General features: G+C 42.0%; 1 protein-coding gene and 1 long non-coding RNA gene across 2 annotated transcripts; both read left to right on the forward strand.

Annotated features, from left to right (window-relative positions):
* Positions 1-2,229: 2,229 nt before the first annotated feature.
* On the forward strand, positions 2,230-63,531 carry LOC307145828 (B-cadherin-like; the record flags this gene model as incomplete). The annotated part of the gene is made up of 13 exons (XM_079849422.1): positions 2,230-3,199; positions 3,559-3,623; positions 13,362-13,451; positions 13,939-14,049; positions 14,335-14,490; positions 14,599-14,743; positions 54,701-54,894; positions 55,034-55,165; positions 55,287-55,469; positions 55,748-56,067; positions 61,814-61,956; positions 62,721-62,945; positions 63,188-63,531. 13 exons carry the CDS (start codon positions 2,230-2,232, stop codon positions 63,529-63,531), a joined length of 3,078 nt encoding a protein of 1,025 aa, XP_079705548.1.
* A 7,296-nt stretch (positions 63,532-70,827) lies between these two features.
* On the forward strand, positions 70,828-71,180 carry LOC307145425. The gene is made up of 3 exons (XR_013818956.1): positions 70,828-70,899; positions 70,984-71,016; positions 71,110-71,180. It is a non-coding gene; the product is annotated as an uncharacterized lncRNA (long non-coding RNA).
* The last annotated feature ends 72,999 nt before the right edge of the window (positions 71,181-144,179 follow it).

Here is a 144,179-nt window from a genome sequence, read left to right on the forward strand (position 1 = left end):
CTCTGCACTGTGTGTGTGTTCGCCGGCGCGACACACACTGACTAAAAGAGCTCGCGTCTTTTTAAAGATGCCTTCCTGCGGCTCGTGCAGAGCCACACTCAGCGACGGGGACCGCCACGTGATTTGCGTTTCCTGCCTGGGTGAAGAACACGCAGCTCTCGCGCTCGCTGACGGCGGCTGCCCTCACTGCGAGCTGTTGCCCATAGCGACTCTGAGGACTCGCTTGGCATTTTTCAATGAGACTGCGCCCACACCTGCTGTAGTGCCGCGCCGTAAAAAGCGCCGTGCTCAACGAATACCGGAACCTTCTCCCAGCCGCCAAAGCTCGCCGGTGAGCCCGCCTGCTTCACCGGCTTCATCAGTTTCGCTTCCTGACGGACAACGGCCGCGGTCTGCCGCCGCTTCTGTCGACGACGCGGATGAGATTGACGCGATGCTGCGAGAAGGGGATTCCTGCTCTCTCCTGGCATCAGGCAGTGAAGGCTGGGCGAGCTCTGAGGATCTCGCGCCCCCTGCCCGTGCTTCGACGGGAAAGAGAGCGAGCATTGAGGCGGAGCTCATACGCGTACTCACTCAGGCCACGGCGAGCCTCCGCCTCGATTGGGTTACGCCTGAGCAGCCCGCTCACAACCGGCTGGACGGCTACTTCTTGCCCGGGGAGCGCACTTCGCCTGCATCCAAGCCAGCGCCTTTTCTTCCTGAGCTTCACGAAGAAGTCGCTAAGTCTTGGAGCTCCCCTTTTTCGGCCAGGACACGATCTTCTGTTTCTCTGGCGATCTCCGCTGTCGACGACGCCAAGAACAGAGGATACCACTCCCTGCCGCCGGTCGAAGAGGCTATTGTAGCGCACTTATGCCCGCCCTCCGCTGGAACCTCGGTCAAAGACTTCACCGACAGGTTCGCTGGGGTACACAAAGCGACTCAGGCCATGAAGCACTTCCTCCCGAAGCGCTCCAGCTCTGCAGCAGGCCGTGCGAAACCGTCTGCTCAGAGCTCACAGCCTAAGCCTCCGCCCACCGCCTCCTGTTCACAACGCCGCCAGACCCAGAGCTCGAGACCGTGCTCTCGCTCTTCCGGCCGCCGCCCCGTCCCGCGTGGCCCGCGGCCAAAGATTGCATTGAAGCCAGAGGCCCCGAAGTCGTCCTAGCACGCCTAGGAAAGCGACGGTGTCCAAGTCCCGCTGCGGCCGGACTTCCACCAAAGCTTGCCGCTAGTCCAGTTCCAAGAAATGTGACTGGTCCAGCGTATTTAGCAGCCAACAAGCCGGTTCCATTGCCCGCTTGCCTGCACACAAAAGCCGTTTTTATGGCTACCCAGATAAATCCCTTTGAGTGTATTTTCTGGTGTCCCGGCCACGGCCGATGGTGTTTCATGTGTAGAAAAATTGCCCACTACTCAGTGCCCATTCCTACACACAAGCACAGCCCCTCACACAGGGCTCGCGCACATAAAATCGACTCAGATCGATTGCGCATTAAACGTAGCAAACGTGCCCACGACCCAGTGCCCACAAACGCTACTTCCTACATGTCTCACGGTTTCTGTAAAAACGAAACCAGTATGCAGGCGCTCTGCTCAGGTGAGCAAAGCTATAAAGGTGGTAAATGTGCCCGCTACCCTGCGCCCACATCCACACTCAGACATGACAGTTCCAATGGAACTCGCCCAGCCCTCCCCCTCTCGGTTAACCACCACAGAGGAGTCGAGCGCGGGCATTCTGCCCGCTGTTATCAGCGGGCCCCGTGCCTCAGATGTCATGAGCGCGACGCTTATGTCACAGCTCACCGAAGCCACTGTATCGCGAGCCGATCAGAGCGCGCTTCGCACCCAGCCCCTAGCTACCCGTGCAGACGCGTGGGCGAAGCTTCCCGGGGTTTTCGAAATGGGTGCTAAACATCATAAAAGAAGGCTATTCGCTACAGTTTCGCCGACGCCCTCGCCGCCACACGGCGCGCGTCGAGACCACGGTAGAATCGAAAGTAGCACATCTACTTCGAGCCGAAATTCTGAAACTACTGAGCAAAGGGGCTATAGAACCCTTATCTCAAGCTCAAAGCGAAGGGGGGCTTTACAGCAGATACTTCAATAGATCTAAAGGACGCGTATTTTCAAATACAGATAGCGTCACGTCACAGGCGATTTTTGAGATTCGCCTTCGAGGGCCAGGCATATCAGTACACAGTCCTGCCTTTCGGCTTGTCCCTGGCACCCCGTACATTTACAAAGTGCATGGACGCAACGCTCGTACCCCTCAGACTCCGGGGCATACGAGTGCTGAACTATTTGGACGACTGGCTGATTCTAGCCCAATCTCACTCAGAGATCGTGGAGCACAGAACCATTTTACTCAATCACCTCGAGAATCTCAGTCTCACAGTAAACTGGGAAAAGAGTTCGCTATTCCCCAGACAGATTATATATTTTCTGGGAATAGAACTGAACTCGCTGTTAATGACAGCACACCTGTCATCTCAGCGCACTGGACATTCAGCGCGCAGTCGGCTCCTTTCGCTGCGGCGCTGTAGTCCCTCTCAAGAAATTTCAAAGGATGCTAGGTCTGATGGCCTCAGCATCATCAGTTCTCCAGTTGGGCCTGCTGTGCATGCGCCCACTGCAGTTCTGGCTCAGAGAGAGAGTGCCTCACAGAGCGTGGGCCTCCGGTCGGCTTCGCCTCAAGGTCAATCAAGCGTGCATTGCAGCTTTGAACCCTTGGGGGGCAAAAGACTGGTACCATTCAGGTGTAAGCCTGGGGACTTCCTCGAGACTGATGGTGGTGTCCACGGACGCATCCGCCTCAGGATGGGGAGCGCTGCTCGAGGGCAGATCGCTCTTTGGCCAATGGTCAAAACGGGAGAAGCTCCTTCATATAAATTGCCTCGAGATGTTAGCAGTGAGCAAAGCACTCACGCGCTTTCGTCCCCTGATAAAGGGGTACCACGTCCTAGTACGTTCAGACAACGTGTCGGTGGTATCCTACATAAATTGCCAGGGTGGCCTCAGGTCCCTGACCCTGTACAGGCTAACCAGACGCCTCCTGATATGGGCTCGCAGCAACCTGCTCTCGCTGAAAGCAGCGCACGTGCCAGAGCTCCTGAATATAGGACCAGACAGACTGTCCAGGAACCACGTTCCGACAGGAGAATGGTCTTTGCACCCACAGACATTACAGCTGCTGTGGAAGAAATTCGGCAGAGCGGAAGTAGACCTGTTCGCGTCTGAGGAAAACGCTCACTGTCCAGAATTTTTCTCGAAAAGCAAGGACGCGCTGACCCACATGTGGCCTCGCCGCCCTCTCTACGCTTTTCCCCCTGTCTCCCTCCTGACCCAGGTGGTAGAACGGATCAGGGAAGAAGGATGTTCAGTGCTGCTTGTAGCGCCACTCTGGACGAGCCAACCTTGGTTCCCAGTTGTGATGCAGTTAGCAAGCACCGCCCAGTGGCCAGTGCCTCTGAGGAAGGATCTCCTTTCTCAAGCCAACGGCTCGATCTGGCATCCTCACCCAGAGCTGTGGTCCCTTCACGTGTGGACCATCAATGGGTACCCGCTGACCTCCCACAGGGAATGTTAAACACGATCACGCAGGCCAGAGCTCCGTCTACACGACGTCTCTACGCCTCCAAATGGTCGGTGTTTTCTGGCTGGTGCACAGCTCGTGGCGTGTCACCCCTGAATTGCGGAGTGACGGAGGTTCTCTCCTTCCTACAGGAGCTGCTGGATAAGGGCAGGTCCCCTTCCACGCTCAAAGTCTATGTGGCGGCCATAGCAGTGTTCTCTACGACAACGCTGGGCCAGTCTATAGGAAGGAACGATTTAGTCATTCGCTTCCTTAGAGGAGCTAAGAGACTGAATCCTCCCAGACCTCCCAGAGTCCCTATATGGGACCTTTCTACGGTACTGGAAGCCATGAAAGGTCATCCTTTTGAGCCCTTGCAGAAGATTGATCTTAAACACCTGTCGTTCAAGACGGCGTTTCTTCTGGCTCTCGTTTCAGTGAAGCGCATAGGGGACTTACACGCGCTTTCAGTGAGCGCGACGTGCATGGAATTTGGGCCTAATGACTCTAGGGTTATACTCAAACCTAAGCACGGTTATGTTCCTAAATCCCTCAATACACCGTTTAGGGCACAGGTCATTTCCCTGTCTGCCCTACCGGTCACTGAAGGAAATGAGGACGAAAGCTTCCTCTGCCCAGTCAGGGCATTAAGAGCTTATGTGTCTCGCTCGTCTGCCTTCAGACAGTCGGAGCAGCTCTTTGTTTCATTCAGCGGGCGTTCTAAGGGACTAGCCGCTTCGAAACAGAGCCTATCCAGATGGATAGTGGACGCAATAGCGCTAGATTACACAACCAAGGGCATGCAATGCCCATTGGGTGTCAGGGCGCACTCCACGAGAAGCATGGCTTCATCGTGGGCCTGGTCAAGTGGGATTGCCTTGCAAGATATTTGTATGGCGGCAGGCTGGGCCTCTCCGTCTACATTTATAAGGTTTTACAACCTAGAGGTTCCCGCACTACAAGCCAGGCTACTGTCGGTCTAGTACGGCCAAATCTCTTAAACTGACACTGTCAGTCTTGAGTTATACGGCTATTGTGAATAGCAGTGCTGCTCTAAGCTGCCATATACGGAAGATAGTGGCTAAACCCCTCTTCTTCCAGGATTCCCTGTGAGTCCCCTAGGTGATTGTGCACTTTATGAACTCCGGGCTGTCGCCCTTTGAGTCTATGGTGTCAGATCCCAGCACACACGGCGTTTTACATTAGGTTCCCTTAGCGTATTCTACGCAGTACGAGAGTATCTCTCGTAAGAGAACGTACTCGGTTACTAACGTAACCTCGGTTCTCTCTAGAGAGAGGAACGAGTACTGTGTATCCTGCCGTGCATGCACGCGCTCTGGTTGCTTCACTGTGAAAAATCAGAGATATGAGCCCCCGAGCGATATTTATAGACCTAAGCCACGCCCGTTTCGGCGGGACGTGACGCAGAGGGCGCAAAGCGCCCTCATCTGGTATGACGTCACTCTAGGTCTCGCTCGATAGGCTCAAGCAGTTGCCAGCAGACCAGCCAATAGGCGCGCGAGCTGTCTCGCCTATGCCTGTATGCTGCAGCAACGCGTTTTACATTAATACAAAATTAAAGGATAATTTTTTGGCTTCAGTATTCTCGTGGAAAAGGATTTTCCCCTAGCGTATTCTACGCCGTACTCGTTCCTCTCTCTAGAGAGAACCGAGGTTACGTTAGTAACCGAGTACGTTACCAAATTATGATAAAATGAATTTTACTGCAATTATAATTGTTTAAAGTAGAAATGGCATGATCCTAAGACTGCCATAAAACATGCAAATCGAACTCCTAAGTGAGACAAAGAAAATTTCTCCCGTCTGGAATTTCGCGTTCCAATTGGCCCAAGCGCCAGGGAGGAGTGAAATTTATGTACCCTAGAAAAGCGGTTACACTCCGCGTTCCGGTCAGTTCTGTTCTGTATTTCTTTCGTCTTGTTTGTTCCTGCTTTTTCGTTATTTTTCTTTCTCGTACGAGTCTCTTTATTTTGTTTTACTTAAACTTTGTTTTGTTTTAGTCGTAACTCCGACTTCTTGTTTTAATAGTCTAGTGTTCATTCACTTACATCTCAAAGTGAAACGAACTTAAATCAAGTCTTAGCAGCTCACACGTGAACCGTTTTGAAACTCCCGCTCCGACGCACACTCAGGAAGAACCAAAGAACGTTTCAAACGGACACGCAGGCATCGGCTACTCGCCGTCCACCTCCAACCACAAGGTTTTCAATGCAAGTATTTTTGATCTCTTACCAAGATTTAAATGCGTATTACATTTCCCTGTTTAAGGTGATTTTGATACTTTGCTGGTTCTCAAAGGCACATTGTGATTTGTTTACTATTCTGTAATCTGTGTTTTTCCTTTCTGTTTATTTTACTTTCATTTTGCTGTCCCGTATATATTCTTTGTTAGATGTAGTTGTAACATTACTTTCATAATCGCATTTTATTAAAACTATTATACTCTTGATCGTCTCTGTCTGCTGCTCACAGAACAAAGCCTCTTAAAGAAAATAGTTAATCATAGTTAAAATAGTTTATCAGTTAATTTTGATAAAGCATTAATTGTTGGAGACTTTAATATCCACATAGATAATTCAAATGATGCGCTAGGGGCTGCGTTTACAGATTTATTAAACTCCTTTGGGGTCAAGCAAAATGTTACCGGACCAACTCATCGTTTTAATCATACACTCGATTTAATTATATCACATGGAACCGATCCAACCGATATAGATATCATTCCACAAAGTGACGATGTCACTGATCATTACATGGTAACTTGCATATTACGTACCCCTGTAATATATCATGCTGCGCCGCGTTATCGATTAGGTAGAACAATCCTTCCATCCACCATAGATCATTTTTCAAATAGCTTATCTGATCTGTCTCAGCTGCTGCCTGAACCCAAACAAACAGATGAACTTGAGAAATTAACTAGTATTATGAGCACCATTCTCTCTGGAAAATTGGATATTGTTGCACCCATTAGACTAAAAAAAGTCAGAGAGAAAAGTAAAGCACCATGGTACAACAATACTACGCATGTTCTAAAGAGAGAAACCCGTAATTTAGAGCGTAAATGGAAAAAAACTAACTTAGAGGTCTTTAGAATCGCGTAGAAAGACAGTATGTCACGTTATAAAAAGGCCCTAAAAGAGGCCAGAGCTGAGCATCTCCGCAAACTAATAGAAAACAACCATAACAATCCTAGGTTCTTATTTAACACCGTGGCTAGACTAACAAATAAACAGATGTCTCCTGAACAAAATATTCCGTTAGAGTTTAGTAGTAATGATTTCATGAAGTTCTTCACTGAGAAAATAGAAAACATCAGAACCACAATTGTAAACGTTCAATCCTCAATCACGTCTTATAACTCAGCCTCAACTATCACCCCGCAAGAACAATTACAGTGCTTTACAACTATAGAACAAAAAGAGTTAAATAAACTTATCACTTCATCTAAAACAACAACATGTTTACTAGATCCTATACCAACTAAACTATTGAAAGAAGTGTTACCTGTAGTGGAAGAGCCTCTCCTCAATATTATTAACTCGTCTTTATCATTAGGTTATGTTCCAAGAACATTTAAACTGGCAGTTATAAAACCTCTCATTAAGAAACCACAATTAGATCCACATAATCTAGCAAATTATAGACCCATTTCAAATCTACCTTTTATGTCTAAAATACTAGAAAAAGTTGTGTCCGCTCAACTGGGCTCCTTCTTGCAAGAAAATGACACCTATGAAAAGTTTCAGTCTGGGTTCAGGCCGCATCATAGCACTGAAACTGCGCTCGTTAAAATCACAAATGATTTACTTTTAGCTTCTGACCAAGGCTGTATCTCAATACTAGTTTTACTTGATCTTAGTGCTGCATTCGATACTATAGATCATACAATACTCTTAGATCGACTACAAAATTATACTGGTGTTCAAGGACAAGCATTAAGCTGGTTTAGATCGTATTTATCTGACCGCTACCATTTTGTTTATTTAAATGGAGAAAAATCGATCATAACTCCAGTAAACTATGGAGTGCCACAGGGATCTGTGTTAGGCCCTCTATTATTCTCAATATATATGCTGCCACTTGGAAATATTATAAGGAAACATGGAATTAGTTTCCATTGTTATGCTGATGACACTCAAATCTATATTTCATCACGGCCAGATGAAAACGCTAAATTATCCAAATTGACAGAGTGTGTTAAAGATATAAAAGATTGGATGACGCGCAATTTTCTCTTATTAAATCCAGATAAGACAGAGGTAATACTTATCGGTTCAAAAAACCACCCACAAAACCTCTCACAATACAACTTTAACATAGTAGGATGTCCTGTTACTTTTTCCTCTACAGTAAAAGACCTGGGTGTTATACTTGACTGCAACCTGTCTTTTGAAAATCATATTTCATATGTTACAAAAACAGCCTTTTTCCACCTTAGAAACATTGCTAAGCTACGTAATATGCTATCAGTTTCTGACGCAGAAAAGTTAGTTCATGCATTCATGACCTCGAGACTAGATTACTGTAATGCTTTATTAGCTGGTTGTCCTGCGTCCTCAATAAACAAGCTACAGTTAGTCCAAAATGCTGCCGCTAGAGTTCTAACTAGATCAAGAAAATATGATCATATAACACCGATTTTATCATCACTACATTGGTTACCTATAAAGTCCCGTATTAATTACAAGGTATTGCTACTGACTTAAAGCCCTAAACGGCTTAGCTCCAGTCTATTTAACCGATCTTCTATCGCCCTATAATCCATCGCGCTCTTTAAGGTCACTAAATTCGAGGCTTTTGGTCATACCTAGGATATCCAGATCCACCAAAGGAGGGAGAGCATTTTCACATTTAGCTCCAAAACTCTGGAATAGTCTTCCGGATACTGTTCGTTGCTCAGACTCGCTCTCCCAGTTTAAAACTAGATTAAAGACGCATCTCTTCAGCCAGGCATTCATATAATACTTTTAATCTTACAGTTAAATCCGGTCTCTAGTTCATAAACGCCAGAGGAGAACTGGCCCCCGACTGAGCCCGGGTTCTCCCAAGGTTTTTTTTTTCTCCATTAGGTCACCTGATGGAGTTTTTCGGTTCCTTGCCACTGTTGCCTTTGGCTTGCTCAGTTGGGGATATTTGGATATTTAATTTAACTAATCAATCAACGATACTATTGATCAGCATTACCAAACATGGACGTTCCATTAGAAACAAACATTGATGTATTGTTTTATTACTGTGAAGCTGCTTTGATACAACCTATGTTGTGAAAAGCGCTATATAAATAAACTTGACTTGACTTAAATGTGTTCGACCTTATAGCTACAAGCTCGATAAATTCGTGAGTGACCTACCAGTTAATAATCTCGTAAACAAGACAATTATTCTCTGTGGCCAAGGGAATATATTTTCTTGAGAATTTATAAGAATATCTCTCATTGAGAGTTGATAATAACATCGCATGATTCGTCTGGCGGACAGACTGATTATCTGATACAATTTGATTTGGTAGGCATTCACAAGATTTGATATAGCCCCTCTGTGCATTTATAATTAATTGTAATTCGTTGTGATTGATTGTTTATATACAGAGATCCAACTATATGGGCTGTGTATTACCTTTTGGGTAATTTTAAATTGTATAAGTGATAGCCAGTATGATTAGTTATTGATTTATTAATAATTCATAAATGAAAATGAGTAAATCAATAACTGTACATTCCCCTCATTTGAGCTGGTGTTCTTACGATAGATAGATAGATAGATAGATAGATAGATAGATAGATAGAAAAAGAATGAAAGAAAGAAAAAAGCTAGATAGATAGATAGATAGATAGATAGATATAAATTCTAGATAGATAGATAGATAGAAATAAATTCAAGATAGATAGATAGATAGATAGATAGATAGATCTGGGCAACTCATGCGCTCTGAAAGCGCTTTTTTTTTGCCGGCTGGCTTGACCGTGTATTTTCAAACCGCGGCTTGCTTGACCGCAGTTCCCAACCCGGTGTGTGCTTCCACCATCCTCCGCTCCATCATCCACGACCTCCTCAACCATCTAAACAGAAAAGACTGTCAGTATCTCCGTTCGTCGCCCATATGGAAAAGGTTTGCTAAAAACACCTGTGATTCTTATGTTCCAACAGAATATTGTAAGGGACATATATGCTGCAAAAACCCACATATATAAATTGCATAATATGAATGTATTTTTAATCATATTATGTCATATATGTCCTACATAACTAAAGCCATATAGATTTTCATGATGTAAAAACAGAGAAAAATAATGCTAATTTAAAGCAACACCAAGTAACTTTTGCTCTCGGGGTCCCCCTACAGTTGGGAAACAGTATTGTCTTCTACTACTGTTGTAAAATCTGTCATGGTTACACCAGGGGATACACATGCATTTGTTGACAAGCTGATACCCCGAACTCTGCAGGAGTTCTCATGTCTTGGGCAGACTGCCTGCGTTGCGTGTGAAATGTCTTCATCCCAGGTACAGTGGCATATATTTCAGCATGTCATATGAATCACCAAATTTCTCTCTCATTTTGTTCATCATAACCACTTAAAACTGTCAAAAAGTCAGAAATTTGGTGATCACTGACCATTGTTTAGGTACATTAAACCGTTAAGCTTTTTACTACAATAGCCTCAATGAGGCAGAAACACTTAATGTCAGATAACGTCCATAGTAATTTGACTTTTGGTTCGATTTTTTTTACCGTTTTCAGTGGTTATGAGGAGCAATATGAGAGAGAAATTTGGTGATCATTGTTTAGGTACATTAAACCACGTAAAGCTTTTTCACATTAGGACTTATATATAAAGCCCATGAGAACCGTGTGGAGTCAACCCACAACCGCTCCGCTGCCTTGTTGAAAATATGAAGCAGAAACGCTTAATGTCAGATAACGTCCATAATAATTTGACTTTTGGTTCGATTTTTTGACCGTTTTCAGTGGTTATGAGGAGCAATATGAGAGAGAAATTTGGTAATCATTGTTTAGGTACATTAAACCACGTCATGTCATATTGTTAACATGGTACTTATGAAGCAGAATAGTGGGTCATATGTCTAATGCTTTTTGAAAACTTACGGCTTTCTTCTTCATAAAACGAGTCGGACGTATGCCGTAAAGCTGTTGAATTTTGTAGTTCTTTTTGTGCTCAGGTTACTACCCGAACCCCGAAGTTCCGTAGTGCCAGTAAAAGCGATACAGACCCCGTCAGGCTATGGCAGACGTGTCATTCAAGTCGATGTACCATCAGGGTACTGGAAACATATTATGAAGGTTGAAAAACTACATGGTGTTGCTTTAATATGAATGTCCAGCATGGACTTGTAAAACACATTGCAGTTTACCAATCAGTATAAGGCTGTCCTTCACTCATGCTTGTTCTTATCTTGTCCTAAGTCAAGCCCTATGCCTGTAGTCAATCATGGTTATATACTGTATAATCAGCCTTAGATGAAACACAACATTTAAACTACACACACAAGCACACATTTTAATTACAAAATTATTTATTAGAGTGTATTCTACAAGATACAGTTGCATATTATTTCACATATCAATAGTTTTCATTTTAAATCCTGCATCACCAATTTCATTTTCATTTGTGACAATTTCTCTAAACTTTATCACTGTACTACTATATATGGTATACAACAGTTCTATTCTTAACCTACAAACATAAAACTTTCCTAAATGTCGAAGTGATTCTTATGCTTATCACTCTAAAAAATAATTCAGTGGCTTAGTAAATATCACAGTAATAATTAACTTTATTAACTTAAAAAAAATCTCTGAATATCATTTACTTGATAGTTTGAGTTGAACATACCGAAATAATTGACTAAAACTCCAACAATTAATTTTGTCTGAAATTTAGTTATATTTAAGTTTGAAGTTTTTCACTAAAATAATTTAGTATTTGACTAACCAATTATTTATTTAAAATACACTTAGCTAATATATTTGTGAAATTTCCATCACAATATTTGAGAATGGATAATTAAAGGGATACTCCACTTTAAAATGAAATATAGCCTACTCACCCTCATTTTGTTACAAACCTGTATGAATTCCTTTCTTCTGCTGAACAGAAAGGAAGATATTTAGAAGAATGTACTGATATTCTTCTAAATATTACAATATTACAAATATTAATAAATATTTGTTTTTAAATGTTTCCCCCCAATTTCTACTCAATTGTATTTGTTAATGTACCAAATGCAGTTACTCAGATCTATTTAATTAGTTTTACTTACATTTACTCAGTTAATACAGTGTATGTAATTGATTTCACTGCTTAAAAATGTAATCAGTATTCTAAGTGTAAAAATGTTTCACCAAATAAATTGAGTAAATCATATTAAAAGTTTTTAGAGTGCATCACCACCAGAGTTTATGTCACATATACAAAAATATATTCCAGCCAATTTTCAACATTTTAATCACTGTTCTAGAAACATATTTGACTCAACTTTGTTAATTTGCAGTAATATGTTATGATTTGTTCACAAACAACAGGCCCAGACAGTTCACAATTAATGTAAATACACGGTCTTACAATGTCATTGCTTTTCAACTGCTCTGTCAAATCCTGTAGGAAAATGAACAGTCCTCATAAAGGTCAGTGATATTCTGATATCCTCGAACCGGCTTCTGCACTGTACAATTTAAAAATTTGCCAACTGCATATAAGTGAATCAGATGTTGGTCATCAAAACATGAAATCTGTATGAAAAACATAAACAAATGACACAAAACGTGTATAAATTCTATTATGACTTTAATTTGACTATATTCAATATAAGAACTTTAAATGATTTATATATGAATATCAGTTATTTTCTACTAATACCATACACATTTGCATACTTTTGTCATGTTAAACTCATATAAGACTTTTTACAGTATTCATATATAACGCAAAAATCCCCTACAAGTTGTATGTGTGCTATTTATGAAAGTGGCCATAATCTGAATTTGTATAGGACATGTATTGGCCTTACATGAAACGCAGGTAATTCTGGCCGATTTAAGTAAGGAAGATATATGGTTGCTGTATATGAAGCATGCAGGTTTTTTTCATATGGGTCATTACTCATAGACATTAACCTTTAAAGGTTCCCTCTACTGCTATATTTGCATCAATAAACCTGTTTCTCACCTCTACCATTATTGTTTGGAGTCTCTGTTCCGTGACAGATGTGTATTTTTTCTTCCGCATGTCAAGTGCAGGGGCTCCGTATTGGATAATCAGTAAGACAAAAATATTTTTATTTTTATTTGGTCGAATCGAACTTTCAATAAAATTATACATGAAATTTGAACAATACCTGTTCTTGTCTTAGGACAAGTTCGTCAAAGTTGTCCTAAGACAAGAACAGGTATTGTTCAAACTTCATGTATAACTTTAATGAAAGGTTTTGATCCACTTCAGATGTTGACTACTCTATGAAGTACAAAGCATTTGCTGAATGTTTTAAACATATTTTATTTCAGCTATAGTGGCCAAAGCAGTATTTCTCATTTTGGTTTATTTAGTTAAAGTAGCCTACAAAAATAACTAAATAAACTAAAACTCAATAAAACTATAGACATATAAAACACACACACAAATAATTCAAATTATGAACTAAAACTATAATAGTATATCATTGATAGTAAAATGGCACTGAGCCAGTCCCTGCCCTCCCTGATTTGAATATCCCCTCCCCTCTCCCATCAGTTATATGTGCAGCGGTGAACACTATTGCTCTGTGAGAAAGAAGGAAACTCAGACTCATTCACACTGGATTGCTTGATGATCTGCTTCAACATGAAGACCCTTCCTGTCAGTTTGCTCCTAGTGCTGGTGAGTTCAAGGTCTGTGTGATGTGTTACAGATATAGCCATGTGTTTATGTTGCAGGAACTAAGTCTAGCACACTGTATAAAGTCAAGTGAAATCCAGGTTTATACAATGAGCTGAATAATGTTTGATTTCTATTGAATGATTAGCTGATGTGATTATTTGCCGTGTGTCTTATAGTAAAAACTGTAGGTAGAGCAGGTTTATTTAATTAGTCATGTTGACTTGGACACATGTTACCACTATTGTGTGGATGAAAGTGTCTTTCAGTATGTCTTTGAGATCATGACACATGAAGCATGAGCATGCACTTCAAGAATGGTCCGTGTACTTTTGCGTCCGCATTCCTTTTTCCTTTTTTAACTCGTAAATTGAAAAAACGAAAAACATGCTTTCTTCTTTATTGAGACGTTATGGCCGGAATTCGTGAGTGACATAACCTTTATAACAACTTTGATAACATTATTGATGACGACTTCTTTTTAACTCAGTTTACCTGGACCGTGTGTACGTGGGCTGACAGGGGAAAGCGCGCATGGATCATGGAATCTTTCACTATTGAGGAAGAAAACCCTGGACCATTTCCATATATCCTAGGCCAGGTGAGCGGAGTTAGAAACAGTTACCTGTTTTGTCGTTCAATTCCATTTCATTTTATAGGGTTTTTCACATTACATATTACGGTGACGCATTGCTGCCACATACATATTATTTTTTCCACTCAATTATGTCGTAATAACGAGATCTTATGTCGTTTTAACAACATCTTTTATGTCTTTTATCTTCTAATATGTATGTGGCCGCAATGCGTCACCGTAACATGTGTACAAATACTGGATTAGCATGATTATGTGAACACTTAAGTGTGCATGTTGTTTGTGTTTCAGATTGAACTTGAAAGCTCTAATTTAGTCAAATACCATCTAAAAGGTCAGGGTGTGGATTTAGAGCCAACGGGTATTCTCAGTATTGATAAAGAAGGTTATGTTTTAGTATATGGAAAGGTGGACTTTGAAAATAAACAAGGAATTAAAGTTCTCAGAGTAAGTACTCCCTAATAAACAAATCACTCATTGCATAATAGCATTGAAATTCATGTAAATACAATTCAAAAAGGCTTGTACATTGACATGCGCTGGACTCAATTTCAGTTGACATTTGAAGCAAAAGACAAATCAACCAATGAAGTGGAGACAAGGCTTGGGGTTAAAATCCAAATATTGGACATAAATGATCACGCTCCAAAATTTCAGCAGTCGGTCTATGAAGTGACTGTGGATGAGTCACACTCTCAAGGTAACCCAGTTTAGTTTGCACTTCATTAATTTATTTATGAAATTGTAAAATTAAATGATTAGTTCACCCACAACAAGGCATTTGACATTTTTGTAAGACCACATATTTTCTCATAACACAAAAGCAAACATTTATACATTATTAAAATTGTTACACACGACCAGAGGTGGGTAGCCTAACGAAGTAGCCTACATTTACTTCGTTACATTTACTTGAGTATTTTTTTGGTAAAATTGTACTTTTAAGAGTAGATTTAAATGTGGGTACTTTTACTTTAACTCGAGTAGGGCTACATTTCTAATGAAAAAAAAAAACCCTGTAGTTTTACTTTCTTACGTCGGGCGACGTTCCTCTCGTTACTTTATTTTATTAATTATGTTGTTAACAGTGTTGGGGAAGTTACTTTTAAAAAGTAGTGTTTGCTCGTTACTTTTTAAAAAAAGTAATCCGTTACTTTAGTTAGTTACCCCGTTTGGAAAGTAACTTTTTACGTTACTCGTTACTTTTACGTTACTTTTATGTTGCTTGACTTTGGGCAGAACCCAATATCTGTTCCTAAATATGTAGACATAAAGTTATACAATGGAGGACATAACAGGTAATTATTTTGTGCTCTTTATTATAAAAAATAGTACCAATTTCGAAAGAAAAAAAGTCCTTCTCATTGGCGCTGCTGTGTGCGGCAACTTTTATTCTCAGCCGGCTCTGCATCATGGGGTAGAGTGCGACACTCCGCGATGAGCAGCTCGCCCGCGTCACTTCTCTCCGCTCCGCTCCCCCTATCCACCGAACTTTAAATTTCGGCAACAGCCAATAAAGCGCTCCTGCTCTCTACACCGGTGCGAATCGCGTCTTGATAGCATAGGACAAAATGATTTAGAAGACATAAGCTTAGTTTTCAGACATACGACTCACTCTATCAAGGGAGTAGGAGAAAAAAAAGAGATTTCGAGAGAAAAAAAATATATTTTGTTTAAAAGTACACATATTCAAGCTTTCTATATATTTCTCAGGTCTGTGAGACAAGTATAGCTTATCTGAGTTTCGGTTCATTTACAGTATGGAGACGAGCTCAGTTCACGCGCTGGTGCCGTCATGATTATTTTGCATGCTATATTTACTTATTTATTAAATTCAGGCAATTAATTGGTTGGTAAAACATTGATTAAAATTAAGATAAAATTAATACAAAACGAAATTCGTTTTAAAGAAAGTCTTTCTACAAAAACAAACTTAATAAAGTGGTCTAAATCATGTCTGCCCACTCCATTTATCTCCCGATATATTGCACAAAATTATGATCTTACTCATGCTTTTCACTTTTCATATAATCAACATAGATTAAATTATTTATTTATTTATTTTATTTAATCATAAATATGAAACATTGATTAAAATTAAGATACAATTAATACAAAACGAAATTCACTTTAAATACAGGTTTTCTACAAAAACAAACTTAATAAAGTGGTCAAAATCATGTCTCCACACAAAATTTGTATTTTATTTAAAGGGGGGGTACAATGGTGTTTCATGTATTCAGAGTTGTTTACAGTGTTAAAGAGATAGATTCTCATGCTAAACATGGGCAAAGTTTTAAAAAAATATTTTGGACGAATGACGGAGAATTTCTATGCTGAAAATCTTACTTCCGGGTTGGTACAAGTTTCGGCTGTTTTTTTTTAGATCGTGGATCTAATGACGTAGATCAGAGTGCAACTCCTTATATGAGCATTTCTCTCGGAAAAGCTCGCCCGCGAGCACGTCGACCAGAGGAGAGCGAGACCGCGCACATCAACAGGAAATCATCGGCGCCAGCGCTGCATAGGATTTGTTCAAGAATGTCTCCAAAAAAGTGTGTATTTGGATGTGAGGGAAAGCTTACCGTGTTCAGTTTTCCAAAGAACCCAGTGTTACAGGAACAGTGGATGCAGTTTGTTTTTCCGGGGCAGCAATGGAGTGTAGGAAGTGCGGTTGTGTGTTCTGGTCATTTCAGTGACGAATGTTTTATTAACAAGGCCCAGGTCGACGCTGGATTTGCAAATCGTTTGCTATTAAAACGTGGAGTGGTCCCAGTGATAAAAGACCCCATTCATGTAAGTACAACTGGATCAGATTTCTGTCTTTTGCTGGAAATCAAGAACTACCGCTTGACTCTATAGCTCCGCCTCCAGGACCTCGGCTTTTTCCGGAGAGAATCGGAAAGCTGTATTTTTCTTTTCTAAATATAATAAAACTAAACACTTTTTTGAGATATTAAGGATGCACTACTACTCTATAGGTACTCAAGATTAACATGAGATTAGGTGAAACTGTGCATGTTATGTACCCTTTAATTTAAACATAAATATGAAACTAATTTGTTTTCTTCAGTTCTCAACAGTTCTCTTCTCTCAGGCGCGCAGCTGAGGCAGTGTCGCTGTCAAATATATCCATGGGAAAAGTAACGTTGCGCCGAATTGAAAAAGGAACTACGTTTCGTTACCAAATTTTTAGTAGTAAAGCGTTACACTACTTTTTACCCGAAAAAGTAGTTACGTTACTGTAACGCGTTACTTTGTTGTTAAATAACACAACACTGGTTGTTAAATGCGTAGTTTATACATTATGCGCTGTATCTTTTTTATGGGCTTGAGCGATTCTCAATTCACAAATTAATCACTCTTTTGATTCGATTCTGTTCAAAGACTTCATCAAGTTACCTGAAGTAACATCAGGGGCCTGTTTCAGAAAGGAGGTTAAGTGAAAACTCTGAGTATGTTAACCCTGAAATGAGGGAAACTCTGGGTTTTCTGTTTCAGAATGGGAGGTATGTTAAACCTGAGAAAGCAGAGTAAGTCAAGCCCGTTTCTGAAAGAGAGGTAACTTATACTCAGAGTCAGTTACCATGGTAACTTACTCTGTGAACCTAACCTGGTCGGGAGCAGGTTTTCTTCGGTAAACCCAGAGTTTCTATCGGTCTCCTCCCCTTTTTTAAAGAGGAAGTGGTGTTTAAACACCTCATTCATTCTTTCAGTACATTTTTATTAATCAAATTAATCTTTTATTAATAAATAAAATATTGCTGATTTTACTGCAGTTTTTTTTCTATTTTTTTTAATAAGATGAAGTCTGTATATCTCCTTAACTGGCAACTGAAAATACAGTAGTAGATTAGAGTTACATAATGTAGTTCTAAACAAATTCTACAGAATTAAACTGTGGCATTTACTGGAAATCATTGAACTAAACAAATTCTACAGAATTAAACTGTGGCATTTACTGGAAATCATTGAACTGTGTTAATCTGTGCACCAGAAGTTGATGGACCCTCCTCCTGCTGTTCTTCGACACTGTGGGGCCGCGGGAAGAGATAAGAATACCCGTTTATACTTAGATTTAAACTTTGATTCTATAGGCTACTCCACATAAAAATGTGAAATAATCAGAATGTGTAGACTGTTTGATGTGTAGACACATAATATTAACATTACAGTAAACAGTAACAGTAAATGGAAATATCAAAAATAGCCTATATAAAAAATAACACATATGTAAACATCTTACATTTTATGAAGGCCCTTGGATCTTCGGGAGTGACTGGCTCTGAAGTCCCTCCAGAAATTCCCTCAGCCAAAAATGCTGCTACACTGCTAGACACTGGATGCTTTAATTATTTAATATGTCAAATGTTTGTAAAGTCAGGTAGCCTTCACCCATGATATGCTCAAGCCTTACTTGATTGAATTATGTTACTATATTTAATTTTCAGCTGCTGACATGTTCTTTTAATGCCTGCAGGATTGTCCCTACATGAAAATTAAAATTAGGTTGAATAACATACTGTTCTTCCAGTTTCACCTCTGATATTATAACAATTGGGTAAGTTACTTGTATTACTAACTACAAATGACATCTTCAACAGTGTAATTAGATTAATGAAATAATGACTATCTTTAGAAAGCATTGGTCTACTTATTACTAAATCCCATATCAACCTCAACCACTTGAACAATACAAGGAGGGACAAGAAACTGCACTTTTAATGCTTTCAAATAAACAATATACAATTGCATGAATTATTCTTGAATTGACCAAAGTGTGTAGAGGAAGAAGGTTACATTAAAAATATACCTTTTAAAAATGTATGTTAAATATACAGAATTGTTCTAGTCTAATGCAATTACATCAGATTTTACTTTAAATTACAGAAGAATTAAGAGTAATCCGTTTAATTAAATTAATGTTCTAAAATACTGTAAAATTACAGTAATAGTGTTCGTACTGGTAAGAAATATGAAGACCTCTTTTTGTCTGGCGCTGTTGCCATGGTGACTCACGCGCTTAACTCAGAGTAGGTCAACTCAAAGTTGATTGAACTAACTAATTTCAGCTGATCTGTAACCGAAAACTCAGAGTTTCCCATCTCAGGGTAAGTCAACTCAGAGTTCAAGTTTTAACTCAGAGTTGGTTGAACCTCCTTTCTGAAACAGGCCCCAGGTAACTTGATGTGCAGGTGGCAGCACGCCTGTTTGTCGCTCTGAGAGATTGTTTGAGTATGTGAGTTTATAGACATTGGCATCATTTTTATGAATTAAACACTCAATTTTATTTCATACTGAACCCCTGTGATGATGATTCTGGGGTTTATTTGGATTGATTAACTGATCAAGTTTTTGGATGCTTTTCGGCTACCGGCTACAGGCACGATCAGCTCAACGCAAGCGTGCAGTGCTTTAAATGAACATTGTTATGTAGCCATAACTGTGTGCATACCGGGATTTATTTTTCTACTCACTCTATCTGCGTTGTGTGATCCTTTTCCTGGATTGGCGCAGAGCAAAACAACTTCGATGTAAACTTCATATCGGTGGAGGAATGGAAATCTGACTCCAGACGTGGTCTTTGTGGGTCCAGGGATAGTGCCATCTGGGAATAAGCATTGTTGTTTCACCTTCTCTGGTTGGATGCAACTTTGAAACGCATTGTTTATCCGTGGAAATTATTATATTCAGCTTCACGTCCTGCATCACGGCATTGCGTCACGGGAGGACGCTGCGGAGGGGCGGAGCTGGTGGTGGAGTCACTCTACTCGAAAAAGAGGATCTTGAGTTTTTAATGGATTTTGATTAAAATCCTTGAATTAAAATGGATTTAAAGCTGCGGATGTTTCTTGCTGCGCTGTATTTGATAGTGCTGTGTGCCTCCTCGTTGCCATGGAAATGCGTTGCTCTCATTTCCAGATTGTTTATTCCGGGGGAGGAGCGAAACAAGCCATCAGGCTGCGGTCATTCAACCATAGATATCATATAAAGGCTAGATGGCTCGTCCGCGCTGCTGGCCAATGGAGCTCGACATCCGCACACGGCGGCCATCTTACGACAGGGTGCTCGCTCACTCATAACATGGTGCATGTACTTTTAAATAACCATAACTTGCTCAATTTTCTACCGATTTTCAAACGGTTTGGTTTGTTATAAACGTCAGAGATGTAGCTATTATACTGCATACATATGAATAATTATGTTCAAAATGTTTAAGCATTCAGAATTATAGCCACGTTAATAACGTTTGTAAGAAACCAAACCGTTTGTAAATCCGTCCAGATTTCAGCGAGATAAGAAGATTTGTGTGCGTGCTGCTCACTCACCTTAATTCACAGAGCCCTGTCCTAAGATGGCCGCCGGTGATGCCGGAAGTGACTCCGCCTTGAGCCATCTAGCCTTTATATGATATCTATGCATTCAACCCAGATATATACACTAGAATCTAGTCTAGGGCTGCGTCCGAAATCGAATACTTCCCTACTATATAGTATGCGAAAAACAGTACGCGAGCAGAGTAGTATGTCCGAAATCATAGAATTCGAAAAACAGTAGGCGAGAAGTACCCGGATGACCTACTACAACCGGCGAGATTCTGAAGTGCGCATACGATGGACACTTTACTATCCCATGATGCCACGGGAGAGGAGTTGTCGTCGTTATATTTGAAAATGGCGGAAAACGGAGACGCGGCTGTTTTCAAGTGTAAGTACTTTACAACACACTTTTTGTTTATTTGTGGTTAAATTGTATTCGTTTAACATCATACAAGTAAACGATTGACTTGTTAAAAGTTTAAATAATGTAAATCGAGGGTACAATTTTGTGAATTGGCTGCAAAATGACAATTTTATCATTATTATTATTGCCGAACAGAACGAGCTAATGCCTGTCAGTTAACACTGTTTTATTTAAACAACGACGTTGTTTCTCAGTTAAATGAGAGGGTTACAAAACTTTTATTTTTTAATTTTACAACGATTTTATTTCTTCTTTACCAGTGTTGATATGTAATATGTGTTGGCTACAAAGCAAGCTACTGTTATCAAGTGTAACTTACCTCAACTTGTCCAACATTAATATTAATTTAATAATATAGATTGACCATGGTTCATCACTAATGTTAAATTCTGTGTTGATTTTGCAGGGGCTGATGACCACACCTGTGTTCTTCTTATAGAGTGGAGAGTGGCTAATGAAAGGGAGGAAAGAAAGAGCGAGGAGAGAGAGAGGAAAGATTCCTTCAGCTTTTAGAAATTGCTAAAAAAAAATTATAATAAAGAAAACAAATGTTACACACTCTCTTTCCATTTATTTTGTTGATTAGATGTCGCCTTGGGGTTCTACATGCGTCAAAACCGCCGCCATCTTGGAACAGGGGTCTTGACATAGGAAGTAGCTAGGTAACGCTGCTATCTCCGCCTGTACTTCGAGTTCATGGATGATACCGGACTTTTGTGCTGCATATGGATGTTCACACGAACAAAATCTAAACCAGACAGCATGGGATTACATTGACTCTGTGGATGGTAGTAGTCAAGTTGTTTTTTTTATAAGTTAAGTGTACATTTCTCTGCTTGGAGGAAGAAAATGAACTGTGATTCTCGCACAGAAAATGAACTGTGAATGTGCTGTACTCTTTAGATATTATTTCAAATAACCTGTTTAAAATGTACAATATGCAGGAGTTGATCCTCAATACCCACTTTTGGCTGTGTTGTGCTGTTGTTCCTAACTTTAGATTTTTTACCGATTGCAGGCCTGATAGCGCTCCGGCGCCACGCCGGATTTCCGGCGTACAGACGTGTATGCGAAAAAAAAAAAAAAAAAAAAATCAGTTTAGCGTTCGCGTGATCTGACAATTATCCCAAGATCTGAGAGGCGCTTTCACTATAGGGGAGAATGGGGTAATGTGAGACATCGGGTAATGTGAGACACCCCCTATATCTAGGCAACGGAACACAATTGTGGTCATATGACCATTATGTTTTCAAGCCCCTTCCATTTCACCTTGGCCATGAAGGAGAGGACCTCATGGTGCTGTAGTAAGCATGTTTTTTTTCACAAAAATATTTTTTTTGCATGTAAAAGTAAATTTTCTTGCTGTCAACTTAATCAACTGTTGTGCCAAAGCAAATTGACTCAGGTAGAAAAACTTATATCATACATGTTGATGAACTACCAACATATAAAACCATGTGATGATGCTAGCTGAAGATAAGCCTGAATTGCTAAGAGAGATCGTTTTTTTCTAAAATGTGGCGGTGGGGTAAAGTGAGACAAATGCTGTGGGGTAAAGTGAGACATGAGGCACAAGTTAAGTTTAGTCTTAAACATATTTTAATGTAATATTACATGACATATGTTTTATTTTTAATGTCATAAACATAGTAGAAAAGCCATCATGCCAAGGCAATACACCAGAGAAAACCTGATGGCCCGAAGGAGAGGGTGCGCTCCTCTGGGCCCCAGGCAACCCGGAGGCGCCTGTTTTCCATTACCTAGTCCGATAAGAGTGTCGTCTCCCTCCTCTACAACACCCCGAGCGTCCATGTTTGGACCGTCGTTGCTCCAGCAGGAGCTCCAGCAGGTGTACGGATCTGACTTTGACCGGAGATGACCCACCCTCCCTGGGGTCGGCCCGGGAGGTCTGCGAGCATGGAGCTCTTCTTCAAATACAAGATATTTTTGGACATTTTTACAAGGAGGAATATCCTCCAGTGTGTCTTTCACCCCTAGCTCACCCAGGATGGTGCACGTTCACCGGTGTGCACGCCCTGGCACCGAGGAACTGGGTGTCCAAACCAGACCCTATTTACTGGAAGTCTCGCCCGCACAAAGTGCACTTTCTCTGGGCTGGGTCAGGCTGTTTCCCCAACCAGTCTGACCACCACGGTTCTCTGGTCCATGTTCCTTGTCCAAGCAGAGCATTGTCCCTCCAAGACCCAAAGGTCCGTTTTAGGACTGACTTTGCTCCAGACGGAGCTCCAGCGGTGGCGGACAAATCCGAATCTGGCTCAGGACGGGCCACCCTCCTTCGGCTGACCAGGGGAGGTCTGACTGCATTGAGTTTTCCAAATGTATCACAGTAATTTGGACATAGTTCTTTTTTTTTTAGGAGGAATTTCCTCCAGTGTGCCATTCACCCTTAGCACGCCAAGGGCGTTGCACCTTCACTTGGATGCGCACCGGTGGGTCATCAAAAAATGTGCTTAATTGACCAATCTCTATGATTCTGTTACTAGTCCAACATTAGTTCTGGAATGTGTGGTTGTCAAGCTAGCTGTCAAGATTCTTACTGTTACAACATGTGTTGTTATGGAAGTTTCAGAGTGGAAAAAGTAAGTGGATCAGTTTACCCCCAGCTGGTTCACTTTACCCCCTTGATTTCTCTGGTCTGTCTCAGTTTACCTCTAAGCTGGGGTAAAGTAAGACACAAGACCACTTTTTTAAAAACAATCATATTTTCACTGCCCTTCGTCCTGAATACATTCTAATAATTTCCATTGCTAGGAAACATCCTGAATTAATGGGAAATGTGTAAATTTGACTGATATATCATTTTAGCTCGCTTAGAGGGGAACGAATGTAAAAAATGTCTCACTTTACCCCACTCTCCCCTACTGTCTATGAACCACACCAGTAAGCCTACTTCAGCCAATCGGTAATAGGGTAGGGGCTGGTCTTGGGTTTGGGCCAATCAGATTGATACAGCAGTCACTCCACGTGCGAATTTGTTTGTTTTTCCCATACACTACGATTGTGTTTCCCTCACTGGCAGCGCGAAACGTAGCCAAAGTCATGGAGTGTAACTTTATGAAGCCAGGGGAAGACACCAAACTTGTCGATAAAGGCATAAAGAATAAATGGTCTTGGATAGAGGTGGTGGGTTGAGACGAAGTTTCTGCACTTTGTGCGCAAGGAAAATATTATATGAAACTAGCGGGAAAAAAGTGCTGCCACGGCGCGAGTTAGACCCTAGTCATCAGGTCATCAAGCAGCTGTAGCTCGCCTCGTGGCCTGATTTGAGGTCGCTCGCCAACAGTCACATATCGCGTCTTTTGCGCGCTCAAGTTCATTCAAATGTAGGCGCGCAGTAAGCGCACTCATAATTGAAGCGACGCGCTCGTTTTTTTCCAGGCGTTTTTCGGTGGTGGAAATCCATTAGCCACTAAAACGTTTTTGTCATTGTGGAGAGCGCAGTGCATGGTTGCATAACAGGGGAAAATCGGACCTAATTTTACTATTAATAATAAAAGATAAGCTAAAGTGCATTGTAAATGTCAGTAGGCCTAATTTATCTTTTTTTTTTGACTAAATAAAATGATAAAAATCATTTAAAGTCTGAAATATGTGAGGTTTATCTTTTTATAAACTTTTTTGTCAAAACTTTATTTGAACTTGTACATGTTAGTATATAACATGTTGCAAGACACTTTTAAAATCTGGCTATTATTAATGGTAGGCTATTATTTTAATGTTTATGTAAACAAAAAATGCATATTGATGCTTATTTTATTTGTTATTTGCTGGTTTTCGACATAAAACTTGGTGAATTGTGTAGTATTAGTACTTTTTGAACAGGATTCTGTGATAACCGTGATAATTTTTGTCACTATAATCATGAAAAAAAAATGTTCATGCCATTTCATCTCTAGTTATGATCAACTAAAATCAACTAATTATGTGTTTTTTACAGTATAAAATGCAATGTACAATTTTCTATAAAAAAAAAAATATATCTGATTCTGTTCTATTCTCTGACACGCGTTGTTGGGTGTGGAAGGTTACTAATGTGATTCCTTTATCTGTAAATTAAATTAATGCTTTTTCAATTACTGAATTCATTGAAATAAAATGAATTCTTTGATTTGAATATTTTTTAACAATACGTCGTGTAGGTCTTAAATTTCAATCTTTATGGTCTTAAAATGTCTTTAAAAGGTCTTAAAATTGACTTACTGAAACCTGCTACTGTAATATAGGCTTGTATTGGGTTTGTTCATCTCATGTCTGAATGAATGATGTCCATTTATATCCACAAAAGTCACCAGAATCTATCATTTAAGGGACTATTTATCAAAATGTTCTCCAAGGGGAGCACACCCCTGGATCCTGCTTGACAATTATGTTGATCAGGGCATATATCTTGGCTTAGGGGGCCGCTTATCTCCCAGGGAAAAAAGTTCAGGCTCAGGATTTTTTTCTACTGTACTCAAACCTTTTAATGGAAAAAAACAGTGTGACGCTTGTAACCTGTAAGTACAGTCCTAATATATGCTTGTCCTCTCCCTGTCAATCTTCAAACAGTACATCCATGATTATTATACATAGAATTCCACAAATCTTATGTACTGTAGGCCTATGTGTGAGTTTTGCACACGGAAGGGCTTGTTTCTTCCTTACAAACTGGGGATGGAGATGTGTAAGGACACTGGAATTTGTGAAAATGTCACCTGTTTAAAGCCTTTCTTTAAAGTGAATTTCGTTTTGTATAAATTGTATCTTAATTTTAATCAATTTTATTCATAAACAAATTGCCTGTTAATATAGGCCTAATCATGGAGGCGTCCGCGCGGTCACTTGCATTGCACGTTAACTGGAGCACATCTCATCCTAACTTAACGAAACTCAGTGTATGCCTCTCACAGACATGAGAAATACATCAAATACACAAAGCTTGAATATAGTGCAGGGCCATATGTAGCAAAATAAAGTGTTTGGAACATTTCATATAGATTTTTGCAAATTATTTTTTTTGACTTCTTCAGACCCTATAGTTTGCAAAACTACCTGTTTCCGATTTTTTCCCGGGCTGCACAGGCCCAAAATCCAAGATGGCGGATATATCACCAAAAATTGCATTTCAAATGGATATATGTTAGGTATATCATTATATACATACATTTTCTAATTAACTGATTGACTTGGGTAATAAATATGACCATGGGTAACATGAATTATCATGATTATCAACCAATGATGGGTGTAACCACCATTATGCTATTTATTGGCATACCCGGAAAAACGCATTGACTAATTAAAAGTTTCCTTCATATAACCTAATAATCATTTTAATTAAAATAATGTTCTGCGCTCACCACAATAATTCTGTTAACAATCAGATGACATGGAAAATTATTGGGGAGAATGGATTACATGAAGCCAATGGGAAAGATGGGAAAGATATCCAGCCTTTGTTACTAGGAAACGATAAACAGAATGAAACTTTTGAGCTTTTGCAGGAAGAGGGAAATTATTTTTCCAGCCTGGGCAACTGGTGTTTTTTTACATGCTAGGACCCCACTGAATACAAAACAACCTGTTTCCAATTTTTTTCTTCATTTTTAGTGCCAAAATTCAAGATGGTGTCATGATTCTGCCTTCATGTCCTAGATTTCTCTTGTCTTGAGGCAGGATCATGACAGACCCATGTTTTGTGTGTAAGCACATGGCCGTTTGTTTGGGCTGTGTGCTTGCGTTGTCTTGTCACCTTACCCCGCCCCCTTGTTATCTCATCTTGTAATTATTAGATCGTTGCTTTCACCTGTGTTCCTGATTAGTTTGATCCCTATTTAATCCCCTTGTGTTTGCTGTCCTGTGTCGGTACATTGTCTATCCTTGTCTGATACCCTCCGTGAGTTACCTGAAGAAAGTCTTGTCAGAAGTATTTGATCCTGTCTTTATTGTCTAAGTTTATCGTCTGAGTGTTAGTCTAGTGTTTTCTGTCTTAATAGTTCATCCTGTCTTGTTTTACCCCCTCGTGGGTTTTGTTTTCTGTTTTCTGTTTTTGTGTATAAATAAACCTTGAGTGTCTGCACCTCGTCTGCTTTTGGGTTCTACCTCCACATCCCATGACAGAATGTACCGACCAGCATCGAACCCAGCAGACAGAAGGTCCTCGCCCGTTGAGTCCCAAGCGGAACTTTTAAAGGAGTGGTGGCACAAGACGTGTTCAGATGTCAGGATCGGTAAGCTGCCGATTCCGCCTCAGGGAGAGAGGTCCATAAGACCGTACGCTCGGGTCGCTCATGAGAAGCGACTCTTCCTCCCTGACACCCTTCTCAACTGCTACTTCATAGCGGGTCTCAACACTCCTCCGCCTCTTACTGAACGAGAGCAGTTGGTAGACCGGCCGTTTACTGACTTGGTGGACTGTTTATCTCGAAGGGAGATGCGGTGCTCCATCTTGTCTACACCTGCCTTGCTACCTGTAGTCCCGGAGGGTCGTGTCCTGGCCGTTGTTGCCCTTGGTGATCCGGCTGGTTCCACTTCTCCTGAGGCCCCTTCTGCTCCCATTGTTCTCCATGGTAAACGAGGGAGACGAGTTTCCTGGGATTCCCCGTCTGAGTCTTCCTCGACCGAGTCAGCGCTGCCCGAGAACGCCATCCCTGCTCCTGTTACGGTTCCAGCTGAACATCTCCAACTGGTCGCTAGTCCAGCTACAGATTCGGCTTCGCGTTCAAGGAGAAAGAAGAGGAGAAAGGGAGCCTCTCGCTCTTCATCTCTAGCTGTCCCAGGCGCTGTTCCAGAGCCCGCTACTGCAAGCGCTGTTCCAGAGCCCGCTACTGCAAGCGCTGTTCCAGAGCCCGCTACTGCAAGCGCTGTCCCAGGCGCTGTTCCAGAGCCCGCTACTGCAAGCGCTGTTCCAGAGCCCGCTACTGCAAGCGCTGTCCCAAGCGCTGTTCCAGAGCCCGCTACTGCAAGCGCTGTTCCAGAGCCCGCCACTGCAAGCGCTGTTCTTCAGCCCACTGCCGTGAGTGCTGAGGAGAAAGCTGCGGCCGATTCAGCTGCTGAAGCAGTTCTTCAAGCCGTTTCAGCCCATCAAGACTTACCTGTTGTTGTCGCGGCAAAGACCTTATCTAACTATCTGTCATGTCTTGTCAAGATCCTTGATGTCCCTGTCAGTCCTGTCAAGTCCTCTAGTCCTGAATCCACAGCTGCAAGAGATACGGTTCCTGAGTCAGCTGCAGCCAGTGTTGATCTGAAGCCAGCCACTCAGTGCGCTGTTCCTAATCCAGCCACAGAGCGCGCAGTTGCTAAGCCGGCTACCGAGAGCGTCATCCCAGAGTCAGCTACAGTAAGCGCTGTCCCAGAGGCCGCTGCAGCAGTGAATGCTGTCCCAGAGCCCGCTGCAGCAGTGAATGCTGTCCCAGAGCCCGCTGCAGCAGTGAATGCTGTCCCAGAGCCCGCTGCAGCAGTGAACGCTGTCCCAGAGCCCGCTGCAGCAGTGAACGCTGTCCCAGAGCCCGCTGCAGCAGTGAACGCTGTCCCAGAGCCCGCTGCAGCAGTAAGCGCTGTTCCAGAGCCCGCAACTTCCAGTCCTGTCCCAGCTAATGTGTCCAGTCCTGTCCCAGCTAATGTGTCCAGTCCTGTCCCAGCTGACTGGAGGATGTCTGTGTCCAGCCCTGTCCCAGCAGTTGTGTACAGCCCTGTCCCTAATATTGTGTCCAGCCCTGTCCCAACTTCAGTCTACATCTTTCTCCACTCCCTTACCACCTGCCTCACCCATTATCTTCGCTCCGCTGCCGGCTGTAGCTGTTCCCTCTGTCACCACTTCACCCCGGACTGTTTCCCCCAAGACTGTTCCTCGTGTGTCCCCATCCAAGTCTGCCTGGACCCCTCGCCCTCAGCCATCATCCTGTCCACCCAAGACCACAGTCCCACCTATTCACCCTGGACTGCCCCCCATGAACTTTGTTGTACCCCCTCCCCCCCTCCCGTGTTTATTGTTTTTGTTGTTTCATCCTAACCCTGTTGTCGTGTTTTCTTGTCTGCCTTTGTTAGTTTTTGTCATGTATTGTTGGTTTGTGTCCATGTCTCAGTCGGTCTTGTCCCGTGTTTCATGTTCCCTCTAGGGAGCGTCTGGAAGCCGCTCTTTGGGGGGAGGGTTCTGTCATGATTCTGCCTTCATGTCCTAGATTTCTCTTGTCTTGAGGCAGGATCATGACAGACCCATGTTTTGTGTGTAAGCACATGGCCGTTTGTTTGGGCTGTGTGCTTGCGTTGTCTTGTCACCTTACCCCGCCCCCTTGTTATCTCATCTTGTAATTATTAGATCGTTGCTTTCACCTGTGTTCCTGATTAGTTTATCCCTATTTAATCCCCTTGTGTTTGCTGTCCTGTGTCGGTACATTGTCTATCCTTGTCTGATACCCTCCGTGAGTTACCTGAAGAAAGTCTTGTCTTGTTAGAAGTATTTGATCCTGTCTTTATTGTCTAAGTTTATCGTCTGAGTGTTAGTCTAGTGTTTTCTGTCTTAATAGTTCATCCTGTCTTGTTTTACCCCCTCGTGGGTTTTGTTTTCTGTTTTTGTGTATAAATAAACCTTGAGTGTCTGCACCTCGTCTGCTTTTGGGTTCTACCTCCACATCCCATGACAGATGGCAGACAATATGCAGAAAAATCACAGAAAATATATAATCTTTTCACTTCTATAAAGGCTTTAAAATTGTAAACATTTTGATGAATGTATTCCTAATTAGGCAGACAAGTGAGACAGACTATTTTCCAAATATTTATTGGATCATTTGCCAAAAAATTGGGAAAAAAAAGAAATTGGGGAAAAAAAAAAAAACTTGGAAAAAAAAAAAAAATAATTGCATTTTGTTTCATTATTGAAGAGTTCAACAAAACAGTCAGCCATTGTCACTCAAGTATTTATCCTCATCACTCTCACTGTCACTGTCTGACTTTTCAATATTGGTGCATGTCTCCTCAGAGCCCTCACACCTGCAAAGTTGCGTGCATGGTAAGTTGTTGCTCTTGCAAGAACACCTTCTACTGCATTGGCTGGCAAGACAAGAGCACTTCACAAGCTCCACAACAGCCTCTGGTGCTGGTGGAAGTTTTGACAGGACAGGAGCCCATTGCCCATCATTAATTTGCCTCCATCCCAGTGCGTCAAGAATCTTTGGAGCAGGCACTGCATCTTGTGCCCAAACATTTGCTTGCCAGTGTGCTCTCAGAATGTGCTCTGTAACTGCTCCTGAAGTGGGACATAGTTTTCCCACTCCCTGGTTGGGTTTTAGAGTTTTAAACATGTTCCACCGAAGGGCTTTAGCTGTTTCATAACCAGGTTTGAAGAGCTGACACATGAATTTCTCACATCCAGCTAACACGTCTGGAGATGGATGAGGACCTACACCAAGCTTACAAAGTGCATTAATGACATCATCGCCTGTCTCCATGAATGACTTGAAACAAGAAACCTTTCCTTTCCCACGGATATGGCCTGTGGTATCGCAACCTGTGAGTGCATGGAACCCTGGTAATGCTACTGCGTACATGATCAGTAGAGTGTCCGCCTCTTCTTGTGAGCTCCTCATGCTCACCATGTTAACTTTTGAGGCCATAACACCTTTGTGTGTGTGAACTGTAATTGACAGTTTACATAGTTCAACAGCTTTATGAGCAAGGTAGAGAACGAGGTTGGCTTTTTTCTGCCATGCTTTTTTCTGCATGAGGAGCTCACAAGAAGAGGCGGACACTCTACTGATCATGTATGCAGTAGCAGTAAGTCATTTTGGCAAAACCCCACATATCTACACATGTGACACAGATGTCTTGGTGCTTGCCCTACGCAGGGTACCAGACCTCATCAAAGACAGTCTCATTATCATGGGCACTGGAGATCGTCTACGAAAGATACAACTCCAACCTATTTACATGGCTCTTGGCCCAGAGCGTGCAGCAGCATTACCAGGGTTCCATGCACTCACAGGTTGCGATACCACAGGCCATATCCGTGGGAAAGGAAAGGTTTCTTGTTTCAAGTCATTCATGGAGACAGATGATGATGTCATTAATGCACTTTGTAGGCTTGGTGTAGGTCCTCATCCATCTCCAGACGTGTTAGCTGGATGTGAGAAATTCATGTGTCAGCTCTTCAAACCTGGTTATGAAACAGCTTGTGAAGTGCTCTTGTCTTGCCAGTCAATGCAGTAGAAGTTGTTCTTGCTAGAGCAACAACTTACCATGCACGCAACTTTGCAGGTGTGAGGGCTCTGAGGTATGGCAAGCCGTTTTAACTTTTATTCATTTCAAGGATATGAATCCTTGATATCCAGGGCTGGACTGGTAATCTGGCATACCGGGCAAATGCCCGGTGGGCCGACGTGCTTTTTGGGCCGATACATCTCATACTTTTTCTTTTTTTTTTACAGCCCATAAAACTCGTACATCGGCGGCCCATTCATTTTGTTTTGTTTAATTGACGGCGCTGGGTTAGTGCCGGTGTAATGCATTGGTCGAAAAAAAGTAATCGTTAGTTTTTTTTCCCACTGACAGATCGGCCCATGAAACGCGTACATCAGCGGCCCATTGGTTGTTCCCTTTCGAAAGGGAACTCTACACTACGTCAGAATGACGCAATGGGGAACGCCTCAGGCGTGACAGGTGTCTGAAATCAATATCAAATCACGGCAATCACATTGACCGGCGACAGCCCGTGAATCATTAACGTGAATGATTAACATGCGACCTGCAAGTATAAAAGGGCGCCTTGCAAACATGACAAACATCTTTTCGTCTTCAGGGACTGTTTTGTCTGGTCTTAATGTCAAGCATTAACGGCAATTAGAAAATGAAGCGCACACTTAAGGCAAGTCCTAAGGTAAAGAATTTCATTATATGTGTTGACCCGTGCCCAAGGTTTTTGTTGCCGGGTGACACACATGAAATGTGCATTTTCTGTCTGAGTGAAGAGCACGCACGGGACGCTCTCGAGGGAGCGTCCTGTGCAAATAAAAAAAAATAAAAAAACCCTCTCAGATGCGTCATCGACTGACGAGAGCGTGTTGCAGGTGGATGACGGAGACGTTTCTCCTACTGGTACTGCAGCGAGTGCTCTTCAGGACGGGCAAGAAATGGCTGATGAGGATGAATTAGATCCAGAGCCTCGTCAGCCATCCTGCCCCGTGTATGCTGAGCTGGTGGTTGATATGGGGCGCGCCGCCGACAAACTTCAGTTGCCATGGCGGCGCGCTCAGGGAGAGATTGCTCGCGGCAGGCTTGACGATCGATTTCTCCCTGAACATATGCCACCAGCTCAGGTGAGCCTTCCTTTCCTTCCTGATCTCCATACTGAGATCGAGAGGGCTTGGAAGAACCCATACTCTGCTCGTATTCACTGACATCAGCGGGGTGATTTCGCTGATGTTGAGTGGATCGGGAAGCATGGGTATGTGTCGATACCGCCGATTGACGAGACGTTCACAAAATATCTCGTGTCTGGGCGGGTGTCGACACTTAAAGCTCCAACCCTGCCATCCAAACCGCTTAAAGTATCAGTTCGTTTGAATGGCAGAGCATACACGGCAGCAGGTCAGGCCGGCGCTGCTCCCCATACCATGGCGGTGCTGCAAGCTTACCAGGCTGACCTGCTGTGGGATCTCGACCAGGGGGCGGGGCTGTCCCCTGAGGCGGTTGCTGAGCTGCGTCGAACCACAGTTTTGTCTCTCCAGGCCTGCTGCCGCGATCGGCCGATCGATGGCAGTGATGGTGGCCACGGAGAGGCATCTGTGACTTAACATGGCTGATATCGGGGAGAAAGAGAAATCCTTTTCTCCTCAATTCACCAGTTTCGCCTTCTAAACTTTTTGGCACCTCCGTGGATGCGGTGGTTGGGAAGTTTAGAGAGGCGAAGGCACACTCAGCTGCTTTTGAAACATGTATACCGCTGAGATCCGGGTCCAAGCCCAGGCAGACGGGAGGCCCTGGTCCCTCTCGGTCCGAGGACCGTAGACAGGACCAGAGGTCCAGTGTCGCCTCTCGTGCGCCCCCTCCATGGAGGAGTAGGACACAGAGAAGGCGAGCCTCCCGCAAGAAGAGGGATCTAAGGGAGGTCATCCAGCGCAAGCGCACACAGCGTGAGTAAGGGTTGATCTCCCTGGAGGGCCTTTTTCTACCAGCCCTCTCTCTCTTCCTGACTCCCCAGGCGTTCTTGCTACATCAGGCCTGGGGCTGGGCCCATGATAGAACTATGTTCTGTTGGCCCGCCTTGGCTTGATTAGTGTGAGCGCCTCTTTTAGGCATGTAAAAGTGGTGGACCCCAGGTTTTTGTGAATCTCTGGTGGAGTCTTCACTCCGCATGCCGCAGGTGAGCTGATTGGTCTTTTAAGAATATCTGTGTGTACAAATAACACTGACATTTATTTCTCTACAGACCTCGTTCCCTGTATAGACCTAGGGAGTCGTACTGGCAAGGAGGAATAAGGTAAAGTAAGTTTTGGACTTCAGGGCCCTGAAGCCTCCCCTCAGTTGGTGGCTGGAACGAATTAGGGAGAAGCTCAAAGAAGATTTGGCTTCCGTGCTGAGTGTGTGATGGCCTTCCGGTCATAACATTTTTTATGCGTGGTGGGCCGCCGCTCATTTCTGTTTAGCCTCAGGGCTATTAGCCACCCAGGGGTAGAGTAGTTGGTCTTCCTAAAAAAAAAAAAAAAAGCTTTTTTGTTTTAGGTTTAGACTGACGCTGGCGCTTCAGATAGATCTTATGTCTTACCTATCGGTTTGTGACATTGATATCCTGAGTACTTTGCTCCCCTGAGCTCTGTAAGGTGTCAGTAGGTTGAGTGTTTCACAGCCTCTCAATCAAGTTGGCTTTGGCTCCTCTGAGCCCTCAGGTAGATCTATGCTTATGGGTCGGCCCTAACCCGGGCCGCCTCTGTAGCTGGTCTAGGCTATGTTTGGGATGTTGGAGGCGTTCTGCTAAGTATAGCTGCCGCATTCATTATGTGTTAGGCTTCCTCCCCTAGATTTCAGCCTCCTCCCTTAAATGGGAGTTGTTGGCCAAGGCCCGCCCCTTTCACTGCATTCAGGGGTGGTAGAGTAATGCAGGGTGGTAGTTGAGGTATGATCCTTCAGGCGGGTCAGGCTGTCTTTCGCTCTGCGATGTGATAGTTTGCCAGACCCTGCCGAACAGAGCTACTTGTTTTTAGGCCTCTAGAGCTGGCTCCACTCAGCCCGTTGAGCTGAACCGCTCGAACGATGGGTGAAAGTTGGTTGGCTTGCAAGCAAGCTCCGCTCCCCCAGGCTGGGCACAGGACAAATCCCTGTCACCCTTTGGAGCCACTTGCAGGCCCGCTCCCTGTCTAACATTTCAGGGGCATATGGTGTTACTCCCCCGCTAACACAGGGTAGTTTTGAGTAATCCATTCTCAGCTCTGTATTATCTACCTCACACCATGATGGCTCCGGTTGAGCAGGGAGTTCTAACTACATTTCATTCCAGTTTTTGAACTCGGCTCCCTTGAAGCCAGAGCATTGCCATGAGCTGACGCCCATGCATATAGTAGGTAGGCCCTTAATGGGGCCTCCACTAGGCAGAGTGGCGTATGTTGTACTCCCCTGCTATAAGGGTATTGCTTTTTGCTGAGTACACTGCCTTTGGCAATGTGATTAGGTACCAGGATGCTGTAAGCGCTGTAGTAACAGTTTTCTGCCATGAAGGCTGCACGGTTAGGTAGTAGGCCCCAGCAGGCCTCTTTGACCGGGTAGCCCCCAAATAGGGCTCCTAGGCCAGCTCACCTTCGGTGGTTGGCCCTGGTAGTTCGGGCAGAAGGCTCACTGCCGAGTAATAGGCCTTAACAGGCCTCCTCGGAGGTGGGTCCCTATATTGTGGAACATACACTAGGACAAAACTATAGGAAAAGTTTTTAATAGTATGGTTCCAGCAGTGTTCATTAAAGTAGCAGAAAGACTCGCTATCAGCTAGTAGGCTCGACCGGGCCTCCCTGTTAGGCGAGTCCCCAGCAGCAGTCACATCCAGCTGATTAGACTGTTTCAGGAAGTAGGCCTCTTCAGGCCTCCCTGAAGATGGGCTCCCACATTTTTGTGGGGGTCAGGTAGTAGGCTTTACTAGGCCTCCCTGAGGGCTAAATCCCTCATACTGTGGTACTAAGTGGCCCTGAGGTTGAACTATCAGTTAGTAGGCCTCATAAGGCCTCCCTGAAGGCAAAGCCCCATAGACAGTCAACTGGACTGCCAGTCTGGCCCAATGTCAGCTGTGGTTTTCAGGTAGTAGGCCTCTCCAGGCCTCCCTGAAAGTAAGCTCCTTCATGTCATGGTTCTCTGGTAGTAGGCCTCACCAGGCCTCCCTGGAGTTGAGTTCCAACATACTTTGAGTTTCCACTTAATGTGGTTTTTCTGGTAATGGGTAGTAGGCCTCTCTAGGCCTCTCTGTAAGCGAACTCCCATGTACTGTGGTAGGCTTCACTAGGCCTCCCTTAAGTTGAGCTCCCACGTTTTGTGGTTGTCATGTAGCAGGCCTCTCCAGGCCTCTCTGTAAGTGAACTCCCATGCACTGTGGTTATCAGGTAGTAGGCCTCACTAGGCCTCCCTGAAGTTGAGCCCCTGCATACTGTGGTTGTCATGTAGTAGGCCTCTCCAGGCCTCTCTGTAAGTGAACTCCCATGCGCTGTGGTTATCAGGTAGTAGGCCTCACTAGGCCTCCCTGAAGTTGAGCTCCCACATACTGTGGTTATCATGTAGTAGGCCTCTCCAGGCCTCCTTGGAAGGTTAGCTCCCACTTACTGTGTGTTTCCACTTAGCATGGTGTTTCAGGTAGTAGGCCTCTCCAGGCCTTTCTGAAAGTGAGCTCCCACGTTTTGTGGTTATCAGATAGTAGGCTTCACCAGGCCTCTCTGAAGGTGAGCTCCCACATACTGTGGTTGTCAGGTAGTAGGCCTCTCCAGGCCTCTCTGAAAGTGAGCTCCCACGTTTTGTGGTTATCAGATAGTAGGCTTCACCAGGCCTCTCTGAAGGTGAGCTCCCACATACTGTGGTTGTCAGGTAGTAGGCCTCTCCAGGTCTCCCTGAGTAGTTTCACTGTGGTGCTGGGTTTTGTAAGCTAGTGGCCGCTTACTTTCAGTTTAGCAGACCTTATCAGGCAGCTACCGAAGGTGAGCTTGCGCCCTGGCTCGACTCAAGTTTGTATTCTCTGCTACGGGTTCCCTCCTGGAACCTCTTTATCCTGCTACAGCCTGGTTGCCTACCAGGTAGATCTAATGCTCCCCTCACTGAGGGTCAGTATGAGTATGTGGTCTCCTGAGTCTGATCAGTCGGTCGTAGGCCTCTCATGAGGCCTCCCAGTTAGATCAGTCCTTAGGCCCTCACAGGCCTCCTTAGTGTTTTGAAACACAAACACTGGGTTGATCCGTGGATCGAGTAGAGAAACTCCCCTCGCTGGCAAGGGTTGTAAAGCACTATGCTGAGTCATACTCTCCAGGATATCCCGTCTCTGAGATCCGGTCCGAGTGGTTCACTGCCTGCTTCGCAGTCCCTCGGGTTGGATGCCTTCCTAAAGGCAAGTGTCCAGAGGCTCTGTCTTCGGACAGACAGGAAGTGGCCAGACTGTAGTGTCTTATATGGTGACACCAGGTCAGGCCTGCCAGGTGGCATTTCAGGTGGCACGTTCCCCTGAATAGTGACTGGCTGGGGTTCCCTCAGGTTCCCTAGCCACATTCCCTAGAAGGGACCCCTTCTAAGAAGTTGAAGTTGTGGTCCTAGGCCCTTGAGCAGGCCCAGGTAGACCTTTCACTAAACTATGTTTATGGAGGTTTTCTGTGGTATCATATAGCTTGGGCTATGACCGTAGGGAGTGCTGTCACTGACAGCCCAGTGTGACCTGGGGGTGAGTGGTTCTAGCGTTCATTTGAATTGCCGGTTCTGACAGTTGTCACTGCCATTGGGCATGCACTCCCCTTAGCATGGTGGCGTTGGTATATCGTTCCCCATTGCGTCATTCTGACGTAGTGTAGAGTTCCCTTTCGAAAGGGAACGTCTCAGGTTACGACTGTAACCTATGTTCCCTGAGAACAGGGAACGAGACACTACGTCTTCCTGCCATGCCTCGGGGCCTGCCTGCAACAGTCCCTTCAGACGATAGGATGTTTGTCATGTTTGCAAGGCGCCCTTTTATACTTGCAGGTCGCATGTTAATCATTCACGTTAATGATTCACGGGCTGTCGCCGGTCAATGTGATTGCCGTGATTTGATATTGATTTCAGACACCTGTCACGCCTGAGGCGTTCCCCATTGCGTCATTCTGACGTAGTGTCTCGTTCCCTGTTCTCAGGGAACATAGGTTACAGTCGTAACCTGAGACGTTTTCTTGATTGATTTCTTGACACTGGGCTGGCCCAATCACATCTTTAACCTGTTAACCGTTGCCAGTGCGCCCGCGCACTGAAGCGTTTTTTATTTATTTAATTCAAAGTTACTATCAGATTTAATGTTATACCTTGACAAACTATACATAATTAAAAAGATATAATACTCAAGTTTCAGTATTTGACCACTATTGTATTCTGAGAAACTCATAGTGACAGTTATGTCTTAATTTGTGTCAGGAGTTATGAAATGAAAAAATGAGTCGATACCTTTAATATGAATTATGCGCGTCAGCCGCTTTCATTCATAAAAAACTCCGTGCTGTCGTCATGACAGCGATACACAAAACAAGTCCTTCAGGGCTTTAGCTCAAAAATGTGCAGATTTGGAGAAATATTGATAGATTCTCATAGATTTACATCATATTTCTATAGACAGGAATAATATTTATTGAATTTATACCCAAATGCGTCGATGTAATCTTTATGAGCGTTTGGTACTCTGATACTGTGTTTTCAATTCATACCACTAGCCTGAGGGCGCTATATGCACAATAATAGTCCATATATAGAACATAAAGAAGAGCCATGATCATGTGACATTCCAGGACGTCACTGATACACACAAAGCTAACAAGAGATCGCGCTGTTCATGCAGATACAGACGTTTTGAAGACAATAAACATGTTTGCAATGATATTTGAGTTACCTGTGTTTTTCAAGCCATGCCAGGTATTTTCATAATAATAGATTATATTTATAATGTAATGCTAATCTATATAGACTATCATTGTGCAGAACACCATACAATAGTATATTTTCTGTCTGATTTTTTTATCTGAAGCCAAATTAGATCACATAAGATTATTTAAAACACTCGTCTTGCATTATAAAATAAGTTTGGAGCACAAACATGGTTTTAATCTCATAAATTGTCGTGTATTGATGGTGTGCTAGGCTAACATGCTAGCTAGCCCTAGGTGCACCTGCCACGTCTAGCAGTTATACTTTTATGATTTTTTGAATGCTTACTGAATTGTTTCTTTATTCAAGAAATGCATTTGATACAGTTTAAAATGTTAGGTGAACTTTGAGAAAAGAAATTAAGGACTGAAACCCTATGAATAGCCTGTGAATAGCCAGTCGTTAGTAACTATAATGCAGACAAAAGAAATGCATATTTAGAGCCATAACCAGGCTGGAGAGGTGTGAATGTGTGCAGGGGGAGACTGAGACTGAATGGGGCTCGTTTGCACCACAAAACAATAGAGACAATATACTGGATAGATGGTTAGAAGATGGCAATAAACATCAGTAGCATGTTAGCGTCAAATCAAAATAAAGTCACATGACATGGTCTTGTAAAACATTTAACAGAGTTTTGGACTTATTATCTTCAGATTTTAAACATAAAATGTTTAGACATGTGGCTTTAGCTGTAGTGCATTTCTAGATTGCTCCAGTGCCAACTTCAATTTTATTTTCATGAGGATGTTTCATAAAAAATAATTTATAATAACTTTACAAAACTTTGAAGCTATTTATAACAATTTTTGTCATTACGACAATAATTAATTCTACATTTACAATAAACTGCCAGGTGTCAGCTTTCAAATGAGATCATACTTGTGCTTTTAGTACAAAGGGTTCATGAACTGCATCTGTTTCAGTTTGGGTATGTCATTTCTGGGGATTTTTCAAAAGTGGGGTTGCAGCTTAACAGGTTAAACACCTCCCCCTTTGGGCTTTGAGTGAGCGTGCAGTGTCAAGTGTGTATCTGTCAAAATAGTCTGAGAGATGGAGAAGAAACGCAAGGAATGTACAGAGAAATAGCGTGAAAAATAGATACAGGCCCTTCAAGCAGACGCTGTAAAATGTGTCAAAATAACAGATATGTTTTCTGCAGCAGCAGGACCTTCATCAGCTCCAGTGGCTGATGAGGAGGATCAGGAGAGAGATGAGAAAGTGTAGAGTCCGCGGTAAGCAGAACTACTTTCAAAACACTTTGGCTATGAGTGTAGGAACCCATTACCCAGTTATGCATTATTTCCACATCTGCATTGGTGACGATTACAGAAATTTACTAGAACTTTAATGAGACGTGTTTTTATCCATGTTTTCCGCCAAAATAAAAGCTTGATGCAGTTTCTGTCAAAATAAAAGATCATGTGCTTATCTCTTTCAAGTTTAGAAATTAGTACAAAACTAATTATGAAAGTTTTCTTTATTTTTCAGTGCATTTGTTTTGCAATATATGGCTATTAGGCTACTGTCATGAGATTAAAATTATAACTATTATTATGTAGTAGTGTAATATAGACAGACACTGTTACTAAAAGAGGTTTGATTTTTTCTTTGTTTAATTTGCACACTTAATATGGGTTGGAGCTTTTAATTTTGAACTCTCAAACTGCACCAGATTAATGAATTTAACATTAAAATGCACAAAATTTTCTTAGGGGGGGCATGCCCCCGAACCCCCCTAGAGGGACAGAGGTCCACCCACCACAGTTTTACCAAGATCCTGTGGGAAACACTGGTATTGCTATGCCAATGCAGCTTATAGCTTGTTTTTTGGATGCATCACTGTGGTGTATAGTTCAATTGTATTAATAAATTACAATTTTGTACTTATTTCATCTGTTAACTCGTTCCTACTCACTCATTACATGGCATTAGTGGTTTTAATTAATAGGAGTTGAACAAAAACATATTCAAGGGCGTGCAAAGATGGGTGGTGTTTATGGTCATATGTAGTGGGCCAGTCTGGGCCAAAATGCCAGGGCCGATTTTCTGTCCCAGTCCAGCCCTGTTGAAATCAACAATTCAATTTTCACTAGTTAAAATGATAATTCTTGATATCAGGAATAATGTTAGTAACAATGGCAATTTTTGATATCAGGAATTACATTTCAACTAGTAAAAATGTTCATTCTTCATATCAACAATTGAATTTTAACAAGTAAAAACTATAATTCTTGATATTAACAATTGAATTTCAACTAGTAAAAACTATAATTCTTGATATTAAAAATGTATATCCTGGGAATGGCAATAGGCAAGCCATTTTGGCTTTTAATCATTCACAGGATATGAATTCTTGATATCAACAACTACATTTTCACTAGTTAAAATGATAGTTATTGATATCAGGAATTAGATTTCTACTAGTAACAATGGCTATTTTTGATATCAGGAATTACATTTCCACTAGTAACAATGCTAATTCTTGATAACAGCATTTACATTTTCACTAGTTAAAATGATAGTTATTGATATATTAAATCATATAAAATGATAGTTATTGATATATATTAATGTTAAAAGAGCGACAAAACTATTACAGATATCAAAAATTGATTTCTTACTAGTTAAAATTCTGAATATACATATCAGCTTTGTATTTCTTACTAGTAGAAATATAATTTTTGATATCATTAATTACATTGTTACTAGTAAAAATGCAAATTCCTGATATCAAGAATTACATGGTTACTAGTAAAAATGTCTATTCTTGATATCAACAATTAAATTGCTACTAGTAAAATTTTTAATTTTTGATATCTGAAAATGTATTTCTGATATCAATATAATTTCAGATATCTAAAATGTCTTTCTTACTAGTAACAATCACATTCATGATATCAGAAATGAACATTGTCACTAGTGAAAATGGAATTCTTGATATCAAAAATGAACATTGTTACTAGCAATTCAAATGTTGATATCATGAATAGACATTTCAACTAGTGACAACTGAATTCTTGATATCAAAAGTAAAGGTTTTTACTAGTAAGAATTGTATTTCTGATATGTGAAACTGGAATTTCAACAAGTAAGAAATCAATTCTTGATATCAACAATTGATTTTGAATGGCAGCCTATGGTGACATTTTACTAGTGAAAATATAATTACAGATATCAAGAATTATAGTTTTTACTAGTTGAAATTCAATTGTTGATATCAAGAATTATCATTTTAACTAGTGAAAATGTAAATGCTGATATCAAGAATTAGCATTGTTACTAGTGGAAATGTAATACCTGATATCAAAAATAGCCATTGTTACTAGTAGAAATCTAATTTCTGGTATCAATAACTATCGTTTTAACTAGTAAAAAATTGAATTGTTGATATCAAGAATTCATATCCTGGAAAAGAATAAAAGTTAAAACGGCTTGCCATACTGAGGAGACATGCACCAATATTGAAAAGTCAGACAGTGACAGTGACAGTGAGAGTGATGAGGATAAATACTTGAGTGACAATGACTCACTGTTTTGTTGAACTCTTCAATAATGAAACAAAATGCAGATTTTTTGCATTTTTTTCAGATTTCTTTTTTTTTTTTTGCCCAATTTTTTGGCAAATGATCGAATAAATATTTTTAAAATAGTCTGTGTCTCACTTGTCTGCCTTATTAGGAATACATTCATCAAAAAGTTTACCATTTTAAAACCTTCATAGAAGTGAAAATATTATATATTTTATTTTCTGTGATTTTTCTGCATATATTGTCTGCCATCTTGAATTTTGGCACTAAAAATGAAGAAAAAAATTGGAAACAGGTTGTTTAGCAAGTAAAAAAACACCAGTTGCAAAAATCTATATGAACCGTTCCTAAAATAACACAATTCCACACACTAATAGTCTTTAAACGAAATAATTCAAAACGAAAGAAAAAGGCTACTCTCTGATTACGTAATCCATTGTGTGCATTTCTCTCTATAGGCGCGTTCACTACAGAGATGGCGATCGTCAACTTCATCTTTGCAGCCGAGTCGACACTGTCAGAAGTTTATTAACAAAAATCAATGCACGCGTCACCGGATTTACAAATGCACTTCTTGCTTGTTGCACGCACACATATTATGTCGAAATAATGAGATATTATGTTGAAATAACATTATTATTAATAAAACATCTTTTAGAATATTTGATTGAATGCTGAATGTTGCGCTTGTTCAATTTAATAAAATTAAAACTTTAATTGATCATTTTGTTCATTTATATATATATTATATAGCGATAGTTTATTCTAAGTTTACTCAAGTGGAAGAATGTGACTAATAAACTTAGGCCTACTATGCACTATGCATTATATTTTGAAAAAGAAGTAATTATCTTAATATCAAAACCTTAAATTTCCTCTGGACTCAATGATAAATACATGTCTGACCGTTGGAACGAACCATAAAAACTAGAAAATCGAATTCATTACAATTTATGGTGATTTTATTTCCGTTAGACCTTTGCCTACATTGACGCTGATGCATTAAAGAGGAGGGGCTCCCCTGTTCCAAGATGGCGGCTCTATTGACGCATTCGTTCCAATGAACTGCCGTAGCCCAGGCGACATCTAGTGTATATATCTATGATTCAACCCCAGCCTTTGTTCTTCACCTCTGGGCCTGGCACATTAGAAGTGCAACATTTAAGCTGTCTTATGGCTCTGCAAAACCATCTGGGGGTTCAAGGAGAAGCCCTTTTAAACTTGGCAGTCATTCACAACCACCATCATTGTAAACTGCATAAACAGAGACTTTTGCTTATATTGCTGCTTTTAATTTCTGGTAATGTCCACCCAAATCCAGGCCCATAGCAAAATATGTCATATGACACCCCTGAAAGCTTTAAATGCAGAAAGGGCCTGGGATTTTGTCATTTGAATGTTCGTAGTCTGGTTGGCAAAATAGATATGGTTCGTATCTGGGCACTTTCGACCAATGCCAATGTTTTTGTTTTAAGTGAAACTTGGCTCAACAAATCTATTTCTGATAAGGATGTGACTGTAGGTGGGTACAATTTATTCAGAACAGACTGACCTAAAAAGGGTGGAGGTGTTGCAATATATCTGAAAAAGTCATTTCTTGTGAATGTAATCGTCTCAAAATCAATAAACAAACAATTTGAATTGTTGGCCCTTGACTCTTTCCTCTTTGAGGGAGTTTTTAACAAGTCTAAATTATAATGAAATTGTCTTATTAGGAGATCTTAATTGGAACTGGCTTTTGCCAATGACTGATCATTTTAAATCATTTTGTGATTCTTATAATCTCTTTCAGATCGTGAATAGCCCAACCAGACCAAACCTAAAACATCCAGAAAAATCATCACTAATTGATATTATTCTTACAAATGCCCCTCACAAATACTCCTGTGCCTCTGTTTTTGCAAATGATTTAAGCGATCATTGTCTTATAGCATCTGTAAGGAACACAAAAATTCCTAAAACAAGGCCGCGCATAATCTTTAAGAGGGCAATGAAGCATTTTTCAGTGCAGGGCTTTTTACATGATCTGTATGATTTTGATTGGGAAAGAATTAGCCTAGCCTTATTGATGATGTTGAAAATGCTTGGACATTTTTTTTATGATGGTTTCACAGGCCTGGTGAATAAGCATGCCTCACTCAAAAGACATAGAGTGAAAGGGCGAAATAATGTTTGGTTTAGTAATGAATTGTCTGACCTTCTTCTAGAGCGGAATCGAGCCTGGGCTCAAGCTAGAAAGTCAAAGCTCGAGTCTGACTGGTTGAAATTTAGGCGTTTACGTAATTTATGTACTGTAAAAATCCGTAATGCCAAATCCGCTTATTTCCTTTCTGAAACTTCGAAAAACTTAAATAACCCTCTTAAATTCTGGAAAACAATCAAATTATTAACGGAAGCAAAAACAGATACAGAAGTACCATCTTGTATTGTTGTTGATGACAAAAAAATCATTGACAAAAACGAAATTTTGATAGTTTAAATATCATTTCATTGCTGCTAGTTCCCTTTATGAAACATTACATAATCCAATTTTCAGTTCTTCCACTGCATGTCCTGTTGATCAGTTACTGTCAGCTCAACCATTTCATTTTAAAAGAGTAACTGTACCAGAAGTAAGGAAGGCCTTGAAGGATCTAGATAAAAAAAAAAAAAAATCATCAGGTCCAGACAAATTGGAACCATATTTTCTAAAAAAAAGCTGCAGATTTGATAGCAAATCCAGTTACATATTTAATTAACCTTTCTTTAGCCACAAACAGCCATCTGGAACTCTGCTAATGTTCTCCCCCTTCACAAAGGTGGTGATCCTGCAAATATAAATAATCATAGGCCTATTTCTAAATTGTCAGTATTAGCCAAATTAATGCAATCACTTATCAGCATGCAATTGAAAGACTATCTAATTAATAACAATATTCTGAATGAATTTCAATCTGGTTTTAGGAAACAACATAGTACAATAACAGCTGTTTCAAAAGTTGTCAATGACCTGGTTAAAATCTTGGACAATAAACAGCACTGTGCAGCACTGTTTATTGATTTGTCAAATGCTTTTGATACAGTGGATCATAAAATACTCCTTCAAAGACTTATCTCTATTGGACTTTCAGAACAAGCAGTGGCATGGTTCAACAGTTACCTATTAGGGAGAACACAATGTGTGCAAGTAGATGGCCTCACTTCTGCCTCCCTAAATATTACAAAAGGGGTACCTCAAGGCTCAATCCTTGGGCCTCTTCTTTTTATTATACAAACAACCTCTGCAATAATATAGATAATACAAACTATCATTACTATGCTGATGATACTGTTCTCTATTGTTCTGGGTCCACATTAGATCAAGCAATCACAAATTTACAATCTGCTTTTAACATCTTGCAACATAATCTGGCTACTTTAAAATTGGTTTTAAACTCTAAAAAAAATAAAGTCATGACTTTGACTCTGAAAATCAACTAAAAACAATGTCCCAACCATTTGTACACTTGCAGAAATTGAAGAAGTGTTACATTACAAGTACTTGGGCATTACCATTGATCAGTCACTATCTTTTACATTGCATGTCCAAGATTTGGTTAAAAAACTGAAGTTGAAGTTAGGTTTTTTCTTTAGAATCAAGTCTTGTTTATCTTTTGAAGCAAAAAAACAACTTGTAAATGCAACATTCTTGTCTGTCTTGGATTATGGTGATATTTTATATATGCATTCAACCTCCCAGTGTCTTCATGCTTTGGACACAGTGTTTCATGGAGCCTTAAGATTCATCACAAACTTAAAATCTCTCACTCATCACTGTTTGCTGTATTCTCATGTCGAGTGGTTCTCTCTCTCCATTCGGCGTTGGATGCACTGGCATCTTTTTATTTATAAAGCAGTATTAGGAGTTCTTCCTCCTTATCTGAACACTTACATCCTCCCGAGGTCTGCAGGGACATATCACCTGCGTTCACAGGATCTGTTCTTATTGACAGTCCCTAAAGCCCACACTGACTTTGGCAAAAAGGCTTTTCATTTTGCAGCACCATCTGCATGGAATCGGCTTCAAAATGAACTACAGTTGAAGGAGTTGGTCTCACTTTATTCTTTTAAAGGCTTTTTAAAGGGCCTTGCAGAAAGGCAGTCTGTCTGTCACTGTTTTTATGATGATATTGTTGTTTGAATATGATGAGTGAAAGTGTGTCTATATATTTACCTGTAAGTGTCTCTATGTCTATTTGAAACCGCGCTGCTGCCACTTGCCAGGACACTCTTGTAAAAGAGATTTTTAATCTCAAGGAGTTTTTTTATCCTGGTTAAATAAAGGTTTGAAAAAGTTGGCAGATCTGTCTAAATTGGTTCGCGAATCAGTTTGAATGATCAGGGGTGCGTTTCCCGAACAACGACGTAACTTGCTGCTTAACTACCATAGTAGCCTACGATTCATCATCGTTGAAGAAATCAACTAGCTAGTCACGACCATAGATATCCATATAAGGCTAGATGTCTTACGGCGGAGTTTCGAACGGCATCACCGGCGGCCATCTTGTCACAGGCAAGCTTTCTGGCGGGCTCTGTGGTACCTGATGTAAGGTGAGTGATCAGCACGAACACTAATACTCTTATCTCGCTGAAATCTTAACGTATTTACAAACGGTTTGGTTTCTTACAAGCATTATTAATGTGGCTATAATTATGAATTCTGAATTATCCGAATAATTATTCATATGTATGCAGTGTCATAACTACATCTCTGACGTTTATAATAAACCAAACCGTTTAAAAATTGGTAGAAAATTGAGCAAGTTATGGTTATTTAAAAAGTACAGGCAGCATTAAAACACAATGTTAGGAGTGAGCGAGCTGCCTGTGGCAAGATGGCCGCCACTTGCGGACGTCGACCTCCATTGGCCAGCAGAGCGCACGAGACATCTAGACATCTTATTATATGATATCTATGGTCACGACTGTTTCCCGAAACCATATTGTCACAAAGTGGTCATTCAACCACGTTGGTTTATGATGTCACGCACGTGGTGGAGTAATAACTTCTTTTAATGAATCTGTTTGAGATTGAATTAACGCTAGATGCTTTGCTATAAATTACGAACGAGTCAGTGTTTCCCGAAACCATCGTTCTAACGAACATTCGCAAACAGCATCGCAAAGTTGTGTGGTTGGAACGACAGCTCTCGACCTGTGTTAGAAGCAGAGTTTCTAGTTTGCATGACGTGGACTCAATAAATCCTTATCTTGAACAAAATAAGCAATGACATTCAGTACAACCTGTGTCTTTTATTTAAAGTATATACAAATGTCATTTACGTCTTTTAGTTTGTCAAGAGATTTAAAGTACCGTTTTTAAAGAGTGCGTATGTGTGAACGTGTTCTATCTACTATGTAAGAACGAGCCTATGACTGAATCTGGAAATAAAGCAAAATAACAGAAAAATTAGAAATAGTCCTCAGATGCCATGTCTGTAATTTATAGCAAAACATCTAGCATTAATTCAAACTCAAACAGATTCATTAAAAGAAGTTATTACTCCACCACGTGCTTGACGTCATAAACCAATGTGGTTGAACGACCACTTTGCGACAATGCAGTTTCGAGAAACAGTCGTGACTAGCTAGTTGATTTCTTCAACGATGCATCGTACTATGGTAGTTACTGTAAGCAGCGAGTTACGTCGTTGTTCGGGAAACGCACCCCTGATAACGACGGAACTTGCGAACATAGTTGGCTAACAATGCTTTTGGGAAACGCACCCCTGATTAGTACTACCACAATAGCACTACTACAAAGTATGACATTACCCGTTTTTTGGACATATACATTAATTTATACATTAAATAAGCTACCATTGTCCACAGTTGTCCATCCCACGGTAATGTGTGTGCAGTAAATCACAGACGGACTCGATTATGGTGAGATCAGATCATACCGGCTGTTGTCAGACTCCTTGTGCATACACAAATCTCACTGGATTATTAAAATTAATGGCAAAAAGAATGTTTGGAAATGTAAACTGATATTTCCTACTGATACACTATTGCAAAATATATAAATAACTGACTTATATATATATATCATATAGTTTTTTCATTGGATACTTACTACTCTTACTCAAGTAACTATTAAGATTATTACTTTTACTTTGAGTAAATATTTCTATAAGTAGCCTACTTGTACTTTTACTTGAGTACAGTTTTTGGATACACTGTAAAATCTAATTAGTTGGATTCTCTTCCTTTGAAACCAAATATCTGATCTCTTGTTGCAATCACTGCATCAATGGGAAGAGGATTACAATAGTATAAATTAAGTGCAAGTGCCCAACCAAAGGGATCACTAATCGCCATAATGGTGACTAAAAACATTTTAGGAAAATCAACATCAATTTATGAAGTCAGCTTGTGCGATGTTCTCTCAAATTTTTCAGTTGTATTAAAATTTCAACATTCAAGATGACTTTGGGAAATGAATGAATACAAACAGAGAAAAATAACTGCAGAAGTGGAGGAGATTAGTGAAAAGTCCATTAAGATTTTCCCCGCCTCAAAAACCACACTCAAACCAATCAATTAATCTTAACTTGGGTTCCCTTTCGTGGTCACTCCGAGTTACGTCGGATGACGACGATTGACGTTTGGGGTTTCGCCTAGAAGCCTATCACCTTCGAGTATATAAAACGAGCCAATGGCAATGAAATGCCATGGGTCTGCGGAATTTGCATAGCGTAACTCCGCCCGCCACAGGGGGTATATAAGGAAGTACGCTGCACAAATGCAGATATGTTTTCGCTTCGGAGCCGAGAACTTCTCCACTCCTGCAAGCCAAATATTCTGAGTTAGTCTTCTCTTACCTTCGAGACGAGCGAACTCTCCGGTGTTGGTGTGACGGCGATTTCAGCGAGTGCTCACTTCCCTGCTGATCTGTTCAGTGATCTGACAGTTAGTGTGTTTCTCCCTGTTCGCTTCAGCATCCGCGGAGTTTATCCTCTCACAAAAAGAGCATTGCACGTGGCACGTCTTTTTAAAGATGCCTCGCCCGTGCACTTCTGGTTGCGGTCGCGAGATATTTTTCTCTGATGGGCACGATCTCTGCTTGGCGTGTTTGGGCGTTGATCACACTAAAGCAGCGTTCGTGGATGACTCATGTTCCCATTGCGGGAATATGACCATCTCCATGCTGCGGTCGAGACTCAATGAACTCGTCAGAGCGAGAGTCCCCCTACCCACACCCCGATCTACTGACTCCGAGAGGGCTAGTACTTCGGCTGGTGGCCGGGGTGACCTGAGGGTGACTGTGTGGGACATACCGCCGACACGTCCACGGTCCACACACCCCTCTTCAGCATCGGTACCCGCGAGTGTACAAACTGAGACCGCTGGTCCCTCTTCGGAGCCCCAGCGCGTCTCGTTTGGAGCTCCAGAGGAAGATATCATGTCGATCGCGGCATCACAAGGTGGGCGCGAGTCCTCGGGAAGTGAGGATTCGGCTGTGTTGCCGCCCTCGGGCGTGCCAGCATTGTCCGAGTCTGATCCCGAGCTGACCGCCATGCTTTCCCGGGCAGCCGCGGCCATTGGTATTGAGTGGTCCCCGCCACCTGATCCAGTGCGCTCGCGGCTGGATGATTGGTTTTTGGGAGCGGCCGCTGACACTCGTCGCCGCCCAACCCCAATACCATTCTTCCCGGAAGTGCATGAGGAAGTCACGCGGTCCTGGAAGGCTCCCATGTCTTCCCGCGATCGTTCGTCGGCTTTCTCCGCCTTTCCTCCCCTCGATAGAGCTGATGCTTGTGGGTACACTGGGATTCCCACGGTTGAACGTTCTGTCGCGATGCAGCTGTGTCCGGCAAGCGCTTCATCACGTGGCGATCCAAAGCACCCGTCCAAAGCCTGTAGATTCTCGTCTACTATGGTGGCGAAGTCTTACAGAGCGGCGGGACAGGCAGCTGCTTCTCTGCATGCCATGGCCATCTTGCAGGTTTACCAGGCCAAGATGCTCCGTGACATGCACGAGGGTAGGACAGACCCAGGGCTCTTTGATGAGCTGCGCGCCGCCACCGACCTCGCTCTCCGGGCGACGAAGGTGACCGCGCGCTCCCTGGGTTTGGTGATGTCCACAGCTGTGGTCCAGGAGAGACATCTCTGGCTGAACCTGGCTGATATGCGTGAGCCCGAGCGGACTCGTCTGCTTGACGCTCCCATATCCCAGGCCGGCCTTTTCGGCGGTGCAGTCGAGGATTTTGCCCAACAGTTCTCGACTGCCCAGAAGCAGACTGAGGCGATCAAACACATTCTGCCCCGGCGTGCTGTTGCTGCTAAGCCACCGGTACAGAATCCTCAGCCTGCTCGCCGCCGAGGGCGCCCTCCTACGGCTCCCGCCCCTCCCACACGGCCCCAGCAGCAGCCTTCATCTGGGCCGCGTCGTGGAGGAAGCCGCAGGAAGGCGCCACAGCCCTCTCCAGCCCCTCCGCCCGCTAAACGCCAGGCCAAGCGGCGCTCCTGAGACGGGCAGCTCAGGATTGGCTTTCCTTTCTGTCCAGGAGGTGGTAGCAGGGCCACTCCTTCCCCCGGTGGAGGGCCGGGGGAGAATCTTTTGTTCTCCACTCCCCGCTGCTCGTCCCACGACGGGCAGCACCCTAATGTGGTTAAAGACAGAATCGAATTCCCCAATCCTGAGCCCACAGAGCTCGAGGGCCACAGTGCGCGCCACCCTCGGGTCCCGCCACTGCCGCCCTCCTCTGTCCCAGAGGTGCGGGATGACAGCACGCGCCGCCCACGGGCCACGCTCCTCTCATCCCCCTCTGTCGCCAGACCCCTGCCAGAGCACGCCCCCGTGGGACGCGCGCCCTCCCCTGGCCTCCTCTGGCAGGACGCGGTTAATGACCATGCCCCCGCACAGGGCCGCTATGCCACCCTCGCCGGTGCCGGTCATTCCGCCTCGCTGCCCCACCGACGGTACGTCTGTGGTTCGTATGACCCCGCTGGTGCATTTTCTGGAGGCCTGGCTAGAGCTTCCCAGACTGTCCCACTGGGTCGCGAGAACCATCAGGCTCGGCTACGCGATTCAGTTCGCGCGATCTCCTCCCCGCTTCAGGGGAGTCCGCTTTACTATGGTCGGTGGCAATGCCCCTGTCATGAGAGCGGAGGTCGCCACCCTGCTGGCGAAGGGTGCGATCGAGGTTGTCCCTCCAGCCGAAATGAAGTCCGGCTTCTACAGCCCTTACTTCATTGTACCCAAGAAGTCCGGTGGGTTACGGCCAATCCTCGACCTGCGCGTCTTGAACCGCTCCCTTCACAGGCTGCCGTTCAAGATGCTAACGGCCAAACACATCCTCCAGTGTGTGCGGCCGCAGGATTGGTTTGCAGCGATCGACCTGAAGGACGCCTACTTCCATGTCTCCAGTTTACCTCGACACAGACCGTTTCTACGGTTTGCTTTCGAGGGGCAGGCATACCAGTACGCGGTTCTCCCTTTCGGGCTAGCCCTGTCTCCTCGCGTCTTCACGAAAGTCGTCGAGGCAGCCCTTGTTCCCCTCCGGGAACACGGGGTTCGCATCCTGAACTATCTCGACGACTGGCTAATCCTAGCTCACTCTCGAGACCAGGTTTGCGAACACAGGGACCTAGTGCTTCAGCACCTAGTTCGTCTGGGCCTTCGGGTCAACTGGGAGAAGAGCAAACTCTGCCCCGTGCAGAGGATCTCTTTTCTCGGTATGGAGATCGACTCGGTCGCCATGTGCGCGCAGCTTACGAGCGAGCGCGCGCAGTCACTGCTGACTTGTCTTCGCCAATTCGAGGGCAAGAGTGCGGTTCCACTGAAACTATTTCAGAGGCTCCTGGGGCATATGGCATCCGCAGCCGCAGTAACGCCGCTGGGATTGCTTCATATGAGACCGCTTCAGCTTTGGCTTCGCGATCGAGTCCCGAGGTGGGCATGGCAACACGGCACGCTCCGAGTCCCAGTGACTCCAGCCTGCCGTCAGACCTTCACCCCGTGGGCGAACCTCAATTTTCTACGGGCCGGAGTGCCCTTAGAACGAGTTTCCCGGCATGTTGTTGTATCAACAGATGCCTCCAACACGGGCTGGGGCGCCATGTGCAATGGTCATGCTGCCGCGGGCTCCTGGACAGGACCCCAGCGCCTTTGGCATGTCAATTGCCTCGAGTTGCTGGCTGTACGTCTCGCCCTGCACCGCTTCCATGCGCTGCTCAGGGGCCAGCACGTTCTAGTCCGATCAGACAATACCGCAACAGTAGCGTACATCAACCACCAGGGTGGTCTACGCTCCCGCCGTATGTCGCAACTCGCTCGCCATCTCCTCATATGGAGTCAGAAGCATCTGAGGTCGCTTCGAGCCATTTATATCCCGGGACACCTGAACCAGGCGGCCGACGAGCTGTCTCGAGTTCGGCCTCTCGCTGGAGAATGGCGACTCCATCCCCAGACGGTCCAGCTGATTTGGGATCAGTTCGGCGACGCACAGGTAGACCTGTTTGCCTCCCACGACTCGTCCCATTGCGACCTGTTTTATTCCCTGACCGAGGGCACGCTCGGCACGGATGCACTGGCGCACAGCTGGCCGCGGGGCCTACGCAAGTATGCGTTTCCCCCAGTGAGCCTTCTTGCGCAGACCTTGCGCAAGATCAGGGAGGACGAGGAGCAGGTCATTTTGGTTGCCCCGTATTGGCCCAACCGGACCTGGTTCTCCGAACTAGTACTCCTCGCGACAGCACCTCCCTGGCCAATTCCTCTGAGGAAGGACCTCCTTTCTCAGGGACGGGGCACCTTATGGCACCCTCGTCCCGATCTTTGGAACCTCCACGTGTGGCTCCTGGACTGGACGAGGCAGGTTTGAGTACCCTACCACCTGCGGTGGTGGCTACCATCACTTCCGCTAGAGCATCGTCCACGAGACATGCCTATGCGTTGAAGTGGAACCTCTTCGTCAACTGGTGTTCTTCTAAACATCAAGAACCCACGAAATGCCCGATCAGTGTCGTGCTTTCCTTCCTGCAAGAAGGGTTGGAGCGAAGGCTGTCTCCCTCCACCCTGAAAGTCTATGTTGCCGCCATTGCCGCACATCACGAAGCAGTTGATGGTAAGTCTCTGGGAAAGCACGACCTGATCGTCAGGTTCCTGAGGGGAGCGAGGAGACTAAATCCTCCTCATCCTCCCCTCGTACCCTCTTGGGACCTCTCAGTGGTTCTAACTGCCCTGCAGAGTGCTCCATTTGAGCCTTTACAGTCAGTGGAGCTTAAGTTCCTGTCAATGAAGACAGCGCTCCTGGTTGCATTGGCCTCCATCAAGAGGGTAGGGGACCTGCAGGCATTTTCGGTTGACGAAGCGTGCCTGGAATTCGGGCCGGCTAACTCTCACGTGATCCTGAGACCCCGGCTTGGATACGTGCCCAAGGTTCCTACCACACCCTTTCGAGACCAGGTAGTGAACCTGCAAGCGCTGCCCTTGGAGAAGGCAGACCCAGCCTTGGCACTGCTCTGTCCAGTACGCGCCCTCCGTGCTTACGTAGACAGAACGCGGTGTTTCAGGACCTCAGACCAGCTCTTTGTCTGTCATGGTGGGAAGCTGAAGGGAAAGGCTCTCTCAAAGCAAAGGTTATCTCACTGGATAGTGGATACCATTGCTTTGGCATACCAGCAGCAAGGTCGTCCGTGCCCCCTTGGTGTGAAAGCCCACTCCACACGTAGTGTGGCTTCCTCTTGGGCTCTAGCGCATGGCGCCTCGCTAACAGACATTTGTAGAGCTGCAGGCTGGGCGACACCCAACACATTCGCGAGATTTTATAATCTCCGAGTAGAGCCAGTTTCTTCTCATGTACTCGCTTCAACCAGCCGGTGCTAGATTCTGCTCAGGTGTCTTCGCTTGCTCGCCATTCCTCTCCACGGACGGGATACGTGCGATATTCTCCTCAGGTGAGTCTGATAAGCTCTGAGTTCCTCCAGCACTGGTTACGTCATCGCCTGAGTTATGCCAATTTCCATAACACAGCTTTTGCGCTTGACTAGGTGCCTCCATGTGCATGGTTCCCCCTCTGGGCGACCCCCACATGTGTATCCACTGTAAGTCTCCTTGTGAGCGTGTGTCTTTCCCTTGGCAAGCCACCTTGCCACCCCTGGGGTTTAAAAATTCCACCTGCGGCTGGACACCCCAGTGATTTTCCATATGCAGCCCTCTGGGTCATATGTGTATTCTAAGTCCCCCCCATCAATGGCTGGGCATAATTGCATATTTCTCTCTGGAGATATGCTTCCCAGTGTACCTTGGTATCCCTGTGTTAAGTAGGACTCCTTCGTTCGTGCTAGTCTCACAACAGGGAGCTCAGACTTACGCAGGGCACTGGAAGACAGCCGAGGTGGCGTGATTAGACTGGAACCCCAATCGTCGTCATCCGACGTAACTCGGAGTGACCACGAAAGGGAACGTCTCGGTTACGGATGTAACCCTCGTTCCCTGAGTGGGAACGGAGACGTTACGTCTTCCTGCCACTTCCGCTGTACCGCTGAAAAACGCCTGGGGCCAGTCTCGGCTCCTCAGCGAAGACATATCTGCATTTGTGCAGCGTACTTCCTTATATACCCCCTGCGGCGGGCGGAGTTACGCTATGCAAATTCCGCAGACCCATGGCATTTCATTGCCATTGGCTCGTTTTATATACTCGAAGGTGATAGGCTTCTAGGCGAAACCCCAAACGTCAATCGTCGTCATCCGACGTAACGTCTCCGTTCCCACTCAGGGAACGAGGGTTACATCCGTAACCGAGACGTTTTCTTAGTAAACAAAACATAGTATGTGAATAGTGCAGATTACTAGATTTTTACAATTAAGTTAAGACATTAAGTCAAATTAACTAAAAAGTGTTAGTTAAAATCACTGTTGGATTTTACAGTGCACCTCTGCACACAACACAACTATTTTTATTTTTATTTATTTTTTTTAAATTAAATTGAGGCATTGTAACTTATTATTTAAGTTATTACAATATATGAGAGCAAGATTTTCAATGAATAAACAACTTATTTTGGTCGGTTTCTCACGCCCAGCTATTGTTAAAGATACTTAATATAAAGTGTAAAGTTCTATTTCCTAAGTGCAATGACCATGGATATTAAACAGATAGGACTGGATTCTGTAATACAGCAGTAAAAACATACAGGTTTGAAACAAGGGTGAATAAATAAGGACTGGGTGAAATATTCTTAAATATTGAATAAATTCTTTGAGGGTGAAGAAATTACATTACATTCATCTAGCACTTTATTTCTAGGTAAAACAGTAATGACAGTACTGGCATCTGATGAAGATGATTCAACAACAAACAATGGAACATTTGATTTAACAATCAAGTCTGTCACACCAAAACCAGATAATGTTACATTTTATATTCAGCAGCAAAAAGATGTAAATCAGCAACAGCAACAATTCGGGCACGTTTATTTTAATGGGTGTTTGAACTATGAGGTATGAAACTAATTTCTTTCATTGGTAATAATAAGCTACTTTTGTACCTTTACCTGTTTGGCATGCATTGCTTTTTGTGCTTTATAAATATTTCTCCATTCCTACACAAGAAATCTTCTACTAAATTAATCTTTTTCAGAAAGCTCAGAAATATACAATCCTGGTTGAAGCAAAGGACAAAGGGGAAAAGATACAATTATCAAGTACAAGTACAGTGATAATCAATATTTTGGACAAAAACAACAATCTTCCAGAGTTCTCTGGCAAAAACGTAGGTTTCATATTGGACTGGAAGTTTCCAAGTTTTGATGCTTGTGATTTAAAAAAAATGTATACTGTATATGGTAAGCATATTCTATAAAACCCAACCAAATATTTGATTTGTGTTTCAGGGACCTGGGAATGTCAAGGAGCATGAAACTGGGGTTGAAGTTCTGCGACTGCAAGTAACAGACAAAGACACCCGTGGTTCAGAAGCCTGGAAAGCCAAATACACTATCCATGGAGATAAAAAAGAGCAGTTCAAAATTGAAACAGACCCTGATACAAACGAGGGGATTTTAACAGTTGTTAAGGTAGGCATATGGTTGACGTTTTTATTGTGTAAGTCAGCCTGCCCAAAGGTTGAGTCAGTGTTGCTGCTTTAGGCTGATTATGATGCTCAAACAAACAGAAAAAATGTTTTGATTGCGCCAGAACCAGTTTGCACTGAAATACCTTGTCGCTATATTGTTGCCTCTGCTGGGATTGGAGCTATTAAGACATAAAAAAAAAAATGAAAATATGTATGCATGCATTCATGTTCACACTTCTCTGATCTCTCTTTATTTTTCGGCTCATTCCAAACACCTAGCAAATGGACTACAAGGAGCAAACATACCAAAATCTATCTATCAGTGTGCAGAACGAACTTCCTTACTTTTCATGCAAGGTCAAAAAGCAAGTAGAGAATGCCAAGTGGGAGGTCGACGTTATACCCCAAAACTCTGGCATGAGTGTTGAAAACCTCTATAATACCATTCCAGTGACCATTTTAGTTGAAGATGTCAACGACCCTCCGGTATTTATACCCTCTGTTAAACATGTTCACATAATGGAGAACATAGCAGCAGGAACAAGTCTTACAACATTCACTGCTAAAGACATGGATGGAAGCCATACAAACACATTTAAGTATGAGAAGCTTATAATATGTGTAAAACGTACTCGGTTACTAGCGTAACCTCGGTTCTCTCTAGTAGAGGGAACGAGTACTGCGTAAGATATCTTACGCTAGGGGAAAATCCTTTTTCCGCGAGATATTGAAGCCAAAAATTATCCTTAATTTTTTAATAATGCAAAACGCGTTGCGGCAGCATACAGACATAGGCGAGACAGCTCGCGCGCCTATTGGCTGCTCTGCGGCAACTGCAGCAGCCTATCGAGCGAGGCCTGGGGTGACGTCAGACCCAATGAGGGCGCTTCGCGCCCGCTGCGTCACATCCCACCAAAACGGGCGTGGCCTAGGCTTATAAATACAGCTCGCAGGCAGCTAATATCTGTTTTTTCATCATCGAAGCAACCAGAGCGTGTGCATGCACGGCAAGATACGCAGTACTCGTTCCCTCTACTAGAGAGAACCGAGGTTACGCTAGTAATCGTGTACATTCTCTTACGAGAGGTCTCTCGTACTGCGTAAGATATCTTACGCTAGGGGACCCAATGCAAGACGCCGTGCGTGCTGGGATCTGACACCAAAGACCCAAGGGCGAAAGCCCGGGGTTCATATAGTGCACAATCACCCAGGGAACTCACAGGGAGTCCGGGAAGAGGGAGGGGCGAAGCCGCACTCTTCCGCGTATAGCAGCGTCGCTTAGACGCGAATTACATCATACAGACAGGGCGGGGTACGGCCTGAACTGATGGGGAAATGTGGGTCTTATACAGTTTGCCCAAAACACATCTTTGTGCTGTTTTTTACACTGTCGATCATTGAGCTGTGCTCAGTAGACGCAGCATTCTGAGCTGATAGCATCAGGACAGACAATACTGGTTATCTAGACCGACAGCAGCCTGGCCTGCAGGGCGGGAACCTCTAGGTTGTAAAACCTTATAAATGTAGACGGGGAGGCCCAGCCTGCCGCCATACATATATCTTGCAAGGCAATCCCACTTGACCAGGCCCACGATGAAGCCATGCTTCTTGTGGAGTGCGCTCTGACACCCAACAGGCATTGCATGCCCTTGGAAGCGTACGCTAGCGCAATAGCGTCAACTATCCATCTGGATAGGCTCTGTTTCGACGCGGCTAGTCCCTTAGAACACCTGCTGAACGAAACAAAGAGCTGCTCTGTCTGTCTGAAAACAGACGAGCGAGACACATAAGCTCTTAATGCCCTGACTGGGCAGAGGAGGCTTGCGTCTCCTTCCTCATCAGGGACCGGTAGGGCTGACAGGGAAATGACCTGCGCCCTAAACGGTGTGTTGAGGGATTTTGGAACATAACCGTGCGTAGGTTTGAGTATAACTCTTGAGTCATTAGGCCCAAACTCCATGCACGTCGCACTCACTGAGAGCGTGTGTAAGTCCCTTATGTGCTTCACTGAAGCGAGAGCCAGCAGAAACACAGTCTTGAAAGACAGGTGTTTCAGATCAATCGTCTGTAAAGGCTCGAATGGGCCATCTTTCATGGCTTCCAGCACCGTAGAAAGGTCCCATACAGGGACTGAGGGAGGTCTGGGAGGATTCAGTCGCTTAGCCCCTCTAAGGAAGCGGATGACTAAATCGTTCCTTCCTATTGACTGACCAAGCGTTGTTCTCGAGAACGCTGCTATAGCCGCCACATAGACTTTGAGCGTGGAAGGGGTCCTGCCCTTATCCAGCAGCTCTTGTAGGAAGGAGAGCACCTCTGTCACACGCCACGGGCTGCGCACCAGCCCGAGAACACTGACCATTTCAAGGAGTAGAGACGTCTCGTAGACGGAGCTCTAGCCTGCGTGATCGTGTTTAACACTCCTTTTGGGAGTTCAGCGGGTACCCATTGATGGCCCAAACATGAAGGGACCACAATTCTGGGTGAGGATGCCAAATCGAGCCGTGGGCCTGGGAGAGGAGGTCTCTCCTCACTGGCACTGGCCACGGGGCAGTGCTCGCTAGCTGCATCATAACTGGGAACCATGGTTGGTTCCTTCTTCCCTGAGCATCCTTCTTCCCTGATCCACTCTATCACCTGAGCCAGGAGAGAGACGGGGGGAAAAGCACAGAGCGGGCGGCGGGGCCATACATGAGCCAGCGCGTCCCTGCTCTTGGAGAAAAATTCCAGACAGTGAGCGTTTTCTTGAGACGCAAACAGGTCTACTTCCGCTCTGCCGAATTTCTTCCACAGCAGTTGGACTGTCTGTGGGTGTAGAGACCATTCGACTGCCGGAACATTGTTCCTGGACAGTCTGTCTGGTCCTATGTTTAGGAGCCCCGGCACGTGCGCTGCTCTCAGCGAGCGCAGGTTGCGCTGAGCCCATACCAGGAGGCGTTCTGCTAGCCTGTGCAGGTTCCCGGACCTGAGACCGCCCTGGCGATTTATGTAGGACACCACAGACATGTTGTCCGAGCGGACCAGGACGTGGTGTCCTTTTATTTGGGGACAGAAACGCATCAGCGCGTTGTCTACTGCCAACATTTCGAGGCAGTTTATGTGCAGAAGCTTCTCCCATTCTGACCATTGGCCGAAGAACGGTCTGCCCTCGAGCAGTGCTCCCCATCCCGAGGTGGATGCGTCCGTAGACACCACCCTCACCCTCGAGGAAGTCCCCAGGCTTACACCTGATTGGTACCAGTCGTTTGCCTTCCAAGGTTTCAGAGCTGTGATGCACTTCTGATTGACCTTGAGACGAAGCAGACCGGAGGTCGCTCGCGCTTTCAGCCAGAACTGCAGTGGGCGCATGCGGAGCAAGCCCAGCTGAAGCACTGATGATGCTGAAGCCATGAGACCTAGCATCTTCTGAAATTTCTTGAGCGGGACAGATGCGCCGCAGCAGAAAGAGCCCGCTGCGCGCTGAATGTCTACTGTGCGCTGTGGTGATAGCTGTGCTATCATGGACAGCGAGTCCAGCTCTGTGCCCAGGAAAGATATCATCTGACTGGGGGACAGAGAGCTCTTCGCCCAATTGACTCTGAGACCCAAATTCTCGAGGTGATCGAGTAAAATGGTCGTGTGCTCTGTGAGCTCTGGGCGAGATTGAGCTAGAATCAGCCAATCGTCCAAATAGTTCAGTACTCGCATGCCCCGCAGTCTGAGGGGTGCGAGTGCTGCATCCATGCACATTGTAAATGTACGGGGTGCTAGGGATAAGCAGAACGGCAGGACTGTGTACTGATATCACTGGCCCTCAAAGGCGAATCTCAAAAATCGCCTGTGACGTGACGCTATCTGTATTTGAAAATCTTTCAGATCTATTGACACAAACCAATCTCCTCGGCGAATCTGCGCGAGGATTTTTCTGGTCGTGAGCATTCTGAGCTGTCGCTTCACAAGCACTCTGTTCAGTTGCCTTAGATCTAGTATGGGTCTGAGACCCCCGTCTTTTTTCGGCACCAGGAAGTATCTGCTGTATAGCCCTCCTTCGCTCTGAACTTGAGAGAGAGGCTCTATGGCCCCTTTGTTCAATAGTTTCGCGACTTCGGCTCGAAGTAAATGTGCTACTTCTGTTTTCACCGTGGTCTTGACACGTGCCGCGTAGCAGCGAGTGTGTCGGCGAAACTGCAGCGAATAGCCTCCTTTTATAATGTCTAGCACCCACTTCGAAACCCCGGGCAGCTTTGCCCATGCGTCTGCATGAATGGCTAGGGGTTGAATACGAAGCGCGCTCCGTTCGCTCAGCGACAGAGAAGCTTCGGTGTGCTGTAACATAAGCATCGCGCTTATGACATTTGAGGCAGGGGGCGCGCTGATAACAGCGGGCAGATTGCCCGCGCTCGACTCCTCTGCGGCGGTCAACCGAGAGAGGGAGGGCTGGGCGAGTCCCGTAGGAACTATCATGTCTGTGTGTGGATGTGGGCGCGGGATAGCGGGCACATTTACCACACTGAAAACATTGTCCGCTTGAGTGAAGCGAATGCACGTTGGTTTTGTTTTTACAGAAACCTTGAGACATGCAGAACGTAGTGTTTGTGGGCACTGGGTAGTGGGCACATTTACCACGTTTACTGCGCAATCGATCTGAGTCGATTTTATGTGCGCGAGCCCTGTGTGACTGGCTGTGCTTGTGTGTAGGAATGGGCACTGGGCAGTGAGCATTTTTTCTACACATAAAACACCATCGGCCGTGGCCGGGACACCAGAAAAATCACTCTTATGGGATTTATCTGGGTAGCCGTAAAAGCGGCGTTTGTGTGCAGGCAAGCGTGCTGCGTCGCTGACTTGTTTACTGCAGAATACACTGGAACAGTCACATTTACTGGAACTGAACGTGCGAGAAGTTGCCATAGAAACAGAGAGCGTCAACATGCTGGCGTTTATTTGCAGGCTTGCGTGTTTTACAACAGGCTCGTTCACTGCAATATTGACATTTCCAGTCGCCTGAACTTCAGAGGGGAATGAGAAATGTGTGAGAAATGGAGGTCGGTCCGTCCGCAGCGGGACCAGAAACACTCTCTTTTCTCCTTACGCCAGTGATGCACGGAAACCATAGAAACGGTGTTTGGGTGCAGGCAAGCGGGTTGTACAACGCGCTCGTTGGCTGCAAAATACACATCTGCAGTCGCTTTTTCAGGGAACTGACAGAGCGAGCATTAACGGCATAATTTTATCTGCCGGTAGACCCGGGATCGAACACAGGTCTCCCGTGCGAAAGCCTGAGAGTCTGCCACTGGGCCACAGGGGGAGACACATGGTCATTCAGTTAGCGCAAGTATTATCAGAGAGCGTCAACATGCTGGCATTTATTTGCAGGCGTGCGTGCATTACAACAGGCTTGCTCACTGCAATATTGACATTTCCAGTCGCCCGAACTTCAGAGGGGAATGAAAAATGTGTGAGAAATGGAGGTCGGCCCGGCCGCAGCGGAACTAAAAACACTCTCTTCTCCTTTCGCCAGTGACGCACGGGAACCATAGAAACGGTGTTTGGGTGCAGGCGAGCGGGTTGTACAACGCGCTCGTTGGCTGCAAAATGCACATCTGCAGTCGCCTTTCATGGAACTGACAGAGCGAAGCATTGGCGGCATAATTTATCTGCCGTTAGACCGGGATTCAAACACCGGTCTCTCGTGCGAAAAACCTAAGATTCCACCACTGTGCCACAGGGGGGGAACACAAAGGCTTTCAGATGCACGAGCATATAGGAGAGCGTCAACATGTTTTCTTCGCGTTTGCTTGCTTGCTTGCTTGTATTAAAACAGGCTCGTTTGCTGCAATATTGATATTTCCAGTCGCCTGATCAGGGAACTGAGAAATGTGAGAAATTGAGGTTGGTCCATCCTCGGCGGGACTAAAAACACTCCTTTCTCCTTTCGCCGGTGAGTGACGCATGAATGGGGCGCAGGGGCAGGGTAGCTTTCTTGTAACGTAAAGAAAAACTAACCCCGACCGTCCGCTTCCAGCCTCCCTTGTGAACGGCGCAGTTTGCGCGGCTCGAACAGAGGGAGAGAGAAAGCTAGCCCCGTGACCGTCCGCTCCTGACATCCCCTGTGAGCGGCGCGGTTTGCGCGGCTCGAACAGAGGGAGAACAGGTATCGTCCCCCAAGCAGGCAAGGCAAGCGGGCGAACCGGCGAGGATAATTTTTGGCTTCAATATCTCGCGGAAAAAGGATTTTCCCCTAGCGTAAGATATCTTACGCAGTACGAGAGACCTCTCGTAAGAGAACTAATGCCACTGTAGTTTATTGGAGGTACAGGATCACATATAAACACAGGTGAATTCATCTGGTGTTTGTTTGGTTCTCAGATTTGTTAAAGGTGAAGATATTGATGGATGGATAACTGTTGATGCAAAGACTGGACGAGTATCCACAAATACAATTATGGACAGAGAGTCGCCGTTTGGGATAAACAGCACCTATAGAGCAACCCTATATGCTGTGGATGATGGTAAGATGATGTTTTTTTTATTCAGCAAAGATGCATTCAATTGATCCAAAGTGACAGTAAAGACATTTTTGTTACAAAAGATTTATATTTCAAATAAATGCTGTTCTTTTGAACTTTTCATCAAAGAATCCTGAAAAAGTTATCACTGTTTCCACAAAAATATTAGGCAGCACAACGGTTTTCAACAATGATAATAATCATAAATGTTTCTGGATCATCAGATCTTCATATTAGAATGATTTCTGAAGGATCATGTGACACTGAAGACTGGAGTAATGATGCTGCAATTACAGCTTTGCATCACATGGATAAATTGGAATATTATTGCACAATGCTACTGCATTTACTGTATTTCTGATCGAATAAACGTAGCCTTGGTGAGCATAACAGACTTAACAGAAATCTGACTGACCACAAACTTTTCAACAGTAGTGTACTGTTGATTATCTATTATAGATATTCTATATCTTCTATTTAAAGAAGTTATTTTATTTTATTTACAAATTAAATTTAATAAATTAACCACACAGGGTCCAACATTAACAGCTGTCTAGCGGAAAATGCATGAAAAAAATAGCTAGCCAGTTAGTCTTGTGTAACCAGACTTACGATAATGGCATAAAGTCAGTGTCAGAAATGTTAGGGTGATAAAACTGTCCTCTTATCATAATGAAGAAAGCTAAACTCATGAATGATCATGGATGGCATTATCATGTCTTGTACTCCAAATTAATTTCTGTTTACCCCATGTCTCCGATTGGCAGGTGTCCCACCGCTGACAGGCACTGGAACTCTATTTATTCACCTGAATGATCAAAATGATAACGTACCAATGCTTGAAGTGAACACAGTCAACATGTGCCTGGATATAGAGCCAACAGAGGCCAATATCACAGCTGTAGACCTGGACCTTCCTCCATACAGTTCACCTTTCAACTATGAGCTTATAGGAGATGTTAAGGACAAGTGGAGAGTTGAACCAACCCATGGTAATATCACCTTCTACTTCACTCATCCCAGTCCACCCTACACAATTCCTCACTTAATGTCCTGTTTCAATCTGGAAAACACATCACAGAAGAAAAATAAGTTATGAACAGTGTTATGTTATGTTACTCTAGGCAAATAATGCCAGAGATCTCTTAGAAAGACAACACTCTTCCACCACCTCTTTGAGGTTGTGGTTTTGTATCTTTTAGCAGTAATACTAACAGATCTTTTTCTCTTGAAGGCACAACGGTGAGTCTTGTAAAAGAACACAGTGTGTATTCAGGTCATCACCTCCTCCAGATCAAAATATCAGACCAGCAGGGATTGTCCTCCATCCAAAACCTGTCTGTCACAGTGTGTGACTGCTCTATCGCTCCCGACTGCCATGCCAGGATGACTCGGATGGCTCAAATGGGACCTGCTGCAGCCTGGATCATTGTTCTTACAGTTCTGATCTTCATGGGTAATGCAGTGATTTACAATGTTTTGATGGTATTAACAGTCCTAATAGATGATGAAGGATTTTGCAAACAGTTTCATAATACTAAAAACCCATCCTTCTGTACAAGTCAATCCAACCATTAAAGGTGTGGTAAAACAACAACAAAAAATTCTGTGGAAACCTATAGAAACCGGTTTTTGAATGACATACCCTTGTGAAAAAGAAGTGTACTTAATTGTATTGAAAGCGCACTTTTTGTGTGCTTAAAATAATAAAAGTATACTTTTTGAAAAGTGCACTTGCAGATAATATAATAAAATTAAAATTAAAGACCACTTAAGTGCACTTAAAGGGAATACACTTTAATGGCAATATTTATTGCACTTAGTAATAATGTCTAATTAAGCTTAACTTAAAGAAAGTACACTTTCATCACAATATTTCTTAACACACTTAAATACACTTTTTAAAAATGCACTTTGTAATAATATCTAATTAAGTTTAATTTAAAGTAAGTATACTTTCATCACAATATTTCTTAACACACTTAAGTATACTTTTTAAAAATGCACTTTGTAATAATGTCTAATTAAGCTTAACTTAAAGAAAGTACACTTTCATCATAATTTTTATAAACACACTTAAGTGCACTTTTTACAAATGCACTTTTTAATAATGTCTAATTAAATGTTACTTAAAGAAAGAACACTTTCATGACAATATTTATAAACACACTTAAGTGCATGTTTTACAAAATGCACTTTGTAATGTCTACTAAGTTTTACTTAAACATACATTTTAAATAATTATTATTTATAGTGTTTTAAATTTATTAAAGTTAAAGTTATAAGTTATTAAAGGAAATTTATTTTGATGTATTGACTAATATATACTAAATAAAATAACAGTTTTAATGGAAAACATGGAAAATAATTTATTTTAATTCCAACTCAAGTGTGTTGTCCAAAATTTATTTGTTAATGTATTTTAAATGTGTTTTGTCTATAATATATACTGTGTGCATTATGCAGTTGAAATGTATTTTTCCAATACATCTGCTTATACAGTATAATCCAGTACAACTTATTGTTGACATTTTTATCACCAGCCCTTGCTCTATGAACTCAACTAGTGTCAGCTTTCTGCATAATATTTGAAAATAAAATGTAATATACGAGAGGAGCCTAATAGTAATGTGTTGTAGCTACTTTACATCTGTGAACATAATACTTTCAATATCATTATGTTGTTCTAAGTCAATTAAACACACATTTAATTGTATTAATTGTAAGCAAAAGTTAAACAAATGTAAACAAAATGAATTTGCATTTAAATTCAGTTAAAATACATTTAATTTTAATCACATTACACTACATTGAAAAAAAGATTGACTTTTAGTTAGGTTAATGAGTAAAGTTTTGTGAACTTACAGAGTTTAACAACACAATGAGTTAGAACAACTTCAACTTAAACAGAAAAGCTGAAATAACATTTAACCATGCATGATATATGAATATGTTGTTTAATGCGCATGCGCGATAAATACTACGTCATGATGACGCACTACTTCACTAGAGTTTGAAAAATGCGCTGTTGTGTTTTGCGATCCGTTTGCGATGCGTGATGATACTGAAGCTAGCCAAACAAGAGAACAAAAGGAGCACCACATTTGGATGTCTGTTTGCAGATGAGACATTATGCTGCAAATAATTAGTCAAGTAAGTATATCTTGATGCTTTCTTCAGTTATTTTTTTTTTTCTCCGTAACATGGCAGTTGCTGAGTGCATTTTAATCGCAGATATTATAAACTCAATAGACTCGGGAGGTGAATTAATCATGTTTTCAATAATTTATATATGATTGCATTCTAATAATGTCTTACATTGTAATGTGAGGAAGGCGTGTGGTCGTGTTCGAGGAATTTGGTTGCTGATTTTTTTTTAAAAACTATAAACTTACTTTTTAAATTATTTTAAACAAGCTACTAAAAAATTGCTGAATGCTGATCCAATATTGTAACACTCAAATACGTTTATATACATTTAATTAAAATAATCAATCTTATAACCACCATAAATATTTAATATATTACCCACCTCTAGAAAAAATGCTTGTAATGTGTTCAATTTCATTTTGTATTTAAAGAGTTGTTCAATTACTATTTGGTTTGGAATATGTAATATTTTTGTGTTTATCTGGATTTAAACATTCATTTTGCAGGATCAGTTCATATTTATTATTGGAGATACAGTGCAAGCGGTGTGGAATCACAGACCTGTATTGATGAGGTTATGTTACAAGATTTATAATGACAGCACATCCTGATCAAGCTAAAACACTACTTTCAAGTCACTAACTATCCCTATAGCTTTTAAATGCTTTGAATATTTTGCTGGTGCAAGTAAAATTCCCACCTGTGCATTTACACATGCCCCTATAATATATATATATTTTATAGGTAACAAACCAAAGGAAGAAAGCTTGCAGCATTGCTGTGTCAACCGTGGTAAATACAGGAACAGGAACATCCTTCATGAAGATGTGGGGCAAGCTTAAAATGTAAGAATACCTTTCTTAATTTGCATTGGTCCTGGGTTTGCATGGGTCATTTATCTATATTTGTGTAATTGATAAAGTTATGCTTAATTCCCTGTAAAGTAGCAATAAAAAGGTTCTCTATTTTGAATCACTTTAAGCCCAGTGTCAGTGAAGATGGCGTAGTCAGTGGAATCCTGGTGTGTGTGGGAAATAGAAGGAACCTTGCCCAGCTTTCTACTACGATGTGGCCCTGGTGACTGAGGTAATCAATCACATCACACATTCATCAACAGTTAACAGTAAAAAGTTTACATACACCTTGCAGAATAAACTGCTTCATCAGGGTAGTTCTAAATAAAAATAAAACGTATACATTTTTGTGATCCCTATTATTGCTAAAATTGTTAACATTTTGCAGATACTGTAAGGTGTATATCAACTTTGAAGCGCAGCTGTATATCTATCTCTTTCATTCATTCAATTGAGCCAAATATAATAATGGACTGGATCTGTATTATAAACAAATTTTCTGGTTTTTTTGTTTTTGTTTTTTTTCCTCAAGGCATTTTTTCTGACTTTCCTGCATCTTTGAAACATTTCCATTCACATATACTCTGGAGAGCATCTGTGCCATTGACATAAACAGCACTTTCCAACAACTTAAAAAATTGGGTGACAAATAATTTTGGTTTTTGTGCTTTTGGAGTTCTTCAGTTGTTTTTTTTTTAATTTTTTTTTTTAGACAAACTTAGATTCACTGTAATGCTGGAGTAAGCATTTGGTCCTGTTTAATGTTGGTGCTGGTAAAGGTTTAAAGGGATACTCCACTTTAAAATGAAAATGCTGTCATCATATACTCACCCTCATGTTGTTTCAAACATGTATGAATTTCTTTCTTCTGCTGAACAGAAAGAAAGATATTTAGAAGAATGTTAGTAACCAGACAGATTTTGGTACCATTGACTTCCATAGTAGGAAAAAAAATCAATGGTCAATGGTACCAAAAACTGTCTGGTTACTAACATTCTTCTAAATATCTTCCTTTCTGTTCAGCAGAAGAAAGAAATTGATACAGGTTTGAGTATATGATGACAGAATTTTCATTTTAAAGTGGATTATCCCTTTAAAAGCTAAATAACAAGGTTCGGTAACACTTTTAATTAGGTCTATTTGTTAATATTAGTTTATTTTTTAGCCAACATGATCTAACCAAGACTAATATTATCTTACTTAGACTAATAAATGCTTAAAGTATTATTCATTCTTAGTTCATGTTAACTGAAGTAGGTAACTAATATATTTTTGTAAAGCATTACCCAATGGTATCTTTCCAAAACTGTTTGTGTTTATGCATAGTGTTTCTTGTGGTTTTCTTGTGCATCAACAGAAAGGTTTTTATGTATTTCTTTTAGAGATTATTTTGTCAGTAAATTTAGAGGGTTTTACATTTAGTTTTTGTTGATTGTAACATTGCGTTTAATTCACACTTAAGTGTATTGTTAACTGACATTAAAGTATATTTTAAATCACATTAATTGCGTGTCATTATATTGTGTAGTGCACTTTAACTATATTTTGAAGATATTAGAAGCAATTATGAAAGTAGATATAAAGTTGTATTAAAGTACCAATTAAGTTGTTCCAAAAAATCACTCTTAATGGCAACTTATTGCATTTTATTTCAACTTAATATGTGATATATTTGAAATTAATTGCACTTAATGTGCATTCAGTGTGTCGAAAACATTGCATTTAATTCACACTTAAGTGTATTGTTAACTGACATTAAAGTTTATTTTAAATCACATTAATTGCGTGTCATTATATTGTGTAGTGCACTTTAAGTATATTTTAAAAACCCTAGAAGCAATTATGAAAGTATATATAAAGTTGTAATAAAGTACCAATTAAGTTGTTCCAAAAAATCACTCTTAATGGCAACTTATTAAATTTTATTTCAACTTAATATATAATATATTTGAAATTAATTACACTTAATGTGCATTAAGTGCGCCGAAAAGATGGCATTTAATTCACACTTAAGTGTATATATTTAAAGTATATTATTTATGTAATAAGTACACTTTATAAAAGTACACTTAAGTGCACTTTTTTTTCACAAGGGTATGCTTTTGAGAATTACACTTTCATTTTATTGTTTCAGACCACCAAAGATGGTGAATCATAGTGGAAAAGTTTGTGCACTAGCGTACACTTATGAGAATCTCATGTTTATCCAGTTACATGTGACTCTAATCAATGACATACCTGTCACGCTTTGGCTGACGAAGCAGACGGACCAAGCTTGATTCCAAAAAACTTTAATGTACACAGGGGCAGGTGAACAGGACGCAACTGCGTTTATAACATAGACATGAACAATAACTGACAAGGGACTAAACTGAACGGTCTGCTTTGTCATTCTCACAAAATGATCTTGCTCGATTGAGCACAGATTGTTTGGCTGTCCCCGCAGGGTTTCATCTGCATGGATTAATCTGACTTAAAGGACTGATTTGTTATTCAGGGTTTCTCATCAGGGGAATATCCAACAGTATTGAGGTGAATATTAGTAGAACTTTTAAGTCAACCAGGGTATTTATTACCATCTTACTGGGTCGCATGGTGTTTGTATGTGATTTCTAGGCCTAATCTTAAAGGATTAGTTCACCTCAAAATGAAAATTTCCTGATAATTTACTCACCCCAATGCCATCCAAGATGTCCATGTCTTTCTTTCTTCAGTGGAAAAGAAATTAAGTTTTTTGAGGAAAAAATTTCAGGATTTTTCTCTACACAATGGAGTTGAATGGCAACCAGAATATTTAAGTTCAAATCAATGCCATTTCAAAGGGCTCTGCACGATACCAACTGAGGAATAGGGTCTTATCTAGCGAAACGAAAATGTATATACTTTTTAACCACAATTGTTCGTCTTGTGCTGGTCTGCGACGCGCCACATATTACGTAATCACGTTGGAAAGGTCACGCGTCACGTTATCTTTCTAAGTTATTTGTCTGTGTTCTCAAAAATGTAGGGAAGGGTGAAAAATTCCATCTCATTTTCTCTTCCAACTTCAACATCGTCGGACATCTTTGTTTTAATTTATTATTATTATTTTCGTCTTTTTTTTCGTGATCTTTCCAACGTGCCTTAGCTCACGTGTGGCCAGATCTCCTGCTATATGCTTATCCCCCTCTTCCACTGATCTGGGCGGTCCTGAGACATGTGCAGGAGAGACAGCACAGGCTAATACTAATAGCTTCCTACTGTCCACAACTGCTCCACCTCATCCATTGCTGGTTCAGAGACCTTTTGTCTCAGATGAATGGGACAATATGGCACCCATTTCCAGAGAGATTGAAGTTGTGTGTCTGGACCTTGGGGCTACGGTACTGACTAAATCAATGCAATATTCTCTGTATGGTACATAAACACTCAACCTTTCCACTATGACTAACCATTTCTGGCGGTCTTTAACTTTTAATCAAACCACGGTTGACCCAAGGTAAACAGAAATTCTCTCGTTCAGGCATGTGCTTGATGGTCCTTCTGATCTCCTGCAAGGCAGAAAGAAAATTGATTGAAATGGACGATGGCATTGGTCGTCTCATCAAAACAAATATGGAAAATCCAGGAACAGACTGCGTGGTAATTTCATACAACCCACAGTAGCGCCCCTTCATTAATATTTGAATTGGTGCATTTTGTTCAGTTTTAGGCAACACTTTACAACAAGGTTCTATGTGTCAACATTATGTAATAACATGAAATAATGAACCGTTCTTTTACAGCATTTGTTCATTTAATGGTAATTTTTCTTTTCTATTGCTATATACTTTATTATGTATTTTTTTCCTGTGATCAAAGCTGAATTTTCAGCATCATTACTCCAGTCTTCAGTGTCACATGATCCTTCAGAAATCATTCTAATATGCTGATTTGATGCTCAAGAAACATCAATGCATTGTGAGACATATTTACATATTATTTATTAATGAAAAGAAAACATTTATTTGAAATTGAAAGATTTTGTAACATTGTAATTGTTTTTGTCATTTTTGGTCAATTTAACATGTCCTTGCTGAATAAAAGTAGTAATTTATTTTTAAATTAACCCAAAACTTTTGAAAAGTACATGTACTTGATGTGACATTTTTTGACAAGATTGAAATTATGCATAGTTCTTGTTATTTGAAGAATATAATTACAGTAACGTGATATGTGTAAGAAACACTGTAAAATAGCATGTTACCACATTAACTTTATAGATTTGTAAATGCTGTAAAAACTATTGTTCATAGTGCATGCTACCTAATTCATTAACAAATAATAATTAACCTTATTGTAAAGTGTAAAATATTGATAAGTGTAACTCATATTTACATAAAATATTCATTGTTACCTTGAATGATTGTTTTAATTTAAATCATCAGGTTGTCTTCACAAAGGTTCCTTCCAGTATAGGCATTCAGAAAACAGGTGCTTCCAATGTAAATACCAGCTTTAAGTTGTCTACAAATGTAAATTCAAGCCACAAGCTCACATCACGAACCGTGAGTAACAATAAAACTCTTCATGTTTGTCTTTGGGGTTAATTAGAGCATTCTAGGAAATAATATTTATCTTTCAAAATTATTTCAAAAATAAATAATATCATCTAACATTTCCTTTTCCATTATGCATGTTATGTGTATGATTAATTGTTCATGAGTAATTCAAACTGAAAAAATATTTTCAGTATATATATATATTATTTTATAGTTTTATTTAAGAAATACAGTTAAAAGCAGTTCAATTTTATTTCTACTCCTTTAAAGTGAAATTCTGCATCATGTTTTCTATCATATACAGGAGATGTAACTTTTGTTAAAATATCTTTTTGCTTCAAAATTTCCAGGTGATACATAAAACACTGGAGGCTCCAAAGCTAGACTTCCCCGACCAGATGTTCATACGCTCAATACATAGGGTGAGTATTACAACGACAGCAAGTTTCCAATGTTTTAGTCATTTCATTGGTTTTGTGATGGACTGTGTTTTGTGTGTTTTCTAGAGTTCCACAAGATCATACAGAGAAAATTTCAAAGTAAGAATGAAGTGACAGTAATAATTAATAACATATGCAAACATCAGCTCAGCTCAGCCTTTCTTACATCATAATCTGTGTTTTTTTAAGCAGCGTTTGAGTATCAGATCAAGTGCTTTTTATGACAATGCGGCTTACCTGAGCAACAGCCTTGCTGTTATCATCAACAATGTGATTTTATGCTTCTTTCAACATAAACTACTAATCAGAGGATGGAACACATCTACTCATTCTTTATCATTAATCATTTAGAAGCATTTAGAACCTTTAGATCATAAGAAACATGTCCAAATGTTTGACAGGATGGTCAACCATTTTCATTGTGCTTTCCTTCCCCCCTTCTTCTCTTCAGAAACTACTTGCTCTCCAAACCCGTGATGAGGAGTTTGTTGTTTATGAGCCGCACTGCTACGCGGATGAAGGACAAGCTATGGACAATGCCGAACTGGATGCACTCTCTATTCCAGAGAATTACTTTCATCCAGAGATGCTTATCAACAGTGTTGGGAAGGATACTTTCAAAACGTATTCCGTTACAGAATACAGAATACATGCCCAAAAATGTAATTTGTAACGTATTCAATCTGAGTAACGTATTATGAATACTTGGATTACTTCCACATTGAATTGCATTTTATAAGTGTCGGCTATCAAATCCTGCTTAATTAACAGGCCTATTCTTGTGGGGTGGGGGTGCGGTGATGCAGTGGTGACACGTATGCCAATAAAGCACCTAAAAGCTGTCACAAAGAACCGGCAAAAGGAATAATTATGAATAGCCTATGTCAAATATAGAAAGGAGATATTTAAATTTTTTATTAATAAACAAGTGTTCCCTTTCGAAAGGGAACTCTACACTACGTCAGAATGACGCTAAGGGGAACGCCTCAGGCGTGACAGGTGTCTGAAATCAAATATCAACTCACAGCAATCATGCTGACCGGCGACAGCCCGTGAATCATTAACGTGAATGATTAACGTGCAACCTGCAAGTATAAAAGGGCGCTTTGCAAACATGACAACATCTTTTCGTCTTCAGGGACTGTTTTTGTCTGTTAATTAAAACGTCTGCTACAGCAAAGATGAAACGCACATCTAAGGCAAGTCCTAAAACATATGTGAAATGTGTTGACCCGTGCCCAAGATATTTGTCGCCGGGTGACACTCACGAGATGTGTGTGTACTGTCTGGGTGAAGAGCACGCACGGGATGCTCTCGAGGGAGCATCCTGTGCAAACTGTGAGTGTTTTCCTATGAGAACGCTCCGCTCTCGTCTGGCTCTCTTCTCGAGGGGAGAGAGTTCAGCATCTGGTCCTCGCGGATCGGGTCCCGCTCGTGCCGAGGCAGAGCGGCGACGCGCTTCATGGGGCTCCCAGATGGAGCTCGCTGACAGTCTCGAGAGGGTTGTTCACCTCTCGGACGCGTCATCGGCTGACGAGAGTGAGCTGCAGGTGGATGACGGAGACGATTCTCCTACTGATACTGCAGCGAGTGCTCTTCAGGCTGGGCAAGAGATGGCTGAGGAGGATGAATCAGATCCTCAACCTCGTCAGCCATCCTGCCCCATGTACGCTGAGTTGGTGGAAGTTATGGAGCGCGCCACTGACAAACTTCAGTTGCCATGGCGGCGCGCTCAGGGAGAGATCGCTCGTGGCCGGTTGGACGATCGATTTCTCCCTGAACATAGACCACCAGCTCAACGGAGCCTTCCATTCCTTCTGGATCTCCATTCTGAGATCGAGAGGGCATGGGAGAAACCATACTCGGCCCGTATTCATCGACATCAGCGGGGTAATTTCGCTGATGTTGAGGGGATTGGGGAGTATGGTTATGTGTCGATGCCGCCCATTGACGAGACGTTTGCGAACTATCTCGTATCTGGGCGGGCGTCGACACTAAAAGCTCCGACTCTGCCATCCAAGCCTCTTAAAGTCACGGCTCGCTTGAATGGCAGATCGTACATGGCAGCAGGTCAGGCTGGTGCTGCCCTTCACACCATGGCAGTGCTCCAAGCCTACCAAGCTGATCTGCTGCGGGATCTCGACCAGGGGACGGGGCTGTCCCCTGAGGCAGTCGCTGAGTTGCGCCGGACCACAGATTTGTCTCTCCAGGCCACTAAACAGACTGCTGCCGCGATCGGCCGGTCGATGGCAGCGATGGTGGCCACGGAGAGGCATCTGTGGCTCAACTTGGCTGATATCGGGGAGAAGGAAAAAGCCCTTCTCCTTGATTCACCAGTTTCGCCTACTAAACTTTTTGGCACCTCCGTTGAGGCGGTGGTTGGAAAGTTTAGGGAGGCGAAGGCGCACTCAGCCGCATTTAAAACCTGTATACCGCTGAGATCCGGGCCCCGGCCCAGGCAGGCGGGAGGACCTGGTCCGTCTTGGTCTGAGGACCATAGATAGGACCAGAGGTCTAGTGTTGCCTCTCGTGCGCCCCCTCCAGGGAGGAGCAGGACGCAGAGAAGGCGAGCCTCCCGCAGGAAGAGGGACTTAAGGGAGGTCATTCAGCGCAAGCATAGCAACGCTCAGCGGAAGTAAGGGTTTGATCTCCCTGGAGGGCTTTTTCTACCGGCCCTCTCCCTCTTCTTGACTCCCCAGGCGTTTACGTTACACCAGCCCTGGGGTTGGGCCTATGATGAGAACTATGTTCTGATGGCCCGCCGTAGCAACTGGTTGATGTGAGCGCCTCTTTTAGGCATGTAAAAGTGGTGGACCCCAGGTTCGTTGAGACCTTTCTGGTGAAGTCTTCACTCCGCACGCCGCAGGTGAACTTTTTGGTTTTTGAGAATTTGTGTATATAACTAACACTGATTTGTATCTCTCTACAGAAGCCTTGTTCCCTGTATAGACCTAGGGGTCATTCTTAGAGGAATAAAAAAAAAAGGTAAAGTATGGAAAAGTCTTCAGGGCCCTGAAGCCTCCCCAGTTGGTGGCTGGAACGAATTAACGAGAAGCTCAAGGAAAATTGGCTTCCGTTCTGAGTATGTGATGGCCTTCCTGTCATAACATTTTTTATGCGTGGTGGGCCACCGCTCATTTCTGTTTAGCCTCAGGGCTGTTAGCCACCCTGGGGTAGAGTAGTTGGTCTTCCTAAAAAAAAAAAAAAGAGAAAGAGCTTTTTGCTTTAGGTTTAGACTGACGCTGGCACTTCAGATAGATCTTATGTCTTACCTATCGGTTTGTGACAGTGGTATCCTGAGTACTTCGCTCCCCTGAGCTCTGTAAGGTGTCAGTAGGTTGAGTGTTTCACAGCCTCTCAATCAAGTAGGCTGTGGCTCCTCCGAGCCCTCAGGTAGATCTATGCTTATAGGTCGGCCCTAACCCGGGCCGCCTCTGTAGCTGGCCTAGGCTAGGTTTGGGATGTTGGAGGCGTTCTGCTAAGTATAGCTGCCGCATTCATTATGTGTTAGGCTTCCTCCCCTTGATTTCAGCCTCATCCCTTAATTGGGAGTTGTTGGCCAAGGCCCGCCCCTTTCACTGCATTCAGGGGTGGTAGAGTAATGCAGGGTGGTAGTTGAGGTATGATCCTTTAGGCAGGGTTAGGCTGTCTTTCGCTCTGCGATGTGATAGTTTGCCAGACCCTGCCGAACAGAGCTACTTGGATTAGGCCTCTAGAGCTGGCTCCACTTAGCCCGTTGAGCTGAACCGCTCGAAAGATGGGTGAAGGTTGGTTGGCTTGCAAGCAAGCCCCGCTTCCCCAGGCTGGGCACAGGACAATCCCTGTCACCCTTTGGAGCCACTTGCAGGCCCGCTCCCTGTCTAACGTTTCAGGGGCATATGGTGTTACTCCCCCGCTAACGCAGGGTAGTTTTGAGTAATCCATTCTCAGCTCTGTATTATCTACCTCACACCATGATGGCTCCGGTTGAGCAGGGAGTTCTAACTACATTTCATTCTGGTATTTGAACTCCGCTCCCTTGAAGCCAGGGCATTGCCATGAGCTGACGCCCATGCATTTAGTAGGTAGGCCCTCAAAATGGGGCCTCCACTAGGCAGAGTGGCGTATGTTGTACTCCCCTGCTATGAGGGTATTGCTTTGTGCTGAGTACACTGCCTTGGGCAATGTGATTAGGTACCAGGATGCTGTAAGCGCTGTAGTACAGTTTTTCTGCCTTGAAGGCTGCACAGTTAGGTAGTAGGCCCCAGCAGGCCTCCTTGACCGGGTAGCCCCTAAGATAGGGCTCCTAGGCCAGCTCACCTTCGGTGGTTGGCCCTGGTAGTTCGGGCAGAAGACTCACTACCGAGTAGTAGGTCTTAACAGGCCTCCTCGGAGGTGGGTCACAACATTGTGGAGCATACACTAGGACAAAACTATAGGAAAAGTTTTAATAGTATGGTTCCAGCAGTGTTCTTTAGAGTAGCAGAAAGACTCGCTATCAGCTAGTAGGCTCGACCGGGCCTCCCTGTTAGGCGAGTCCCCAGCAGCAGTCACATCCAGCTGATTAGACTGTTTCAGGGAGTAGGCCTCCCTGAAGGCAAAGCCCCATAGACAGTCAACTGGACTGCCAGTCTGGCCCACTGTCAGCTGTGGTTTTCAGGTAGTAGGCCTCTCCAGGCCTCCCTGAAAGTAAGCTCCTTCATGTCATGGTTCTCTGGTAGTAGGCCTCACCAGGCTTCCCTGGAGTTGAGTTCCAACATACCTTGAGTTTCCACTTAATGTGGTTTTTCTGGTAACGGGTAGTAGGCCTCTCTAGGCCTCTCTGTAAGCGAACTCCCATGTACTGTGGTTATCAGGTAGTAGGCTTCACTAGGCCTCCCTTAAGCTGAGCTCCCACGTTTTGTGGTTGTCATGTTGCAGGCCTCTCCAGGCCTCTCTGTAAGTGAACTCCCATGCACTGTGGTTATCAGGTAGTAGGCCTCACTAGGCCTCCCTGAAGTTGAGCCCCCGCATACTGTGGTTGTCATGTAGTAGGCGTCTCCAGGCCTCTCTGTAAGTGAACTCCCAAGTTGTCATGTAGTAGGCCTTACCAGGCCTCCCTGGAGGGTTAGCTCCCACTTACTGTGTGTTTCCACTTAGCATGGTTTTTCAGGTAGTAGGCCTCGCTAGGCCTCCCTGAAGTTGAGCTCCCACATACTGTGGTTGTCGTGTAGTAGGCCTCACCAGGCCTCCTTGGAGGATTAGCTCCCACTTACTGTGTGTTCCACTGAGCATGGTTTTTCAGGTAGTAGGCCTCTCCAGGCCTCTCTGAAGGTGAGCTCCCACGTTTTGTGCTTATCAGATAGTAGGCTTCACCAGGCCTCTCTGAAGGTGAGCTTCCACATACTGTGGTTGTCAGGTAGTAGGCCTCTCCAGGTCTCCCTGAGTAGTTTCACTGTGGTGCTGGGTTTTGTAAGCTAGTGGCCGCTTACTTTCAGTTTAGCAGACCTTTTCAGGCAGCTACCGAAGGTGAGCTTGCGCCCTGGCTCTACTCAAGTTTTTACTCTCTGCTACGGGTTCCCTCCTGGAACCTCTTTATCCTGCTACAGCCTGGTTGCCTACCAGGTAGGTCTAATGCTCCCCTCACTGAGGGTCAGTATGAGTATGTGGTCTCCTGAGTCTGGTCAGTCAGTCGTAGGCCTCTCATGAGGCCTCCCAGTTAGGTCAGTCCTTAGGCCCTCACAGGCCTCCTTAGTGTTTTGAAACACAAACACTGGGTTGATCCGTGGATCGAGTAGAGAAACTCCCCTCGCTGGCAAGGGTTGTAAAGCACTATGCTGAGTCATACTCTCCAGGATATCCCGTCTCTGAGATCCGGTCCGAATGGTTCACTGCCTGCTTCGCAGTCCCTCGGGTTGGATGCCTTCCTAAAGGCAAGTGTCCAGAGGCTCTGTCTTCGGACAGACAGGAAGTGGTCAGATTGTAGTGTCTTATATAGTGACACCAGGTCAGGCCTGCCTGGTGGCATTTCAGGTGGCACGTTCCCCTGAATAGTGACTGGCCGGGGTTCCCTCAGGTTCCCTAGCCACATTCCCTAGAAGGGACCCCTTCTAAGAAGTTGAAGTTGTGGTCCTAGGCCCTTGAGCAGGCCCAGGTAGACCTTTAACTAAACTATGTTTATGGAGGTTTTTCTGTGGTATCATATAGCTTGGGCTATGACTGTAGGGAGTGCTGTCACTGACAGCCCAGTGTGACCTGAGGGTGAGTGGCTCTAGCGTTTCATTTGAATTTGCGAGTTCTGACAGTTGTCACTGCCATTGGGCATGCACTCCCCTTAGCATGGTGGCGTTGGTATATCGTTCCCCTTAGCGTCATTCTGACGTAGTGTAGAGTTCCCTTTCGAAAGGGAACGTCTCAGGTTACGACTGTAACCTATGTTCCCTGAGAACAGGGAACGAGACACTACGTCTTCCTGCCATGCCTCGGGGCCTGCCTGCAACAGTCCCTTCAGACGATAGGATGTTGTCATGTTTGCAAAGCGCCCTTTTATACTTGCAGGTTGCACGTTAATCATTCACGTTAATGATTCACGGGCTGTCGCCGGTCAGCATGATTGCTGTGAGTTGATATTTGATTTCAGACACCTGTCACGCCTGAGGCGTTCCCCTTAGCGTCATTCTGACGTAGTGTCTCGTTCCCTGTTCTCAGGGAACATAGGTTACAGTCATAACCTGAGACGTTTTCTTTGTCAGTGTCGGCTACAAAGATGAAGTTGACGATGCTGACTCGCGATCTTCGCAGTAGCCTAGTGAACGCGCCAGAGAGAAATGCACATTTCATACGGATTACATATGCAGAGAGCAGTTCTTTCGTGTTGAATTGTTCTGTTTAAAAGTAGACATGTCTGTGAGGCAAGTAGGGCCTACTACCTTATACGCAGAGAGCCTGTTTCACACATACTCCGTGTGCAGTGCGTATGCGCTACGTGTTACGGTGCGTATGCGGTGCAGGAGCAGCACGCGCTATAGTGCTTTCACATATAGTGCGTAACTGATCCGCAGCTGTACCACAAACACATACACAATATTTGTATTTCAAATCCAGAAGTTATCAGCAACTTTTATTTAAAAAATTTTTTGTCACTGGTACAATTCTAATTGTAGCCTACACATATACACTCTTTAATAGACGTATTCAAGTTTAAACAATTTAAACAACGTATTAATCAATGCATTACTTCTATATAGATTATATATTAAGTTGTTCAAGCAAGTGGTAACATTTAATTATGTAGGCTCCTTATATTAAAATCGCAAACATTTTAAATTAAAACTTAAAGTTGACAAAAACAGCCGACTATCATGCCTTTTCTTTTGCATTTAAATTTAAATACAACAAATCTTGCATGCCACAAATAACTTGTTTTTCAGCATCCACGAATCAGATGAGTGTTGTTCATTATTTCGCCTTGTTGAGGTAAACTGTAGTTTTCATTGCTTTACCCCGGTCTTAAAGTAAAAAGATTACTGTGAAAAAAAAGCAGTATTTAATTAAATACATTTATGGTGGTATTACTACATTTTATTTAATTAAATGCATTTATGGTTAAATTACTACATTTTCAGCTCAATCTCATTTTGACCATGAAACATGTGTTGTCATTTTAATTCAGTGCATGCAGCACAGCAGAAATAGACTCGGTGCGGAAACGATCGCTGCACTGCTGTATACGCACCGCAACTGGAACGGATAAACGGACTGCAACCGCGTGAAGTGTGAAAGCTCTAAAAAATTAAAACGAAATTCACTTTAAAGAAAGGCTTTGTGCTTTCTGTTTGAGGTCTCTGTGAAACTTTTAAAGCAGTCTTTTAGTGCCGCTGTCACGACCATTGTTTTTTTCCTCATAAATGCGAATATGAAAAATAAAATAAAATTAATGTTTTATGTTCTGTGGAGAGCCAACCCTTCTTCATCCGGTGAGTAGTATTACTTTTGGTTTGCGCAGTGTAATTCACAGAATTAAAAAAAAGAAAAAGAAAAATGTTGCCTTCCCTCATATTAAATATAAAACGCATGTAGACCGATATTTGTCTAATGTCTGGAATCCTTTATTAAGAAGGGAGTATGGATAAACAGACGTTTCACTATTGGTATTAATGCATTTTCTGAGAATGAACTTATATTTTAATTTTTGACTGCAAATGTCACGTCCATAACGCTGGAATTGACTGATTTAAAAAAATATATATCTTCAACTAGTTTTGTGGTGTAGGTCTACGTATTTGAAAAAAACATACTTTAAGATGCTTCTTCAGATTGGAGGTGGAGTCTTTGGACGCTGAAAGGAGGTTGGTTGCTGGCAAGCAGAGGTTGCACTGCACAGTTATATTTCGTTCTCTCTTCTCTTGTGAAATGCTAATGTGAAATGCTGTTTGAATTTCCAAGATATAAACGCATTCTTGCCCTGGCTCTGTTGTTTCGGCTCCATCTCTACCTCTAGCTCCTGCTTCTGTCTTCCAGTGCCCTGCGTAAGTCTGAGCTCCCTGTCGTGAGACTGACACGGACGAAGGACTCCTACTTAACACAGGAATACCAAGGTACACTGGGAAGCATATCTCAGTGGAAATATGCAATTATGCCCAACCCGAAGGGGGGGACTTGGAATACACATATGACCTGCTAAGGGCTGCATATGGAGAATCACTGGGGTGTCCAGCCGCAGGTGGAATATTTCAACCCCAGGGGTGGCAAGGTGGCTTGCCAAGGGAAAGACACATGCTCAAAGAGGCTTACAGTGGAATACACATGTGGGGGTCACCCGGAGGGGAACCATGCACATGGAGGCACCTAGCCAAGCGCGAAAGCTGCCAGTGGCATAACTCTGGCGTTGACGTCAATAGTGCTGGAGGAGACTCAGGGCTTATGAGGCTCACCTGAGGAAATATCGTACGTATCCCGTCCGTGGAGAGGAATGGCGAGCAAGCGAAGACACCTGAGCAGAATCTAGCACCGGCTAGTTGAAGCGAGTACATGAGAAGAAACTGGCTCTACTCGGAGATTGTAGAATCTCGCGAATGTGTTAGGTGTCGCCCAGCCTGCAGCTCTGCAGATGTCTGTTAGCGAGGCGCCATGTGCTAGAGCCCAAGAGGATGCCACACTCCGAGTGGAGTGGGCCGTCACACCAAGGGGGCATGGTCGACCTTGCTGCTGGTAAGCCAAAGCAATGGCGTCCACTATCCAGTGAGACAACCTTTGCTTGGAGAGAGCCTTTCCCATCAGCTTCCCACCATAACAGACAAAGAGCTGGTCTGAGGTCCTGAAACACTGCGTTCTGTCAACGTAAGCACGAAGGGCGCGTACTGGACAGAGCAGTGCCAAGGCTGGGTCTGCCTCCTCCAAGAGCAGCCCTTGCAGGTTCACCACCTGATCTCGAAAGGGTGTGGTGGGAACCTTGGGCACATATCCAGGCCGGGGTCTCAAGATCACGTGAGAGTTAGCCGGCCCGAATTCCAGGCACGCTTCGTCAACCGAAAATGCCTGCAGGTCCCCTACCCTCTTGATGGAGGCCAATGCAACCAGGAGCGCTGTCTTCATTGACAGGAACTTAAGCTCCACTGATTGCAGAGGCTCAAAGGGAGCACTCTGCAGGGCAGTTAAAACCACTGAGAGGTCCCAAGAGGGTACGAGGGGAGGACGAGGAGGATTCAGTCTCCTCGCTCCCCTCAGGAACCTGACGATCAGGTCGTGCTTTCCCAAGGACTTACCATCAACTGCGTCGTGATGTGCGGCAATGGCGGCAACATACACTTTCAGGGTGGAGGGAGACAGCCTTCGCTCCAACCCTTCTTGCAGGAAGGAAAGCACGACACTGATGGGGCATTTCGTGGGTTCTAGATGTTTAGAAGAACACCAGTTGACGAAGAGGTTCCACTTCAACGCATAGGCATGTCTCGTGGACGATGCTCTAGCGGAAGTGATGGTAGCCACCACCGCTGGTGGTAGGGTACTCAAACCTACCTCGTCCCGTCCAGGAGCCATACGTGGAGGTTCCAAAGATCGGGACGAGGGTGCCATAAGGTGCCCCGTCCCTGAGAAAGTAGGTCCTTCCTCGGAGGGATTGGCCAGGGAGGTGCTGTCGCGAGGAGAACTAGTTCTGGGAACCAAGTGCGGTTGTGCCAATACGGGGCAACCAATATTACCTGCTCCTCGTCCTCCCTGATCTTGCGCAAGGTCTGCGCAAGAAGGCTCACTGGGGGAAACGCATACTTGCGAAGGCCCCGCAGCCAGCTGTGCGCCAGTGCATCCGTGCCGAGCGTGCCCTCGGTCAGGGAATAAAACAGGTCACAATGGGACGAGTCGTGGGAGGCAAACAGATCTACCTGTGCGTCCCCGAACTGATCCCAAATCAGCTGAACCGTCTGGGGATGGAGTCTCCATTCTCCAGCGAGAGGCCGAAGCCGAGACAGCTCGTCGGCCGCCTGGTTCAGGTCTCCCGGGATATAAATGGCCGCAGGACGCGCAGGTCCAGGATAGGTCGTAATCCACCGGATTTCTTCGGTACAATGAAGTAAGGGCTGTAGAAGCCGGACCTCATTTCGGCTGGAGGGACAGTCTCGATCGCACCCTTCGCCAGTAGGGTGGCGACCTCCGCTCTCATGACAGGGGCATTGCCACCGACCATAGTGAAGCGGACTCCACTGAAGCGGGGAGGAGACCGCGCGAACTGAATCGCGTAGCCGAGCCTGATGGTCCTCGCGACCCAGCGGGACAGACCGGGAAGCTCTAACCAGGCTCCCAGAAACTGAACCAGCGGGGTCATACGGACCACAGACGTACCCTCGGTGGTGCAGCGAGGCGGAATGACCGGCCCAGGCGTGGGTGGCATAGTGGCCCAGTGCGGGGGCACGGTCATTAGCCGCGTCCTGCCAGAGGAGGCCAGGGGAGGACCAGCGTCCCACGGGGCGTGCTCTGGGAGGAAGACGGGAGGAAGCACTCTGAGGACACAGTTGCATCGCAACAGAGCGTTCGACCTGGGGAACCCTGTACCCTTTGGCAGCCACCTGATCGAGAGGAGGCAAGGCGGAGGAGGTCGCCGAGCGATCACGGGAAGACAATGGTGCCTTCCAGGACCTCGTGACCTCCTCATGCACATCCGGGAAGAAAGGTATTGGGGTTGGGCGGCGACGAGGGTCAGCGGCCGCTCCCAAAAACCAATCATCCAGCCGCGAGGGCACTGGACCAGGTGGCGGGGACCACTCAAGACCAATGGCCGCGGCTGCCCGGGAAAGCATGGCCGTCAGCTCGGGATCAGACTCGGGCAATGCTGGGACACCCGAGGGTGGCAGCACAGCCGAATCGTCACTTCCCAAGGACTCCTGCCCACCTTGTGATGCAGCGAAATGAGACGTGCGGCAAATCAGTGGACTGTACTGCAGGCTCATTTGAAACACTCGCAGGTTGCACGGCGCTAGAGGACGGTGTGGAGCGTGGAATAGTCGGCGCTTTGTTCCACACCGTAACCCTCAGGTCACCCTGGCCGCCAGCCGAAGTACCAGCTCTCGTGGAGCTCGTAGATCGGGGTGCGGGTGAGGGGACTCTACTACGAAGGTCATTGAGTCTCGACCGCAACCGTGCGATGGGCATGTTCCCGCAATGGGAACATGACTCATCCACAAACGCTGCCTTAGCGTGCTCGACACCCAGACACACAAGACAGCGATTGTGCCCATCTGAGTCAGACACATATAGACCGCAACCAGAAATACACGGGCGAGGCATCTTTTTATGAATGGAGATTTCTCCACAAATGCTGAAGCGACCAGGGAGATGAACACACACACTCTGGCAAATCACTGCACAGATAAGCAGGGAATGTGCACTCGCTGGAACTCGCTGTCACACCAACACTTGGAGAGAGGCTCGTCTCGAAGAGAGTGAAGAGATAACTCAGAATTTGGCTGTGGAGTGAAGAATCAACTTGGCTCCGAAGCGAAAACATATCTGCATGTTGCCGGCGTACTTCCTTATATACCCCCAGGATGGGGCGGAGATACGCTATGCAAATTCCGCAGACCCATGGCATTTCAATGCCATTGGCTCGTTTTATATACTCGAAGATGATAGGCTTTCTAAGCGAAACCCCATTCGTCGTCATCCGACGTAACTCGGAGTGACAACAAAAGGGAACAAGAGTATATTTCCTCAGTATTTTAAAAAAGAAAATTGCAATTGTTTTAATTGCCTTTAAACAGGGAAGCCCAAACTAAAACAGCTGCACTTTTGATATCAAATAAAATTAATGTATACATGCACTGATATGTACCCCGTAATTAAAAAAAAAAAAAAAGCCTTTATGTATTTGTACACTATTAATACAAAAAGGTGCAGTGTATGTTCTGGCTCTCAAACGTTGTCTATCATAATAGTATAAGTTCCCCCTTAGTTCTAAAATACTTACAGTATAAATCATTTATTTTCCTGGTTGTTACCCCTTTATTCTTGGGATGGGTATTTTTCAAAAATATTGTATTCGAATATTCGGGTTCAGAAAAATCGAATATTCGTTTATTTAAATATCGTTAGTAGTATTATGATTCAGCTTGTGTCAAAATTATTGATGGCTTTTTATTTAATAATGATTGATGGGTTTGACCTTTTGACCTTGCCCCTCCCCCTGCCCTTGGGTTGACCTTGACCTGACCTTGCCCTAGCGGTGACCTTGTGTGTAATTGAATAATAGGATAATTGGATAATATGTCTATGACCTCGTGAGTATGAGGGGATTCATTGTTTAATATTTGAACTTTGATATAATGGAAGTTGTGAGGGTTATTTTTGAGCTCTGACATCAGGATGTTTGTGATATAATGGAAGTTATTAGGGTTATAGATATCAGGATGTGTGTCACATGCAAGCATCAGCATGGAGCTCCCTCCCATCCTCCACATTCCAGAGCGCAGGGGGATTGCTGGGGACAGTGTGTCATGGTTTATGAATTCGCTGTCTCCTTTTTTCCGTTTTGTGTGTATGTGCGCGGGGTCCCGACTCATCTCCGTTTTCCCCGGACTACCATCATCATCATCTTAATCATCATCTTCATCATCATCGTCACCAGAGAGATCGGGTTCGTCCTCAGCGTCCCTGTGCTGCCAAGTGCCTTCATTCTGGAATACTACTCATCTTTGCTCTACCTGCATCTGACCATCTTGTTAATAAACATCTATTTTACTTGCACTTGAATCCTCTGGTTATTATCCTAACACAGTGGAAGTGAGAAAAGAGGTTTTCTAACAATGCTGTATATATTACACTAACTAAAGTTGAAAAACATTCTGTTTTTTAAAATAATATAAATGTAATGCTTATAAAATAAATTAATAATATAAAATAAATATCTTGCTAATTTAACTAAAGTTGAAAAACATTCTGTTATTTAAAAGTATATCAATTAAATGCTTCTAAAAGAAATATCTTACTAAAAATCTATTGATCCAATTATTTTAGTTTTAGATGAATAAATAAAATCATCTTACATCTTTTAAGTCACCTTTTAGAGAGTAGAAACTTCTTCAAGTAGCTCATAACACATCAATGTCCATACCACATATGAATGGGGATTGCAAAATGCATTAAGTTAAATATAAAATCTCCAGAAGTGTTTCACTCTCACAGCACCGTCTGTCGGTCTCTGAGCCAGAGGGCTGTATTCAGTGATTAGGATGAGACATTGTGAATGTTTTGGTAGTGGTAAATTTATTTCAAAGTATAATCTTAAAAGTTTAAATGATATCTTTTAAAAAATAAAAGATGCTTTAAATTAATTGATGAATGAATTATTTAAAGTCTTAATAAAAACAAATATTCTACATCGATGGTCTGTGGAAAAACTTGACTTGAACTTAAAGTATATTTTCTATTTATCTGGGGTGTAAAATAATTTGAAATTTGAAGTGTCACAAGTCATCTCACACATGTGAAATGTTCAATAATTCCTTAAATTGTATTCTGTGAGAAAATTACCACATAGGCCCATCTTCAGAGAGAGAGAGAGAGAGAGAGAGAGAGACAATGAAAACATTTAGAAACTGTGAACCCTCAGGCTAGGCTGATGCCCATTGATAGGCTGCTTATAAGGTCCTTCCGATCAGCGATGCGTCTTCTGAGAAAGAAGTTACTTGACAATCATTAATGACAGCTTCAGGATATACGGTGACAGACCAGATGAGCCTCTGTGCATCATGTCACAGCATATGTAATATTAGTCTGTTAACGCCTTTCCAGAGAGAAAGTTTTGTTCATACTAAATTTATTTCAAAGCATAATTGTAAAAGTTTAAAGGGTAACTAAACCCTAAAACAACTTTTTTTAGTAAATGATCTGTAAGACTGGGGCTTTGTTAATGCTGTTCATTGATTCAAGTAATTTTTTTTTACATTTGTGTTTAAAGTGTTTTAATTCTACAAAATATGGTGTAAAAACGTCTGAGTGCTGCCCTCTTCAGGTTGAACGGTGGCTACTGCAGTTCAATTTTCTTATTGAAAGTTGTGGTACCCTCTGAGGTCAGAGGGCACCATGCTAACCACGCCCTTGCCTACAGAGACGCGTCTCAGATGCACGCCCCACCAGACCCTCCCAGTGATAAACCACAGTGTGAAATGAATGTTCCAGACCCTCACAGAGACAGGAGGAGTTACAGACCAGATGAGCCTCTGGGACACAATGTCACAGCAAAGCTAGTCTGCTTTCCAGAGCATACTACATCCAGAGTTTTATACTAAATTAATTTAAAAGCATAACCTTAAAAGTTTAAATTAGATATTTTAAAATTAAAAGACTGTTTAAATCAAATATTTAAAGTTTTATTAAAATCATATCTTCTATTTATCTTCTTAGAAGACTTCTGTATGATGTAAATGATTTTGCTTAAATTTAACCTAAGGTATTATTTTTACTAAACAGCGTCTGTTCAAAAATTTTAGATAAAAAAAAAAAAAAAAAAAATTAAAGCAAAAACTAAGCTTAGATCTTATTTATACAAACATATTTCAAACAGTATTTTTGTCCATACAACATGAAACATGTTGTCAAAGTTTGTCACAATGTTTTGTTGTTGTTGTTGTTTTTAAGAAATCCGAGGACTCCACATTGCTCTTATTTAGACTAAGTCATTTCATTTGGAAAATCACCACACATTTTCAGAGACGCGATGTCTCTGAAAGCTTGTCTTGAGCGAATATTTAATTTTACTCGTCTTAATTCAAAGCATGATCTTACTTTTTCTACCGTAGCTATGATCTTTTGGACATATAAGATGTATAAGATCATTTTTACTTTTCTTGTATCTCCCAAACTATCCTTAATCAGTGTGGAAACACACAGGGTGAAACCCTTTACTGAGAATATACTATCGGTTATCTACTCAAAATATATGTAGAAGTTTAAAATGTTAGCATTTGTTGATGCGACAGGCTGTCTGTTTGTTGGCCGCATTAATAGACTTTGGGGAGAGCTGATAATACTATAGCAGCAAGCATGCCCTTTGACCTCCTCGATTTTGGAGGCTTTTTTGTTAACCCCCTGAGGTCGGCAATCACGCCGGCGTGATCTGCTCGTTTTTTTTTATATCAGTGCAAATTACTCTGTTGATTTTGATTTTACATACTTGTATTGTACATCATTCAAAACTGTTAAATGTCTTCTTTTATTTGTGTACACTCATAATAAAAACAAAATGTTGTGTTTTTCGTAAAACAAAGAAAATAAACATGATGCGCGTTCTGCCGTCTCTCTCAATGTGAAACTCCTTCTGAAACGCGACAGAAAATGACCTGTAACTCAGCGAATGTTTGTCACACAGACTTGAAACGCATGTCTATACAACGCTTGGAATCTCTATTTTTAAAGTATGTAAATTATATAAAAAACAAATATTCTATTTTTAAGTAATCCATACGAAAGCAGCGGCATGTACAGTTTCTCAAACGCGTCCTCATTAACTATAATGTGACCACACCCACGCGCGCACGAGCGATTGACATGCAAATGATCCATCCGGAGAAACGGATCATTCACATTCACAGACCTGTAAACGCCCTCATCACCTCAAAACAAAGAAGCAGAGACTTCGTAACTTACTCTTCTCTGCTTTCATCGGGTTTGGACAACTGTAAGCTGTGCTGTGCTGTGCTGTTTACCTTGAATTTACCTCGGATTTACCTCAGAAGAACGCGATTTTAAGATGAGAAGATTTTTAAGGTAAGACATGTTAAACTGGTCGTGCCAGATTAAAATGTATGTTATGAAATGAGTTTGGAGTAAAAACATGAACTAAGCCTAATGTCATATGTACATGTAGACAGAAACATGAAATGTGAAATGTGAACTAGAATGATAGGCAACCTTTCAGTGCTTGTATAGCCTACGTGTTCAACACGAGGATGTTTTTATATTCTAATAAAACACAGCATGGTAAAAGTAGGCTAATATATATATGTGTGTGTGTGTATTCTGTACATTTTAAAAAGCTATTTTAACCTGAAAAATCTAAAATAAATTCCCCAAATTGTGCAGCATAGTTTCTCTTGATATCAGCATGTTCACAGCTGTTTTGTTGTTGTTTTTAGAGGAACAAGATGCCACTGATAAGTCCTGCTGACTTCAACATTCACATAAGTCTCCATACATGAACATGCTAAAGTGAAAAATCAAACACCATGGAAATGAAAGGTATGTAGCCTACTATGTTTCAGGAATGGCACAAAGGTGTGTGACACTGTGTCTCTGTCTTTAGTTCAGTGTGTTAAATAATGTGGTTTTTTTTTGTCATTATGTTGTGTTGTAAATACATTAAAAACAATCAAAAAGCCATTCTTTTTTAAATCTCCTCATTCTTTGTGCAAGGTTGCTCAGAATGGCAGGGCCTGATAGCTCCTAATAGGGCCATTAGGGAGTGTCTTTTGTCTTTCTCAGGTGAGAAAAGCTTACATAATAATGAGATGTCCACGCCTCTTGCATAGAGCTTTCTCACACAAAACACGTCGTAAAATTTTTAAATCAATATATTGTCTTCTCTGAATGAGCAGTCAGGATGATTTTCACATAGTTTTGAAGCAAATATTCTGGGCTACGTGATACAATTTTCAAAAGTCTTATGAAGAAATAATCAGTATGGGTTTCATGAGCTTATTTCAGTGACAATTTTTTTTGTTTTTTTCTCAAACCACGCATAAATGTTATTATCTCAAAACTACAAACTTTTATATACATGCTGCTGATATATTATTGTAGCAGAGTTTGTGCTGAATACAGTGTAATCAGACTTTAGCCATGAAAATGTCACAAGTAACAGAAATAAGCACAAATGTCAGAGCATGTCAGAACACCTCCAGGCCCAGAAAACAGCTCAGACCTCAGAGGGTTAAAGACCCTACAAGTTAGTCCTTAAAGGTACGCTGTGTAGGAATTTATCCCATCTAGTGGTGAAATTGTATTTTGCATTTAAACGAATAGTGCTCTCTAGCGCCTCGCTTTTTCAAATGCGTGTTGCAACTACGGTAGCCGTTATGTGCCAAGAAGCTATGACAACATGTCTTCCAATAGTACTTCATCGAGTTTAACTATACATGTTCTACTGTTATGCTGCCTATATAATGATTTACACAACCAAGCAATGAAAAAAAAAGCTAGTAATTTAGACCGTAACTTTGACTTACCTGTCGAGAAGAAAGCAGGCAACTTCAGCGTCCCTTTCAAAGTCTTTCTCATTCATTAGCTCTTTCCACCTCATGTTTCCTTTTAACCCTCTGGGGTCGACAAACGCGCCGGCGCGTTTTGCTGGATTTTCTTCACATTGTAGCACAATAAACTTAAATTTCTCCGTCATTTATGGTCATACAGAAAAAAGAAATATGAAAAAAGAATCTGTGATATTTCTACTTTTGTATGTGTCCACTTACAATCGAATCAAAAAATTGTGCTTTTGTAAAATAAAGAAAATAAACAGGGTGTGCAGCTGCCTCTCCGTCGCGGTGAACTTTTTTTTCTTGAGCACGTCTATAAACTGAAACAAAACTCAGCGAATACTTGTCACACATTTATGAGCCATATACCTTTATAAACATTTAAGTGTGTACTTTTAAATGATCGGATTCAAACTGAAAACAAATATTCTCTGTTTAAGTAATTTGTATAAAACCAACAAGATATCCAGCTTCTCACGCGCTTGCTAATTATTTTTAATTTGACCACGCCCATGCGCGCAAAAGAGATTCACATGCAAATCTCCACATGGAACGCAAACGCGCTCGTTACCTCAAAAACAAAGCCGTGCCGTGAGCTTACATTGGATTTACCTCAGAAGAAGAAGAACGCGATTTGAAGACAAGAAAGATGTAAGGTAAGAAATTAATAATTATTAGTTCATGTTATTGTTGCATAAACTTCACATTGCAGTTGAACTGTTGCTAGATATATGGTGAATAATATATTATTTGGACCCGTGTTTGCTGTTATTGTGTTTGTGGATATCTGCTCAAACGTAGATATGTATAATATGGTAACCATAATGTTTCATATTTTGGAGCGAGCTCTGGTTTTAAATGTATCATATTTGGATCGTGATCACGTTTGAAAAGCAAAACGCACCAAACAAAGGCTTCATGTTTTTACTATTATCTCATTTCATATCATCATAACGAATGGAAACATTTGAAGTAACATATGATAATCAATATATTTTTCTCTAGCATAGTTGTTACTGAAATCTTTTGGAAGATTTGTATGCTGCTATAGGTTATTGTTATTATTATTTTATGCAGCACTGTGCATAGCCTATGCTTACAAGGCACAACAAACCTGGTGTTCATTATATTATATATTGTTGGAAACATTTGTGTGTGTGTGTATTCTGTGAATTTTAAAAAGCAATTTTAACCAGCAAAATCTAAAATTTATTCCCAATAAATTTTAGAACTATATTCCCTATAGATTCTCTTGATATCAGTATGTTCACTTTTTTTCTTTCTTTCAGGGACCATATGCCACTGAGTCCTGCTGACTTCAACATTCACATGAGTCTCTGTATATGAACATGGTAAAGTGAAAATCAAACACCTTGGAAATGAAAGGTATGTACAATGTTTTTAGGAATGGCACAAAGGTATCTGTCTTTGGATCATTTGTTTTCAATAAGTGCTTTTTTGTCATTTGTTGTGTATATTTGGATTATGTTGTGTTGTAAATAAATCCAAACAATCAAAAAGCCATTCTTTTTTAAATCTCCTCATTCTTTGTGCAAGGTTGCTCAGAATGACAGGGCCTGATGGCTCCTAATAGGGCCATTAGGGAGTGTCTTTGTCTTTCTCAGGTGTGAAAAGCTTACATATTAATGAGGTGATCACGCCCCTTCGCATAAAGCTTTCTCACACAAAACACGTCTTAGAAATTTTAACCCTCTGGGGTCTAATGTGTTTTTGGGGCCCTTGGGATGTTCTGACATGCCCTGACATTTGTGCTTTTTTCAGTTATTTATAAACATGTTAATGGCAAAGGTGTAAATTCACTCTATATAGCACAAACATGGCTACCATAATATGTGAGCAACATGTTGTAGCAACAATGACATCCGGTCAGCTGCTTTTCACATTAAGTGAAACACGAGGGTGTCGAACACATCTTCTTTGTCCTTAGGAAGACAGCTCTGGTTAATTATTCCCTACGGGGGAAATTCACCAGCGCCCGTGTGGCTGGAATCCCCCCAGTTCAGCGTGAACTCCCCGTGACTTTATAGACTCGTGACATTCCAACGCACACACACAAAAACACTCGTGGACTTTGAAACAGACATTTCCACACATGTGATCCAATAGTAATGTTTTTGATATGTATTTTTATGTGTGTATAATTGGCCAGATAATGTCTGAGGTATCTATGCAACATTATTATGTTAATCAAAATCACTATGCTAGTGATTTTGAGGAAGTTATGTAACCCTGTATTTCTTTCATGCAAAAACGTAATTCGAGGTGTCAATGTAATGGGAAAAACATGTCGGAGTCGAATCTTGACTGCAAAGTACAATAATATGCATTTATTCCAGGAAATACCATATTTCTAAATATGAATGTTATTTTCGATCTCTCTCATGACAGTCAAAGTAGGCGTTTCTTCACAAACAAAGAAACCTCTTCCCGCTTCAGATCAGAAGATCCGATTCGCTGTTGTCCCAGAGAGAGGGCATAAACAGATGTCTTTAAGAGAAGAAACCATCTCCTCTTGCTCTCTCTCTCACCCTGCTCTCACCCCCTTCCTCCTCTTCTCCCCGGCGCAACGCTTCTCCAAGGAACATCGGAAAGGCTCCGGCCTTCTCCTTGGACAAACACATGTTCGAGTCGTAGCTGCCGTTCTTTGCAACTAAGTTATATATATTTGCCTCTTCCCTCACGGAAGATGAATCTTATTTTCTGGTAACGTTACATTCAGTGAGCCTTTTAAGCTTCCCGCGACACCGGAAGACGCAGCACAAACAGGACACCGTCCGCGCTTCCTTCCTGTCTCAGCCTCACCCGAACAGAGAACAGACTTGCAAGTATTTTTGATCTCTCTCTAAAGCTGATTTCAGGTGTCTAGCTCTTAGGTCTGTGAATTAAGTTACCCTCTTTTCTCTTCTCTTTCTTTCCTTCTTTCATTTCATTTATTCTGATCACGTTATTTCTCATGTTCTCGTTTGTTTAAATGTTTGTTTGTTTTATTGTTTGCATTTTACGTACGTTTATATTTGTAGCATATATAATCTCTAGTTTGTGCCATTTTATTAATAAACCCATTTATACTTGACTGTCTCTGTGTTGAAAACCCACTTTTATAAAGTCAATGAAATAAAAGATCTATAAAGCTACATGCTCTATATTATAGACTACTTTGAGTAGTTTTCATTTATAAACCCAAAAAGTTTTATGTTCGTGGCCAGAAGATAAACTTTCTTGGAGTTTGTAAACAGGGATACTCCTTCTTAACTGTGATAAGTCTTACATTTATTCGCTGGATGTTCTGCCCCCACTTTGTGTTGCATTAGAGACATCTAGTGGTGTAAAGTTGTATTGCATTTGATTTTTTATTATTTTAGTCCCTCCTCTCTTGCTGTTGTTTTCCTGTCTGCTTCTGACTCTAGTCAATTGAGAGGACATGCAGCAGTTACTCTTTCTCTTTGCCTTTGATAGTTTTTGAAGGTCAAAGTCTGTAAGTATTTCTGTAGGAAGTATATCTACTTTGCTATAGTCTTTGTGTATTGTCCGTTTTAGCATATGTATGTTGTATTAATAGATGCTAATCGCGATTAGCATTTATCCATAGACACTCATGTTAAAGTTAGCTTAAATGCTTACTAGTCCTGCAAGTCTCATTATAATGGCTAATTTTTCTTATGGGATAGCTATATATGTTAGATTTGAGTTGCATATTCATGTATATGTATATATGGGCAGTTTGTAATGCCATATTGTTATGTTTCTACAGTTTTACAAAATTGGAAAGACCCTTACTAAAGGCCTCTCTCTACTCCGGTTTCCTGGGTCTTTATTTCATGGATCTTATGTTAGCTATCTGCTACGCTAACCTGTCAAAGCAAGAGCAGAATAGTAAAAAGACTTAAAATTCAGTCTGCTATCATAAGAAGAGTGAGTTATCAACACTGCAGCCCAGAAGCTCAACATAGATTCAACAATCTATCATGGAGGAACAAAGCGAAGAAAAACCTCTGCTATACACAGAAGATGGGCAGTCTCAATACTCCTACCATACCAGGCGCTCAACCCATTCTAGTCGTGCCTCATCACACAGTTCTGCTGCCACAAGAGCTAGAGCTAAAGCGGAAGCTGCAAAAGTCAAAGCTTCATATGCACAAAAAGAAGCAGACATGTTAATAAAGCAGGCACGGATTGAAGCGGAAGAATTTAAGAGAAAAACTGAGCTTGAAGTGGAACTGAAACGTAGGGCAACTGAGTTACAGGCCAACCTCAAAGCACTGAAAATACAGGGCGCTGCTGAAGCAGCTATTACAGAGGCTGAAATCCTTGAAGCAGCTTATGAGGAAGAAGTTGGAAAACCAACACAGCAGAATGTGACCAAATTAGCTCCGTATCACTCACATCAACGCACTAGTGAGTATGTGCAACAATATTCTCAGGAGCATGGGGAGCAACAGTCACAACTCATGGAACCACAACTCATCTTTTCACCAGAGCACCAGCCAAACATGGACAACGGTGATACAGATAATTGTGGAATCCAAACACACAGCATGGAGGAAATTAGCGATGTCATGTTCCAAGAATTTCCAGCACAACGCCAGAGCACGAGCACAGCCTATGCTCAGCAAAGCCATGCACGCCCTTTGAAGTTCTACCAAGATGAATGCCGCCCTCTACAGACTCACGTCACACAATCTAAAGGTAAAACCTACTTCACGCCCTCTAGAGCACCCCTGCATGATCAGTCAGACTCAACAGACTTAGCCAGATACCTGATTCGCAAAGAAATAGTTAGCTCTGGGCTCCTAAAATTTGACGATAAACCAGAGAACTACTGGGCCTGGAAAGCTTCCTTTGTCAACTCCACCAGTGATCTGAACTTAACCCCCAGGGAAGAGCTAGATTTACTGACTAAATGGCTGGGACCACAGTCTGCAGAGCAGGCCAAACGCATCCGTGCAGTTCACATCAATAATGCCAGCTCAGGACTAAAAATGGTGTGGCAGAGATTGGAACAATACTATGGATCAGCAGAAATGATAGAAAACGCTCTGCTTAAGAAGTTAGAGGAGTTTCCAAAAATATCAAACAAGGACAATGAGAAGCTGTGGGAGCTGGAGGACCTGTTGCTAGAGCTGGAGGCAGCTAGGAAAGATGGATTCTTACCTGGACTATCTTACCTCAACACACCACGGGGAGTCAATCCCATCGCACAGAAGCTCCCCTATAACCTTCTGGAGAAATGGATCTCAGTTGGCTCTAAATATAAAGACGACCATCAGGTTCAATATCCCCCCTTTTGCATCTTTGTAAAGTTCATCAGAGATCAAGCAAAGACAAGAAATGACCCCAGCTTTGCCGAACTGACCATGAGTGGTTCAGTTAAGATGGATAAACCTCTGAAACCCACCAAACCATCTGTGTTCACCAGGAAGACTGAGGTTTCTTCAGAAAGTGGTGATAAGCAAAACATGGAGAAAAAGGTTGAGGATCCAGATAGATTATGTCCATTACATAATAAGCCCCATCCTCTAAGAAAATGCCGTGGCTTTCGCAGCAAGACCTTAGATGAACGAAAAGCTTACCTCAAAGAGAAACACATCTGTTTCAAGTGTTGTGCCTCAACAAGTCACCTCGCCAAGAACTGTGACAAATCTGTACAGTGCAAAGAGTGCAACAGCAACAAACACTTAGCTGCACTTCACCCAGGGCCAGTGCCATGGAAGTCATTGAGCTCTGCTGTTAAGGAGGATCACGGCGGGGAGCAGCAGGAAGATGAGACTCCAGAGGTTATGTCAAAGTGCACAGAAGTCTGCGGGGACTCATTCGGCTCCCGATCATGCTCCAAAATATGTTTGGTCCGAGTCTACCCTGCAGGCCAGAGAGAGAAAGCTGTTAAAGCATACGCTGTCCTTGATGAGCAGAGTAATAAGTCCCTGGCCAAGACCGAGCTATTCGACCTTTTGGGCATTGGAGCAAATGCTGCACCATACACACTTAAAACATGCTCAGGGATTGTGGAAACATCAGGACGACTTGCAAGCAACCTCATAGTTGAGTCAATAGATGGAAATGTACAGATCTCGCTTCCGTCACTCATAGAGTGTGACATGATGCCAGATGACCGTTCAGAGATCCCCTCAGCAGAAATAGCACATCATTATTCTCACTTCAAGCCAGTGGCGGATAAAATCCCAGCCATAGATCCGGATGCAGCCATTCTTCTTCTACTCGGCAGAGACATACTGCGCGTACACAAAGTACGTAAGCAGTATAATGGACCCAACAATGCTCCATATGCACAACAACTTGACCTTGGCTGGGTCATTGTTGGAGAAGTATGTCTCAGAGGAGCCCACAAGCCTAGCAGTGTTAATGTTTACAGGACCGATGTCCTACCTACTGGGCGTACGTCTTTCCTTAAACCATGTCATAGTGTTATTCACATCCAAGAAAAGTTTGACAAGAGGAGATCAAGTCACAGTATACTAACCTTGAAAGATTTGGACATACTGGCAGATGACACCGATGATCTTGGAAGCACAGTATTCAAAAGAACAAAAGAGGATGAGAAAATAGCTTTGTCTATTGAAGATCAAGCCTTCCTTGAGATCATGGACAAAAACGTCTACATAAATGAAGCAAACAGTTGGGTAGCTCCCTTACCATTCCATTCCTCAAGGCGCCGTCTCCCAAATAATAGAGAGCAAGCAGCCAAACGTCTCTCATCTCTGTGTCGCACACTGGATAGAAAGCCAGACATGAAAAAACAATATATGGATTTCATGCAGAAAATCTTCGAGTCAAACCAGGCAGAACTAGCTCCGCCATTGAAAGGCAAGGCAAGGCAAGTTTATTTATATAGCACATTTCATACACAATGGCAATTCAAAGTGCTTTACATAGAAGAAATTAAAATAATAAAAGAAATAAGAATAATTAAAACAGTTTAGAAAAATAGAATAAAATACAGTACAAACATTCGGACGAACAGTGGCACAGTGCTCATTCAGTAAATGCATAGCTAAACAGATGTGTTTTGAATCTGGATTTGAAAGTGACTACAGTAGGAGCACGTCTGATCTCCTCTGGAAGCTGGTTCCAGCTGCGGCTGGCATAATAGCTAAAAGCGGACTCGCCATGCTTAGAGTGAACCCTTGGTATTTCTAGCTGATATGATCCTAATGATCTGAGTGATCTGTTGGGTTTATATTCTGTGAGCATATCTGCAATGTATTGAGGTCCAAGGCCATTAAATGATTTATACCAGTAATAATACTTTAAAATCAATCCTAAATTTAACTGGGAGCCAGTGTAAAGACCTGAGGACTGGTGTGATATGTTCATATTTTCTGGTTCTGCTCAGAATCCTGGCGGCAGCGTTCTGTATGAGCTGCAACTGTCTTATGGTCTTTTTGGGAAGGCCAGTGAGGAGTCCATTACAATAATCCACCCTGCTGGTGATGAAAGCATGAACAAGTTTCTCTAAGTCTTGTCTGGAAACAAAGCATCTAATTCTTGCAATATTTTTCAGATGATAGTATGCTGATTTAGTTATTGCTTTGACATGACTACTGAAACTAAGGTCTGACTCTAGTGACACACCGAGATTCCTGACTTGATTTTTAGTTGTTTGACCCCTAGAGTGAAGGTATGCGTTCACCTTGAGAACTTCATCTTTGTTTCCGAACGCAATGACTTCAGTTTTGTCTTTGTTTAACTGAAGAAAGTTTTGACACATCCAACTGTTGACTTCGTCAATGCATTGGCACAGGGAGTCAATTGGGCTATAATCGTTAGGCGATAGGGCTAAGTAGATCTGTGTGTCGTCTGCATAGCTGTGGTAAGCAATTTGGTTCTTTCTCATTATTTGGCTCATTGGGAGCATATACAGGTTGAACAGGAGTGGCGCAAGAATCGAGCCTTGAGGGACTCCGCATGTCATGGATTTCCACTCAGACTTATGATCTCCTATACTCACATAATAACCTCTCCCATCTAAGTATGACCTGAACCATTTTAGGACTATCCCAGAAAGCCCCACCCAGTTTTCCAGCCTGTCAAGAAGTATGTTATGATCGACAGTGTCAAATGCAGCACTAAGGTCAAGTAGTACCAGCACTGATAATTTGCCTGAATCAGTATTTAAGCGAATATCGTTTATTATCTTTATGAGGGCTGTCTCTGTGCTGTGGTGCGGTCGGAAACCAGACTTAAAATTGTCAAAGGATCCATTCAAGCTCAAGAATTTGTTCAGCTGATTGAAGACAACTTTTTCAATGATCTTGCCTATGAAAGGAAGATTTGAGATCGGTCTATAGTTGCTTAATATGGTCTTATCCAGATTGCTCTTTTTCAGGAGGGGCTTGACAATTGCAGTTTTCAGGGAGTTTGGAAAACTCCCAGAGCGAAGTGAGACATTTACCACTTCTAGAAGATCTGCTTCTAAACTGTTTAACACATTTTTGAAAAATGATGTGGGAAGTGTGTCAAGAGCACAGGTTGATGTTTTAAGGTGCTGTACAGTTTCTTCCAAAATTTTGCCATCAATTTCTTTGAAATCAGACATAGTAACTAATTTCTCAGGTGGTTTGATCTGTCTGACCTCAGTGCAACTCAAGGATGTGCTGATCACCTTTCTGATATTACTGATTTTCTCAGAGAAGAAAGAAGCAAACTCACTGCACTTGTTGTCTGAGAGCATTTCACTGGGAATCTGGCTTGGAGGGTTTGTCAGTCTCTCTACAGTAGCAAAAAGAGTGCGTGTGTTGTTTAAATTGCTGTTTATAATATTTGAGAAGAAAGTCTGTCTAGCTTTGCCTAGTTCCATATTAAAAGCATGAAGGCTGTCTTTGTAGATGTTATAATGGACTACAAGTTTAGTCTTCCGCCACATGCGCTCTACTTTTCTGCATTGTCTTTTCATATTTTGCACTGCTGTTGAGTTTCTCCAAGGTGCTTTTTGTCTGCCACTCTTCTTCCTGACTTTCACAGGAGCAATATCATCAATTATACCTTTAACTTTTGAGTTAAAAGAATCAAGGAGAAAATCAACAGAGTCTGCAGATATGCTTGGTGTTAAGGATATAGCCTTCATAAATAGTACACTAGTGTTCTCATTTAAGCATCTCTTCTTGACAGACACAGATCTAGCTTCAGTGGCAGGAGAGATCAATATATCAAAGAAAATACAGAAATGATCAGACAGTGCTACATCCTTAATAACAATTAATGAAATGTTTAGACCCTTACTGATAAGTAAATCTAGAGTGTGTCCACGATTGTGTGTGGGTCCATGTATATGCTGAGTCAGATCAAAAGTTTTTAAAACAGTTTTGATTTCTTCTGCCATATTGTTATCTGCACAATCTATGTGAATGTTAAAATCTCCTGCAATGGCAAAACAGTCAAACTCTGAGGTAATTGTTGATAACAGTTCTGTAAAGTCCTCAGTGAAGGCTGGAGAGTATTTTGGAGGCCTGTAAATAATGATAAGTAAAATGCGTGGAGCACCTTTCAACACAATACCCAGATATTCGAAAGAAGGGTAATTCCCAAATGATATTTGCTTACATTGATAGATATCTTTAAAAAGAGCAGCTAGACCCCCACCTCTCTTAACAGCTCTGCAGACACTCATAAAAGTAAAGTTAGGAGGGGCTGCTTCATTGAGGATTGTTGCACTGCAGCTGGCTTCTAGCCAGGTTTCATTTAGAAGCATAAAATCCAGGTTGTTTGTGGTTATTAAATCGTTGACTAGAAGTGATTTATTTTTAAGTGAACGAATGTTTAAAAGTGCTAACTTAACAGTCTTACTTTTTGTCCCCACATCAATCTTACTTTGACGTGTAATAGGCACCAGATTAGTTAGGTTTGCTGCACGGCTATTGAAGGCCTTAGATTTTCTATCTTGTAATAAAACAGCAATAGAGAAAGATACAGGCACACTGGGTTCCCGCTTGTTCTGTAAACATTTGAGAAAGTTACTGTTATCAGAGCGGGGACCCAAAACACATCACTGAGAGCTGGTATCAGTTGTTTTTGGTTCACCTCGAGCAGATGGAGGAGGGTGTGGGCCCTGGCGTTGTGGCAGAGGCCGAAGAGCTCTCACAGGAGGAGGGGGAGGGCGAGCTGGGCCCGCAGGCTTGGGTGGTAATGGTGCCTGTCGTTTTTTGGTTGGTATCTGGGGGCTCGCAGCAAAAGAGTGGGATAGTCTGGTTCCAGCATGCACCAGTTCTTCCATTTTCTGTGAGAAGCACAGAAGTGGCGATGCTGGAGAGAGAGATAGCGTGTCTGGTGAAAGGGGCTGTTGCTCTGGTGTTATAGGAGGTTGTGATATGCTGTCCTGGCTTCCCTGGCTGTTTTCCCGGAAGTCGTCATTGGGTGCTGAATCTTCAAGCAGTTCTGATAAGTCTCTCTGTGGGCAGGGCTCAGCTGAGATTGTGTCCGTGAGCAGAGGTTGTTGTGGCGGAGTGGTGTTATCATTGTCCTTGTGTGATATGTCAACCGCATGTCCATTTTGCTGCTGAAGTGAAGTCCCGTGGTCATTCATACTGTGTCCAGGTGTGTGTGTGCCGTTCAGATTGACTGGATTGGCACTAACTGCAGAAGGATGTATGAGGGAGAAGTAGAAATTGTCCTTTAACACTCTTGAACCAAGTTTGTTTGGGTGATGGCCATCCCGATGAAAAAGTTGTCTCTGACTCCAGAAAAGATTGAAATTGTCAATGAAGTTTACTCCTTTTATATTGCAGGTTTTTTGCAGCCATGTATTTAGCCCAAGCAACCGTGAAAACCTGTTTGTTCCTCTTGCTGGGAGAGGTCCACTGATGAATGTTTGAACTTTCAGTCTTTTAAGTGTTTCAAAAAGTTCATTGAAATCCTTCTTAAGGAGTTCTGACTGCTCTTTATGAATATCATTCTTCCCCACATGTATGATGAGTCGATTTGCAGTCTTATGTTTCATCAGAATGTTCTGAAGTTCCCTGTTTACATCAGAAGTTGTTGCTTGTGGAAGGCAGCATGTAGTTGTATCACTGCTGCTAATGTTTCTGATTATGGAGTCCCCCACTATCAGAGTCCTGGGCTCGGCTGCGCTCTGAGCTGAGTGCCGCTGTCTGCTCGACCTTGAGCGCCAGTTAGCATCAGTGTTAGCTACTGGCCCATTCAGTCTGTGTTCGATCACATTCATCACATTTGGGGATTCCTCATTTACATTCATTAGTACTTCAAATCTGTTCTCAAGATGTATAGGCGGTGGTAGAAGACCGGTGTTTGCAATCCTTGTCAGAGCTGTATCTGGGGTAGAGGATGCTACTGCGGCAATATGTGATGCTCGTGACAATCTGATGTCTCGAGTGCCTTTGGGTCTCGCTCCCTGTTTGTGCCATCGATTAGTAAGTCGATCGGCTTGTTTCTCTACCTGTCGAGGAGCACTAGTTTCATGGGACTCACCGGTATGCTGAGGGTGTCCATGACGAAGCTCTGTTGTGTGCTCCGTCTGGTTTGGTGGTCCCGTAAGTAACTTTGTTTCGAGAACTGCAATCCTTTGTAAAAGTCTGTGGCAGTTAGTGCAGCAAGTAGATTCTTGAACCTGAAGAGGCATTTTCTCTCTTATCCGTATGAATGTAGGCAGTTGTGTTTTCCTTTCCCGGAATGTAAGCTGGTCGGGTAAAAGAATTCTGCGTTTTTGTAGTAATCCAAACTTTGTTGTCTGAGCACTGTGGTGTTTGCTGAAGTTAAAATTAGGTGATAAAAGGAAATAAAATATAAAAATATAGGAGATAAAATGTAAAAGCGATAGAGCAAAGCGCGGAGCAGTAAGCAAGAGCGTCCGAACAGTGAAAGAGAATCAAGAGTGCTGGTATCTACCAACATTTGGTGTCTACCACCCTAAGAAGCCAGATCAAATACGGGTGGTGTTTGACTCCAGTGCCAGGCACGAAGGTGTCTCCCTCAACGACATCCTCTTAAAGGGACCAGACCTCAATAATACTCTTCTTGGCGTCCTTCTTCGTTTCCGCAGGGAGCCTTTTGCAGTTACAGCAGATGTGCAACAGATGTTTTACTGTTTCACAGTCTGTGAGGAACACCGTGATTTCCTAAGATTCTTGTGGTTCGAAGATAATGACTTCACAAAACCAGTGACTGAATACCGAATGACAGTACATGTATTCGGTAACAGCCCTTCACCAGCTGTGGCCATTTATGGCTTGAGACGGGCAGCGCAAGAAGGACAAAAGGAACATGGCCAAGATGCTAAGCAGTTCGTCATGCGGAACTTTTATGTGGATGATGGACTCGCCTCATTCTCCACTGCAGAAGAAGCCATCGACATTCTGAAAAGAACAAGGGAGATGTTAGCTGAGTCAAGCATCATGTTGCACAAGATAGCATCAAACAGCAGCACTGTTATGAACGCTTTCCCATCTGAAGATCGTGCCAAAGATCTAAAGGATCTGGATCTGTCATCTGATCCTTTGCCTCTCCAACGCAGTCTAGGCCTCATATGGGACCTGCAAACAGACAGCTTCTCCTTCTGCGTGTCTGATGAGGAAAAACCATTCACTAGAAGGGGCATCCTTTCGACGGTCAACAGTATATATACGATCCCTTGGGGTTTGTGGCACCTATCACGATTCAGGGAAAGGCTTTGGTGAGAGATATCTCCATAGAAGAGTACGATTGGGACACTCAGCTACCAGACGACAAAATAATCCAGTGGAAAGCCTGGAAAGATTCCCTGATGGAACTTAAGCTACTTCAGATCCAGAGGACCTACCTTTCTGTTTCTCTGCTTGCCACTGTACACAGAGAAATTTGTGTCTTTGCGGATGCATCGACTCTAGCTATATCAGCTGTAGCCTACCTTAAGGCAGTTGATACAGAAGGACACAGTCATGTCGGGTTCATCATGGGGAAGTCCAAGCTGGCTCCACGTCCTGCGCACACTGTCCCTCGTTTGGAGCTGTGTGCAGCTGTCTTGGCAACAGAGCTTGCAGACCTGATAATGGATGAAATCGATGTGGAGATTCACACAGTCAAGTTCTACACGGACAGCAGGATTGTACTTGGCTACATTCATAACACGTCCAGGAACTTCTATGTCTACGTCGCAAACAGAGTGACAAGAATCAGGAAATCATCGCACCCTAATCAGTGGCACTACATCAGCACCAGCCATAATCCTGCAGATCATGGATCCAGGTCTGTCCCAGCCTCTCTCCTAAAAGACACCAACTGGTTTTCAGGTCCAGCTTTTCTGACAAAACCTGAGTTGGATGAGTCTCCTCAGCCAGAGATATTTGACCTTCTACATCCAGAGTCTGATGCAGAAATTCGCCCTCAAGTTTCAACCTATGCTACAAAAGCTACAGGTGGAGGTATCGGCTCTCATCGGTTTAGTAGATTCTCCAGTTGGAAATCACTTACCCGTGCGACAGCCAGGCTCATCCAAAAGGCCAGAGCCTACTCCAAAAATACTGACCATAAACAGAGAATGGGTGAGCTTCCTCAGGCAAAACTCATAATAATGAGAAGCGTACAACAGGACTTCTTTAAAGAGGTAATTAAAAACCTCTCAAAGGGAGAAGAAGTCTCCAGACACAGTTCAATCAGAAGTTTGGATCCCATCATTGATGACAATGGTTTGCTGAGAGTTGGAGGCCGAATATCGTCAGCAGACATGTCCTGGGAAGAAAAGCATCCAATCCTTCTTCCTAAAAACCATCATGTCTCTACTCTGCTGGTAAGACATTACCATGAACAGGTTGCTCACCAAGGACGACACTTCACTGAAGGCGCAGTTCGAACAGCTGGACTGTGGATAACAGGAAGTAAGAGATTGGTGTCAAGTGTGATTCACAAATGTGTGATCTGCAAAAGATTAAGAGGAAAGTTGGAAGAACAAAAAATGTCTGACTTACCTCTAGACAGACTCACCATGGATCCTCCGTTCACGTATGTTGGACTTGACGTTTTCGGACCTTGGACCATCTCGTCGCGCAGGACCAGAGGTGGTCATGTAGAAAACAAACGCTGGGCAGTTATGTTCACCTGTCTGAGTACACGAGCGGTGCATATTGAGGTCGTAGAGACCATGTCAACCTCCAGCTTCATCAATGCTTTGAGGAGATTTACCGCTATCAGAGGTCCTGTGAGACTGCTCCGTTCCGATAGGGCAGGGGTGGGCAAACTTTTTGGCTCAAGGGCCACACTGGGTTTTAAAAATTTGACAGAGGGCCGGCCCAGTAGCAGATTATGAAGTACGATCTCATGAAAGTGCGTATCTATACCACAAATTTTATTTCTCGTGCCATTTATATGCCAAAAATGTTGTGTTTTTTTGTTTTGTTTTTTTGTTTTTGCGTGCATGCTACACACTGTAAACCCCTTGGTTAGGATTAGGGGTGTGGAGTGCGTGCCTATTACACGCCATAAAGTGCATATCATATGCACGCGAAAACATTATGCACTACAAATACAATTCGTGGTATTCGCACTTTCATAAGATCGGGCTGAGCAAACAGACAACGTTGTGTCAATGTCTGTGCGAAATTCAACAACTGAGAGACGACATTCTGACAATACATTTTTTTTATGCTAGATATCCCCCATTTAGCATGTTTTGATGTTAATTTTTAAAGATGTTAGATAATTATATCCTATACTTTTTAAATATTGTTTATACTTATTATTATTTAATGGCCTAACAGTAAATTAGAAACAAAACATCTGCAAGTGTACACTTAGAAGAGTAAAAATTACAGGCTACGTTAATTCAGCTTTATTAAAACTGAATGGCAATTTGCACTTCCAAAAGTCATACATTTGTGGAAATAAACGAATATACAAATTTATTTTAAGAATAATAAAATAAAAAAACATAAAAGGCAAAGGCAGATCAGAACATTTAATAAAAAATAAAAAAACGGGTTCTGTACATGGCAGACAGGGTAGCGTAGTCGAAAGCCGGACGATAAAGGTCGGTAAACGGAATCGGGCAGGATACATCCACAAATCCAGAGGAGCAAAGAAACTAAATAGCAGACAAATCAAAGGAAAAACTAAGGTGTGTAAGCGGTTACCAAACATTTTTTTTTCTCATTGAGTTACCAAAAAAGGAAAAAACATTAACGTGCTTGAAGTCTATGCGCTTAAGTTGCTGTCTGTTTGGTTTCCATGGTGACGCGCTTGTTACGTGACACACCGCAGCCACAACAGCCACATGGCTGAAGTCATGGCAATCATGAACGCAAGACCTCTAGTTCCAGTGTCCTCTGATCCAGGGATGCCAGCTGTTCTCACACCAGCAATGCTGCTCACTCAGAAGATTGACCCAGTATCTGCTCCTCTGGGGAACATGGATCTCAAAGATCTCTATAGCAAGCAATGGAGGCAAGTCCAAAGCCTTGCTGAAACTTTCTGGAGACGCTGGAAGCAAGAGTACTTGGAGACGATCCAGCCCCGCAAGAAGTGGAAATCAGAAAGACCGAATCTGGAAGTTGGAGATGTGGTACTCCTTAAAGACACTCAAGTTAAAAGGAATGAGTGGCCCACAGGTGTTATTGTGGAAACCATCCCCAGCCGTGATGGCAGGATTCAGAAGGTCAATGTGAAGATCATGAGACAGGGTACTCCCAACGTGTATTCAAGACCTGTTTCAGACGTTGTGCTGCTTCTCAGTAAAGGGACATAGTGGTATTATTTAATACCAGGCGGGGAGTGTTCTGCCCCCACTTTGTGTTGCATTAGAGACATCTAGTGGTGTAAAGTTGTATTGCATTTGATTTTTTATTATTTTAGTCCCTCCTCTCTTGCCGTTGTTTTCCTGTCTGCTTCTGACTCTAGTCAATTGAGAGGACATGCAGCAGTTACTCTTTCTCTTTGCCTTTGATAGTTTTTGAAGGTCAAAGTCTGTAAGTATTTCTGTAGGAAGTATATCTACTTTGCTATAGTCTTTGTGTATTGTCCGTTTTAGCATATGTATGTTGTATTAATAGATGCTAATCGCGATTAGCATTTATCCATAGACACTCATGTTAAAGTTAGCTTAAATGCTTACTAGTCCTGCAAGTCTCATTATAATGGCTAATTTTTCTTATGGGATAGCTATATATGTTAGATTTGAGTTGCATATTCATGTATATGTATATATGGGCAGTTTGTAATGCCATATTGTTATGTTTCTACAGTTTTACAAAATTGGAAAGACCCTTACTAAAGGCCTCTCTCTACTCCGGTTTCCTGGGTCTTTATTTCATGGATCTTATGTTAGCTATCTGCTACGCTAACCTGTCAAAGCAAGAGCAGAATACTGGACGAATGACTGATGACGAGACCAGTTACAGAACGAGGTATTTCTGAAAATTGATAAAGTAATGTATATGCGATTTATGAATTATGACCCTGAGTTATGATTAGTAATATTTCCCAAATTCCCTATATTCTTGAGCTAATTCGCATTGACCCAGAGTCATTTACGTTACAATGTATGTAGATGTTTGTATTTTTAAGAGAATAATCTTTATGCGTGGTTATGGAAAAAAAAGAAAAAAAAAAAGAAAGTTGCTGAAATAAGACCACAAAAAACATACTAAATATGTGTCCACAAGACTTTTGACTAATGGATGTTGTCGCTTCGAGTTCTGGCTTCAAAATTATGTGAAAATAGTCTTGCTTTATCGTTCACATAAAACAATAAATTGATTTAAATTGTGTAAGACAGGTTTTGCTTGGAAAGCCAATATGCGAGGGGGGTGTAAAGGGGGAGTAGTTTACACCTGAGAATACAATGTCCCACCCATTATGCGTAATGACTTGCATAATGAGCCATTCATTCAGGTGTGACACTGACTGAGCCACAAGAATAAATGCAAGGACAAAAGATATATTTAGAATTAGACTTATATTGACCATTTAAGATTTTGCTTACATCTATCTTGTAAATATGTTTTGCTATTTTATTAAAAAGGTTACAATTACAACAATAATTACAATTTCAACAATATTTCAAGTAGGGTTGAGTACCGAAACTCGGTTCCAATAGGGCACCGGTTCCGACGTAAACGGTAGTAACCAGACCGAATAAGAACGAAACTTTCGGTGCCTGATTTCGGTGCCTGACGTTTTTTACCGCCCCCTATAAAACATCTCGCGGCACAAATGATCCAATAATAAAACATCTCCAGTTAACCAGCAGAGCATTCATTTAGTTCGTTTGTTAAATAAGAGATCTAGCGCTGAAATGTGTTTTTTAAATCAAGTGATCAAAGTGCTCGTTGCCGCTGCGATCAGTGGCGCGGATACAGTGTTTTCTCTTGGCTCGCGCACACACTTGGCTTCACTCGGACGCGCGCTTCAATACGTTGCGGAGATCGATCTATTTATGAGGCGCCGTCTATATGATTATGTGCGCGGAGAGTTTGTGTGTGCGTGCTCGCGTCTCAGATGAGTATGTGCGCGGAGAGTGTGTGTGTGTGTGTGTGTGTGTGTGTGTGCTTGCGTCTCAGATGAGTATGTGCGCGGAGAGTTCCGCGCGTCTTGTGTGTGTAGAGTTTCCGTGTGTGTGCGTGAGCGACTTTAGAAGTTGTGCATTTCATATGTATTAGTTTGAGCATTCAGCAGTATACATGTGTGACTACCTAGTACATGTGTATGCAAGGGTTTCATATGTGCGTGAATGAAGTTTGATTTAAGCCCTAGACGGCACCTCATATCTATTCGTTCTGGTGAAATCTCAAAATATAATGGACACAAAGTGTCCCTGCTTGATATACAACCACTGATGAGCATAATCGGTTTAAAAAAAAAAAAAAAAAAAAAAAAAACTACGAATGCAGATTAGAACCCAAAACCTCTGACACGCTTGACTAAAGTTCAAGTTCAGCTGTCTAGTATTTTAATGTCAACTGCAAATCTTGAATATCAAGTATGAAGTATATCAATATCAAGTATATTTATATGGCTATACTGTGTGTTAAATATTTCTGCTCAGTGTCAGATATTTCTCTGTTTTGTAAAAGTCATAATATGAGAAGACAAAATTTGATCTTAACTCAAGTGTTTTGTGCTACATCAGTAGCCTTTTAAAGGGCACAATTTTTAATTTAATCAGAAATCAGAAAATCTTTTTCAGAAAATCACACACACACACACACACACACACACACAGAGGTATTATTTTTTTGATAAAGTGTGTGCAGTTTAGTTTTCTTAAGTACCGTTTCAAGAACCGTTTAAGCACCGGAACCGTTTGAAAAATACCGAGTAGGTACTGGTATCGGATAAAACCTAACCAATACCCAACCCTAATTTCAAGTGTACTCTTTCTTTGTAAAAAAATTATTATAGGCCTACATTTTATCATATGTATTCATTAGTTTGAATATAGTCAACATTGGAACATCTAACATCTTAGTTTATGACTTTATTTTTGACAAAAATAGTATTATATATATATATACGCGTTAACGCGTTAACGCAAAATCATATTAACGGCACTAATTGTTTTAACGTGCGATTAACGCAGCGCGTATTTTCTGTTTGACCCGTGGCCCAACCCCTAGTTGGAGAAATATAGATACACAGTGTTGCTAACTTAGCGACATTGCAGACCCCTTTAGCGATTTTTTCCCTTCAACAAAGCGCCCAAACCTTATTTAGTTTCTGAGAATCTACCGGTACCGCCGGTACTGCTCTCTCAGCACGCGCGCGCGCGCACCTCTCTCTCTCTCGCTCGCTCTCTCGCTCTCTCTCTCTCGCTCTCTGCGTCTCGCGCGGAGGAGCAGCGCTTTAACTCAGTTAAGCACAGATATTATGTTGCTTCTCTATTTTTACAAGTATAGCCGAAATCAGAGCACAGATATTGTCTTTATCTTATGTGAATTTGATTTCACCAGACGACGGCTCGATTATCAGAATTTTTGTGCAGATTAACTTAACATCTTGGAAAGGAGAGCTGGTTATGTCTTAATGGGTCGCGTTTCAGTCACCATTTCAAATTCATTCCGTTGTTTGACAACAGAAACAGTAAAATATACCAATGAAAACAGTTTTATTGAGAATTTAGCTTCATCAAAATGGGCACAGAGAGAGACAAACTACAATGTAATAGGCTAATAAATAATAAATGTACATTTAGCATTTTCAGAAGAGCTGCCCTGTCATGCAAAAATCTAAACATGTTTGTGTTAGTAAATTGCTCAGTGCAAAGAAAGAGAAGTAATGGTAACCTGCCATTTTTTTGTTCTTTCTACGTGTCTAATAGACATGAACAAGTTCTTTGAAAAACATCTGTGACCTTTGAAACATCTCATCCTTATGCTCTATATTGACTATGGTTTCAATAATAAACCTTGTTAGGTTCAGCCTATTTATACCATGTTCACTAATTCACTCACTGTGAAATTTTATTTGTGTCATACTGCATCTCTGAGCATTTTCCCTGGTTCCCTATCGTTCGGTCACTACGACGTACGTCGTGGTGAACGACGAATAGGAATCTCGCTAGAGAGGCCAATCTACTTCGAGTGAAACTAAACAAGCCAATGCACATTGGCGTGCAATCATTTGCATCAGCTGTGCAGCCTCGCAGCGCGGGTATTTAACGAGCAGCTGGTGAGATTGCACTTCAGCTTTTTGCTTCGGAGCCAAGCACTTCGATGCGTTCTACACAGAGTGACTTTGACAAGCCTTATTTGGACCTCTCCTTCCGGTGCGGGCGTTACAACACGGCAGCGCGAGCAGTCTTCTTTTTCCTCTCTCTTCTTTTCTCTGTCTTTTTTGTTTTTGTTACAAACTGAGCAAACAAAAAAGCTGTTATAACAGCTGGTAAGGTGCGCCAGCAGAGCGCTCAAAAGCTGTTTTTACAGCTGGTAAGACCTGCCAGCGAGAGAGAGAGAGACAGCGCACAGACAGGTGCACATTCCTGTCTGTGTTCGCAGTGACTGTTCCCCTGCGTGTTTCAGCACCAGTGAGAGCAGTCCCTAAAAGAGCTTACACAGATAGAGAGCGTCTTTTTCAAAAAGAGAAAAAAATGACTTTCTATCTGTGTGTTTCTGGATGCGGTCGTTACCTGGGCTCACAGGATGGTCACAAACGCTGCCTCGTGTGTCTGGGCATTGAACACGCTGAGGCAGCGCTTGTGGATGAGTCATGTACCCATTGTGGGAAGATGACCATCGCGGAGCTGCGGTCGAGACTCACGTTCCTGCAAAGGGGCGGAGTCCCCGTGCCGCTGCCTCGATCCAATCCTCCTCGGAGGATGGCTTCGGGCAGCGACATGGGTGACCTGAGGATCACGGTGAGCGCGTCTCCTTCGGGGAACCAACCCCCTAGGAGCCCTCACCCCTCTCATGCTCCGCAGCCAGTTGAGCCCCCATTGGAGAAAGCTGGACCATCCTCGCGGTGTGTACCGGTTGTCTCCTTTGGGGCTCCCTGTGAGGATCAGATGTCGATCGCTGCATCGGAGGGTGGGTCAGACTTCTCTGCGGATGACGACTCGGCGCCGTTGCCTCCTTCGGGGGTGTCAACGGTGCCTGAGACGGACCCGGAGATGATGGCCATGCTTTCCCGGGCCGCCAACGGGGTCGGGCTCGTGTGGAATCCTCCACCGTGTCCCGAACCCTCGAGGTTGGACGATTGGTATCTCGGGGTGGCGCGCGCTGGTTCTCAGCAACCCACCCCAGTGCCTTTCTTCCCGGAAGTGCATGAGGAGCTTATGGGGACGTGGACGGCACCTTTTACTGCCAGAAACCGTTCCGGTGGCTCCTCCTCCCTCACCACCCTTGATGGCGGGGCAGCTAAGGGATACACGCGCATCCCGCCAGTGGAACGGGCCGTTGCTATGCAACTGTGCCCTAACTCCACTTGGCGCGGAGAACCGTGTCTCCCTTCACGGGCCTGTAAGTACTCGTCGGATTTAACCGGCAAGGCTTACAAGGCCTGTGGGGAAGCTGCCTCTGCCGTGCACGCCATGGCGTTGCTGCAGGTTCATCAGGCCAAGGCACTGAAGAACCTGCACGAGGGTGGTCATGATCCCCAAGTTCTTCAGGAACTTCATATCGCGACGGACCTCGCGCTTCGTGCGACGAAGGTGACCGCGCGGTCGGTGGGTCGTGCGATGTCCACCATGGTGGTCCAGGAACGCCATCTCTGGCTGTGTCTGGCGGACATGCGGGAGACCGATAAGCTCCGGTTCCTGAACTCCCCCGTGTCCCAGACCGGCCTCTTCGGCGACGCGGTCGAGAACTTCGCCCAGCAGTTCTCGGCTGTACAAAAGCAGACTGAGGCCATCCGTCACATCCTGCCGCGGCGGCCAGCTGCTGCTCCCACCCCTCCGTCTGCGGCTCCTCAGTCTGCTCGTCGCTGAGGGCGGCCTCCTGCGTCTGCCCCTGCTCCCGCGCCGCAGCAGCAGCCTCCATCCAAACGGCGCCGTGGAGCCAGTCGCAGGCGGTCCGCCCCGCCCGTCCAGGACCCCACCAGAGCAGCCGATGCCCATGTCTTGCGCGCGGAGATCGCAGTCCTACTGGCGAAGGACGCGATAGAGCCGGTCCCTCCAGCCGATATGAGGTCAGGGCACTACAGTCCCTACTTCATTGTACCCAAGAAAGGTGGTGGGTTACGACCGATCTTGGACCTGCGAGTTTTGAATCGGAGCCTTCACAGGCTACCGTTCAAAATGCTCACGCAGAAACGCATTTTCGAATGCATCCGTCCCCAAGATTGGTTTGCAGCGATCGACCTGAAGGACGCGTACTTTCATGTCTCGATTCTTCCTCGACACAGGCCGTTTCTGCGCTTTGCGTTCGAGGGTCGAGCATATCAGTACAAGGTCCTACCCTTCGGGCTGGCCCTGTCCCCCCGTGTCTTCACGAAAGTCACGGAGGGGGCCCTTGTTCCCATGAGAGAACAGGGCGTTCGCATTCTCAACTATCTCGACGACTGGCTCATATTAGCACACTCTCGAGATCAGTTATGCGAACACAGGGACCTCGTGCTCAGGCACCTCAGCCAGCTGGGCCTTCAGGTCAACTGGGAGAAGAGCAAACTCGCCCCTGTGCAGAGGATCTCTTATCTCGGTATGGAGTTGGATTCGGTCGCACAGACAGCGCGCCTCACAGAGCAACGCGCTCAGTCGGTGCTGAACTGCTTGAACACGTTCAAGGGCAGGACGGCGGTCCCACTGAAATTCTTTCAGAGGCTCCTGGGGCATATGGCAGCGGCAGCAGCGGTAACTCCGCTCGGCCTGCTCCATATGAGACCGCTTCAGCACTGGCTTCACGGCCGAGTCCCGAGATGGGCGTGGCATCACGGCACTCACCGGGTGGCAATCACACCGGCGTGCCGCCAGACCTTCAGTCCGTGGTCAGACCCCTCGTTCCTCCGGGCAGGAGTCCCCTTGGAACAGGTGTCCAGGCATGCTGTGGTTTTCACAGATGCCTCTGCCACCGGCTGGGGTGCCACGTACAACGGGCATGCAGTGTCAGGGGTGTGGACGGGCCCCCAACTGCAGTGGCACATCAACTGCCTCGAGTTGCTAGCAGTACGTCTCGCTTTGAGCCGCCTGAAAAGGCCGCTACAGGGCAGAGACGTGCTGGTCCGTACGGACAACACTGCGACCGTTGCGTACATCAACCGTCAAGGTGGTCTACGCTCCCGTCGCATGTCGCAACTCGCCCGCCATCTCCTCCTTTGGAGTCAGAAGCATCTGAGGTCGCTTCGAGCCATGTATGTCCCCGGTGTGCTCAACCGTGTGGCCGACGAGCTATCACGAGCTGTGCTCCCGGGAGAATGGCGACTCCACCCCCAGGTGGTTCAGCTGATCTGGAGAGTGTTCGGAGAGGCTCAGGTAGACCTGTTTGCCTCCTCAGAAACCTCCCACTGCCGGTTGTTTTACTCCCTGACCGAGGGAACACTCGGCACGGATGCACTGGCACACAGCTGGCCCCGGGGCCTCCGCAAATATGCATTTCCCCCAGTGAGCCTACTTGCACAGACACTGTGCAAAGTCAGGGAGGACGAGGAGCAGGTCCTTCTGGTGGCTCCCTATTGGCCCACCCGGACTTGGTTCCCAGAGATCATGCTCCTCGTGACAGTCCCTCCCTGGCCCATTCCTCTGAGGAAGGATCTTCTGACTCAGAGACGGGGCACCCTTTGGCACCCGCGTCCGGACCTCTGGAAACTCCATGTCTGGTCCCTGGACGGGACGCGGAGGTTCTAGGTGACTTACCCCCAGAGGTACTTAACACCATCACTTCTGCGCTAGCGCCGTCTACGAGACGTGCGTACGCCTTGAAGTGGAACCTGTTCGTCGAGTGGTGTTCCTCCCGCAGAGAGGACCCCCGAAGATGTTCGATTGGGTCAGTGCTTTCCTTCTTGCAGCAAGGGTTGGAGCAGAGGCTGTCTCCCTCCACCCTTAAAGTACATGCTGCTGCTATTTCAGCCTATCATGACCACATAGATGGCAAAACAGTTGGAAAGCACGACCTGGTCGTCAGGTTCCTTAGGGGGGCGAGACGATTAAATCCTCCTCGTCCCCCCTCCATACCCTCTTGGGACCTTTCCCTGGTGCTCCGAGCACTTCAGGATGCTCCCTTTGAGCCTTTGCAGTCAGCAGACTTAAAGCTTCTCTCCTTGAAGACTTTGCTGCTGATTGCACTGGCCTCGATCAAGAGGGTAGGGGACCTGCAAGCATTTTCGGTCGACGAGTCGTGCCTAGAGTTCGGGCCGGGTGACAACCATGTTGTACTGAGACCCCGGCCTGGCTATGTGCCCAAGGTTCCTACCACTCCCTTTAGAGATCAGGTAGTGAACCTGCAAGCGCTGCCCCTGGAGGAGGCAGACCCAGCCCTGGCTTTGCTCTGTCCCGTTCGCGCTCTGCGTATGTACGTGGACAGAACCCAAAGCGTCAGGACCTCAGACCAGCTCTTTGTCTGTTACGGAGGCCAGCAGAAGGGAAAGGCTGTCTCCAAGCAGAGGATGGCCCACTGGATAGTGGATGCCATCGCCTTGGCTTACGAAGCTCAAGGCGTGCCCTGCCCGCTCAGGTTGCATGCACACTCCACGAGAGGCGTTGCATCCTCCTGGGCGCTGGCACGTGGCTCCTCGCTAACAGATATCTGTAGAGCTGCGGGCTGGGCGACACCTAACACGTTCGCTAGATACTATAGCCTACGTGTAGAGCCTGTGTCCTCCCGTGTTCTCACCCTAAACGGGTAGAAGCACTGAGAGTACCGGCTCTGTCGGCTTGCTGCACCCTACTGTGCACCCTTATTGCTCCAGAGTCAAAACCTGTCGAGTCCTCCAAACACCCTCGGCCCGGATGTGGCGGAGCGTCCGGTGCCAGGCCTTTATCCGCTGAATCCCTGAGAACCGGATCTAGGCTGGGTCCCATATGTGTGACCCTACAGGGATCCCATATGTGTATATCTTCCACGGCTGCTCCTAACGGAAGCCCGTGTCTTTCCCTTGGGCTAAGTCACCCATTATTCATATGCAGTACAACCCTTGGGTTAGTCCATATGTGTTTCCCACATAACTCTTCTTAAGAATGTGGTTCCCGCAGCGTTCCCCTCCCTCAGTTCGGGCACGCTTTCCCAGTGTTATCCAATATCTCACTGTAGGGGTTATCATGGAACAACAGTGTGGATACTCTTGGGGTAAGCCCTCTCCTATCGTCCTTCCAGGCAAGAAGGTGTAGAGGCTTGCCCAGGGCGCTGGATGGGGTGCAGCAGCTGTGGCACTTTGGTAGGGATTCCTATTCGTCGTTCACCACGACGTACGTCGTAGTGACCGAACGATAGGGAACGTCTCGGTTACATATGGTAACCCTCGTTCCCTGAGGGAGGGAACGGAGACGTACGTCCCGTTGCCACATCTGCCGCTACCCGCCGGGGCGACCAGCTTTTTCAGGCTTGGCTCCTCAGCAAAAAACTGAAGTGCAATCTCACCAGCTGCTCGTTAAATACCCGCGCTGCGAGGCTGCACAGCTGATGCAAATGATTGCACGCCAATGTGCATTGGCTTGTTTAGTTTCACTCGAAGTAGATTGGCCTCTCTAGCGAGATTCCTATTCGTCGTTCACCACGACGTACGTCTCCGTTCCCTCCCCCAGGGAACGAGGGTTACCATATGTAACCGAGACGTTTCCTGTTTCTTGGTTTTTGGATTTCTTGCCTGTTCCGTGGACTATTCTCTTGCCTCTGACCCCTGCCTGCCTGTCTTGTTTTGTTTTTGTTTGTTTGTTTGGACTGCCTACCTGTGTTTTGACCTATTACCTGTTTATTGGATTACGTGTCTGGATTGCCTCTTAATAAAGCTGCAATTGGATCTCCCCTTTGAGTCTCGGAGCAGTTTCATGACAGAAAACTTCGCCAAACATAGATCCAGCAGCCGAGTAAAACCCAGACCTACCATGGACCCAGTAATCTGTCTCTTCCGCCTCAGCCAAGGTAACCGCCCGATAGAGGAATATGTTGAAGAGTTTTTGAGCTCTGCCATGGGGTGGACTTAAACGATGCGGTCTTAAAGGACATGTTCCGATATGGGCTTGAGGACATGTTAGAGTACCTCATGCCTGACAACACACCTCAATGGACTTTAAGTGAATATATTGACCTCGCCTTTCGGATAATGTCCTTTACTGTGGGCTTTGTGGATGAGGGGTCCCACAATCTTACAGTATCCCCTCGGCCTGAGCTTCACGTCATGCCCACTCTAGTGTTGGCAACTCCTCTGCTTACACCGCTCACCAGCGCATTCACACCAGAGCCTCATCCCGCCGTGGCCTCTGCTGATCCTGAGCTTCTCCACGTCAGCCCTGCCGAGCCTGCGCTTCACGTCACCCCTGCCGAGCCTGAGCTTCTTCACGTCAGTCCTGCCGAGCCAGAGCCAGAGCTTCACGTCAGTCCTGCCGAGCCAGAGCCAGAGCTTCACGTCAGTCCTGCCGAGCCAGAGCCAGAGCTTCACGTCAGTCCTGCCGAGCCAGAGCTTCACGTCAGTCCTGCCGAGCCAGAGCCTGTTCACGTCATGTCTGCCGATCCACAGACTGTTCACGTCACGTCTGCCGATTCACAGACTGTTCACGTCACGCCCGCCGAGCCAGTGTCTCCGGACAAGATGGCCGCCGCCGAGCCAGTGTCTCCGGACAAGATGGCCGCCGCCGAACCAGTGTCTCAGGTTTCTTGGTTTTTGGATTTCTTGCCTGTTCCATGGACTATTCTCTTGCCTCTGACCCCTGCCTGCCTGTTTTGTTTTTGTTTGTTTGTTTGGACTGCCTACCTGTGTTTTGACCCATTGCCTGTTTATTGGATTACGTGTCTGGATTGCCTCTTAATAAAGCTGCAATTGGATCTCCCCTTTGAGTCTCGGAGCAGTTTCATGACACCTTCATTCATATCACAGAAACGCGATTCATATTATAGAAACGCGATTCATCTTTTTGCGGTTTACATAGGCCTACACTAATGTTATTCCACATTAACACTTGAGAAAAGATAACTTAACCTACCTCACTCCTCAGCGGGATCTATTGCTCCTCATATCAGCACTGTTCTGAGGAAACTTTTCTCCAGGATTATTAGGTAGGCTATATTACGCCTCACTCGCGGCGCGCTGTGTTTACAGCTGATGTGGGTGTTTCACAGGTCTGAAATGGTTCTCAGAATTTGCGTTTAAATAGTGCGCGCTCTCCGGGGTGTGGCCACATTACATTTGAATGAGCTCTAATGAACTCGACTGGAATCGCTCTCTTTTAATATAGATTTCACAAGCTGAGAATATTTGTTTTTTATATAAATTACTTCATTTAAAAGAAGAGAATTCAAGCTTCATGCCTGTGCGTCTGTATGCCTGTTTGACTGAGTATTCGCTGAGTTACAGTTCATTTTCGGACGCGTTTCAGAATGGACTTAACTGACAGAGAGAAGGCAGAACTCGCATCACGTTTATTTTTCTTTATTTGGCAAAAAGCACAACACTTTGTTTTTATTGTGAGTATACACAAAAATAATACACACACACTTAACAGGATCGATTGATGTATGAAACTTGTTTGTAATATCAAAGTCAACAGAGCAAAATGAATCTCTTTTGAACTGATAAGAAAAAAGCGAGCTGGTATCGCCGACGATACCTCCGACCCCAGGGGGTTAAGAAACATCATCTTGCCATGTCACAGGGCCTAAAAAGTGTGCAGAGCTTAATGGACCATCTTCTAGAGGAGAACGTCATCTTACAGAAAGAGTATGACATTATTCGTAACTGCACTACAGTCAAGCAGCAGACAGGGCAGCTCATTGAGTTAGTCCTGTCGAAAGGAAATGCAACAGCAGAGGTCTTCCGCAACTGGATCAAGAAGAGTGATGTCTGCCTGCTGAGAGAACTGACGGCCCAGACAAATGAAGCTGCATCACCGAGTCAAGATCTTTCAGACTTGCCTATGGAGGAACAGTTAAGAAGACTTCAAGAGGAGCGCACATGCAAAGTCTGCATGGATAAGGAAGTGAACATTGTCTTCATCCCCTGTGGTCACCTAGTTGTGTGCAAAGAATGTGCACCTTCTCTGCGCAAGTGCCCCATATGTAGAGGCTTGGTCAAAGGCACTGTCCGTACTTTCCTATCATAAAGTGAAGATATTCATCATCCAAGTAACAAACAGTTTTTGGATTTGCACATTTACATTTAACTTGATGAATAAAAACAAAGGAGAAGTTTATTATTTTCACTCAATCCAGTGACAAAATCTGATTAAACATATGCATGGGTGAATTGTTCACCATAAGTTCTGTAACAAACATTTAGAAAGTAGTTAGGATGCGCATGCTTTAAGTTAATGTGCTTTAAGAATAATTTTGCGCAGGCTTTAAGTTAGGGCTGTCACGATATGATATCGCGATTATCGCATCCAAAATAAAAGTTTGTATTTTCATAATAAATGTGTGTGTACTATGTATAATTATTTTGTATATTTAAATACACATACGTGCATGTACATATTTAAAAAAAAAAAAATGATTTAGATATACAATATTTATATTTATATAATATAAATTATATATAAATCTATAAACAGTATATACATGCAAATATTTCTTAAATATATACAAGCATGTGTGTGTATTTATATATATAAAATAATTATACACAGTACACACACACATTTATTATGTAAATACAAACTTTTATTTTGGACGCGATATCGTGACAGCCCTACTTTAAGTTAATTTTACCAACTATGAAGATGTTAAAGTTCATAGACCTTTAGCGCATTGAGTTAAAATTAAAACGTGATATCCATATCGCATTAAACACATCATTACCGTGTTTAATAACTTCAATAGTTATCAAGCACCAGCTGATTTAAGTTTTTCTTCAAACAAAAGTAATTTTCTGATAAATCATCGTACACCTACATGTGTTTTGTTGTATGCACAGATTTTGAGGGTCGCTTATAGAAAGATGCATCCTTGTCTTTGTTTCACGGTATTTTTAAAAACATAGCTAGATCTACATAGATGTTTGACACGATAAGATATGTCAGAGAACCTTGTGCGGCATTCTATATCCGCATAAAGGGTTAAAATATAAAATATACATTTTAGCGCTATTTAAAAACTAGGACGGTATAATAATATAATGTAAATGTCTCACGTGAAGATGATGGTTTAAACCATAATTTTATCACTTCAAGCCAATTCATGTGTATACTGTCGTATATATGAACAAAGAGAAGACCTAGAGTTCACTAACATTACAGCTAACTATAGGAAACGGATATCCGGGGGAAAGTGTAAAGAAAACGCCATATAAAACATTACAATCACACCAGACAATACGATAAGTGTTACGCTAGTGATGTTAAAAATTGTTAAACAATTTCAAAACAGGGTGTTTCAGAAGAAATGCAAATATGCATAAAAAAACAAAGGTGTTCAAAATGTTACGTGCTAATATTTGGTCTTGTTTCAGAGTCGATATGCTCCGGTGAAAACTGTGTGAACTTTGATGATGCCGAGAACAATAGCGCTGTTAAACATGCGGTTCAGTATAAACAAGAATCCGACTCTAATGCAACTGTGCATGTTAGATATAATAGTTAGATGATTTATCTAACCACTGAAATTTACGATATGTTAAAACATTTTGGCATTATGCAGAATAAAAAGAAGATCATAAAAAGAAGAACAATTATTAAGACATAAAACACAACGTCTGTTTTCTGGATCGGGCCTAAAACTCTGGTGCCAAAGTATTGGTGTGGACAGAATAAAAAAATGCATCAACCCTCCTTTCACATAAAAATACCCCTTATCAACAGTAATTTATTTGCTTAACTGTTGTTTAGCGACACACACACAAAATAACTGTGTAATAATAACAAAATAAGTGTAATAGTTAGACGAGTTTGAAGTGTAATAGTTTTATAGGTAACAGAAAAACAGCAATACTCGTCTTTGTTTCGTAGACATAGCAGAAAGATGTTCTAAAAAAAATATGATTTGTTTAGTCTTAAACACTCTCATACTAGAAGGACTGTCATTTAATTCTCTCTTTATGCAATATTTGTTCATGTTTTTCAATCATTCCTATATGAACATGTTTGACCACGCTCTGAGACTATGTACTTTTTGCAAACTGTACAAAAACAAGATGTAAACAGCGTAATTGACTAGTATGTAAAATGTCAATTCAAAAGCTAAAACTGATCACTATAGTGGCTTTTCTGTATTTGTTTTAAATGGCTCATGATGATGCATTTACTTTAACCCAGTTGACCTCTAGAATTTATTTTTGTGCAATTTTATCAGCAGGTTTTACCAAAGTGTAGAACTTTGTTTAACAGCCTCAAGCTTTGATGAATATGCCTCTCTCAGTGCAATAGTTTAAGTGTAAAACAGCATGCACTTTGTGTGATTCGTAGATAGAGGGAAAGTTGCACTAAATGAAGTATCAATTTAGTCAAACAGAAAGACTATCACTTAAATTCTTATTGGTCATTTATTTCTATAAACACTGAATGTTGACGGCTCTCAAAGAAACGTCTCCACCTAAAAAACATACAGTCCAACAAGATGACTAAATCTAGCGGAGTAATAAACCCATCATTAGGAAACTTTTCTTAGTGATTTGGTCTTTTGAATCTTACATGGGTTGTAAGGACATTCTTGTATAAAGATTATGTTTTAAAGTTAGTCCATAGGGTGTGGAACTTTGCATCACTATCTTGTGTAAAAATACACCCAAAGATTTAAGCACAACTATTTACACACGTACTAATTAGGAGAATATCTAACTGTAGATTGTGAACATTCCATTATCTATTTATTTGGGGTCAGAGAACATTCTCAGCTCATGTATCTCTTTAATTTTGTGCTGGATGTTGAAGTGTTAGTTAAAAGACAAAGGTATTAGTTAATAACAAAAACTTTAAATCAACATGAAGCCATAATATTAATAAATAAAACATGGTATAATTACAGTTTGAGTAAATTACTTCCATAATATTTTATTTTAGTAAAGGTATGCCTGGATCACCCAACACAAAGTTGTGCGTTGTGAGTGAGACATCGCAAAGATTACACTGATATTAGATTTCTCGAACATTGTGTGGTTGCACTATGCCTGAAACTTAGTAATCAACATGCATTTCTGTAGGACTGTCAAAAATCATCCGTTATCATAATTTAGTTGTATTTTAAAACACTTGTTTTTCTTAAAAACGTTGTGTCAGACGTATTGGGTAGCATGATTATCTTGTTTAATCGTGTATTAAGTCCATATTTATCAGGTTGATGTTTGTAGAAATAAGCAAAGTACATTTATAAAACAAAAAGAACCAGTTAGGGACTGTTCATTTTTTATTTAAGGGGTCACGCCCTTAACATTGTTTTTTTGTTGGTTTTTTTTCACATAAATGCGAACACGAAAAATAAAATAAAAATAATATTTTATGTTCTGTGGAGGCCGACCCTTCTTCATCCGGTGGGTATATATCTTTTGGTTTGCGCAGTGTAATTCATAGAATTACTAAAAAATATTTTGCCACCTAAAAGTTAAAGATTTTTTGTGTCACGTCACATGTGTATTTCCCTCATATATTAAATATAAAACGCATGTGTAGACTGATATTTTTCTAATGTCTTGACTCCTTTATTAAGGGAGTATGGATATATTAACAGACGTTTCAATATATTGGTATTAAATGCATTTTCTGAGTATTTATATTTCAAGTTTTGACTGCAAATGTCACGTCCATAACGCTGGAATTGCCCAATTGTAACGAATTTATCCTCAACTAGTTTTTTGGTGTAGGTCTACGTATTTTATTATGTTAACTTAAATAATACCAATAGTAATTTAAAGATGTGGTAGCCCTACATCTTACACATCACACTCCACTGTTATGGTGGCAATTTCAATATATAGGCTACTCTCTAACATTATTTTGGAAACAAAATATGATAGTATCGCGCTACAGCGCACATTCTATCAGCTGCCGTTCTGGCACCTCAGTCCCAATACTGTAAAACTCGACGTACATTCACATCACACATGTTAATGCAGCGGTAGAGTTACACTCACAGGACACTGTGCACTTATTCGCAATCACAAAAGTTCATTATTTGCTCGTGCTTTAAAGCTTTGCGGGGTAAACATTTCATTGGCGTTCTGTTCTGACTTGATGCACTTTTTCTGAGCACGTACTGAAGTGCGCGCGCACTGTCAAACAGCGCCAAACTGGATTTTTGATGGGTCAGACCCATCTGATATAGATGGGGGGCTGATACCGCCAGAGCAACATGGAGCTACGTGTAAAAGATATGCAGCAAACAAGTCACTTTGAAATGTTGCTGTTTTCATGAATATAAAAGTTGGGTGACCCTCCCCCTAGACTAAAAAAAGTTGGATGACCCTCCCCTCAACAAAGAATAAAAAGACATGACCCTCCCCTATTTTCCTCCGGTGGTCCTTTCCATAAATACTGAATGGTCCCTTAATGGCATAAAGCCAACTGACCTAAACATTAAAAAGGCGTAATTGACAAAGATTGTAATTCTGAATTAAGTAATAATTATGACAAAAAGTCGAAATTATGACTTAAAAAGTTGAAATTAAAATTATGACTATGCGTCATAATTATGAGGTGAAAAATTTAAATGATGACATACTAAATTGAAATTATGATAAAGTAAATATTCCATAGTGAAATTTTCTGAATTCAAAATAATTGTATTTGTGAAAATGATTCAGTACTGAAACAGCATTTATGAGTTTTTACATATCTTCTGCTTGTTTCTGCAGTTCGTGTAGGCCTCTAAGACTATGAATAACTAAAAATGATTATTGATGAACTTGAATAACTTGAATTTTGTTGGCAATATAAAAAAAAATTGTCTTCCCATACCAGGAGTCGAACCGCCTGGGTGAAAACCAGGAATCCTAACCGCTAGACCATATGGGAGGCGTTGATACTGCCCCGGCACATTTGAAAGGGTGCGCTGCACGGTACAATATAATGCTGGATCATAGTTATGCAGGAGAAGGAATCCTCGTCGCCAAAAAGCTAAAATTTAGTTTATCGGGATGTAAATAAATATCGGGATAGCTTTTCCCAGGTGGAAAGAGCTAATGAAAGGGTGCCTGCTTTCTTCCCGACAGGTAAGTCAAAGTTACGGTCTAAATTACAAGCTTTTTTGTATTGCTTGGCTGTGTAAATCATTATATAGGCAGCATAACAGTAGAACATGTATAGTTAAACTCGATGATGTGCTATTGGAAGACATGTTGTCATAGCTTCTTGGCACATAACGGCTACCGCATTTGAAAAAGCGAGGCGCTAGAGAGCACTATTCGTTTAAATGCAAAATAGAATTTCACCGCTAGATGGGAGAAATTATTTTGGGAGGACTAACTTGTAGGGTCTTTAAAAAAAAAAAAAAAGCCTACAAAATCAAGGAGGTCAAAGGGCATGCTTCCTGCTATAGTATCATCAGCTCTCCCCAAAGTCTGTTCATGCAGCCACCAGACAGATTTTAAACACGGATTTAAACCTCTACATATATTTTGAGTAGATAACCAATAGTATATTCTCAGAAATGTTTCCGCACTGATTAAGGACAGTTCGGGAGATACAAGTAAAAATGATCTTATATGTGTAATAGATTACAAGTAAGATCATGCTTTGAATTAAGACGAGTAAAATTAAATATTCGCTCAAGACCAACTTTACTTATGCCGCGTCATGGACCATCAGCATCTCTGAAAAATGTGTGGTGATTTTCTAAAAGATACAAACTTAGTCTAAATAAGAGCAATGTGGAGTCCTCAGATTTCTTAAAAACAACAAAACATTGTGACAAACTTTGACAACATGGTGTATGGACAAAAATACTGTTTGAAATATTTTTGTATAAATAAGATCTAAGACGACTAAGTACAGTTTTTCAACAATCTAAAGTTTTTGAACAGACGCTGTTTAGTACCTTAGGTTAAATTTAAGCAAAATCATTACAGAAGTCTTCTAAGAAGCTATAGAAGATATGATTTTAATAAAACTTTAAAGATTTGTTTTAAACAGTCTTTTAATTTTAAAATATCTCATTTAAACTTTTAAGGTTATGCTTTTAAATGAATTTAGTATAAATTCTGGATGTACTCTGAAATGCAGACTAGATTTACTGTGACATTGTCCCCCCCGAGACTCATCTGGTCTGTAACTCCTCTCGTCTCTGTATGGGTCTGAAGCTTCAGTTCACACTGTAGTTTATCCCTGTAGGATCTGGGGGTGTTTTGTTTATGAAAATCTAAACTATTTGCTTTTTGGATTGTTTTTTATCGTTGCATAAAAAACTACTTCACCTCTTTGGAAATGTAAGGTGTTTTTATTTATATATTTATTTAGCTAAAACTTTGTTTACATTTTTAAATACATTTTAGTAACATATGTTATTATTCATTGGTTATATATTTTATTAATAATAATTTAATTTAAAATAGAGATTAGTTAATTTTTTAGAACTGTGTGTGCACGTGCGCAAAACAGCTTAAAAAATGATATTAAATTATTTATTTATTTATTTATTTATTTATTTCATTTTTGAAAATGTAGTTTTCTGTGTTTAGGTGTACGGGATATGCAGTTACGGTACAAAAATCATTATGGCTATGGAAAGCACCCACCATAAAAATTAAAACCCCGCATGTTACGTCAGAAACGAGGATACAATATGCAAGTAAAAAGCTCTTTATTAATAATCAGTAATGATAATGATGACGAATAATCCGGGTGATACAGGCGGTGGTGCAGGGACTTCGATGGTCAGACACGGAATGATGGATGAAGTGCAGCGTGCTCTGATGAGTGATGACATGATCCTGACATGAAACGTAATCCAACAAGACGCGAAACCGGAACACAGGAACTCAAGACGGGACACGGGAACAGGATCAGACAACACAGAGACTTCATGCAACGATCTGACAAAGGAGATGAGAAAGTGGTGAGCATTTATAGGAGATGAGATGAGTGGCAGCTGGTGATGATGAGTGATTGCAGCTGGATACTGATCAACAGTAACGATCTGGACACACCCACTCACACACTCACACACATGTAACAACAAAGCAGGAGACTAGAGAGAGACATTGGATCTATGAACCGTGACATTTTTTTGTACATTTGGAGTGCTGTCAATACAGAGAACAACGACAAAAATCGGTGTTGCCTACACCGTGTTATCCTCTTTTTAAAATTTGCACCCTGTTGACTTCAATGGTGCAAGTTTTAAACCTGCTTTTAGCCTCTTAACATCCTTGATGTGTCATTACAAGTGCACAGGTCATGTGAGTGATTCCTTCGGAGTGAACGCGGGTCAATCTGACTGCATTAGATGTGAAAGATATGAATAAAAATGATATTTATTTAGCCAGCGCTCATACCTGTATTTACATCCTGTTTTCGGTCAAAGTCCATAGTAATCGATTGTCGAGTTCACGCGCATTGGTTTAGTACCTATGATCATGCGCGTGAACTCGACAATCGATTACTATGGACTTCGACCGAAAACAGGATGTAAATACAGGAATGTGGAGGGGATCATGTCAGAGGGTGCACACACACACACACACACACACACACAGACACACACAGACACACACACACATGAGCGCACGGCTCCTTTACTGCTTTGACACACATACATAGATGCGCCAAATAGGGAGCCTATGTTTTGAGACAGTGTGAGATCATTAAGGAATGACTATATGAATTCAGTAAACAAGTTGTGTAAAACAATATTGTGAACCCATTCATAAACTTGTTTAACTCTCTAAACATTTAACTGATTGTAATTTTGTGACATTATTTAATCACAGTGCCTTGATGCTCTCTGGAATACGATGTGCTCTGGCTTTTACTTTGAGAAGCATTCTGGTCTGTGAGTTAGAGCCTCGCTGGTGTAAAGAGAGGCCAGAGGGCCCTGATTTTTAAACATGTAAGATGATTTTTTTATTTTCGTGAACCCGTTTCATACATTGCATTTTTTGTGGACATCAATGGTATGGGCATTGATGTGTTAAGAGCTTCTTCAACTCTCTCTAAAATAATGTAAGATTAATTTTATTTGTATTCTTTTTATAAACATTTCATTATATACTTTTTAGTAAGACATATTGTATAAGCATTTCATTATATACTTTTAAAGAATAGAATGTTTTTCAACCTTAGTTTATTTTATACACTTTTAAAAAGAACAGAATGTTTTATGTAAGATGATTTTTTATTTGTCTAAAACTGAAAGAATTGGTTTCAGTATTGTTTTATTGTATTTACTTTTTAAAACAACAGAATGTTTTTCAACTTTAGTTTAATTTGCAAGATATTTATTTTAAAGGATAGAATGTGTTTGTGTGACGTTGTTTCATCACAGTGACCGAACAGCACATTTCAGATGTCAGAGCTCACATGCAGAGGGTTGGAGGGAGCGCCTGCGACACCATATAACCAGACACACACCCATATAACTGAACCTGACACCAGTTTCAAACACCCATCAAAATCACATGATCTAGGGCTAAAAAGGTTAAAAGTCAAAAACTTCTGTCAAAATCACATGATCTAGGGCTAGCTAGGTCATAGGTCAAAAGCTTCTGTCAAAACCACATGATCGATGGGCTAGCAGGGTCAAAGGTTAATCCCTGACCCCTAGACCGGAAGTTCAACCTGTCAATCAAAAGGTCAACCAGAAGTTCAACCTGTCAATAGGTCAAAGGTCAAAGCCATTAATCATTTTGACACAATGACCCGGGTAAGTACTACTCACAGGTGTTGCCTGCACCACCTAATCAACAGCTAAAAAAACATTTACAAGAGTTGCGAATGTGTGTTTGTATGTTGAAATTTATGTTATTAAATTAAAAATGCCACGAAACAAAGACAAGAAAATATCTTTCTATAAGTGACCCCCAAAATCAGTGCATACAACAAAACAGCGCATCCTTGTACGATGATTTATCAGAAAATTACTTTTGTCGCTTTGTTTGAAGAAAAACTTAAATCAGCTGGTGCTTGATAACTATTGAAGTTATTTAACACCCCTGAACTCAGTAATGACGTGTTTTACGCAATATTGATATCACGTTTTAATTTCAACTCAATACATTTGAATACGCTAAAGGTCTATAACTGAACTTTAACATCTTAATATTTGGAAATAGTTAACTTAAAGTCTACGCAAAATGAAATACATCCTAGCTACTTTCTAAATGCTTGTTTCACAACAGTTGACAGTTAGATATAATAGATAATTTATCTAACAATTGAAATTTACGATATGTTAAAACATTTTGGCATTATGCTGATGAGGCCAAAAACTGCTTACCACATGTTTTCATAAAAAGAAGAACAATTATTTAGACATAAAACACAACGTCTGTTTTCTGGATCAGGCTTAAAAGACTGATGCCTAATACTTGGGTGTCAAAGTATTGGTGTGGACAGAATAAAAAAATGAATCACCCCCACCTTTCACGTAAAAATACCACTTATCAACTGTAATTCATTAGCTTAACTGTTGTTTAGCGACATTATGACTGTGCTGTGAAATGCACCTCTTTAAGTGTAATAGTTAGACGAGTTTGAAGTGTAATACTCATCTTTCATGTCGATGTTTGGTAGACATAGCAGAAAGATATTCTAAAATAAATATTATTTGTTTAGTCTTAAACACTCTCATGTAGAAGGACTGTCATTTAATTATTTTTATGCAATATTTGCCCATGTTTTTCATAAATTCCTATATGAGCATGTTTGACCACGCTTGGAGACTATAGTTTTTGCAAACTGTACAAAAACAAAAAGAAACAATATGTAAATGGCGTAATCGACTAGTATATAAAATGTCAATTACAAACATTCAAAACTGATCACTAGTGGCTTTTCTGTATTTGTTTTAAATGGCTCATGATGCATTTACTTTTTAGCAAGTTGACCTCTAGAATTTACTTTTGTGCAATTTTATCAGCAGGTTTTACCGAAGTGTGGAACTTTGTTTAACAGACTCAAGCTTTAATGAATATGCCTGTCTCAGTGCAATAGTCAGATGTGATTCTGTTGTAATAGTTTAAGTGTAAAACAGCAAGCACTTACTTTTTGCATTAATACTTTGTGTGATTCCTCATCATAGATAGAGGGAAAGTTGCACTAAACGAAGTATCAAATTAGTTCTCAAACAGAAATACTATCACTTAAATTATTAATTGTCATTTATTCCTATACACACTGAATGTTGACAGCTCTCAAAGAAATGTCTTCACCTAAAACACATACAGTCCAACATACAAAATGTGAAACAGTGTCGTCTGCTGTCTGAACAAGATGACTAAATCTAGTGGAGTAATAAAACCATAATTTAAGAACTTTTGTGTATTTATTATAAACGGTGCTTTTCAACCCTCTTTTCTTAGTGATTTGGTCTTTTGAATCTTACATGGATGTTTCTGACGCATGTAATTCCTGTATAAAGATTATGTTTTAAAGTTAGTCCATAGTCTTTACAAGAGTGTAGAACTTTGCATCACTACGTTGTGACAAAATATGTTGGTGTGTAAAAATACACCCAAACATTTAAGCACAACTATTTACACACATACTAAGCAGGAAAATATCTAACTGTATATTGCAGATTGTGAACATTCCATTATTTATTTGGGGTCAGAGAACACCATTAGCTCATACATCTCTTTAATTTTGTGCTGGATGTAAAAAATAAAGGTATTAGTTAATAACAAACAAACAAAAACTTTAAATCAACATGAAACCATAATATTAATAAATAAAATATGGTTTAATTACAGTTTGAAAATGACTTCCATAATATTTTCTTTTAGTAAAGCTATGCCTGGATCAGCCAACACAAAGTTTTGCATTGCGTTTTGCGCATAGATTACACCATTATTAGCTTTCTCGACCATTGCATGGTTACACTATGCCTGAAACTTAGTAATCAACATGCATTTATGTAGGACTGTCAAAAAAATCATCTGTAATCATGATTTAGTTGTATATTAAAACACTGCTTTTTCTTAAAAACGTTGTGTCAGACGTATTTGTAGCATGATTATCTTGTTTAATTGTGTATTAAGTCCATATTTATTAGGCTGATATTTGTAGAAATAAGCAAAGTAAATTTATAAAAACAAAAAGAACCAGTTAATGGCATTGTGTCAGAACATAACAGGTATGAAGATATGTTTGGTTTTTAACTTTTTATTCTAACTTTAAAGCTAGATTATCCTTTGAAAAGTGTAATACAGTATTTGATTTTGGGGGAAAATCTGGAAAACTACATATATAGTGTTTTCGCCAACTGACCTAAGCCGTTGACCCCTGAAGTTATGACTTCTGAAGGTCTCTCATGTGTAGATTCATTCGGCTGAAAAATGGTATTTTGTAAAATCATTTAAAAAAATCATAGCTAAAATCATTGTCTTTATTCATAAATATGTCCTCATTGGTGTAAAATTACCTCTGCCAATGATCTGACTTATCCTCGTAAGCGAAGAATTTCTTATCTTTATTTACATGGGACGGGTAAGTCCATGGAGGCTTCCATGTCGTTCCGCCATCTTGAAAAACTATAATAGCAGAGAGGTACAAAAAGCACTAGCCTACCTCAACACGTTTCATCAACGTGTGTTCATTCAGAGCCAGCTGACTGAAACCAGCTGAAGCGGACAAGGAGATCAGTGAGAGGCACTTGTCACTGCCCTGGCAAATTTGAAAGGCTGCACTGCACAATATATTACAGGATCATAGTTATGCAGAGCCACAAGAGAAGGAATCCTCGTAGCCAAAAAGCAAAAATTAAATTTAAAAGGAAACGTGAGGTGGAAAGAGCTAATGAATGAGAAAGACATTGAAAGGGACGCTGAAGTTGCCTGCTTTCTTCTCGACAGGTAAGTCAAAGTTACGTGTTGTCATAGCTTCTTGGCACATAATGGCTAACGTAGTTGCAACACGCATTTGAAAAAGTGAGGCGCTAGAGAGCACTATTCGTTTAAATGCAAAATACAATTTCACCACTAGATGGGATAAATTCCTACACAGCGTACCTTTAAGGACTAAATTGTAGGGTCTTTAACATAAAAGCCTCCAAAATCGAGAAGGTCAAAGGACATGCTTCCTGCTGTAGTATCATCAGCTCTCCCCAAAGTATATTAAAATAGTTCGGTCTGCTATTTGGATGCCTTCAATATTCAAATAATTCACTATATAAAGGTTGAGAAGCTCTGCAACCAACAGAAACAGAAGAGGAGAAACAGGGCAGCCTTTCCTGATACACAGCAAAAATTGGAGTGTTAAAATTTAGGTGTTAAACATTTCCGAGTTGATTTCAACACCCTAAGAGTAATTTTAACTCATTTAGAGTAAAATGGTGTTCGGAGTTGGAGTTATTTGACAGAGTTGATCATCAGTGTTAAACCAACTCCTTAGAGATGTAATTACACTCCGCCCAGTGGCGCCGCCGCATGCGCATTTCATTTCTTAGTTCGTTGGAGAAAGCGTCGTCGTCAATGTCCTCGTGTAGGTTTGAACGGTAAGTCAAATTAAATCAAACTACTTAAACATTTATGATTGATGCTATGAATACAACCGCAACATGTGCAATTTTACATATAGTACGCAGCTCAGAACATGCGGACAAGTTCGTATTTTAATCAAAACGAGGACATGAATTTTAGGCCTAACACGTGGGTCACGATTTGCGTTAGCCTAGCTAACGCTGCCATTTACTAAAAGGAGGGAACGAATTATTCAGTCGTGGCCACGGTATCTCTCTCTATCTCTCTCTCTCTATTTATATGTATATGTAAGAAAATTAACACGATATATACATTTATGATCATGCATAACGTATGTAAATCGCGGTCATGTCGTACTAATACGTTCCCTCGTTTTGACTTAACTAACAAGGCATCAAATTATTACAAGCCAAAATGTAATTAAGTGACTTGTGTGCATCCTCACATCGAGCTATTGATGTTTAAATGATATGCCATGCAGCCGTACAGTGTTCTTCCTTTACACTGATGTACATTGTCAAACGCATTGCAGTTATAATAAAAATGCTGGTCCAGGTCAAGTACAGCGAACAGCAGAAGTATGTGAAGCTGGATTGTATTGAAGGACGGTTTGACTTCATGCTATTTCATCTAAAAGGTATGTTTTATTTTACTTGATTAAAATATGGTAGTCTATATTTTATACATAAATGTTACATACAGATTTCTTTACATGTAAAAAGTACATTCAGTTTTATCTTCTCATCTTTTTCAGTCATCGAGAGATTTTGCCTGCCTCCAGATGCAAAAGTTATATACAAGGATGCAACAGGGACAGAAGTCGATGCTGAAATATTCAGTGACCTCGTTGGACAAGGCAATGTGGTGCTGACTGTTTTCTCAAATGATGGTAAGTTTATTGAATTTGAAAGGAAGGTATCATCAAGCACTCTGAATAAATATATGATAAATGAGCTATTTCATGTTTCTGATCCTTGTGCTGGTCATCAAAATATTTTGATATTTTCTAATTCTTTAGAATTTTCAGACTACTCTTCCATATCTGAGACATCTGAATCAAGCAGCTCAAGTGCATCAACTGTAATCTTAGATGAGGTCCCTAACAAAAGACAAAGAAATGAGTATACATCTGCACTGTCTGCTAAACAGGTTAGCACAAAGCTTAGTAATTAGTGGCAACATTTTCATTTCTGTGTGAACTATCCCTCTTAACACTTTCTCCCCTATGAGTTTCTAAAAAATTGTGAATCACCATTCTCATGTTTTTATTAGTTGGTTGAAGATGTGCTAAAATTCAAGTCTGGTGGTGAGGCAGTACTACAGGAGTATCAAGAAACAGAAACTCTTACAGATGCCACAAGAAGACACATGATTAATATTCTGGTGTCTCACATGATTGATACACACGGGTATTTGTTTTAGCATATTTTTCTTTTATTTACACACCAATAACTGCATTGTCATTGTGTAAATTACGATAACTAATTTGATACTTTCTCTTAGGCAACTCCCTACTAAATCAGTCAGAGAACAGTATGCCCATGGCATCGTGATGCTGTTCCCTTCCCTCAGAGATCCATATTCTAAGAAAGGCTACGTAAGTCATTGTTATTGTTTGCATGGCACTTTAATTCATACTTGTAATATTATGACACAGGCTGTTTCTATGACATTGAAATGTAAATGTTTGATATTTTAGTCTGTACATGATAAAGGATTAAAAAGTCTATTTCAGGAACACTTCTATGATGCTGCAAGCAACACAGGATACATCGCCTGGCGTATGAAAACAGTCCACAGGAAGATTCGTCGAGGATCTGTGTTACCAGACAGCCCTCTTGATGTTTCTCCAGGAGGCCCTAAATGCCAAAGGGTTACTAATTTTGAAGATCAACTTGATGGGGATGCTTGCAAAGAGGCCATGTCTTTGCTCAACCATGCCACAGACAAGTCACAAATTTTCCAGAAGATGAGACAGACCTTTCAGCATCGCCAGAAGCTTGTTAAAGATCCAGGCTCTAGTGTTGATATCCTCTCCACCTTCCCAAGATTCCTGGATACAAAGGGGCTGGTAAGTTTGGAATAACATGTTTTCAATGGCATGCAATTTGAGAGTATTGTTTATAGTTTAATATCTTCTTTCTTAAAGGTGGATCAGGACTTCACTCTCCTATTTGATGCCGAGATATCCACCAGGCTGCTTCAGAAGTGGGACACGTTCTTCAGGCCAAATGTCATAAAAGAAGCCAAGCGTCTATCATCGACAGCAGAGTTGAGTCAGTTGTTGCTGTCAGCAGAAGGTGATCTTCTTGACGAGGCAAGAGGTAAGTTGTATTTGATTTAATTGTTTTGGAGCATTTGCTAAATTTGCAGTTATAGTTAAAAAAATGAGCAACATCACAACCTATAAGACAAGACGGGTGTTTTCCAGATTAATTTTTTTAATCTGGAAAACAAATTTCAGGCTAAACATTAACAAAACAAATGAATGTTTAATATGCTCTCTGTTCTTAATCAAACTTAAAGTATTATATTTTAAGTTTTCAGTTAATTAATTCATGTTAATCTTTGTCTTCAGTCTATGACCAGGAAATGGCATCCCTTCTGTTACTGATACATCTTCTTCCACCACCACCAGGAGGACTGAAGTCTCCAAAAATCAGTGCATGTGATGCTGTTGAAAGACTTGTAATCTTTCATAAGGTAGTGGCATTTTAAAGTGTTGTTGGTTGTTCAAAACATGAATGAGATTAAAATCAAGTCTTGTAGGCATTCACATATTTCTGAGTCAACGTTTGAGCAATCAGTTTATAATGTTGTTTTCTCTGTGATTGCACATTATGTTTGTGTCTAATGTTCTGTGTTCATTCTAACCCTAGTCATGCTGCAGTTTGGAGGAGCACCACATCAGCACCCGTACCTCCTTGCCGTTGGACGTCAGAGAAGCAAGATTGACAGCTTCTACATCACCTTGGATAAGCATCTCATCCCATGCCAGGCAAACCGCTCCCTTGGGGCTTTTGATGAACTTTTCAAGGCACATTTCGTGTTCAATTTGTCCTATGATAGTGCACTTGTGAGCTTTTACACTTTCCTGCAGACAACAGTGTATAACATTGATGTAGGGAAAATGAAGGAGTCACCCAGAGTCAAAGACTTGAGAGCCAGACTGCTTAACCAGACAGTAACCTTATCTTAAAGTCTGATTATTGTTGAGAGAATGCTGATCTGTTTTATTTGTCAGACACAGCACCACAGCAGTCAACAGTTGATTTCACATTTAAGAGGTGAGCATAGTTACTATCCTGGATCTAAGTTCAAATTGATTTGTTCACAGCAAGGTTGTAGGCATCAGTTCCAAACATATGCAGGTTTTCGTAAGCACCTTAATAATGTTCATAGCAATGTTCAGAGAATTGCTCAAACTTCAACTGTTGGATGTTCGAGTGAGCCAGTTGCAAGTTCATCTGGAGTAGATGCTTTAGAGAACCAAATGAATCCCCAGCATGAATCCCCTTGTTCCAGTGTTTCCTCTGAGAACAATGATTCTGAGTTTACTAAAGATTCAACTAAAGAAATGTGTGAATCCATTGTGGCAAAATTACAAGGAAGTGGAATTTCAAACAGTTTAGTGACCTCAATTGTAGGAGATTTAGAGGAACTTACAGATGCACTTCACACACAAGCAAAGCTTAACATGCTTTCTGCTTTACCTACAAGTGACCCCTACAAATCTGTGATAAACCAATCTTTTGAAAAATTAGAAAATCCATTCACAAATCTGAATACCGACTGGAAACGAAATCAGTACTTTAAAGAAAAATGGGGAGTGGTTGAACCAGTTGAGATAACACTTGGACTGAGATATGATAGCAGACTGAATCAGAAATCTGGTACTTATGACCAAGTAGCAGTTAAAGATACTTTCATTTATGTGCCAATTTTAGAAAGTTTGAAATTCATGTGCAGAAATCCAGACATTTGTGATCTCCTAAAGAAAGACTGTAGATTAGAGACTGACACTTTTAAAGATTTTAGCGATGGTAGTTATTTTAAAACTCACCCTTTGTTTACAACCAAGAAACATGCATTACAAATCCAAATATACTATGACGATTTTGAAACTGCCAATCCCCTTGGCTCCAAACGTGTAATTCACAAAATTGGCTGTCTTTATTTTATTGTAAGAAACTTGCCCCCCAAATTTAACTCTGTTCTGATGAACATTCATTTGTTATCACTTTTTCACACACAGGATATAAGTAAGTACGGTTTTAATGTTATTCTGGAACCGTTGATAAATGATATAAAGATACTGGAAAGCCAAGGATTAAGTCTTCCATTTTCAGATGAGCAGATTTATGGCACCGTTGCACAGATCACTGGCGATAATCTAGGAATGCACTCAATTCTTGGTTTTAATGAGTCATTTAGTAGCCGTCATTTCTGTCGCCTTTGTTTAATTGAAAAGCAGGATACTCAAACGGTATACAGTGAGGATGATCCTAAGGTGGTCCTTCGTGGAAAAGAAATCTTTGAAATGCATTGCCAGTCTCTCCAGGAAAACACACAATTGAGGTCACTGTATGGTTTGAAAAAAAATTCTACACTTAATACACTGAAGTATTTTCATGTTTGCAATAACTACTCATTCGATATAATGCATGATCTTCTAGAGGGTGTGGCTCAGTACGAAACTAAATTGCTTTTAGGATATCTCACACAAAACTTTATCTCTGAAGAGGACTTGCTTTCGAGGATTTATTCTTTTGATTATGGATTTTTAGAACGTAAAAACCGCCCCACAAAGGTTATTTTGGAGAGTGCTGGTAATGGTGTTGGTTTAAATTCCATTCAGACGTTATGTCTTGTGAAAAACCTGCCTCTTTTGTTTGGTGACATTGTTCCTCCAGGTCACAAACACCGGAGTTTGTTGTTATTGTTACTCCAAATAATGAACATTGTGTTTTCGCCTTGTCTCACTTTAGGCATGACAGTTTATTTGAAGCACTTGATTGCTGACCACCACAAATTATTTAAGTACTTGTACCCACATAAAAATTTAATACCCAAGCATCATTTTATGATACATTACCCCTCTTCAATAAGGAAAATTGGCCCTTTATTATATATGTGGTCTATGAGGTTTGAGGCCAAACACAAGATGTTCAAAGATTTTTTTAAAAATTTCAAAAACATAACAAAATCGTTGGCTAAAAAGCATCAAATGGCCATTGCTTATCATTGGGAATCCTTGACCCTGAAACATAATGAGTTTGGTCCAATTAAATCATTTTCCCTACGAGATGAGACTGTGGTCAGCAATCATATCCTTGAAATGATCTTGTCAAAAGATGTCTTCTCAACCAGTTGGGTTAAAGTTGATGGTGTCGAATATAGAGCTGGACTTGTTGTTTGCAGTGCAATGGAAAATGAAATGCCAGTCTTTTGTCAAATAAGTGATGTACTTTTGGTTGACAACCTCATTTATCTATTGGTAAACAAACTATTTACAGAGAATTTTGATGAGCATCTTCATGCATTCAGAGTACTACGAAGTGAGGAAAGGTGTGTTATAAAAATGTCAGAGATTCAATTTTGTAAGCCATTTGATATTCAAAACTCATACAGTGTTGCAGATGAACATTTGTATATCATACCTTCTTTTGTAATGTTTTAAATTGACTTAAAATTGCACTGCAAAAGAGAATTAAAAATAAACAAGTTGATGGAAATTATTTTGTCTGCTTGAGTTTATTTAACTATGTTTTGTAGATTTTTTTTTAACACTACAGATTGAAACTAATTAATAATTAATAAAATGTAACTCTGAACAGTGTTGTTTTTCTGTATCCATTTGAGTGTTATTTTAACACTTTATAGAGTCAAAGAAGGAACTCTTGTATAGTGTTAAATGCTTAACTATTGTGAAAGTGTTAATTTAACTCCGGAAAGTGTGGAGCTATATAAACTCTCAAAAAGTGTTGAAATCAACTCTGTGAGAGTTAATTCAACACTGGACTTTTTGCTGTGTACCTCTCTCAATGACAAACATGGTGAAGTCCCACTAGACAAGGATACTTTACTATTGATGTCTTTATACATGGTCTGTACAGTTTTCATAAATTGTGGACCAAATCCAAATTGTCCTAAAGCATCATACATAAGGTATGCTCTACTGTATCAAATGCCTTGTATAAATCTAAGAACAAGATAAGTGCATCATCATTAACCAACTCAGAGTCATCTAAAAGATCTAAAACAAGACAAATATTATTTGAAATGTGTCAGCCTTTCATGAAGCCAGATTGTCTGAGTTTGATAACTAAGCAGGGATTTAGTTTCCTAGCATATAAAGCTAATATTTTGTAATCAGAATAAAGCATCCGGCTGGTCAGGCATGACGTAAAGATCAGGCTGGTCAGGCTGGAGATCACGATCTGCAGGCGGGGTAGTGATGAGGAGGGCAGGTGATGGTGGTTGAGCGGCGATGTCATCATCAGTCTCACTCACAGTGAAGGCTGAGCCGCTCAACAATAGCACGTGATCCAGATATTGGCCAAATGTGCCTGGGATTGCTGCTGCTGGAGCTTGCTGGTACAGATGCACGTCCAATCCGCAACAAATTATTTTTTTTAGGATGTCATCTGCCCAGCTTACCCCATGAGAACTCTCCATGAACTCTGCGACATATTCTTCGATCTGGCAGTCCTCCTGGAAGCAGTTCACCAGTCAAGTGACGGGATCAGAAGGGGTGAGGAGAACGCCCATTCAGTTTTCTTTTTGGTCGGTTCTTCTGTCACACTCTGGCTGCATGAGGCTAGAGATGTTACGTCTGACACCGACGCTCCGAAGCTTGCTTCAAACTCGAACGGTCCTTGCAATGAACCACTGCTTCGGAGCTTGTATCATTACGTCACTAGTCACGTGAAAATGACTTCTGAAGCAAACACACTGGTTCACTCCTGTAGTGAACCACCTGACTGCTTTGACAGCCCAATCCAGTGTTGACAGGTTTGAAACCTGGCGGCTGTATTTCTTATAAAAGTGAAGGTAAAAAAAAAACTATAGAAACCATTACAGAAATTATATTGGATTTAAAGGTTTTCATGGGAATTGTATTGGTTGTAATGGGAATTATAGTGGTCTCTGTGGGTCTACTGATATGTGTTGGGTTGTATTGGTGGGGGCATTAAATCCTAATGGAATATGTCCCAAACACACTACAAAAAAGAATTATGTAGTGGTTTAAATGGTAAAAGCCAATGGTTCCTATTTTAATATAAACCATTAGAATTTCTGTGATGTTTCCAACTTTTTTTTAAGCTGGTCTGATCTTCTGTCCTTGTCTAAAGAAATAATTACACACACACATCATGCTTAATGTTTTATTATCAAGGTGAACACATGAAATTCATTAGTATCTGTAAAATTCACCTACATAAATGAGTTTCACAGCACTAACACTGTTTCAGCTTTGATCGCCTCGGTAAACACGTAATAAACGGGGTGTTACTTGCATTTTATGGTTGTCAGCTTTGTTGCATTACATTTACCTCACCAGGAGATGGTGCTGCAATTTCTATCTGAATGAAGCTTCGAGTAATGAACCATTTTTGACACAATTGTATCAGAAAGCAATAATGCTTCGAAACTCTTAATTTGGCCATCACTACATGAGGCACGTCGAAGCAGACTCAGAAGACAGGATGAAGTGAACAACAGGAATTTAATATAAACAGAAACGAACCAGAACTACAACACAGTGTTGACAATAACTGACAAAGAACAATGAGGAACTTAAATACACAGATGAAAATTAAATGAAAATGTGAGCCGGAGAGGATGATGGGACATGTAGTGAAGACGATGACTAACAGATGACCGTGACACTGTCAGGGCCCGGACTAAATGGGGTCTTTGTAATTCTTTGTAATTAGAATGTTCAGTTCTTCCACAGTTATCTCTCCCTCACAAACAGCATGACTATCTTCAATTATAGCTGAAATAAATGGATCCACCTTCAAGAAAAATGTATTAGAAAATTCAGAATGAAAAGAAGTATAAAGTCGTTGATAAAAGTCAGATACAAACTTTTGTTGCCTTCATCAGAAGTGAGATTACCATTAATATTAAGGGTTGAAATCCTTTTTAACTCACCTCTTCTTTTTTCTAAATAAAAAAAAAATAAAAAAAATGTAGAATTCTTTTCCCCAAATTCTACCCATTTTGCCCTTGATCTGAAGAATGCACCTTTGGCCTTTTCTGCATAATCAACATCAAGGTCCTCCTTCAATAAATACAACTTCTCCTTGTCCTGTTCACTGGGAGATGACAGACATAAAATATTATTAAATTCCTTTATGATCGCAGAGCTTCTCGACTCCTTTGCCTAAGAAAGTTGTTTACAAAACTGTATAGAGAATTTTCCGCACTCATATTTAAAAAGTTCTCACTTTGCAATAGCAGAGTCTGAATTAACTTTATGTTTTTCGATAATGTTCTTAATGCCTGAACAATATGAAGGAAGTTGCAAAAACAAAGTATTCATCTTCCAGTATCCTGATCGTCTCTGAAAACTTTTACGAACCTCAGATATGCCAAGATTGATTCAGGCATGATCAGTTAGAGGGGCAGGAGAAATAGTACAGGGGTTTTTAAAAGAAACTAGGCAGTCAGATATAAGCCAAAGGTCTATTCTAGATTTTTGTGACATGTCTGCTTTAAACCATGTAAATGACGTAAATTTCCATGGACGTGTCTGTAAGCATCCAACAAAGAAAGGCTGCTACAAAAATCATTTATAACTAAATTAAGGCGATTAACATTAAGTATTGGGGGGAATCTATCTAAATGCAGATCAGGGGCTTCGTTAAAATCCCCTCCCACAATAAAACCTGCTGAAGGAAATTTCTAATTTAAAGCAAGTAATTTTGTAGATAAAGATTGGAAAAGAATATGGTTTAAGTAAGAGCTGTTAAAGCCATATACGTTACATAAGATAATAACAGCTTCTACAGACTGAACAACAGCTATTATCCATCTGCCCTCTAAAGAGAAGTGTGACTCAAGAATTTTACCTCTAAAATTATGGTTAAATAAAATTACAACTCCCATGTGAAAATAAAGTTTTATTCGAAAAAGATTTATTGGTCACTGTGCTGACCAAAAAGTCTCATCATTAACAGTAGAATGAGTTTTTTGTAGAAAATAAACATCTCTTCTTTTAGAATTACAAAAAAAAAAAAAAGCTTTTCTTTAGTAAGATCGCAAATCCCCGAACATTAAGAGAAAAACAAGAAAAGTTAAAAGACATTTAGGAATGTAAGACTGGTAAAACTGGAAGAGATGGCTTCTCTCTGAGAAAACAAAGGAAATTGACATTTGAACTCTATATTACAGTACAATTGCCATGCGAGACACGATTACACTTGAGTTGATCACCTCCCAATTTACACATCATTTCCTTCACCCATCCCTACCTGAATTCACCCAAAAAACTATATGGTGTTGTAAACTCAGAATCGAAGACCAGGAGACTTGGTTGTTTCTTCAGCAGGATTCTTTATTGAGAACGCGAGCTGTCGGTAGCTGCAGTCACCAAAGTCTATCTGAGTTCTATACAGTATAGTTTTTATACATTTACAAGGAGGTGGGACTTTTGGAGGTGGAGACAAGTCAAACAAAGCAGAGGGATGATTCTTGATTCAATTAAGAATAAGCATAACACTATCATTCAAATGATCCAATCAGACTGATAGCATCACCCATACCTTCACATGATAATAGTTTAACTTGGAGTCATGTTGTAGTACAGATACAAAGGTTAATGTCCGATGACTGGGTTGCTTGACTTAATCTTCTTTGAACTGTCAACTCACATGAACATAAATTAAACTGTCATCATCTATGCCTCACATGAACATAAATTAAACATATTCCCACATTTCCCCCTTTGAGAGTTCTAATAACTCTCACAAAATACAAATTTAGATACTTAAAAGTTAATTCTTGTAACTTGAAAAAATTACAGGCACATAGCATATGTTCTGTGTTGATTTTCTGTAATTGCATGTTGACACAGAAACAAACATGTAATTAGGGTCCGTGAAGTTCTTACGGGTAATATTCTTTTATGGATGGACCAGTCATTTTCTCGTGCGAGGCGTGAGTCATTTGATGAATGAAACACTTGATACTGTGGAAGCATACGTAGAATGCCAGTAGAAGAAATAGCAGCAGAATTGCTATTTCTCTAATCCACAGCCAGGGTTTACCAATCAAGTTTCTGAACCATGAAGAATTGTCTTCAGTCATCTGGTGTAATTTTGTTGAAAGATCAATGATGTCTTGTTGGATTTTGTTCAAGTTCTCGGTTGGATCCATTAACCCGGTGCAGCACTCAGGGCCGATAATGGTGCAGGCTCCCCCTTGCGTTGCAAGAATGTAATCCAAGGCTACTCTGTTCTGTAAGATCATGATCTTGTGCGAAGCGAGAGTGATGTTGCCCAGGGCCAAAACAGTATCATTGGCCAATTTCTGTACAGAATCTGACAGGCTTCTGATTTGATCGAGAGCCTGCATGACCCCGTACGATGGGATTAAGGCTCCAAGAGTTCTTGACCACCACGTTTGAACACAAGTGAGTCCTGGAATGCAGCCATCTGTGTTGGTAGAAGGAGCTGAATCATGTAACTGTGGAGAGCTTGGAGTGGAGTGTGTGTTTTCTCTGATAGCTGGCAGAACATACACCAGGGTGCACCTGCCGTTGAATTGGCTGGGTAGGATGCTGTAGACAGAAGCTCCACATAACCAAAAAATGCCAGTTGGTGGAGGAATCATACACAACTGATTTATTGCAAAACGTTTTGGTAGGGATGGGTTCCTGGAGAGACACTCGTTTAAATCATTTTCCTGTTTCATTTCTGTAGTAGTGACGTACACATGGGAATCATCTGTTCCTCTTTCAATCACAAAACTGCAACGTTCACGAGGAATTTCACCCAGTGGAGTCGATGCTGGAGCATAATTTTCTATGCACCAGTGGAACATCATTGGCAGGAGTAGATCTGTCATGATGGGAGTAGCTGAAGTTAGGTTGCAGGATGGTAGTCCAGGAATGCAACACTGAGAAACTGGAGGAATGGTTACCTTGTGACATGTATCCTTGTTGAATAATCCACTGGTATGATGATCGAATAATGTACACGTGTCACATTTGGAGATAGGGTGTGCAACCCAAGGGATTCCGGCTCCTACTGAAGGTGCATGTGGCATGCAAACGTTCTTTCCAGCAAACAAGGCATTTCTTGACATGTTCATCAGCTCTAAGAATATGTTGTTTCTGGGGTCTACACTTTGCGCTATGTCCATGATGGTTAGTATTAAGGCAATCTTGATCATGTTGCTGGATGACTGAAGTTCCCGTAGATTAATCTCTGCGTTGTGTATTTTTTGGCTCATTCAGCAGTGGGTGTAGTTGTCTTCTTGAGGTTGTGGCTTCATATGCAGGTGAGACGTCGTTGCATATGGATTTTTGGAACAGCCATCAAGTGTTTATCTGCACAGAGGAAGAAAGAAAACAAAAGACGACAGAGCAGTATTTGTCCAAACACTAGGGTTGTAGCAGTATTTGTTTAAACACTAGGGTTGTAGCGTTTTCAGAGTCTGCTGTTGTTGTTTCATTCTTTCCCTATTTCTTAATTTATTTGACACCTATGGACCAGTGAGGTAAGGATGGACTAAATGGGGAAAGGCCTATGAGGTAGTGTCTTCACCCTGGGTTCACCCCCGAACACCTGTTGCGTCAGTTCTTCCCAGGGCACCTCACTTGTCCGTGTCCTATTCTGTCCCTGTAGAACGGGGAAACAACTGTACAGTGTGTGAGAAAAATTGGCACATTTCCATTCTCCAGTGAAACATCAGTCCTAATAAACATCATTAACAGAGGATGGTTGTCTAACTGCAATATTCTGTGGTATAACATTTTAAGGCTGTGAGTATACTGAATGTCCCCCAAACAAAGGCTGTGACAGTCAATAAGTCTTTCATCTTTGTTGTAAGTTACTGGGGAGATTAAGCAATCACAGCCCAAATGGTTAGCACCTCAAAAAGCTTACCCACGAGTCCAATGACGAGGGGAGGGGTTGCTTCAAAGTAGCAAACAAATGTAGTAAAATCTGCATAACATTGTTAACTTGTCTTAAGTTATTTTTGTTTTTTCTACATTCTTTTCCAAAATGTCCATGCTTGCCACAGTAAGAACAACTGGCTTCTCTAGGACTTTTGCGTTTCTTTGGCTTCTCTGAGTTGACCTTAACATAAACTGCTGCAATTCTTACTCTTACTCTTACAGTAGTAAACTTTAAGTGCACAACTAGTTCATAATTATGTTTCTCATTTGTACTGCAAGTGAACTTATGGGTATACTAGTAGTTTACTATTGTAATACTTGTAGCAACTTTGAAGTATACTCTCAGTAAACTACTAGTTTAGTAGTTTTATACTACAAGTTTACTGAGAGTACACTAAAAGAAAACTTTCTAGTATACTTGCGGTATAAAACTAGTAGTTTACTGAGAGTACACTAAAAGAGCAAAAATAATATATAAATGGTAAACTATAAGTATGATGTTAAGTTCACTTAAAGAAAACTTGTAGTATAAAACTACTAAACTAGTAGTTTTCTTTTAATGTACTCTCAGTAAACTACTAGTTTAGTAGTTTTATACTACAAGTTTTCTTTAAATGAACTTAACATTATACTTATAGTTTACTATTTATATACAATTTTTGCAGTTGCAGTAGGCCTATACTACTATGTTCAAATGTTATTTTTTATATTTGAAAAATACCTTTAACTCTACTTTAATTTTAAAAACATTTTATTAGCTTGCATACTTTTTATCAACACTTGAATGTCGGTAAGTTTCATAAAGAAAGGCAACATTTTAAACAAAATAGTTGAGAAAATCACATTTTTGTCAAAGACTACACGACTTGATCAGATTCAGAACGATGATCAAAACACAGATGGAGCAGATCGAGTCCGACACCCCCACAGCCGTTTTTCCTTCATGGGTTAGGCCTACGCTTCATTTCATTTGGAAACATTAAGCAGTTTTGATTTAAAGCTGTTTAATGTTTGATGATCACATTATTTTACATTTGAGTGAGCAATCTTCTATCACTTTTTTCAGCTTCTTCTTCTCCTGTATTTTGATCCGGAGATTCTGTACTAGAAGATGTGTCATAGCGCCCCCTACCGTATAACAGTGAAACATGGGTAGCTGGAAAATTCAGTCAATGGTGGGGAAAAGTTTAATTAAAGTAAATTCCTATGTACACCAGTGGACTAGCCTACACAAAAATTCAGATACGCAGAATTAGAAACATATGTGTTTTATATCAATATTTTAATCAATATTTTCAAACAAAGTTTCATAAGACTGTATATGAAAAACAATGTAAAAAAAGTATATTTAATAGGCTACTCGATCAAAAGAGTTAAAGGAGAACTCGGCAACTCTAGCGAACTCTAGTCACTTCTTCGCTGATTTTCCCTTTTGTTGTCGCATGTTTTCCCCACGAGCTCCCCCTACAGCTGTGGGGGGACGTATATTTCACAACACGGTCGTAAAAAACTCACTTGCGGCGGCCTCCTCCCCCTCTCTACCGCTGCTCATGTGCGTTTGTTTTGATCGGAGCAAGCCAACTGTATCGTGTGGAGCTATGTCTACCGAGGTGGGTAATCTGGTAATACATCATACATGCGTTTGTGTTTATGTCGAATTGCCGTAAAGCAATTCGTGTTTCGCGCTCGTTCTCGTTCTCGCTTTTCGCTTCTCACGAGACTTCCAATTTCTATCTTGCCGGGACGGTAGTCCCCAAGTTGCAAGGTTGGTTTTCCGCCTGGGAACGCTGGGGAGAGCGGGGAAAGTCACCAATATCACCAGAACAGGTTGTTTAACCATCCAAATGATTTCTAGACAGTTTTATTAAGTTAAAAAAGTTACCAAGTTCTCCTTTAACACAACTACAAGCCAAGTATACTTTGAATAATTAAACTTTTAAGTATATCTCGATCAAAAGATTGAGTACAAGTATAGCCCAAATATACTTGGACTTTTCTCTCAGTATAAGTCAAGTACACTTAAGTGTAATTAAGTATATTTTTGAGAAGTATATAAAATGTTGACTGAAAGTATGCTTTCTTCTTTTTAGTTGAAAAGTATACTAATAGAACACTTGAATAAACTTATTTTCCATGCTTATTTTATTTGCTCTATAAGCTCTTCCACCCGAAAGTTTGTTACTATATAAAGCTGAACATGTTAGGCTAGTTTATAAGACAGTATGTAATATTATGTTTTTAAAAAAGTATTTAATAAGCTACTCAATCAAAATAGTAAACACAAGCACAAGCCAAGAATACTTAGAATACTTAATTATACTTTTAAGTATATCTCGATCAACAAGTATAGGCCAAATATACTTACACTTTTCTGTCAGTATAAGTCAAGTATACTTAAGTGGAATTTGAAGTATATTTCTGAGAAGTACATAAAGTATATTTCTGAGAAGTTTATAAAAAGTAGACTGAAAATATACTTTCTTATTTTTAGTTTAAAATAAGTATACTAATAGCACACTTGAATAAACTTATTTTTCGTAAGGGTCTCTTTGACATCAGAGTCTCTTTCCCAAATAGCTAAACTTTCTAGGTTACTTTTGAGAGTTCTTTTAGCCCACGCAATGTCTAGGAATGGCACGGCTGTTCTGTACTCAGCTACAAGACCATCTGCCCAAATTCGGATTAGAGCTCCTTTGTCAGCTAACACACTTTCGGAATCATCCACTATTCCACTGTACACTGCAGCTACCTGACAGAACCTCTCAGTATATTCACTCACAGTTTCTTCTTTCTCTTGTACACAGCTAGTAACTCTTGACCAATCGATTTTCGGTCCTAAGATATTCTTTAGGATTTTCAAAACACCTTCTCTCAAATCGCCTTTACTGACAGGTTGCAGTTCGGAAGTAACAGCAGACTCAAAATTGTTGCATTCAGATTCAGTTAGAATTTGTGACATCAGCTGTGTAACTTCCGGCAACGACATGTCGTAAAGATGCATTTTACTGAACAATGCTCTCCTAAACTCAGAAAAATTTCTTTGCACTGATGGCAAACTTTCAGCAATTCTCTCAATATCTTTCGGACGTAAAGATGTTTTGACTGCTTGTGGCTGCAATATGGGGGTTGCAAATGGAACTGTATCAACACCTTTTCCCTGAGGCTTTTGTTTAGCTGCATTGACATTGTCCTCTATACTATCAAAAGACTGTAAATCAGGATAGCTTTCATCTGACTGTTGGTCTTCTAAATCACATTTGGTTGAGGCTTTGTTATGGCCCACCTTTGTCTTGAGACAGGACATGTGAGTCTGCAATTGTTTGTTCTGATCGTTTAACGTAGCAATA

This window comes from Squalius cephalus (assembly GCF_949319135.1).
Source record: "Squalius cephalus genome assembly, chromosome: 18".
Classification (NCBI taxonomy): Eukaryota; Metazoa; Chordata; class Actinopteri; order Cypriniformes; family Leuciscidae; genus Squalius; species Squalius cephalus.